Source organism: Coenobita brevimanus, chromosome 81 (assembly GCF_032717465.1).
Source record: "Coenobita brevimanus isolate Jiangsu-jjx chromosome 81, ASM3271746v2, whole genome shotgun sequence".
NCBI classification, from domain to species: Eukaryota; Metazoa; Arthropoda; class Malacostraca; order Decapoda; family Coenobitidae; genus Coenobita; species Coenobita brevimanus.
Window position 1 is genome coordinate 9,233,393 of NC_137034.1, and position 144,179 is coordinate 9,377,571.

Sequence of the window (144,179 nt, forward strand, 5' to 3'; positions counted from 1 at the left end):
AACAACTCTCACGTGTGGGGAGGCTCCCCATATTCAGCTCTTCTCATTAAAGTGGAATCAAAGGCTCTCCTGCTCTTACTGGCTCACTTCAACCTTTGTCTCTTCGCCGCACTGTTGCATCTTTATCTCTTTTCCATCGCTGCTTCAATGGTCACTGCTCTTCTGAACTGTCTGCTTGCATTCCTCCACCTCTACGACGGGCGTGTTGCACCCGACTAGCAGCAAACTCTCATCCCTTTTCTGTCCAACTCTCTAATGCAAGAATTAACCGTTACTCCTAGCCCTTCCTTTATGCAACAGGTCAGTTCTGGAAATGTCTCCCTCTTTTTGTATTTCCTGTTAGCTATGATCTCCAGTCTTTCAAACGAAGTGTGTCTAGGCATCTCGAAATGATTTGATCTTGAATTTGGCTCTCTCATGTATTTTGTTTTTTTCTTGGAGGGAACAGTTAATGCGGGCTCGTGGCCTTTGGTTACTTCTTCCTAGCACACACACACACACACACACACACACACACACACACACATATATTTATATATATATATATATATATATATATATATATATATATATATATATATATATATATATATATATATATATATATATATATATATATATATATATATATATATATATATATATATATATATATATATATATATATATATATATTGTTACGGAACAAAGAAAGATAATGTACACTTTAAGTGAGAATACGAAGAGTCACTACTGTCCCGTAAAGTTCCAGGTTCAAAACAAAAGAGTTAGGTAAAATTACAAGTTAAAGTTTAATGCTTAAACTAACAACAAAACATTCAGGACTCATAAGGATAATGTAATGGCAAATAAACAGGTTAAATATATGGTTAACTGCAATAGCCTCTATTAACACGAAATTAGCAAGAGTAAATTTATCTAAGTCAGCCCTGATAAAATGAGATACCAGATAATACTCAGTGAATGCCAGATAAATTATTACAGATACAAACTATTATCAAAAATGACTGATATAAAACCCAGCATTAATCAAAAACCTCACTAGGCCTAAGAATCAACCTTATGCTACACAGTACAAGAAAAAATGCAATAACACTTATACTCAAATTACACACAGCTGCTAGATGTTTGGAGATTTCTTGAGAATTTCACAATAATAATAATTGTACAGGGGAGGACAGAGATGTGAACAAAATGAGGAGCAGATCTAAGTGGCAATGATGCAGAGACTGAGCTCATAATATAGGGGCCAGCAGAGCTTGATACAACTTGTAAGAAGGACGCGCAAATGAAGCCATGGGGACAAAGAGCTGAAAATCCCGCTCTGAATAACAGAGAGAACGACTTACTCTACTATAACGGTAGAAGGGGGGGACTGAGGCAGAACAGGCTCGTGATCAAACATGCAGCATACTGTGCGTTAAAATTACACAAAGGTTGATGAAATCATAGGCTATGTAACACCTCCCCACAAAGAAAAAAGAAATTTACAAAGGAAATTTCTTATTACTCTAAAACAATCTGTACATGGCATTACAGAACATGCAAATGTCTTTCCTAATGTTACAAAACATGAGATCTCCCTAGCACGTTCAGTCATAGGTACTTGCCAGTATCCCTTTAACAAATCAAACTTACTTATGTACCTAGCCTTTCCGATCTTGTCTATGCAATCTTCCACACGAGGGAGAGGGTAAGTGTCTGTCTTAGTTATCTCATTAATGCGTCTGTAGTCGATGCAAAGCCGCTGTGACCCACCTGGCTTAGGGACTAGAGTGACAGGAGAACTCCACTCGCTCTGACAGGGCTCAATCATCTTGTGGTCCAACAGGTAGCCAAGCTCCTTCTGGATGAGAGGAACTTTCACTGGGTTCACACGGTAAGGAGGCAATTTAATTGGCTTTGCGTCTCCAACATCGACATCATGCATCAACACAGTGGTTCTTCCTGGAGTAGCACGGAACACTTGCGGGTACTCCTGCAGTAATGCCGAAAACTCCTGCCTTTCCTTGGGAGGTAGATGAGAAAGCTTAGTCTGGAGATCATTCATGATTATCAGGATTCTTCCCCAAACTATCACTCAGGCTCATGCTGGATGGGAGAACTTTACTTGTAGACTCGGGTGGAACAGCTACAGTGCAGACTGGATTATTTTCGTCCCGCCTGTGATATAACTTTAGCATGTTGATGTGACATAGTTGCTTGCTCTTTCTACGATCTGGTGTGGCGATGACATGGTTGACATCACTGAGTTTCTTCTCCACGAAATAAGGGCCACTAAACTTGGCTTGAAGAGGTTGCCCATGAACTGGTAGCAGAATCAAAACCTGATCTCCTGGCTGAAAGTGGCGTAACCTGGACTTCTTATCATACCAAGTCATCATCTTCTGTGCAGCTCCTAAATTCTCTCTCGCCAGCTGTAAAGCAGTGGACAGCCGTTCTTTGAACTTCATCACATACTCCAGCAGGTTGACGTCATCTTCCTCCGACAGCCAGCATTCCTTGAGTAGCTTAAAGGGTCCTCTTACTTCATGGCCAAACAGTAGTTCAAAAGGTGAGAAGCCCAGTGATTCATTTGGAGATTCTCTTGCAGCAAACACAACGAATGGAAGACCTTTATCCCAGTCTTTCTGATGTTCCAAACAGTATTTCTTGAGCATCGATTTGAGTGTTTGATGATATCTCTCCAACGCTCCTTGGGTCTGGGGATGGTAAGCTGAAGACGTGATCTGGGTGATGCCCAACTCTTTCAGAGACTGCTTGAAAACGTTTGACATGAAATTACTTCCCCGGTCTGACTGTACCTCCTTGGGCAGACCAAACTTTGTGAAGAACCCTAGCATTTCCTTAACCACGTTCTTTGCTGAGATGTTTCTAAGTGGAATGGCTTCAGGATAACGAGTAGCCATATCAATCAGGGTCAACACATAAGAAAATCCTGAAGAAGTCTTAGGAAGAGGGCCCACAATATCCACCAACACACGGGTGAAAGGCGCCTCAAAAGGAGGAATGGGAACTAGAGGTGCAACCTTTTCGGTCTGATTACACTTCCCCACAACTTGACAGGTGTGACAAGACTTACAATACCAGGAAACATCCCTGAAGATACCTGGCCAGAAGAAGTGTTTCAAAATGCGTGCCACAGTCTTCCTCACTCCAAGGTGTCTTGCCAAACTGGAATCATGAGCCACTCGAATGATATCCTGCCTACAAACAGGAGGGATGACAACTTGATGTACAACCTCCCATTCACAGTCGGCTGATGCTGTTGGGGGTCTCCACTTCCTCATAAGTACTCCTGACTTTACATAATAACAAGTAGAAGCACCGGCTGACTCTTCTTCACTGTAAGCAGAGTTAGCTAGACCTTTCAACTCAGGGTCAGCAACCTGCAACTCAACCAACTCTTGACGAGACAAATTATCAACACTACGAGGTACTGCCTCATCTGGTGAGTGGTCCAAATTAGCAAGAAAAGTGTCAGCTAGGATAACATCATCATCATCATTATCCTCTAAATCACCAGTAACTTTAGACTTAGCCCTAGTGACAGCACATGCAGGGAACACATCAGGGACATCACAATCCTGGGCCGCAGCCACTGGCTCACTAGACAACTGAGGAGCTGGACACACTTGACTTCCACCAATATCATTTCCAAGTAAGAAAGTTACACCTGACATTGGGAGTGTCTCAACCAACCCAACCATAACGGAACCATTAACAAAACCAGACTCTAAATTCACTCTGCACAGAGGGACAGAGAAGTAATTATTCCCTACACCTTGTAAGATTACAGTTTCATCAGAGGAATTAACATTAGGGCCTAGAACACTGGTCAGCATAAGGGATTGGCAAGCACCTGTGTCACGATATATTTTAACTGATTTCCTGTCATTACTGTCCAGAGGACTGACAAAACCATCAGACAGGAAATTAGCACATGAACTCTTGAGAGTGTCACCCACGTTACTGCTCAAAAGAGGAGCTCCATCATGAGAATTTAAGTTACCCCTCAAAGCAGGTTCAGTTAACTCAGTTAAAGAATTCTGGGAACTCTCAAGGGTGGACACTAGACCAATTGACTGAATATTTAAAGACTCCTTTTTGTTCACATCACGCTGTCTCCTGAAACATCTCTCCGTAGTATGACCAAGCTTACTACAATAAGTACATTTACTTTTCTGAAATCTAGAGGTGAAGCTGGTATTTACTTCCTGAGAAACATCATCCTTATTCTCTTTCCTGTTACCTGTACTCTGAGTAGAGGCAACGTACTTACTCTCAGCTTTCCCTTTCTGTCTAGAATATCTCTTGTGAGTGAGAACATAATCATCAGCTAAAACTGCAGCATCAGACAAATTATCTATTCTTTTCTCATCAAGATATAGGCTTACATCTTTATAAATACACCTCTTGAAGTCCTCCAGCAAAATCATCTGCTTAAATTTGTCAAAATCAGAATCCACATTCTTAGAATTTAACCACTGCTCTAACAGATCTTCTTTGATTTTTGCATACTCAACATGGGATTGCTTATCTTGCTTGTAAGTTGTCCTAAATTTTACTCTATAGGCTTCAGGAACAAGCTCATAGGCCTTAAGAATCAAGCTCTTAACTACATCATAATTATCACATTGATCCTGAGGCAAAGATGCATAAGTTACTTGAGCTTTACCGGTGAGAACAGTTTGAAGGAGTACTGGCCAATTCTGTTTGGGCCAATTAAAACCTGTAGCTACCCTCTCAAACAACTGAAAATACTTTGTTAAATCAGATTCATTAAAAGGAGGGACAAGTTTAACATTTTTAGGCACATCAAAATCATCAGAGCTAGATGATCCAGTTCCACCCTGTTTCATGCGATACTCATGGTCTGCCTGAATCCTAGCAATTTCAACTTGTGCCTCAACCTCCCTAGCATGGGCCTCCTGCAGGGCTAGCTGTAACTTAGCTAATTCAATCTGCGTTTGCTCATTTGGAGGAGTTACATTAAACAAGCTTTCATTAATCATGTCAACAATCTTATCTTTAGAATGATGAGAGCGAACAACAATTCCCAATTGTTGAGCAACAAGCTTAAGTTCATTCTTTGTTCTGTTTTCTACATCACACACTGTTTGCACATTTGACAAAAAATCTTTGGCTTCATCAAGTGTAGTAATAGTAGACATAATTAATAAGTAACAGTCACAAAATATCAAGCAATATCCTTATGATAATATCCTGAATATCCTGATATGAGGTCGCCAAATTTATGTTACGGAACAGAGAAAGATAATGTACACTTTAAGTGAGAATACGAAGAGTCACAACTGTCCCGTAAAGTTCCAGGTTCAAAACAAAAGAGTTAGGTAAAATTACAAGTTAAAGTTTAATGCTTAAACTAACAACAAAACATTCAGGACTCATAAGGATAATGTAATGGCAAATAAACAGGTTAAATATATGGTTAACTGCAATAGCCTCTATTAACACGAAATTAGCAAGAGTAAATTTATCTAAGTCAGCCCTGATAAAATGAGATACCAGATAATACTCAGTGAATGCCAGATAAATTATTACAGATAGAAACTATTATCAAAAATGACTGACATAAAACCCAGCATTAATCAAAAACCTCACTAGGCCTAAGAATCAACCTTATGCTACACAGTACAAGAAAAAATGCAATAACACTTATACTCAAATTACACACAGCTGCTAGATGTTTGGAGATTTCTTGAGAAATTCACAATAATAATAACTGTACAGGGGAGGACAGAGATGAACAAAATGAGGAGCAGATCTAAGTGGCAATGATGCAGAGACTGAGCTCATTATATAGGGGCCAGCAGAGCTTGATACAACTTGTAAGAAGGACGCGCAAATGAAGCCATGGGGACAAAGAGCTGAAAATCCCGCTCTGAATAACAGAGAGAACGACTTACTCTACAATAACGGTAGAAGGGGGGGACTGAGGCAGAACACGCTCGTGCTCAAACATGCAGCATACTGTGCGTTAAAATTACACAAAGGATGATGAAATCATAGGCTATGTAACAATATATATATATATATATATATATATATATATATATATATATATATATATATATATATATATATATATATATATATATATTTTTACGGAACAGCGAAAGATAATGTACACTTTAAGTGAGAATACTAAAAATCACTACTGTCCCGTAAAGTTCCAGGTTCAAAACAAAAGCGTTAGGTAAAATTACAAGTTAAAGTTTAATGCTCAAACTAACAATAAAACATTCAGGACTCATAAGGATAATGTAATGGCAAAAACAGGTTAAATATATGGTTAACTGCAATAGCTTCTATTAACACGAAATTAGCAAGAGTAAAGTTACCTAAGTCAGCCCTGATAAAATGAGATACCAGATAATACTCAGTGAATGCAAGATAAATTATTACAGATACAAACTATTATGAACAATGGCTAACAATAAGAACCTTACATAAATTACAAAAACCTCACTAGGCCTAAGAATTAACCTTATGCTACACAGTACAAGAAAAAATGCAACAACAGTTATACTCAAATTACACACAGCTGCTAGATGGTTGGAGACTTCCTGAGCACTCACAATAATAATAACTGTACAGGGGAGGACAGAGATGTGAGGAAAATGAGGAGTAGATCTAAGTGGCAATGATGCAGAGACTGAGCTCATTATATAGGGGCCGGCAGAGCTTGATACAACTTGTAAGAAGGACGCGCAAATGAAGCCATAGGGGACAAAGAGCTGACAATCCTGCTCTGAACAACAGAAAGGACGACTTACTCTACTATAACGGTAGAAGGGGAACTGAGGCAGAACACGCTCGTGATCATACATGCAGCATACTGTGCGTTAAAATTACACAAAGGATGATGAAATCATAGGCTATGTAACACCTCCCCACAAAGAAAAAGAAATTTACAAAGGAAATTTCTTATTTCTCTAAAACAATCTGTCTAAAGTCTAGATAAGCAATCTGCAATAACATTTTCTTTCCCCTTTTCTTTAGAATATCTCTTGTGAGTGAGAACATATTCATCAGCTAAAACTGCAGCATCAGACAAATTATTTATTCTTTTCTCATCAAGATATAGGCTTACATCTTTATAAATACACCTTATGAAGTCCTCCAGCAAAATCATCTGCTTAAATTTACCAAAATCAGAATCCACATTCTTAGATTTTAACCACTGCTCTAACAAATCTTCTTTGATTTTTGCATACTCAACATGGGATTGCTTATCTTGCTTGTAAGTTGTCCTAAATTTTACTCTATAGGCTTCAGGAACAAGCTCATAGGCCTTAAGAATCAAGCTCTTAACTACATCATAATTATCAGATTGATCCTGAGGCAAAGATGCATAAGTTACTTGAGCTTTACCGGTGAGAACAGTTTGAAGGAGTACTGGCCAATACTCTTTGGGCCAATTAAAACCTGTAGCTACCCTCTCAAACAACTGAAAATACTTTGTTAAATCAGATTCATTAAAAGGAGGGACAAGTTTAACATTTTTAGCCACATCAAAATCATCAGAGCTAGATGATCCAGTTCCACCTTGTTTCATGCGATACTTATGGTCTGCCTGAATCCTAGCAAGTTCAACTTGTGCCTCAGCCTCCTTAGAACGGGCCTGAAATTCAGCCTCCTTAGCACGAGACTCCGCCTGCTTAGCATTTGCCTGAAATTCAGCTTCTTTAGCACGAGCCTCCTGCAGAGCTAGCTGTAACTTAGCTAATTCAATCTGCGTTTGCTCATTTGGAGGAGTTACATTAAACAAGCTTTTATTAATCATGCCAACAATTTGATCTTTAGAATGATGAGAGTGAACTGCAATTCCCAATTGTTGAGCAACAAGCTTAAGTTCATTCTTTGTTCTGTTTTCTACATCACACACTGTTTGCACATTTGACAAAAAATCTTTGGTTTCATCAAGTGTAGTAATAGTAGACATCATGAATAAATCACAGTCACAAAATATCAAGCAATATCCTAATGATAATATCCTGAATATCCTGATATGAGGTCGCCAAATTTATGTTATGGAACAGAGAAAGATAATGTACACTTTAAGTGAGAATACTAAAAATCACTACTGTCCCGTAAAGTTCCAGGTTCAAAACAAAAGAGTTAGGTAAAATTACAAGTTAAAGTTTAATGCTCAAACTAACAACAAAACATTCAGGACTCATAAGGATAATGTAATGGCAAAAACAGGTTAAATATATGGTTAACTGCAATAGCCTCTATTAACACGAAATTAGCAAGAGTAAAGTTACCTAAGTCAGCCCTGATAAAATGAGATACCAGATAATACTCAGTGAAAGCAAGATAAATTATTACAGATACAAACTATTATGAACAATGGCTAACAATAAGAGCCTTACATAAATTACAAAAACCTTACTAGGCCTAAGAATTAACCTTATGCTATACAGTACAAGAAAAAATGCAACAACAGTTATACTCAAATTACACATAGCTGCTAGATGGTTGGAGACTTCCTGAGCACTCACAATAATAATAACTGTACAGGGGAGGACAGAGATGTGAGCAAAATGAGGAGTAGATCTAAGTGGCAATGATGCAGAGACTGAGCTCATTATATAGGGGCCAGCAGAGCTTGATACAACTTGTAAGAAGGACGCGCAAATGAAGCCATAGGGGACAAAGAGCTGACAATCCTGCTCTGAACAACAGAAAGGACGACTTACTCTACTATAACGGTAGAAGGGGGGACTGAGGCAGAACACGCTCGTGATCAAACATGCAGCATACTGTGCGTTAAAATTACACAAAGGATGATGAAATCATAGGCTATGTAACAATATATATATATATATATATATATATATATATACATATATATATATATATATATATATATATATATATATATATCTTTCTTAGAACAATTAAAAATAGCAGACAGATCTAAGTAATTTAATATATTTTAAAGGCTTACCCTTTTAGTTTAACCAAGTAGGTAGAATTCCAATGCATGGCACATTTATGATTATAGACGATGTATGGACTATGGATGTGATTCTTAATGTATGATACTTGAGTCGTGAGGTACCAAGAGATTTGTGAAATATTTAAAATTGTATTGCTTTCCTTTAGAACACAGTGTGTTTGTCGTCACCTTTTGTCAGATTAATTTTGACATTTCCAGGTTCCAGCTAGCTTAGGTAAGATTATTATGCTCTCAAAGGCGAAGAAAATGCACATGAGACTCCCAGATGTATTACTGTACTTTTATTCCATAAGGATCATTAAGAAAGCTTCTTTTTTCAGCCAAAATCATTTTCTTGCTCAACTCTTTGCCATTTTCACTATAATGAGTTATCATCTAAATATTCCCACACATACTTTCATAGGCCTCTGAAAGCCCCTAAAAGTACTTAATTTTCAAAAAATTTCCTGATGGGGCTCAAAGCGCCCCTCTTGACGACCCAGCTGTAGAGGCTAGCTTCGCTCACCTCCCACCACCATGTCAAGAATCTACAGAAATCTTTCTTTCGTCCCCCCCTTGTGAACTTTCTGTTTACGCCCCTGGTGTGTGTGTGTGTGTGTGTGTGTGTGTGTGTGTGTGTGTGTGTGTGTGTGTGTTTACTTAGTTGTATTTACCTAGTTGTGATATACAGGAAATGAGCTATGCTCGTTGGGTCCCGTTCTTATTTCTCAGCAAGTCAAAGTTTGCTTTCAACTAATTTAATTTTTTTTTACTGGGAGATCGTTTTTTCCAAGCTATTTCACAGGTCTATGCATCTATATGGAAAACTATATTGTAATGGGGTCTATAAAAACCCGCACTGCTTAGAAGCAAAGCGGGAATCCCCTCTTTGGCTCAGTGGTTACATGTGCGCCTATGATGCGCGAAGGCCTGAGATTGAATCTCGGCCAGGACAGTGTGGTTAATTTGTTAAGTTTCATTCCGGTTATTACATTGGTTGGCATTGGTGTGGGATGTGAGGCGAGGCTTGGAGGGCAATGATGTTGTTGTTGGCAGCGGCTTAGTCCTTACATCCCGGGGGTATGCAGTCCAGTGTGGTCTGCAGTGCCACCAATGGTGGCTTCCAATGCTACGCTACCACGTGTGTTCAAAACTGACCAAATTAATCACCAAGGGGAGTAAAAGAGTGATGTAATGGGGTCTATAAACGCCCGCATTGCTTAGAGGCAAAGCAGGGATCTTCTATTTGGCTCAGTGGTAATGTTTGCGCCTGTGAAGTGCGAGGGCCTGAGATCGAATCTCGGCCAGGACAGTGTGATTAATTTGTTAAGTTTCATCCGGTTATTACAATATTTCTTGATATCCATCAAGCAACTTGGCTTTTTCAGTTTCATTCCCTGTCCTTTTATTATTCTCCCATCCCATACAAAGTGGTGACATGTGGAGGTGTAGGAAGACCACTGGGCCTTGGGATAGGTCACTGCCCCCGAAAAATAGGCCCTGAAGCCTTTGCCCAGAGTCGGACATGCGAAAAAAAAAAAAAAAAAATCATCTGTTACTTTTTTCTACTCCCATCATGGCCCTGAACACTGCAGTCATGTCGCCCTTCTCTCTCCTTTCGTCTAAGAAGAGCAGATCTAACTTTTCCAGCCTTTCCCTTACAACGGATCTGGCAGACTAGGGGCCATCTTGGTTGCTGTTCTTTGTATTTTCTCGATCTCGTTTATACCTTTCTTCCTGTGTGGGGACCACATTACTGCGGTATATTGCAACCTGGAGCGGATTATGGCCACTACCAGTTTCATCATCTCCTCATCCATGTAACGAAATGCTACTCTTGTTAGTCAAGAGATTATACGTCTATCTTGTTAATGTGTATTTCGGGTGACAAATTATCCTGGACCAGCACTCCCAAGTCCTCTTCTTCTCTTGGTTTTGTGATTGGTTCATTACCCATCTAATAATTCAGTTAAGGTCTCTTGGTTATTTTACCTATTTCCAATATTTTACTTTTTTTTTTTTTTTCATTGAATTTCATTTCCCACACCTGGCTCCAATCATGAATCCTGTCCAGGTTCTCCTTCAGCATTTTAGTCTTCTTCAACATCTACTTTCCACACGATCTTTGCATCTTCAGCAAACAGACTTGCATAACTGTTCATTCCATCCACCATATCGTTTACATAAACCAGGAGCGTTACGGGCGCTAACACGAAGCCCTGTGGGACTCCATTTGTTACGTCTCTCCATCCATACATCCTGTCCTTTATTGCTGTCCTCATTTGTCTGTCTCTCAAGGGGAGTGTGTGTGTGTGTGTGTGTGTGTTCTTACCTAATAGGAGCGTTCACGCGCAGTGGAAAATCTGCCAGACACAACCAGAAACTATGTCTCGTTTTCGTTTCTAAGGGTTAACGGGGTCTTAGTTAAACTTTAGTGTTATTTTTCGGATCGATGATTACGATATTAAACAAATAGATTTAAAAAATGTAAGCCATTCTTACTTATGCTATTTCACCCAAAATATCACTGCGGGAAATATTTTCCCTCAGAGCAGTTGCGCTCTTTACCTTTTAAAATAGTTGTACCTGTTGAAACCAGAGGAAAACCCAGAGAGCGTTAAGGCTAATTCAAGCAGTTTTCTAACCCAGAGATTACGTTCTAGTTCTGTTTAATCATTCTTATTATTAATAAATTAAATGCTACTGCATTTAACCCTTGTGGACGACTATATTGTAAAACATGTAAATACCTAGGAATTTTCCATTGACCAGACTGCGCTTGTGTGGTAGGATGACGTGTATCCCGACGAGAAAACTGAGGAAAGTTTTATTCTCATAGATGAAGTGAATATTTGGCATTAGTTTTATTTACAACTAAGATTAATTAGGTTGGATCTACCTTGTGTATTTCATGAAGAAATTCACTGTATTAGCTAACTGTAATTAAATAAAAGTTGCCATCTCTGAATCCTATGAGGGAAGAGAGACTTGCCATTTTTTCACTCTGTTCCTAAAGCTCGTTCGAGCCTCACCTTGTAAAAAGAATCGTACCCAGGATTTTTGGAAAGGCCAAAACAAACTGACCCCGACCTCATGCACGTTGTCATCTGTTATTCTGACTCTGTCTAGCTAAGTAACCTTTATGATTTGGCCAAATCGGGGGGACTGGCTAGGATACAAGAAGATAATCACTGATGAGTTATAGTATTAATGGGGTGCTTCTGAAAAGCCTAGTATTCCAGTAGATGTCACCACCATTAGGACAAACACATTCCCCACAGTGTTTAAAAAGCATATTTTTCTTTGTTAATTATCTACACTGTTGTGTGAAACTGTGATTCATGGAAATGTCATATCCCGTAATATAAATGAAATACCCGCTCGGCGGAGCGAGCCAGACACCATCACCCCAAGAGGAGGGTACAGGGAGGTGACCCCCACCCCACAAGGAGATGACAGGGAGGTTGTTTCACCTGCTGAGCCTTCCAGGCAGGAACGACTTACCTCCCTCGTGACCCGACGCCCCTCTTCCGTGCAGCAAGATCACCGGGCAGTAAGTAGTCCAAGTGCACTACACTCCGGCGGAGGAAGCACTCGCCAGAATTGAGGTGGGACTTAAAACCCTCAAGTCCCAAGTAAGCCCTCGGATGCTGTATCTGCCGGATCGGCCTTCACAAAAGGAAAGGACTCCACTGGAACCTGCAGTCTTGCTATACCCCAGGGGAGCAGCGGCACAGTAGAGTCCACCAGACCTACTGTGGGTGATGTGACCGCTGGTTCTCCACCCTCTGCTACCCATCTTTGGGAGCCAGCACATTGACATGTCCCACGACGACCTTCATTGGTTCTCCCCAAGAGGGAGGCACGCCCAGAGGTGGACTCCGCCAGAGCTACCTAAGTGGGACAGACCGCCGGTCGTCTCCTGAGCTGCCCCAGCCACGACTGCAGGAGGACAGAGTCCACCGGACCTGTGGCGTTAGTCAGGAGAGCCCGCCAGGCCTCCCCTCCCCGTTGTCTCTGGGACAGGTGCCCCAGCCCCAATGGCAGAGGGACAGAGTCTGCCGGACCTGTGGCGTAAGCCAGGAGTGCCCGTTGGGCCTCCCTCTCCCATCGTCTCCGGGAGTAGCGGCACCCGCAGGAGCGTCCTCTGGACCTCCTCCCACCTCTGTCCTGAGTAGGAACCTAGGCAGTGCCTGCCGGGTCTGTCTGGCCAAAGGAGTGCCTGTTGGGTCTCCCTCTCGCACCACGGTCCGGAGTTCCGACAGGGACCATCAGGCCCACCAAGCAGGGGAGCAGGCCACCCGTCGCTCACTCTCCACGACCCTTGGGGTTCCTACTGAGGGCGACACCCCTTGCTCAGCCAGCCCCCACTTTGGCAGAGTGAGGCGCCCCTCTCCCCGCCCCTCTCCTCTGGAGAGTGGGAACTGCTCCCCTGCAGGTACCCCACCAGAGACCAGCCAGGGTGAGATGAAGTCGAGGCCAGGTGTCCTGTCACTGTGGCTCCACCCCTGCCCCCGACAGGCACTGCCGGACTCCCCCAGAGTGAGCGGCTGCAGACCACCCCTGACGGCCTCTTCCCTCAGGCAAGACCGCAACACCCGGAGGAGGCGAGCCACCTCTACCGCCCACCACAGCCGCCGGGCCCCTCCTGACGCAGGTGGCTGCAGTCAACCCCTCCCGGGGGGGACCGCAACCCCGGAAGGGCACCGCCCGACCCGCAGGTGACCCTTGGCCCGGGCTTGCCCAGGTCCGCCCCCAGGACCCCTACTATGATGAAGGGCAGGCTCCATGGTGCGTGCTTCCTGGCCCTATTAGGCCCCAGGCCCGAGGGCCACACCTCACCCAGGGCCCCTACAAAGAGAGGGCCGCCCACCACTCCACCCACCAACTCCCATAGGGCCCATGGTGATCCAGACAGTGACCTACCACGAGAGCACACTCCTGACGGCCCGTCCCCTACGCCTGGCTGCAGCCTGCGACTTCCAGTATGGTAGGCCTCGCACTGCGCCCTGGTTTCCCTCCCCACCTATACCGGCGTTTCTGTCCCCTGGTGGTGTTAGTGTTTAAAGCAGACCCTCCCCACTTTCCCTAGTGTTGCCTCTACCCCCTTCCCCTTGCTTGGATCAGTGAACTTACAACCGCAGGGGAAAACTCACGTTGATAGCCACTGCAGGTACGAGACGGGAGGCTCTGGTCACTTTCCTTAATGTGACTCCCCTCCTTGCAATACACGATGAACTCCCTCTAAGTATCAGTGTTGTGTCCCTGTCCCTGTGTTACCATATACCCCCTCTTTCCCAGCCTTACTCTGTACATGCCGAGTGTCTGTAATACGAGTTTACTCTTTGTGATTGGCCCGCGTAAGAATGCTATGGAATAATAGTGTCCTTTGTCCCTGTCACATGAATAGATTATAAGTGGTATATTCCCTCGTCCTGTGTCACGCGAATGAAACATAAGATAGCCTAGACCTCGTCCATGTCACGTGGATGTGTCATAGCTAGTGTAAGGTTCCGTGTATGTCACGCGAATGGTTGTGGAATGAGAATGTGCCTCCATCCCTGTCACGCGCTGTGTATACCAAAGTAGACTGTATTAGAAGTTTTATATGTATGTAGGAACAGGACATACCTGAGCTACTGTATGAATTAAAAATGTATTGTAAAGTGAGATTACTCCTTGTAAGTGAAGGTACACATCTTGTGTTGGTCAATACTCTGTATGAACTAGGTGGAGACATTTAGTGTAAGGCATATTGTTCCGTGTCAGTTAATATTCTGAATCAACTAGGTTTGGTCACAGACTGTAATGTGTGATATATTGTAACCCAGCTTAGTGTTAATATACGTGTGTATATGCCCAGTTGGTGTTTGGACTTCCCTCTCCTTGTCTGTTTACTCTGACCCGGTCGTGAACAAAGAACCCAATGCCCGCACCGTAGCTGGACCCGAGAAGTCGGAGCCCAGGCTACGCTGCATAACAGTCAGTATCATCCTGATTAAGCTTCTAGAATAGTGAGGCTGCAGGAATTGGGGTGTTGTATGATTTGCATGCATTCCGGATACACATCCGCGGATTGTAAAGCCAAACTAAATCTTTGTTTCAAGTACAAAAGAGATAATCATCGCAGTGCTTTGTGCCCAAGGATGATCAAGTAAGAGGTTCCTAAAACCTCAAGTGTCAATATGACGTTGCGAAAGCAAATATTCCAGTAACAATGCCAGCTGCAGTTCCAATTGCAGATGTGAAAGCAATGATAGAAAACAGAAGTATTAAAGCATGTACTCTTTTTAATACGGGTGCACAGAGAACCTTAATTTCTGCAGACATTGTGGAGAAATTAAAGTTACCCATCATCGGCAAGGTAAATCTAGCCATTACAGGGTTCTTATCTACTAAGGAAATACAATTTTTTTTTTTTTTAGTTAGGCCTTTAATACAAATCGGCAGATATAAATACCGTATAACAGCAGCTGTACTGGAGAAGATGGAAACCAGTATATACATATATATATATATATATATATATATATATATATATCTATATATATATATATATATATATATATATATATATATATATATATATATAGTTACATAGCCTATGATTTCATCATCCCTTGTATAATTCCAACTTATGATACAGTTTTGTTCATGATTGCATCATCCTTTGTATGATCCTAATGTACAGTATGCTGCATGTTTGTTGACGATTCGCCACATGGCTTACATAGTGACCAGGCTTGCGTGTTCTACCTCACTCCCCCCTTCTTCCCTTATAGTAGAGTAAGTCGTTCTTTCTGTTGTTCAGAGCAGGATTGTCGACTCTTCGTCCCCTATGCCTTGATTTGTGCATTCTTCTTACAAGATGAATCAAGCTTTGTCGGCCTCTATATAATGAGCTCAGTCTCTGCATTAGTTGCCACTTAGATCTACTCCTCATTCTGTTCAAATCTCTGTCCTCCCCTATACAGTATATTATTATTTTTGTGAGTGCTCAGGAAGTCTCCAGCCATCTAGCTGCTGTATTATTTGAGTATAAGTGTTATTACCATTTTTCTTGCACTGTATAGCCTAAGGCGTTAATTCGTAAGCCTGGTAAAGTTTTTATGATTCATATTGGTTCCATACTGTCAGCCAGTATTAGTAATATTTTGTATCTGTAATAATATTATATCTTGCTTTAACTCAGCATTATCCGGTTTTCTCATTTTATCAGGGCTGACAGATAAATTTGCTCTTGCTAAATTCGTGTTAATAGAGGCTATTGCAGTTAACCATATATGTAACCTGTTTTGCCATTACATTATCCTTATGAGTCCTGAATGTTTAGTTGTTAGTTTGAGCATTAAACTTTAACTTGTAATTTTACCTAAGTTTTTTGTTTTGAACCTGGAACTTTGCAGGACAGTAGTGATTTTAGTATTCTCACTTCAAATGTTCATTATCTCTCTCTGTTCCGTAACATTAATTTGGCGACCTCTTATCAGGATATTCAGGATATTATCATAAGGATATTGCTTGATATTTTGTGACTGTGATTTATTCATGATGTCTAATATTACTACTCTTGATGAAGTCAAAGATTTTTTGTCAAATGTGCAAACAGTGTGTGATGTAGAAAACAGAACAAAGAATGAACTTAAGCCTGTTGCTCAACAATTGGGAATTGCTGTTCACTCTCATCATTCTAAAGATCAAATTGTTGGCATGATTAATAAAAGCGTGTTTAATGTAGCTCCTCCAGATGAGCAAACGCAGATTAAAATAACTAAGTTACAGCTAGCCCTGCAGGAGGCTCGTGCTAAGGAGGCTGAGTTTCAGGCAAGTGCTAAAGAGGCTGAGTCTCAGGCTCGTATTCAGGAGGCACAAATTGAACTTGCTAGGATTCAGGCAGACCATGAGTATCGCATGAAACAAGGTGGAACTGGATCATCTAGCTCTGATGGGTTTGATGTGGCTAAAAATGTTAAACTTGTTCCTCCTTTTAATGAATCTGATTTAACAAAGTATTTTCAGTTGTTTGAGAGGGTAGCTACAGGTTTTAATTGGCCCAAAAAATATTGGCCAACACTCCTTCAGACTGTTCTCACCGGTTAAGCTCAAGTAACTTATGCATCTTTGCCTCAGGATCAATGTGATAATTATGATGTAGTTAAGAGCTTGATTCTTAAGGCCTATGAGCTTGTTCCTGAAGCCTATAGAGTAAAATTTAGGACAACTTATAAGCAAGATAAGCAATCCCATGTTGAGTATGCAAAAATCAAAGAAGATCAGTTAGAGCAGTGGTTCAATTCTAAGAATGTAAATTCTGATTTTGATAAATTTAAGCAGATGATTTTGCCGGAGGACTTCAAAAGGTGTATTAATAAAGATGTAAGCCTATATCTTGATGAGAAAAGAATAGATAATTTGTCTGATGCTGCAGTTTTAGCTGATGAATATGTTCTCACATACAAGAGATATTCTAAAGAAAAAAGGAAAGCTGAGAGTAAGTACATTGCCTCTACTCAGAGTACAGGTAACAGGAAAGAGAATAAAGATGATGTTTCTCAGGAAGTAAATACCAGCTCCACCTCTAGATTTCAGAAAAGTAAATGTACTTATTGTAGTAAGCTTGGTCATACTACGGAGAAATGTTTCAGGAGACGGCGTGATGTGAACAAAAAGGAGTCTTTAAATATTCAGTCAATTGGTCTAGTGTCTACCCTTGAGAGTTCCCAGAATTCTGTAATCGAGTTAACTGAACCTGCTTTGAAGGGTAACTTAAATTCTCATGATGAAGCTCCTCTTTTGAGCAGTAACGTGGGTGACACTGTCAAGAGTTCATGTGCTAATTTCCTGTCTGATGGTTTTGTCAGTCCTCTGGACAGTAATGACAGGAAATCAGTTAAAATATATCGTGATACAGGTGCTTGCCAATCCCTTATGCTGACCAGTGGTCTAGGCTCTAATGTTAATTCCTCTGATGAAACTGTAATCTAACAAGGTGTAGGGAATAATTACTTCTCTGTCCCTCTGTGTAGAGTGAATTTAGAGTCTGGTTTTGTTAATGGTTCCAATATGGTTGGGTTGGTTGAGACACTCTCAATGTCAGGTGTAACTTTCTTACTTGGAAATGATATTGGTGGAAGTCAAGTGTGTCCAGCTCCTCAGTTGTCTAGTGAACCAGTGACTGCAACCCAGAATTGTGATGTCCCTGATGTGTTCTCTGCATGTGCGGTCACTAGGGCTAAGTCTAAAGTTACTGGTGACTTAGAGGATAATGATGATGATGTTATTTTAGCTGACACTTTTCTTGCTAATTTGGACCACTCACCAGATGAGGCAGTACCCCGTAGTGTTGATAATTTGTTTTGTCAAGAGTTGGTTGAGTTGCAGGTTGCTGACCCTGAGTTGAAAGGTCTAGCTAACTCTGCTTGCAGTGAGGAAGAGTCAGCTGGTGCTTCTACTTGTTATTATATAAAGTCAGGAGTACTTTTGAGGAAGTGGAGACCCCCAACAGCATCAGCCGACTGTGAATGGGAGGTTGTACATCAAGTAGTCATCCCTCATGTTTGTAGGCAAGATAACATTAGAGTGGCTCATGATTCCAGTTTGGCAGGACACCTTGGAGTGAGGAAGACTGTGGCACGCATTTTGAAACACTTCTACTGGCCAGGTATCTTCAGGGATGTTTCCTGGTATTGTAAGTCTTGTCACACCTGTCAAGTTGTGGGGAAGTGTAATCAGACCGAAAAGGTTGCACCTCTAGTTCCCATTCCTCCTTTTGAGGCGCCATTCACCCGTGTGTTGGTGGATAGTGTGGGCCCTCTTCCTAAGACTTCTTCAGGATTTTCTTATGTGTTGACCCTGCTTGATATGGCTACTCGTTATCCTGAAGCCATTCCACTTAGAAATATCTCAGCAAAGAACGTGGTTAAGGAAATGCTAGGGTTCTTCACCAAGTTTGGTCTGCCAAGGAGGTACAGTCAGACCGGAGAAGTAATTTCATGTCAAATGTTTTCAAGCAGTCTCTGAAAGAGTTGGGCATCACCCAGATCACGTCTTCAGCTTACCATCCCCAGACCCAAGGAGCATTGGAGAGATATCATCAAACACTCAAATCGATGCTCAGGAAATACTGTTTGGAACATCAGAAAGATTGGGATAAAGGTGTTCCATTAGTTGTATTTGCCGCAAGAGAATCTCCAAATGAATCACTGGACTTCTCACCCTTTGAACTACTGTTTGGCCATGAAGTAAGAAGACCCCTTAAGCTACTCAAGGAATGCCGGCTGTCGGAGGAAGATGACGTCAACCTGCTGGAGTATGTGATGAAGTTCAAAGAACGGCTGTCCACTGCTTTACAGCTGGCGAGAGAGAATTTAGGAGCTGCTCATGAGAAGATGAAGACTTGTTATGATAAGAAGTCCAGGTTACGCCACTTTCAGCCAGGAGATCAGGTTTTGATTCTGCTACCAATGCATGGGCAACCTCTTCAAGCCAAGTTTAGTGGTCCTTATTTCGTGGAGAAGAAACTCAGTGATGTCAACTATGTCATCGTCACACCAGATCGTAGGAAGAACAAGCAACTTTGTCACATCAACATGCTAAAGTTATATCACAGCCGGGACGAAAATAACCCAGTCTGTACTGTAGCTGTTCCACCCGAGTCTGCAAGTGAAGCTCTCCCATACAGTATGAGCCTGAGTGATAGTTTGGGGAAGAATCCTGATATCATGAATGATCTCCAGACTAAGCTTTCTCATCTAGCTCCCGAGGAAAGGCAGGAGTTTTCGGCATTACTGCAGGAGTACCCGCAAGTGTTCCGTGACACTCCAAGAAGAACCACTGTGTTGATGCATGATGTCGATGTTGGAGACGCAAAGCCAATTAAACTGCCTCCTTACCGCATGAACCCAGTGAAAGTTCCTCTCATCCAGAAGAAGCTTGGCTACCTTTTGGACCACAAGATAATTGAGCCCTGTCAAAGCGAGTGGAGTTCTCCTCTCACTCTAGTCCCTAAGCCAGGTGCGTCACAGCGGCTTTGCATCGACTACAGACGTGTTAATCAGATAACCAAAACAGACACTTACCCTCTCCCTCGCGTGGAAGATTGCATAGACAAGATCGGAAAGGCTAGGTACATAAGTAAGTTTGATTTGTTAAAGGGATACTGGCAAGTAACTATGACTGAACTTGCTAGGGAGATCTCATGTTTAGTAACACTAGGAAAGACTTGCATGTTTTGTAATGCCATATGGTGTGAAGAATGCACCAGCCACTTTTCAGATGCTCATGAATGTTGTAACAGAGGGTTTGGCAGGGTGTGTTGTTTATATTGATGATATATTAATTATCAGTAACAACTGGAAAGATCACCTATGCCATGTCAATAAATTTCTTGAGCGTTTGGTTCAGGCTAATCTTGTGGCTAAATTATCAAAATGTGAGTTTGGTCAAGCTAAAGTTCAGTACCTTGGGTACGTAATTGGTGATGGACACGTTGCACCACCAGGAGCTAAGGTTCAGGTTATAAGTGATCTTCCCAGACCTAAAAGTAGGAAAAAGCTACAAAGAGTTTTGGGAATGGTAGGTTATTACAAGAGAATTGTTCTTAACTTTTCAATTCTCGTATCACCATTACCTACTGAAAAAGGGAGTTAAATTTGTCTGGACCGATAACTGTGAATCCTCTTTCAGTAAATTTAAAGCTATTCTATTAAGTCAGCCAGCGCTCACTACTCCAAATTTTGCTAAGCCTTTTAAGATGGCTGTTGACGCAAGTGATACAGGAGCTGGAGCTGTTTTGCTGCAAGAGGATGATCAGGGTATTGAACACCTTGTATCTTATTACAGTAAGAACTTCACTCCACCTCAAAAGAACTACTCAACTATTGAGAAAGAGCTTTTGGCATAGATTTTGGGTTTACACCATTTTTCATTTTATTTGTGTTCTGGTTTTGACCCCATAGTCATTTATACTTATCATAACCCACTGAAATTCCTTAGTAAGTTTAAAGCTAAAAATCAGAGATTGACAAGATGGAGTCTACTTCTTCAGGAGTATTCATTAGACATACAACATGTCAAGGGGAAAGAAAATGTTATTGCAGATTGCTTATCTAGACTTTAGACAGATTGTTTTAGAGTAATAATAAATTTCCTTTGTAAATTTCTTTTTCTTTGTGGGGAGGTGTTACATAGCCTATGATTTCATCATCCCTTGTATAATTCTAATTTATGATTCATTTTTGTTCATGATTGCATCATCCTTTGTATGATCCTAATGTACAGTATGCTGCATGTTTGTTCACGATTCGCCACGTGGCTTCCATAGTGACCAGGCTTGCGTGTTCTACCTCATTCCCCCCTTCTCCCCTTATAGTAGAGTAAGTCGTTCTTTCTGTTCTTCAGAGCAGGACTGTCAACTCTTCCTCCCCTATGCCTTCATTTGCGCGTCCTTCTTACAAGTTGAATCAAGCTCTGCCGGCCTCTATATAATGAGCTCAGTCTCTGCATTAGTTGCCACTTAGATCTACTCCTCATTCTGTTCACAACTCTGTCCTCCCCTGTACAGTATATTTTTTGTGAGTGCTCAGGAAGTATCCAGCCATCTAGCTGCTGTATAATTTGAGTATAAGTGTTATTACCATTTTTCTTGTACTGTATAGCCTAAGGCGTTAATTCGTAAGCCTGGTAAAGTTTTTATGATTCATATTGGTTCCATACTGTCAGCCAGTATTAGTAATATTTTGTATCTGTAATAATATTATATCTTGCTTTAACTCAGCATTATCCGGTTTTCTCATTTTATCAGGGCTGACAAATAAATTTGCTCTTGCTAAATTCGTGTTAATAGAGGCTATTGCAGTTAACCATATATGTAACCTGTTTTGCCATTACATTATCCTTATAAGTCCTGAATGTTTAGTTGTTAGTTTGAGCATTAAACTTTAACTTGTAATTTTACCTCTTTTGTTTTGAATCTGGAACTTTGCGGGACAGTAGTGATTTTAGTATTCTCACTTGAAGTGTTCATTATCTCTCTCTGTTCCGTAACAATATATATATATATATATATATATATATATATATATATATATATATATATATATATATATATATATATATATATATATATATATATATATATATATATATATATATATATATATATATATAAAAGGACTGAAGGAAACCTCTGATCAGGGATAAGGTTGGCTAAAGAGAATGTGAAATCAGATACTGTGGGTACCATAAAAATGATAATTGGCTCAGATTACTGTGGAAGATTCCTACATAGGGTTTTCAGGAAGAATAAAGTACAGTTGTTGAAGAATCCAGGAGGTACCCTTATTATAGGTCAGTCCTTTTCCAAAGCAAGACAGAGGAGAGGCCAAATTGGTAGACGCAGTCTTTGTTACCCCCACACAGTCACTGATGGTAGCTAGAATAGGTGCAGAATTAGAACCTACTCAGATAAATGACTTGTTGGAGGAAAAAACTGAGCCTGTACACATGTTGTGGGACCTAGATCGTGTAGGAATACACTCTGATGAACAAACCCCTGAAGATAAAATAAATTGGGTTTGTTTAACCAGTCTGTGGAATTTAAAGATGGGCAGTATTGGATTGGACTATCATGGGAACTAAACCTTTCGGAGTTATCAACAAAATTGCCAGGCAGCTAAGGCTCAATTAAATTCTCTTCTAAGAAAGCTGAGAGATAAACCAGAACGCCTAACCATATATGATATTACTACAAAAGTTCAATTGAATAATAAATTTATACAAGAGGTAGAATTCCCTGTTAACTTATTTACTACATCATGCTGTAAGCAAGGTTTCAGTAACAACTTCCATGTGGATAGTTTTTAACTGTAGTAGTAAAGCGTCCAAAGGAACAGCTAGCTTGAATGACTGCCTATACTGTGGACCTGCACTAACAGAGAAGTTGGGGAATGTATTACTAAGATTTAGAGAGAAACCTCATGCTTATAGGCAGACATTGTAAGGCTTTTCTTAGAACAGGATTAAGAGAAGAGGACAAAATTTACAAAATTCCTCTGGCCTCAAGACCCTCAAAATGAGGATAGTTCATTGAAAACTTACCGTTTCCGATCGGTGTTCTTTGGCTCTTCCTTTCCTTCTGTGCAACGCACTGAAGCATCATTATGCAAAGACCAGATGCCCAGAACCAGGGCAGGCTTTCTATATAGATAATATCCAGGGTGTTGTTGATAAAGAGACGAAAGCATTGAAGGCTTATAAAGTAGCCTATTCCGAATGTGGGAAGGCAAATTTGCCGTTACAGAGCAGAAATACAAATTCACTGCTTTTAAGGAATTGAATACGAGGGGACTGTCCAATGAAAAACATACCCAAAACTCAAAATATGTTGGGTCATTTACGTGGATACAAGACCTGATGAAATAAGTTTAAAACCAGTTAAGTTCTCCGATGTTTCTCTCACCAAGAGGTCCTTGTTAACCCATGGATTGCGAGCCACAGCTCAGTCTGGGTAGCGTCACGTTGCGAGCCACAGCTCAGGCTGTGCTGGCCGAGCATCACCGGTAATTACTCCTCCCCTACGCAAACTTACGCATGGCGCTATGCAAAGACGGAGGGAGAGAGATTTTTTCCTTTTCACCAGATGATGCCCTGGATGTTTATTTACAAGTTTATAACACACAATTTTTTTTTTTCACTACTCCCCTACGTAAAATTACACATGGCGCTATGCAAAGACGGAGGGAGAGAGATTTTTTTTTTTTTTCCACCAGATGATGCCCTGGATGTTTATCTTCAAGATTATAATAAACAAAAACTAAAAAAGACACTTTTTTCCTTCATTCTTTGCGCACCACGGGGTGGGATAAAAAAAAAAAAAACGGTAAGTGCGCAATCCACGGGTTAAGTTAGGTCTCCATGTTGTTTGACCCATTAGGACTGGTCAGTCCTATAGTTGTTAGGGGCAAATATTTAGTGCAAGAGGCTTGGCGACACCACATTGCGTGAGACGTATGTTGAACAGTGGGAACAGTTTAGAAAGGAGTTTGAAAAAACATCATTTCCAGGAAGATAAACAGTAATGAGAAGTCACATTTGCATATACTTTATGATACTTCTCAAAAAGCATATGGAGCTGTATCTTCTTGTGCAATAGGAAATGATGGTAAGATTATTATGTCCAAAGCCAGAGTTGTACCAATTAAAGGAAGAACCCTACCTCAAATGGAATTGGCTTCCATAGCAGTAGGAACTAAATAGGCCAGGCACTTAACCACTACTCTCGATACTCAGTTTGAGGATATTTATATATGGACTGACAGTGAGATTTGTCTTTACTGAATAGGAAAGGAAGACAGTAAAATTCCTTTAGTCCACAACAGAGTGAAGTCTATAAAAGATCTGTCTTCCAGATTTAAATTTATGCATGTATCCTCCAAGCAAAACCTTGCTGATCTGCTCTCGAGAGGTTCGACAGTAAAGAGCCTGATGAACGATAACTTGGAGTTTAAGGGTCCTAAATGGTTGCTTAGTAAGGAATAGCCTAAGCAGACACGGTATACAGTAGTATTGCTGAGGTTAGTGTTGTAAACTTGGATTCTGCAGTACCTGAGCCAGATGTAACAGACATTAGTAGATTTTTATCAATAAGACAACTCCTTAATACTACTAACTTAGTTGTAAAATTTTTGAATAAGAAAGTAGAGTTTGAGGAGATTGATCCCATGGACTATTGGCTGAAAAAGCTTCAAGGGAAATATAACGGAGAGATTTTTGACCTTTTATGCCAAGGAACAAGCAGCAATAATAAGCTTATATGAGATTTCGGATTATTCGTAGACAAAAAGGGTCTGATCGGATGCCGTGGCAGAATAGTAAAGGCTGATTTGCCTCTCCAAACTAGACACCCTATATTGTTACCCAAGAATGATTATTTTGCACAATTAATTGTTATGGAAGCCCATAAGTTATCTCTTCATGGAGGTATGCCGCAGTCTTTGGCCCGAATCTGGGAAAGGTACTGGATCCCTAAGGATAGACAGGTTGTAAGGAATTCTCTCAAGAGTTGCATTATATGTAGGACGTATGAACAACGACCATATGACTATCCAGGACCACCTGCTTTACCAAAGGATAGGGTAAATGTAAGTCGGCCCTTCAAAGTACCTGGAGTTGATTATACAGGGGCTATACCTGTTACAGGTGAGGGAACTCCCCATAAGGTGTATATATGCTTGTTTACTTGCACCTACACAAAGGCAGTCCATCTAGAAATGGCAGAAGATTTAAGTTCAGAGACATTCCTGAACGTATTTGGAAGATTTGCAGCTAGAAGGTCTTGTCCTAGTAAACTAATATGCGAAAACGCAACCAATTTCATTGGAGCAGCACCTCTACTTTTAAATATAATGAATGACGCTGGGAATTCGAAATTGTACTTGGCAGTTCATGGCTCCTAAAGCACCATGGCAAAATGGATTTACAAAACGAATGATTGGTACTGTGTAGAACTGTCTCAGGAAAACCTTACACAGAACTAAGATCACCAGAGATGAACTGAGAACAGTAATAACTGAAACTGACGCTAGGATTAATGATAGACCTTTAACCTATCTGGATGGCACTAGCATATCAATTGAGGCTTTGACACTGGCTCATATGTTGTATGGCAGAAAGCTCCATCCGGTGCCCTCTTGTGGATATTCAGGAGAAAGTAAATGATCCTACAATACAGAATAATGAACTAGGACAACATCTGCGTGAGGGATATTAATGTATGGAATAGACACTGGGGCTAAGATTATCTTTTGAACCTAAGAGAGAGATTTTATGGGGCTCAGGCTGCCAGCAACAATTCAGTCATAAATGTAGGAGATGTGGTCTTAGTAAAACCAGAACAACCAAGATCCCAGTGGCCATTAGCTAAGGTCATCTCCACACATCCAGATTCGGAGGAGCTTCTGATACTTGTAAAAAATAAATGTAGGGGATATATCAATATAAAAACCATTGATAAGCTGGTGCCCCTTGAGCTATCCCAGGGACTGTGAATGATGGAGAACAATTGGGTCAAGATGTGCAACCTAGAAGGGCCGCAGCACAGGGTTCTCGAGATCTATGGAGAGATCTCCTGGTTAAGGGTCACATTACATGATACAGTGTATCATTTTTTTTGCCCAGCCCCAAAGCTCTGGGAAAAATTTTCCCCCAGAGCGGTTGTGCTCGTACCTGTTGAAAGCAGAGGAAAACCCGGAGAGCATTAATGACTAATTCAAGCGCTTTTCTAACCCTGAGATTCCGTTCTAGTTCTGTTTAATAATTCTTAATAATTAATCAACTAAATGCTACTGCATTTAACCCTTGTGGACAACTATATTGTAAATACGTGTAAATACCTAGGAATTTTCTGTTGACCTGACTATGCCTGTGTGGTAGGATGACGTGTATTCTGATGAGAAAACGGAGGAAAGTTTAATACATATTCTCATAGATGAAGTGAATATTTGGCATTAGTTTTATTTAAAGTAAGATTATTAAGTTGGATTTACCTTGAATATTTCCTGAACTAATTCACTGTATTTAGCTAACCGTAATTAAAAAACAGCTGGCATCTCTGAATTCCATGAGGGTAGAGAGAGACTCGTCATTTTTTCACTGTTCCTAAAGCTCATTCGAGCCACACTTTGTATAAAAAAAAAAAAAATAGCACCCAGGATGTTTGGAAAGGCCCAAACAAACTGACTGAGACCTCACGCTTGTCTTCATCTGTTATCCCGACTCTATCTAGCTAAGTAACCTTTATGATTTGGCCAAATCGGGGGGACTGGCTGGGATTTAGACATAATTACTGGTGAGTTAGAGTATCAATTATACCCTAATTTCCTAAGACTTCTATTATTTAAATTTAGTATTGGCTGTGTTTATACTAACACTCGTCAGAGAAGGGAGTGTGTACAATTTCTTACAATTGCCAAAAAAAAAATAGTATATTTATATATTCTTCCCTAAGAAAATTAAGACAATACCTGCCAAGAAGATGGTTTTCGGGCTGTAAGAAGTAATAAGGGCATATGAATATTGACATTTGTATATAATCTGACCTGTACAAAAAATGGCACACATGGTTTATCCATAGTTTAATATGAAATACACCCCCCTGCGGAAACACCCACCCTAGGACGGCCCCAAGGACCCACACCCACCCCAGAAGGAGACCACGGAGAGCCAGGAAGGGAGAGCGCCAGGCCCAAGTGAGACGGGCCCAGGTGTACCACAGCCCTACGCCCCTCTTCCCTTCAACACGGCCAACAACAAGCAAACAGTACCGGCGCACTACACTGCAGCCGGGCCAACCCTCGCCAGGGTCAGGGTGGGACCTATCCACTGACAGTCCCAAGCAGCACCACAGTACCGGCCACTGTACGTACCAGGGAAGGGTCAGCCACTGTACGCCCTTCAGCTGCAGCTATTCCTGGAACTAGCCCCGCAGTGGCTGCCACTGAATGCCCCAAGTTGGACATGACGGTCACTGTACACACGTCAGCTGGTAGGCCAGGCAAAGGCAGAACTGCGACGATGGTCACTGTATGCATCGGGGAAGAGTCAGCCACTGTACACCCTTCAACTGCCTCCTCCTCATGGAACAGCACCGCGGTATCAGCCACTGTACATACTGGGGAAGGGTCGGGGTTCGGCCACTGTACACCCATCAGCTGTTGTCCCTAGAGTCTGTGGAACCGCGGCGACAGCCACTGAATGCGTCAGGGAAGGGGCAGCCACTGTACGCCCTTCATCCACAGTCTCTTGGACTACCCCTTCGGAGGAAGTCTGGCTCGGCCCACCTTACATCCGGAGGCCAAGCGGGACAAATCTCTCCCTCTCTTCACAGGTACAGTCCCCGAGAGGAGCTGCCATTCAAGGAGTGGTGGCGGGGACCTATCCTGGGAGAGGGGATCCGCGCCCTACAGGTCGCCCCTGGACGAAGCCCAGGTGCTGATGGACGCCACCCAGAAAGGACACTGCAGGATGCTTCTGACGGCGGTCTGGCCTAATGGTGGCTGCAACCCCAAGCCACCCAAGGACGTCCCCAGGGCCATGGGGTGAGACCTCTCGAGCCCGACCCACAGACAATCCTCCACCAGGAGCAGGTGACGACAAGCGTGTCTGTTGGCCCTGTTCAGCCCCAGTCCCGAGGGCCATCTCCCAGGTCAAGGCCCCACCAGGAAAGGGCCTTCCTGTACACCAGTCCGCAGCCATGCCCGGATGACCTCACGCCCTCACCTTAACCTGTCCTATCGCTCCGGTACAGCCTGTGGACCCTCCAAAGAAACGTTGTCTGTGGCACTTTTGAGCTGCAGACTGGGAAGCCCTCAGGCAGTACTTCTTTGATTTTCCATGGAATGATTACTGCTTCCATGGCCGGGAGCCATCTGAGTGTGCCTTGCGCATTACGGAGGTTATTCTCTCGGGCATGGAAGCATACATTCCTTTCTCATATCCTTTGACTAATGCAAGAAAGCCTTGGTTTATTCACGCTTGTTCTAATGCTGTCCGCAACAAGGAGGGGGCCAATAAAAGGTACCAGAGCCAACCCACTCCTGAATCACATCTTGATTATGTTTCTGACCGGAATCATGCTAAGTCTGTTCTTCGCTCTGCAAAAAATAATTTCATCCATACTAAATACTCTCATCTCTCCAACTCGAATTTTTCCCGCTCCTTCTGGAATCTTGCCAAAAACCTTTCTAACAATTTTACCTCATTATCCTTCCCTCCTCTTTTCTATTCTGATGGCTCTGTAGCTATTTCTTCAACTGATAAAGCAGATTTCTTTGCTCAGACTTTCTCTTCCAATTCCACCTTAGACGATTCCGGTGGTGTTCCTCCATCACCTCTCCCCACAGACATCCTCATGGCTGACATTAAAATTTCTTCAGCTGGTGTATTTTCTGCCATCACTGGCCTCAATACTAACAAGGCATATAGGCCTGATGGAGTCCCTCCTGTTGTCCTCAAGAACTGTGCTTCAGTGCTTACACCCTGCCCAGGTAAACTCTTTCACCTTTGTCTATCAACTTGTACATTTCCTTCTTGCTGGAAGTTTGCTCTCATTCAGTGAGTCCCAAAGAAGGGTGACGGTTCTCAACCCTCTAACTATCGCCCAATTGCTTTAACATCCTGTGTCTCAAAAGTTTTTCAGTCAATTCTTAACAAGAAAATTTTAAAGCATCTTTCCTATCACAACCTTTTTCCTGATCGTCAGTATGGATTCCGTCAGGGATGCTCCACTGGCGATCTTCTCATCTACCTTTCAGACTCCTGGTCATCATCCTTTCGGGACTTTGGCGAAAGCTTTGCCATTGCACTTGACATCTCAAAGGCTTTCGATTGAGTCTGGCATAAATCTTTAATTTCCAAACTGCCCTCTTACGGTTTCTATCTTTCTCTCTGTGCCTTCATCTATAGCTTCCTTTCTGGTCGTTCTATAGCTGCTGTTGTAGACTGCCATTGTTCTTCTCCTAAATCTACCAACAATGGTGTTTCTCAGGGTTCTGTCCTATCACCAACTCTCTTCCTTTTATTCATCAGTGACCTTCTAAGCTGTACATTTAACCCTATCCACTCGTACGCTGATGATTCCATCCTTCACGTATCCATCTGGTTCCCGCAACGTCCATCTCAGCAGTTACTTCAACAAACAAGGGTTGAAGCAATGGCACACCTAATGTCTGACTTGGCTCGTATCTCTGATTGGGGTAAAATTAATCTTGTTGTTTTTAATGCATCAAAAACTCAGTTTTTACACCTATCAATGTGACACAATCTTCCACAGGGGTACCCTCTAGTGTTTAATAATATCCAGCTCAATCCTGCATCTACCTTGAACATGCTTGGGGTTTCATTCACTCGGAACTTATCTTAGATAAATCATATTATATCTCTTGTAAAATCTGCTTCCAAGAGGTTAGGTGTGCTAAGCTGACTCCGTACCTTCTTTACCCTTGCACAGTTGTTGACCTTATACATGGGTTTTATTCGCCCCTGTTTAGAGTACAACTCTCATGTGTGGGGTGGTTCCCCACATACAGCTCTTCTCAATAGGGTGGAGTCAAAGGCTTTTGTCTCATCAACTCTCCTGCTCTTACTGGCTCCCTTCAACTTCTGTCTCTTTGCCACACTGTTGCATCTTTATCTCTTTTCTATCACTACTTCAATGGTCACTGCTCCTCTGAACTCTTTGCTTGCATCCCTCCACTTCTATAATGGGTACGTAGCACCGGTCTAGCAGCAAACTCTCATCCCTTTTCTGTCCAGCTTTCTAAAGCAAGAGTTGACCGTTACTCCCAGTCCTTCATTTATGCAACAGATCAACTCTGGAAATGTCTCCCTCTGTCTGTGCTTCCTACTTCCCATGATCTCCAGTCTTTCAAATGCAGTGTGTCCAGGCATCTCGAAATGAACAGATCTTGACTTTGGCTCTCTTTTGTATTGTTTTTGTTTTTTTCTTGGAAGGAACGGTTTGTGGGCTTCTGGCCTTTGGTTCCTTCTTTCTTGCACAAATAAAAGAAAAAAAAAGTTCTGTGTCCCCAGCGGGAGAGCATGCCCGACAACCTGTCTCCCCTGCCCGGGCGCCATTTATGATTATCCCAGGTTCCAGCAGCCCAAGATACCCCGATAGTGTAATACCAGTGCCACCATTGTGAAACAGTGAGTGAGAGTGTCTGTGTTATATGTCTCATCTACACTTATGGTGCAGTGAGAAACTGACAGTGTCTATACTCAACATAGCGGCACCTTTAATTTACAGTAAGAACTGGCTAAGTCTATAACCAATGAGTGATACACTATGATTGTATGGTAAAGGCTATTTGGACGGTACTTGCAACTTACTGTGTATTGATAGTGAATAGTGACGGTTGATAGTGACTACACTTGTATATATTGTGTGCAATATTGTTGTGTATCAAAGCCTGATATTGTCCATATAACCTGCACTGTATATAGTTGTCGTACTCTATATTGTAAGGGAATCGGAATTAAGGCAACATATGTGTAAGGTTGGTCTGCCGAGTTTTTATGCCCTGTTCCTCTTGTTGTGTGTTCTAGTTCCGGTCTCGAAAGAGGACCCCGGTCAGTAGCTACTGTTCTTAGGATGAGAAGTCGACCTAAAAACACCTAGCATAACACTGGTGGCCAGCGATGGTTCTTGACCCGATCAGAATATAAAGAGGAACAAAAACAGGGAAATCTAGCACAATGGCAACCAAACCCCACATCCAACTGCCAAAATTTGATCCCAAGCAATACGACATCAATGTATACCTATCCATGGTTAAACCACTACCGGACACAGGCTTCGAAAACGAGAGAAAAGATATCTGTCACTCGCCACACCTGGGCAAGGCAGTATCAAGTATAGCCTCAAAGATCGTCCCAGAGCTAAAATGGGAAAAGTTTGTACAAATCATGAAACAGGCGGTCACGCCGTCCCTGGGAAAAGTTGTACCTCTATCGCAACTCGATGCCCTCACCTATGACAGAAACCTGGACGACACACTCATCCAAGCCAGGTGACTCATCACCGCTGCCTACCCAGAGATCAACGCAGTCACATGGGAACAACACATTTAACATCCTGTTGAGGATCCTCCCTAGCACCATAAGGGAACATTTCACCATATATGACCCTTCGGGAGACCTCGACAGGGACATACAGCTCGTGCGGCTCCTCCTAGCTGCCCGCCTCACCCCCCAGCCAATCGGCGCAGTAAGCAAATTTCCCATCCACAGGACGACTCAACATCAGAAGCAACTAATGCCCTTCTCCCAACCTAACCCTGTACCAACACCTTCTGTACCTAGAGCACACCCTTCGAAGAGACACCCCAACCTCAAAGAAAAACCAAACTTGACATCTATCAGCACATGGGAATTCACCATCTGCAGCTGTAGCTGTGCCCTCCATGACATACGTGAACAACTGAAGGCTGCACAGTGCAGGACGACCACCCAGGGATGCCGCAAGGTCTCGTCTCTAGAGGACGAAGGCCTCAAGGACGATGCTTCACCCACCGACTACGCTGATCCTGGGAAAATGGAGCCTGAAGAGGAGGACGCCCCACAGCAAATGGATTTTTTAGGTCCGACACCTGCACCTCCCCACTGTGGTGGGGGCCATCTCGCAGAAATACTGTCCCCCAGTCTACGACAAGATAAGGCTGAACAGGGTAAAGGCGAGACTGCTGATCAACACAGGAGCAGCCAGATCTTGCCTCTACACACACTTGTACTCCCACCACACCTCTGCCTTCGGCACGCTCCTCCCCACCTCAGCCCACCTCATAGACGTGAGGGATGTCCCCCTCCCAATACATGGGGAGACCAGGGCCTTACGAGCCGACACTCACCAACAAGCCAAACAGAAGTTCATCGTGTTTGACTCTACCTGCCATGCCTGTGATAGCTACCTGGGGCTGGATCTCTTACAGAAACTACACACGAACATCGACTGCCACAAGTGGCACCTCCAATTTCAAAAACCTGCAGCCCCCCTGCCCAGCCACTCTACATGTGCACACCACCCCCCTTACCCCCCACCCCACCCTCCACCCTACCCACCACCCTTGACCATCCTGCCCCCCCACCCCACCTTCCCTACAACCATTGCTTCTGCCCTAACCATCCCCCCCCCCAACACAAGGCCTGGCTACAGCTGAACATACCCAGCAGCACTTCCGTCCTGTTCTCCCCAACCTACCACAAGGGGCCTTCTCCTCCTGTCTACTGTCACCCACCTTTCTTCCCCCCCACCTCCGAGCAGTATGCATCGCAAATCTTTCCACCACGCCACTCACCCACCCCCGAGGATTAGTGGTGGGAGATGTGGAGGAAGCCGACCCTTGTGACCCCCCCCCATCCTTTCACCTGCCACCCTACCCTCCCTACCTGAACACCTCACCTCACAAAGTTAACAGCCTCCGACTCCTCCTGGATTCCAAGACCTATTCTTATCAGGCCCAGCAGACATCGGTCACACCACATACCTCCACCACGAAACCACACCACAGGGCCGCCTATCCATCAACCCTCACAGCAAAAAAAACAACAATGGGCAGAGGAAGACCGGCAGGTTCAGGACATGCTAGGTGCCGGCGTTATCTCCCCTTCCACCAGCCTGTGGTCCTCACCTGTCGTTCTCATCAAGAAGAAGGACAGCACCATGCGTTTCTGTGTGGACTACAGAAGACTTAATGGTGTTACCACAAAGGACGCCACCCCCTACCCAGGATAGATGACTCCCTCGACTCCCTACACTGGTCATCATGGTTCTCCACCTTACATCCACAGTCAGGGTATTGGCAAGTCCCTGTCCACGCCAAGGACAGAGACAAAACAGCCTTCTCCACCAGTAACGGCAAACATTACGAATTTAATGTCCTCCCACCTTGACTCTGCAACACCCGTGCCACATTCTCCCGACTGATGGAGTCAGTCCTCAGCGGCCTCACCTGGGAAATCTGCCTGGCGTACCTGGACGATGTGATTGTTTTTAGTCAGACATAGGCCGACCACCTCCAATGCCTCAAGCAAGTCTTCACATGCATACGCCAAGCTGGACTGAAGCTCAAGACCTTTAAATGCATCCTGGCTGAACGATCCGTCTCCTTCCTGGGCCACATAATCTTGGCAGAGGGCATTTCTCCCGACCTCGACAAACTGTGAGCCATCGCAGACCTCCCACTACCCAAAGACGTCCACTGTGTGCGTGCCTTCCTCGATCAGGCTCACCTTCTACTACCAGCGCTTTGTCAAGGGTTTTGCTGACATCATTAAACCCCTCCATGATCTAACCAAGAAAGGCAAACCATTCCTCTGGACTGATGCCCGAATCACTGCCTTCCACACACTGAAGTCAAGACTCATCATCGCCCCAGTCATTGCACTCCCAGACTACATCCTGCCATCTGTACACAGACGTGTCGCTGGTTGCAATTGGTGCCGTTCTATCCCAGGTACAAGAGAGGCAAGAGCATATAATCGCCTGTGCCAGCCGCAACCTAAACCAAGCTGAAAAAAACTATGCTGCCACTTTGTGTGAATGCCTAGCCATTATATGGCCATTAGAACATTTCCGAGCATACATCTCAGGCACTCACGTCACGATCATCACAGACCATCAATCCCTCCAGTGGCTACGTCAGTCTAACACCAACAACGTCCAATTAATCAGATGGAGAGAGGCACTAGAGGAATTTGACTTCGAGATCGTCTACAGACCGGGGAATCTGCACACCAGCACCAATGCCTTGTCACAACTCCCCATTAACTCCATGAGTGCTACCCACGACCTTATACGACAATGGCAGGACAAGGAATGCCTACCCTGGATACCACCCCAGATATTTTCCAAGCTCTACAGGCATGCTGGCCACCTGTTTACCCAGGACAGACACATAGTTCTTGACCCCGACTCCGTCCATGATGCCATGACCCACCTCCACTCCAATAACAGCATCCATCTTGGCACAAAAAAATTTCTGCAAGTCTTTAACGATGTCTATCGGACACCCAGCCCCTCCAACCTGGCCAAGAAAATTATCCAAGCCTGCCAAGCCTGCTCACTGGGAAAAGACATCATCCACACACCTGGGCCATTGGGAAAAATCACCAACCACAAACCATGGTAACAACTATCTGTTGACCTAGTTGGGCCCCTACCACCCAAAGCCGGTTACAAATACATCATAACATTCGTAGATGTTTACTCAAAATTCCTTATCACCTGCCCTGCCAAGGAGCACCACGCCATGGCCGTGGCCAAAGCACTAGACTGCCACATCTTCCCATACTTTGGAATTCTCCAGGCCCTACACTCGGACAACTCCCCAGAATTTATCAACAAAATCTGGGGAAAACTAGCCACTCTGTTCGGCTACCAAATCTCACACTCCTCCCCCTATTGGCCAAGGGAATGGAGTATGTGAGAGGAGCCATCATACCTTCCTCAACCAGGTGCGGGCGTGAATACAAGAAACGGGCAATGAAAACTGGATGGCACATATCAAAATAATACGGTGGGGCAAGAACACCTGCCTGAGAGACAATGGCATCACTCCACACGAACAGGCTTTCGGAGAAACTCCTACCCGTCAGACACCACCTCCAGCCACCCTCCCCATCCCCCACCTCCGACCCCCTTAAGCAACCTCAAGAGGCGGTTGCACCACCTACAACAGCAGCAGGTTCTACAATCAGACATCACAACACCAAACACCTGCAAAACCAGAGATTCAGTAGTGGTAGCATGCCTGCCAGTCCCAAATAAAATCTCACCAAGGTTTGAGGGACCCTATAACGTCGTCAACGTTCCCAACCCCTACCAAGTCACCATACAACACCACAGTGCCACACGCACATACCACAACCTCCATGTGCAACCGTTCCAACCAACACACAACAACACTCCCCCAGGCTGCACCCACTCCACCCCTCACCACACCACTCCACCATCTCCCGCTTTCCAAGAACTGTCCTCTGACTCATACAACTACTATTTCACACCCTCCTCCTCTGCCTCACCATCCACCCCCCCCAACCCACCAACACATCCCCCACCTCACTGTCCCCCAGCCCCACACCACCCCCACAGGACTCTGACGCTTCACCAGCGATCCCTCCTGACACCTCACCTTCCACTGCCATGCCACCCCCACCCGACACTCAGGACAATGCCTCAGGACCCGCCCACACCACCCTTGTCAATCCACCACATCCACCACCCCATACTACACCCACCCTCACACCAGCACCCACCAGAATAACTACCGCCCATACCTCAACCCCTGGCCACACCCCACCACACCTTAGTCCATCACCCCACAACACCACCACTCCCTCTCACTCTCTATCACTTACACCACCAAACTGCCACCCTTGTGCAACCAGCACACCATGTGCATCATCCACCACCACCCATACACCCACACGTCCTCACCTTGCTCCCACCCAATGCACCAGCCCCACCAACACAAACCCACCACGTACCCCCCCACCAAGGCACACAACCACCCACAACCGAACCACAAGATCACCACGTGACTCCGCCACCTCACCAGCAACACCAGTTCTCACCACCACCACAACCAGATCCGGGCGCCTCTCCCACCCACCAGCCAGGTACATTGCCATGCCCTCATCTACACCCCCAGCATCACCCCAACCACCCTCTGCTAGCCCCATCACCCCCAATTAGAGGCTTCACCAAACCCTGTTTCAGAGGTCTGCCCATCTTTGTTTAAATATTTTTGTGGGGTTTTAACCCCTTAACCGCGGGGCATCACTTTCATGATGCTCAGGCGCAATAGATCATACTGTGGGGCATCACTTTTGTGATTCTGTGTTATTTTGAATTTGCCTGAGCTTTCAAGTGGTGACTTGTATCATCTATCAGTACTGCCAGTGTCTAACAATAGTTAGCACTGTTAATGTCATCTGTACTCCTATCCATTGTTGACAATTTAGCCATTTTTCCCCATTCTTGACTCTCCTCCCTGCCTCCCCTCCATTACCCTCTCCTATCGCCTGCCCGGCCGCGCTGCGCTATGCAAATCTTGCCCGGATTTTTCCACTGATTTCATCCATTGAAATGAGCCCTATGCCCTATTCTTATACAAAATAATATATATAAAAAAGAAAAAAAGGAAATTGATACTGCCATACACCTGGAATTGGCTAATTATCACCTGACAACACCCCACGTGCACTCGTTCGCTAATTTTCCTTGCTTATTTCCCCTTGAAATATGCCGTATGACCTATTCTCGTAATAAAAATATATATAAGAAAGGAAGGGAGAAGCCTAAGTGATATTTACATTCACCTGGAACTACCCAATTTATTATGTATTGTCTAGATTTCCTGCCAATCATTTCATTGCATATAAATTAGCAGCTGTCACCACACTGACACTGTCAACCTTTGCCTGCCCATATACGCCACGTCATTCAGTTTAGTATCATCTTTCCAGGTGAAACCATGTTGGATTTGCACCCCTCCATTTCCACTGCTTCTGCGTCCATTGCAAAGGGCCCTGTGACCTCTACCCCTACTCAACCTCGTGTGGGAAGGGGTAAAGGACTAAGTGACTCTGCTGTGGAACGTGACTTGGCTGATTTATCGATGATAATGATGGATAATGACTTTGATCTTTCGGGTGAATCGTGTGATGAGCATGGGGAAGAAATGATGACAGAAACCGCCAGTACAAGTGCTTCAGTGTCCCAAGTTCGTCCTGGCTCCAAGGGAAAGGAGCCCTTAGTGCAGCAAGGGAAGAAATTTGGGAAGGGAGTGAAGAGGAGGCAGGTTAGCCCCGGAACAATGGCCCCGCATGACCCAGCCCACCATAAGTTCTGAGTTGAATCACCTCCCTGCTCTCCCAGCCCCACTTCACTAATTTCTTCCACCTCTTCAGCCGAAATTTCTCCTGAGTCTTCGTTGCCGGAGTCTCCACCAGCACCTACAGTGAAGGCAGGCCGTAGGGGACGAGGTAAATCCCTTACTCGTCGTAAAAGTAGACTAACTTCTAGAGTAAGAGCTGCTAGTGGTACACGGCAACCTAGGGTCAGTTAGAGTGACCTTGAAACTGCCCAGTCTGCCTCACAGCCACCCTCACCCAGCCTACACCGCCACGAGAGGGAACCCTGGACGCCTTCGTGTGAACAGAAGGTTCCGATTTCGTCCCAGAACAACTCCACTTTGACGAGAGTTCCTCTGGGATACAGCCTGTCATCACTCTTGACGAGGATGCTGAGTGTGTGGACTACCTTTTGGCCTTCCTTGATGACGAAGTCATGCAGCACGCATGTGATGAGACCAACAGGTACGAGTCACAATGTGCTGCACGTGGTGCAGGTGCAGCGAAAACGCAACAGTGGACCGTGCTTGGAGTGCAGGAACTGTATGTGTTCTTCGCCCTCATGCTTCTCATGCCCCATTCATGGAAGTATGAGTTGGAAGATTACTGGTCCATGGACCCTTTCCTACCCTCACCCACCTTCAATAAGTACATGGGCAGAGATCACTTCCGTAACATCATGGGAAACCTGCACTTCACCAACACCGATGTACCTTCCCAGACTGACCCACTCTGGAAGATCCGGGAGATTCTGAACAGAATGAAGGATAAATTTATGTCATTCTTCCACCCACTTCAGAAGGTTGTCATAGATGAATCCTTGGTTCTGTTCAGAGGACGTCTCTAGGTTTGTACAATACATTCCGAGCAAACGTCATCGGTTTGGAATCAAGTTCTTTGAACTGTGCGACTGTAAGACAGGGTACATCCTTGACTTAGTCATCTGTTCAGCCAGCACTGCCGATCTGGACAAAACACACCCCCTTGGCTTCTCAGGCTGTGTAGTGAAAGTGCTGCTTGAAAGGTATTTTGGTGGGAATCATGTGCTGTATACTGACAACTATTATACAGCACCGAAACTTGCTAAATACCTTTCAGAGCACGGCATCGGCTCCTGCGGCACTGTCAAGAGTAATCGTGCCAACTTCCCAAAATTCCCCGAGGCAGGAAATTCGCAGCGAGGAGACGTGCACCTACGCAAGTCTAAAAAGTTGCTGACAATATGGTGGCACGACAAGAGGGTCGTGCACATGCTCACCACCATACACAAGGCGGAACTGAAAGACAGTGGGAAGGTCGACCATAGGACAGGCGAACCTGTTATGAAACCTGACGCTGTTATCAACTACAATACCAACATGCGGCTGGTGGACAAATCCAACATGATGAATGGAGAGATCGACTGCCTCAGGAAGAATACTAGGTGGTACAGGAAAGTGTTTCTGCATCTCATTGACATGACGATGCTGAACGCCTTCATCCTGTACAGGATGAAGGTAAAGCCACCCAAGTCCTTCTCCCTGAGGTTGTTCTCCAGGACTTGTGTTCAGCAGCTGCTTGAGCGGTATGGTAGGGTGACAGCAACAGCTCCAAGGCGCCATTCTGTTAGACTTCCTGACAGACTTGAGCAGAGGGCGTACATGGATTGTCACAGACTGGTGCAAATGCCTGCCACAACGAAGAGGAAGGCTGCGATCCACAGGTGCCAGGTGTGTGCACATACCACCCGACGCACACCTGAGCACAAATGCACCTCTTGACAGTGCGCTGAGTGCCAGGTTCCCCTCAGCAGAACCTGCTTTTTTTTATTACCACAGCCTGAAGCATTTCTAAAACAGTGCAAGTGGAAATGTAAACAATGTGTAAATAATGTGTAAATAGCAAGTGAAAGCAATGGATGTAAATATGACTGAACAGTGGAAAATAGTTTTATAAGTTACTGCAAGTGACAGTGCATAACGTAGTGTAAATAAAACAGAAATTTAAATAATTTAAATACAATAGAAAATGTAAATAGAAATGTAAATAATTAGTAATATAAGAATATGAGTACAAATACTTGGAGTAATGACAGTGAAAGTGAAAGCTTCGCTCTCTTGGTAGTTTATTGAACAAGAAAGTGAATGCCTGGAGTGAAAATAAACACTATTACTGAAGGAAACTTATGGATGAATACTGTAGATATATATAAGTGTAATAAAGTATTAGGAATATAAAGTGTGAGTGTGTTTATGAATAATAAATGACAGAATACCAGCGGGGAACGAGCGCGGGTGGGAAGCTGGTATGCGCTCGTAATTTACGTTGCTTTCACATTTTTTTTTTTTTTTGAGTGTGGTAAACTACTTAAAATTCATAGAATAGTGTTTCTAGTGATAATATCAGGCTGTGGTAATCATATTACGGGGTGTCGGGAAGTGTAAATCGAGACTTCGTTACCCAACTTCAGAAGCCTCCACATGTCCTATGGTAGTCGACGAAGGCTCAACAAACATCCCAGGAGAAAACTGAAGGTATGTGCCATGTGCATATTTAATTATAATATTCTAGGACTAATAACTGATTTTTGGCAAATATTTTTAAAAAGTCAGTCGGAGTGCAATTATCCCCTCGGGACGTGCAGGGACCACTTCCGACATCCCCACGGTTAAGGGGTTAAAGACCTGTGAAATTATGCCTAATACTAAGTTTATAACAATATTGCTCTTTATAGGAATCTGTTTTCCTATTCAATCAAGTGCATATATATAGATAGGTAGATAGATAGATAGAGATAGATAGATATATATAATATATATATATATATATAATATATATATATATATATATATATATATATATATATATTATTACATAGCCTATGATTTCATCATCCTTTGTATAATTCTAACGTACAGTATGCTGCATGTTTGATCACGATTCGCCTCGTGGCTTCCATAGTGACCAGGCTTCCGTGTTCTACCTCACTCCCCCCCTTCTCCCCCTTATAGTAGAGTAAGTCGTTCTTTCTGTTGTTCAGAGCAGGATTGTCAACTATTTGTCCCCTATGGCTTCATTTGCGCGTCCTTCTTAAAGTTGTATCAAGCTCTGCCGGCCCCTATATAATGAGCTCAGTCTCTGCATTAATTGCCACTTAGATCTACTCCTCATTTTGTTCACATCTCTGTCCTTCCCTGTATAGTGTATTATTATTTTTGTGAGTGCTCAGGAAGTCTCCAGCCATCTAGCTGCTGTATAATTTGAGTATAAGTGTTGTTACCATTTTTCTTGTACTGTATGGCCTAAGGTGTTAATTCGAAGGCCTGGTAAGGTTTTTGTGATTCATGTAGAGTTTTTGATGTCAGCCAATATTAATAATATTTTGTATCTGTAATAATATATCTTGCTTTAACTCAGCATTATCCGGTTTTCTCATTTATCAGGGCTGACTTAGATAAATTTGCTCTTGCTAAATTCATGTTAATAGATGATATTGCAGTTAACCATATATGTAACCTGTTTTGCCATTAAATTAACCTTATGAGTCTTGAATGTTTAGTTGTTAGTTTGAGCATTACACTTTAACTTGTAATTTTACCTAACTCTTCTGTTTTGAACCTGGAACTTTGTGGGACAGTAGTGATTTTAGTATTCTCACTTGAAGTGTTCATTATCTCTCTCTGTTCCGTAACATAAATTTGGCGACCTCTTATCAGGATATTCAGGATATTATCATAAGGATATTGCTTGATATTTTGTGACTGTGATTTATTCATGATGTCTACTATTACTACTCTTGATGAAGCCAAAGATTTTTTGTCAAATGTGCAAACAGTGTGTGATGTAGAAAACAGAACAAAGAATGAACTTAAGCTTGTTGCTCAACAATTGGGAATTGCTGTTCGCTCTCATCAGTCTAAAGATCAAAATGTTGATATGATTAATAAAAGCTTGTTAAATGTAACTCCTCCAGATGAGCAAACGCAGATTGAAATAGCTAAGTTACAGCTAGCCCTGCAGGAGGCGCATGCTAAGGAGGCTGAGTCTCAGGCTCGTATTCAGGAGGCACAAATTGAAATTGCTAGGATTCAGGCAGACCATGAGTATCGCATGAAACAAAGTGGAACTGGATCATCTAGCTCTGATGATTTTGATGTGGCTAAAAATGTTAAACTTGTCCCTCCTTTTAATGAATCTGATTTAACAAAGTATTTTCAGTTGTTTGAGAGGGTAGCTACAGGTTTTAATTGGCCCAAAAAATATTGGCCAGTATTCCTACAGAGTGTTCTCGCCGGTAAAGCTCAAGTAACTTATGCATCTTTGCCTCAGGATGAATCTGATAATTATGTAGTTAAGAGCTTCATTCTTAAGGCCTATGAGCTTGTTCCTGAAGCCTATAGAGTAAAATTTAGGACAACTTATAAGCAAGATAAGCAATCCCATGTTGAGTATGCAAAAATCAAAGAAGATCTATTAGAGCAGTGGTTAAATTCTAAGAATGTAAATTCTGATTTTGATAAATTTTTAGCAGATGATTTTGCTAGAGGACTTCAAAAGGTGTATTAATAAAGATGTAAGCCTATATCTTGATGAGAAAAGAATAGATAATTTGTCTGATGCTGCAGTTTTAGCTGATGAATATGTTCTCACATACATGAGATATTCTAAAGAAAAAAGGAAAGATGAGAGTAAGTACGTTGCCTCTACTCAGAGTATAGGTAACAGGAAAGAGAATAAAGATGATGTTTCTCAGGAAGTAAATACCAGCTCCACCTCTAGATTTCAGAAAAGTAAATGTACTTATTGTAGTAAGCTTGGTCATACTACGGAGAAATGTTTCAGGAGACAGCGTGATGTGAACAAAAAGGAGTCTTTAAATATTCAGTCAATTGGTCTAGTGTCCACCCTTGAGAGTTCCCAGAATTCTTTAACCGAATTAACTGAACCTGCTTTGAAGGGTAAATTAAATTCTCATGATGAAGCTCCTCTTTTGAGCAGTAACGTGGGTGACACTCTCAAGAGTTCATGTGCTAATTTCCTGTCTAATGGCTTTGTCAGTCATCTGGACAGTAATGACAGGAAATCAGTTAAAATATATCGTGATACAGGTGCTTGCCAACCCCTTATGCTGACCAGTGTTCTAGGCTCTAATGTTAATTTCTCTGATGAAACTGTAATCTTACAAGGTGTAGGGAATAATTACTTCTCTGTCCCTCCGTGCAGAGTGAATTTAGAGTCTGGTTTTGTTAATGGTTCCGTTATGGTTGGGTTGGTTGAGACACTCCCAGTGTCAGGTGTAACTTTCTTACTTGGAAATGATATTGGTGGAAGTCAAGTGTGTCCAGCTCCTCAGTTGTCTAGTGAACCAGTGACTGCGACCCAGGATTGTGATGTCTCTGATGTGTTCTCTGCATGTGCTGTCACTAGGGCTAAGTCTAAGGTTACTGGTGACTTAGAGGATAATGATGATGATGATGTTATTTTAGCTGACACTTTTCTTGCTAATTTGGACCACTCACCAGATGAGGTAGTACCCCGTAGTATTGATAATTTGTCTCGTCAAGAGTTGGTTGAGTTGCAGGTTGCTGACCCTGAGTTGAAAGGTCTAACTAACTCTGCTTGCAGTGAGGAAGAGTCAGCTGGTGCTTCTACTTGTTATTATATAAAGTCAGGAGTACTTATGAGAAAGTGGAGACCCCCAACAGCATCAGCTGACTGTGAATGGGAGGTTGTACATCAAGTTGTCATCCCTCGTGTTTGTAGACAGGATATCATTAGAGTGGCTCATGATTCCAGTTTGGCAGGACACATTAGAGTGAGGAAGACTGTGGCACGCATTTTGAAACACTTCTACTGGCCAGGTATCTTCAGAGATTTTTCCTGGTATTGTAAGTCTTGTCACACCTGTCAGGTTGTGGGGAAGTGTAATCAGACCGAAAAGGTTGCACCTCTAGTTCCCATTCCTCCTTTTGAGGCGCCATTCACCCGTGTGTTGGTGGATATTGTGGGCCCTCTTCCTAAGACTTCTTCAGGATTTTCTTATGCGTTGACTCTGATTGATATGGCTACTCGTTATCCTGAAGCCATTCCACTTAGAAATATCTCAGCAAAGAACGTGGTTAAGGAAATGCTAGGGTTCTTCACCAGGTTTGGTCTGCCAAGGAGGTACAGTCAGACCGGGGAAGTAATTTCATGTCAAATGTTTTCAAGAGTCTCTGAAAGAGTTGGGCATCACCCAGATCACGTCTTCAGCTTACCATCCCCAGACCCAAGGAGAGTTGGAGAGATATCATCAAACACTCAAATCGATGCTCAGGAAATACTGTTTGGAACATCAGAAAGACTGGGATAAAGGTCTTCCATTCGTTGTATTTGCCGCAAGAGAATCTCCAAATGAATCACTGAGCTTCTCACCCTTTGAACTACTGTTTGGCCATGAAGTAAGAGGACCCCTTAAGCTACTCAAGGAATGCTGGCTATCGGAGGAAGATGACGTCAACCTGCTGGAGTATGTGATGAAGTTGAAAGAACGGCTGTCCACTGCTTTACAGCTGGCGAGAGAGAATTTAGGGACTGCTCAGGAGAAGATGAAGACTTGGTATGATAAGAAGTCCAGGTTACGCCACTTTCAGCCAGAAGATCAGGTTTTGATTCTGCTACCAGTGCATGGGCAACCTCTTCAAGCCAAGTTTAGTGGTCCTTATTTCGTGGAGAAGAAACTCAGTGATGTCGTAGAAAGAACAAGCAACTTTGTCACATCAACATGCTAAAGTTATATCACAGGCGGGACGAAAATAACCCAGTCTGCACTGTAGCTATTCCACCTGAGTCTGCAAGTGAAGCTCTCCCATGCAGTATGAGCCTGAGTGATAGTTTGGGGAAGAATCCTGATATCATGAATGATCTCCAGACTAAGCTTTCTCATCTAGCTCCCCATGAAAGGCAGGAGATTTCGGCATTACTGCAGGAGTACCCGCAAGTGTTCCGTGCCACTCCAGGAAGAACCACTGTGTTGATGCATGATGTCGATGTTGGAGACGAAAAGCCAATTAAACTGCCTCCTTACCGTGTGAACCCAGTGAAAGTTCCTCTCATCCAGAAGGAGCTTGGCTACCTGTTGGACCACAAGATGATTGAGCCCTGTCAGAGCGAGTGAAGTTCTCCTGTCACTCTAGTCCCCAAGCCAGGTGGGTCACAGCGGCTTTGCATCGACTACAGAGGTGTTAATCAGATAACCAAAACAGACACTTACCCTCTCCCTCGCGTGGAAGATTGCATAGACAAGATCGGAAAGGCTAGGTACATAAGTAAGTTTGATTTGTTAAAGGGATACTGGCAAGTAACTATGACTGAACTTGCTAGGGAGATCTCATGTTTTGTAACACCAGGAAAGACTTTTGCATGTTCTGTAATGCCATATGGTATGAAGAATGCACCAGCCACTTTTCAGAAGCTCATGAATTTTGTAACAGAGGGTTTGGCAGGGTGTGTTGTTTATATTGATGATGTATTAATTTTCAGTGACAACTGGAAAGATCACCTATGCCATGTCAGTAAATTTCTTGAGCGTTTGTTTCAGGCTAATCTTGTAGTTAATTTATCAAAGTGTGAGTTTGGTCAAGCTAAAGTTCAGTACCTTGGGTACGTAATTGGTGATGGACACGTTGCACCACCAGGAGCTAAGGTTCAGGCTATAAGTGATCTTCCCAGACCTAAAAGTAGGAAAGAGCTACAAAGATTTTTGAGAATGGTAGGTTATTACAGGAGATTTGTTCTTAACTTTTCAATTCTTGTATCACCATTTACAGACCTACTGAAAAAGGGAGTTAAATTTGTTTGGACCAATAACTGTGAATCCTCTTTCAGTAAACTTAAAGCTATCCTATTAAGTCAGCCAGTGCTCGCTACTCCAAACTTTGCTAATCCTTTTAAGATGGCTGTTGACGCAAGTGATACAGGAGCTGGGGCTGTTTTGCTGCAAGAGGATGATCAGGGTATTGAACACCCTGTATCTTATTACAGTAAGAAGTTCACTCCACCTCAAAATAACTACTCAACTATTGAGAAAGAGCTTTTGGCCTTGATTTTGGGTTTACAGCATTTTTCATTTTATTTGTGTTCTGGTTTTGACCCCATAGTCATTTATAACGATCATAACCTACTGAAATTCCTTAGTAAGTTTAAAGATAAAAATCAGAGATTGATAAGATGGAGTCTACTTCTTCAGGAGTATTCATTAGACATACAACATGTCAAGGGGAAAGAAAATGTTATTGCAGATTGCTTATCTAGACTTTAGACAGATTGTTTTAGAGTAATAAGAAATTTCCTTTGTAAATTTCTTTTTCTTTGTGGGGAGGTGTTACATAGTCTATGATTTCATCATCCTTTGTATAATTCTAACGTACAGTATGCTGCATGTTTGATCACGATTCGCCTCGTGGCTTCCATAGTGACCAGGCTTGCGTGTTCACCTCACTCCCCCACTTCTCCCCCTTATAGTAGAGTAAGTCGTTCTTTCTGTTGTTCAGAGCAGGATTGTCAACTGTTTGTCCCCTATGGCTTCATTTGCGCGTCCTTCTTACAAGTTGTATTAAGCTTTGCCGGCCCCTATATAATGAGCTCAGTCTCTTCATTAATTACCACTTAGATCTACTCCTCATTTTGTTCACATCTCTGTCCTCCCCTGTATAGTGTATTATTATTTTTGTGAGTGCTCAGGAAGTCTCCAGCCATCTAGCTGCTGTATAATTTGAGTATAAGTGTTGTTACCATTTTTCTTGTACTGTATGGCCTAAGGTGTTAATTCGTAGGCCTGGTAAGGTTTTTGTGATTCATGTAGAGTTTTTGATGTCAGCCAATAATAATAATATTTTGTATCTGTAATAATATATCTTGCTTTGACTGAGCATTATCCGGTTTTCTCATTTATCAGGGCTGACTTAGATAAATTTGCTCTTGCTAAATTCATGTTAATAGAGGCTATTGCAGTTAACCATATATGTAATCTGTTTTGCCATTACATTATCCTTATGAGTCCTGAATGTTTAGTTGTTAGTTTGAGCATTAAACTTTAACCTGTAATTTTACCTCTTTTGTTTTGAACCTGGAACTTTGCGGGACAGTAGTGATTTTAGTATTCTCACTTGAAGTGTTCATTATCTCTCTCTATTCCGTAACAATATATCTATCTATCTATCTATCTATCTATCTATATATAGATAGATAGATAGATAGATATATTTATATATATAGATATATATATATATATATATAGATAGATAGATATATAGATAGATAGATAGATAGATAGATAGATATATTGCAAACTAACCACAGGAGAAATGAAAGGAGCGACAGTGAGTACTTTCGTATATTACATCTTCAGACAGAGTGAGAGAGAAACGTAAAGGGTAGAGGTCTTTTATGCACACCCGCAGCAGGTAGTGGCACACAGAACAATGGATGACCTGAATTTTTACCTGCGGATTAACTTAAGGTCACCTGCAGCAGGGAGTGGAACACAACAAAGGATGACCTGAATCTAAAAAATGCACGTGACAAAGGAGGAGGGAGTAGGAGGGGAGGAAAGGGGAGTGGGAGGGAGGGGGAAGGGGAGAGGGGAGAGGGAGGAGGGGATAAATACTGCTGCTTAACTTAAGACCTAGAGGATTAATGCTTGGTGTGTCCCACACAGGTGTGACTACACCACCAGGAGATGACAGGGAACAATCACGTGTTAGTCTGGGGGATACTGCTTTAAAATTAATTCAGCTAACAATTTATCACACTTAAAATGACCATAGCTCATGTTTACATTCTTGTCATATGTGCCAGAAATTAGACAAGATTCTATTACATTTCTTTCATCTAAGCTTTTTGATCTTGCTAGAATCTTGGAGCCTGTCCAGTCAATATGGTGATCACTGGATGCTTTGTGTTGAAATAAACCACTACTCTGTTGGGCTGTTCTTACACTGTATTTATGTTGTGAGATTCTAGTTTCCAAATCTTTTCCAGATTGTCCTATATAAAATTAGATACAGCTTTTACACGGGATTTTGTAAACAACGCCTGAATTACTGAAAGGGCTGTTCTTGATTGTTTTTTTTTTTATGGTGTTCTCATATTTGAATACTACTTGTACATTGAGTTTCCTCAGTATGTGAACAACATCAAGAAAATTTTCTTCTTTGAATGTTCTGGCGATCTGGCTTATTAGTTTTCCCTTCAAGGAATCGTTTCTTGGCTGTATTGTGGCACTGAGTTAGTATGCTTTGTGGATATTTTAGCTTCTTTCCAATACTCTGAATCATTTTTAGTTCATCATCTAAAAATTCTGGGTCTGAAATTCTATATGCTCTTAGGTACATGGATATGAACACAGATCTTTTTACATTAATATGATGGTTTGAATAGTAATGAACATATGACATAATATTTGTAGGTTTTCTATATACCTTAGTTTTCAAAACATTTTGGTCCCTGATGACTTTTACATCCAAAAATGGCAATTCATTATCCATTTCCATCTCATGAGTAAAAATTAATCGATGGAACTAACGAATTTAATTGCAGGAGAAATTCATCAATGGGAAGACTGTTGGGCCAGAAGCACAGGATATCATCAACGTATCGGAGCCAAACTATGTTTTGCTCCTTTATGGAGGTCAGTAAATGTTTCTCAAAGTACTCCATGTAAATATTTGCCAGAACTGGGGAGAGGGGATTACCCATGGTCATACCAAATTTTTGTGTGTAAAATTTACCTACTTTAAAAGAAGAGTTCACAATGCACAATTTAATTAGCTTGATAATGTTTTCAGAGAGAATGCCATCAGTGTTACTGCCCAGAATGCTTGGCAGGAAAGTTAAAACATCATCAACAAGAACATTTGTGAATAATGATTTAACATCAAAGCTGACTAACTTGTAGGGGTACATGACATTTAGAGATTTTAACTTTCTTACCAAATCCTCAATGTTTTGTACAAATATTTACATGGAATACTTTGAGAAACATTTACTGACCTCCATAAAGGAGCAAAACATAGTTTGGCTCCGATACGTTGATGATATCCTGTGCTTCTGGCCCAACAGTCTTCCCATTGATGAATTTCTCCTGCAATTAAATTCGTTAGTTCCATCGATTAAATTTACTCATGAGATGGAAATGGATAATGAATTGCCATTTTTGGATGTAAAAGTCATCAGGGACCAAAATGTTTTGAAAACTAAGGTATATAGAAAACCTACAAATATTATGTCATATGTTCATTACTATTCAAACCATCATATTAATGTAAAAAGATCTGTGTTCATATCCATGTACCTAAGAGCATATAGAATTTCAGACCCAGAATTTTTAGATGATGAACTAAAAATGATTCAGAGTATTGGAAAGAAGCTAAAATATCCACAAAGCATACTAACTCAGTGCCACAATACAGCCAAGAAACGATTCCTTAAAGGGAAAACTAATAAGCCAGATCGCCAGAACATTCAAAGAACTCTTGTCCTCCCCTTCCATGAAAATTTTCTTGATGTTGTTCACATACTGAGGAAACTCAGTGTACAAGTAGTATTCAAATATGAGAACACCATAAAAAAAAAAAAACAATCAAGAACAGCCCTTTCAGTAATTCAGGCGTTGTTTACAAAATCCCGTGTAAAAGCTGTATCTAATTTTATATAGGACAATCTGGAAAAGATTTGGAAACTAGAGTCTCACAACATAAATACAGTGCAAGAACAGCCCAACAGAGTAGTGGTTTATTTCAACACAAAGCATCCAGTGATCACCATATTGACTGGACAGGCTCCAAGATTCTAGCAAGATCAAAAAGCTTAGATGAAAGAAATGTAATAGAATCTTGTCTAATTTCTGGCACATATGACAAGAATGTAAACATGAGCTATGGTCATTTTAAGTGTGATAAATTGTTAACTGAATTAATTTTAAAGCAGTATCCCCCAGACTAACACGTGATTGTTCCCTGTCATCTCCTGGTGGTGTAGTCACACCTGTGTGGGACACACCAAGCATTAATCCTCTAGGTCTTAAGTTAAGCAGCAGTATTTATCCCATCCTCCCTCTCCCCTCTCCCCTTCCCCCTCCCTCCCACTCCCCTTTCCTCCCCTCCTACTCCCTCCTCCTTTGTCACGTGCATTTTTTAGATTCAGGTCATCCTTTGTTGTGTTCCACTCCCTGCTGCAGGTGACCTTAAGTTAATCCGCAGGTAAAAATTCAGGTCATCCATTGTTCTGTGTGCCACTACCTGCTGCGGGTGTGCATAAAAGACCTCTACCCTTTATGTTTCTCTCTCACTCTGTCTGAAGATGTAATATACGAAAGTACTCACTGTCTCTCCTTTCATTTCTCCTGTGGTTAGTTTGCATACATATCTTCACGGTGAAGTGAAGTCTCTGCATATTTTTTTTTTTTTTTATGTGTCCGACTCTGGGCAAAGGCTCAGGGCCTATTTCTTGGGGGCAGTTGCCTATCCCCAGGCCCAGTAGTCCTCCTACACCTCCACATGTCACCACTTCGGCGCTAACACCCACCGTCCATATTGAATACATGCTGGGGCTGTCTCATACAGGACTGGTGTATTGGTATTAGCGGGGGTACTTTTACGACATGTCGGCGGGTCATCTGGTAGATCAGGAAAGTCTGCTTTTAGGAAATTCAAATCCTTAAACTGTTCCCTGCCCCAGCCGAGATTCGATCCTGGGTCCATTAGGACTGCAAGCCGCCTCTCTACCGATTCAGCCACCGCCTATATATATATATATATATATATATATATATATATATATATATATATATATATATATATATATATAGATAGATAGAAAGATAGATTATATATAGATACATACATACATACATACATACATACCTGTACACAAAGAATAACCAAGCTCCCAGAGAATCTTAGCTTGGGGAATAAAATAGTGTGCTGTCTGTTTACATATATTTGAATAAATTGTGTGCAGTTAGTAATAGATTACCTTCAGGACTTCTGATGTGTGTGTTTTAGCATGCTTTAAAGAAGTAAGCTGTTCCACTGAAAATAATTTACTTAACTATTGCTAAGTTGGTGAATCAACCATATTAATCCGAACAAACGGCAGTGCGGTACGACACTATAACCATAGCAGAGTACGAGGAATTGAAGTGTAAATTTACTAAACCGTGCAATGGAGCCAGGAAAATGTTTAAAAGAATTCTTTATGACAGACTTAGGCTACTAAGATGATCAAGACGTCCAACAGGTCCGTATTGTTATGAAAAGTCATATGTCAGGCAGGGTAGCATATTGAAAGGTGCTGCCAAATCTGCAGCTACATATCTATTTTCTTCCGTGGATACTAGCGAATGACAAATATTTTAATCACTGTTATGTTGCTTGATGGATAGTTCTAGTAAAATTGCCTAGGTTTTGTTTCTATGTTATGCTTACAGATATGAGTAAACTGACGAAAGCTGAGTTTACAAAATGACATTTATAATACATTATATATAATCAAAAGGTTCCCATATTGTAATTTTGTTGTAGCATATCATGCCATCTGAGTAATTTGATGAGTAAAATATGTTTTGGTGTGTTTTACTTTGCATCAAAATTTAAAATAAATTAAGCACTGGCTACTTTTTCAATGCCTACCCCGCATCAGAGCTTGGTGACGGAAGCGAACCTAGTGGCAGATTTCTGAAACAGGATCTGTTGAAGTGTCTAATACAACCCCCATCACGCATCATCAGGCGCAGTGGAAGATTCCACCCACCCAATCCTCCAGGGAAAGGATCCACGCCTACCCTAGATGCCACCATAAAACCCCAGCCACCTCACGTGTCGCCAGCACACAGCCAGGAGACCTCCAACATTCACCACCTCCGGAGATGAGGATACGGTGCACCCTCTGGTCCCCCGCGCAAGGACCCAGCTAAAGGATATGGGGGATACATCAGCAACTCCGCTTCCTCCTCAGACACCACACACCTCCACTCTCCATGTCACCTATGCCCCACACCAGGAACCCAACCAGATCACCCACCACTGGACCACCCTCCTTCGCCACCTCACATCAACACACCAGACATCTACCTTGGACACATACCACCACCAACACACCAGACATCTACCTCAGACACATACCACCTCCAGCCATGGGGGCATGACTTCTTCCCTGCCGACGGTGGTGAAATACACACCCCCGCGGAAACACCCACTCTAGGATGGACCCACGGCCCCACACCCACCCCAGAAGGAGACCATGGAGAGGCAGGCAGAGACAGCGCCAGGCCCGAGTGAGATGGGCCCAGGTGTACCACGGCCCTACGCCCCTCTTCTCCTCAACATGGCCAACGACAAGTAAACAGTACCAGCGCACTACACCGCAGCCAGGCCAACCTTCACCAGGGGTGGGACTTGTCCACAGACAGTCCCCAAGCAGCACCACAGTATCAGCCACTGTACGTACCAGGGAAGGGTCAGCCACTGTATGCCCTTCAGCTGCCGCCATTCCTGGAACCAGCCCCAGGTTGGACGTGATGGCCACTGTACGCATGTTGGCTGCTAGGTCAGGCAAAGGCAGAACCGTGACGATGGCCACTGTATGCGTCAGGGAAGGGTTAGCCTCCTCCTCAGGGAACAGCACTGCAGTATCGGCCACTGGACATACCAGGGAAGGGTCAGCCACTGTTGTCTCTAGAGTCTATGGAACCATGGCGACGGCCACTGTACACGTCAGGAAAGGGACGGCCACTGGACACCCTTTGTCCACAGTCTCTGGGACTACCCTTTTGGAGGAAATCTCTGGCTTGGCCCACCTTACATCCGGTGGGCGGGATATCTCTCTCCCTCTCCTCACAGGTACAGTCCCCCAGAGGAGCTGCCGTTCAAGGAGTGGTGGCAAGGACCTATCCCAGGAGAGGGGATCCACACTCTACAGGTGCCCGGTGCTGATGGACACCACCCGGAAGGGATGCCGCAGGCAGCTCCTGACGGCGGTCCAGCCTAGTGGTGGCCACAGCCCCCAGCCACCCAGGGACGTCCCCAGGGCCCCAGGGCGAGACCTCTTGAGCCCAACCCACAGACGTCCCTCCACCAGGAGCAGGCAACAATAGGCGCGTCTGTTGGCCCTGTTCGGCCTCAGTCCTCAGGGGCACCTCCCAGGTCAAGGCCCCACCAGGAAAGGGCCTCCTTGTACACCAGTCCGCAGCCACGCCCGAATGACCTCACCCCCAGCACTAGTTCCATGCCCCCTACGTGAGGGCACGCCCAACAGCCTGCCTCCCCTGCCCGTGCACCACTTATGATTAGCCCAGGTTCCAGTAGCCCAAGATACCCTGATAGTGTAATACCAGTGCCACCATTGTGAAACAGGGAGTGAAAGTGTCTGTGTTATATGTCTTATCTACACTTATGGTGCAGTGAGAAACTGACAGTGTCTATACTCAACATAGTGGCACCTCTAGTGAACAGTAAGAACTGGCTAAATCTATAACTAACGAGTGATACATTATGATTGTATGGTACAGGCTATTTGGACTGTACTTGCAACTTACTGTGTATTGATAGTGAACAGTGACAGCTGACAGTGACTACACTTGTATGTATTCTGTGCAGTACTGTTGTGTATCAAAGCCTGACATTGTCCATATAACCTGTACTGTATATATTTGTTGTATATTTTAAGGGAATCGGAATTAGGGCAATACTGTATGTGTGTAAGGTTGGTCTGCCGAATTTCTATGCCCTGATACTCTTGTTGTGTGTTCTAGTTCCGGTATCGAAAGGGGCCCCCCACTTAGTAGCTAGTGTTCTCAGGACGAGAAATCAACCTAAAAACTTTACCTAGCATAACATAATATTCATTAGACTAAATGTTAGGGCGTATTGAAGCCTAGCACTGCCACACGTATGAAGCAAACATACACAGATCAGCTGTTGGAGTAGATCAGTGCGTGAAGACAAACGGCTGTTTTGGTTTGCTTAGAAAACTTCTACCAGAGGCAGCATGTAAACATCGACTTGCTTTCTTAAATGAATTAAATTTTATTCTTATTCACATGGAGTTTAACCCGTTGACTATGGCTGTATCATATGATATTTGAGTCTGAATGTCTCTGAGTGCGGCTGTATCATATATGATTTCCTGCTTTCAAAAATTCTGCCATCAGAAATGGCGGAAAAAATATCAGCTAGAAACTCGTGGCACCCTTTAGAATATTGCCATACATAGATTATGCATTTTTACGAGGAGGAGAGCTCAGCTCAGTGCTTACATGCCAAAGGTATCACTACGAAATCTCCATCACCACTAGCAGTAGCCCAAGCTGTTATGCTAGGCGTTTTTAGCTCGGCTTCCCACGCTAAGCACGCCTAGGATGCAGCTGGCTTCCCTTTCTAGACCAGAACTTAGACACAATATGAGAGGACCAGGGCATAATAACACAAGGCAACAACCTTACATGTATGTTGACAGATTCGTTGCTATGGAACAGGCAGACAGTCTTACACAATATGCTTGACAAAATTAATACATAGGCTGGTATTTGAGGATTGAGTATCACACAGGATACTAAATGTACAGAAGTCTGCATCTGGATCAGGAGAGCAAGGCACTACTTCGCTGTCTTTGCATAGAAGGTTCATTCTCAGTGAGGAGACAATAACACGAGTCTCACAAAAGTCTTTCACTCTGGCACTTGGCTTATGATGGTCACAGGGGTGATGTCACTGAACCCTATTCCCGGATTTACACAAAGAGAATGCACATTATTACTGAGTTATAGACACTATACTGAGCTTTACCTCTTATCTGCACCGAATGGATATGCACCTCCTCGGATGTCTTTTCTTACTTCCCAGCCTCACTGTTCACCTATAATGCACTGTCTTTGCACTCACTGTTATGTCATGGGTAGGGCAGAGAGGAAGGGGAGATCTGGGGACTCACAGTCGTCGACCTAGGGTAAGCGGAGTCCCTTCAAGAGTCCCTTCATCCCGCTGCCATGGGACCACTCTCAGGGGCATCCTTTCTCGTCTAGGGCTCAGGCTATGTGCAGCGAAGGGCCCCTCACTATCGGGGCTGGGGACTGGGGTTTGGCCCTTTGGGCTGGGGCCAAATAGGTTCCGGAGGCGCTCACTCAGGCGCCTGGTGGAGGACGGTCATCGCCTTCATTAGGGAGGGGAAAGGTCTCGCCCCGGGGTCCTGGGGGTGCCCTCACAGGTCCGTCAGCTGTGGTCTCCTTCTGGCAGCACCACCGTCAGGGTTGGGCTGCAGCATCGTTCCCTGCTGGAGTCCGTTAGATAGGGGTCTTCCTCAGCCAGCCGGATGGAGAATAATCCCAGGGATAGTACTGGGCCTCTCCACCAGTCCTCAGGGCAGAAGTCCTCCTCCTGGAGGTTGCCTTGGTCTGGGTGGACAGAGGAGCAGTCTGTGCTCACGACGGTGGGCAGAACTGATAGCAGATCACCCTTTCGTTGCAGAGTCACAGGAGGCGAGGGACTTTGTCGTCTCTCCCCGGTGTGGCTACTGGCCATCACTGGATTCCCTTGGGCAACAGATGAAGGGTGGCTACAGGCCGTCCTTTCACTGTTGGTGCAGCTACAGTCCATCACTTGGGCCCAACTCCCTGATGGGAACGCAGACGAAGTGCTGCTACTGGCCATCGCTTGCCCGTCAGCTTGGCTACAGGCCGTCACAGAAGTCCTGCAAGAAGGGCGATGTGCAGACGAGGAGTGGCTACAGGCTGTCTCCTGCCTACTGGTGCGACTACAGGCCATCGCTGGTGTCGTGCCCTTTGAGGCAACTGCAGGAGAGGGGGCGTACCTATCTCTTCCCGGCGTGGCTACAGGCCGTTGCTGGTTTCTGCAGGGGGTGTGAGCAGCACCTGACAGAGTGGCTATGGGCCGTCTCCTAATTGGTGGTCTGGCTACAGGCCGTGGCCTTTTTTGTGTGTGGCAACAGGCCGTCACTGGGGTCCAGCTACAGGCCATGGCCCATTGGCCAGAGCAGCTACAGGCTATCTCCTGGTTTCCAGAGCAGCTACAGGCTGTCTCCTGGTGTGCACGGCTACCGGCCTTTGCTGGAGTGCTGCTCAGAGCTAATAGGTCAGCTACACCCCAATCCTGGCGAAGGCTAGCTCGCCTGAGAGGTAGTGCACTCGGACTGGAGTGGTCTCATCGAGCGTCTTCCGGGTAATAGGGGTGCACGGCCTGGGTGCACTTATGTCTGTATAGACTGGACGTGCTGCGTGCTCCGTCTACCCCTCCGTAGTCTCTTCCTGGGGGTGTAGTGGTGCCCTATGTTGTCACAGCCGGTATTTCACAGGCAAATATTGGATGAAATCTCTGGATGAGTGTATTAATGATAGTGATACATTGTTAGAGGATGACAGTGATGGTTCAAATGCTGATTTACATCTTACCTGATTGCAAGATTGACACTAACGACAGTGGAACCATAATACATCGTTCGCCTGGCACCACCGCACAGGGAATATTTACTACTTTACGGACCTGTTTCAGTGGTAATTTTTTTTGCTATATTGTGTTATATACCACTGAACTCGGGATTTTTTTCTCTATCTTTTGACAATATTATTTTTTCTAATATTTTTCCTCTGAGTATTTGAAAACTGCCGCACAGGGGATGTACATGTAAACAAACACTGACGCAGGGAATGGGTTAATTTGTTTTTACAAATTATAACTAACTTCTGTCACTGGTTAAAGATATACATATATATTTCTATGCATGCTTAAACCAGGCTGCAACTGCTGTGGAATGTTTTTTTAATTATTGTTTTTTTTTTTTCATGTTGCATTGACACAATACTGTTTTAAAGGGAAAAAATACAATATATATTTTTACAATATGTAAGATGCATGAAAAAGGACGTTCAACTATTGCCCAACATGATTTTTTTTCTATCTGAAAATTTAAAATATTGGTGATATCTGGCATTTCTCCTGGCGTGCCAATGCTCCTATCGTATCTTCACAAAAATGAGTCAAGCTCGTACTGTCCCATGTATTAAACCATTTTTTTAATACATGTTATGCTAGGTGTTTTTAGGTCAACTTCTCGTCCTAAGAACACTAGCTACTGAGTGGGGTCCCCTTTCGAGACTGGAACTAGAACACACAACAAGAGGAACAGGGCATAAAAACTCAGCAGACCAACCTTACACATGTATTGCCTTGATTCTGATTCCCTTACAATATACAGCAAATATATTTAGTGTTATATGGACAATGTCAGGCTTTGATACACAACAGTTACTGCACACAATATATACAAATTCACTAATAATACACAGTAGTTGTAAGAACAGTCTGAATAGCCTTTACCATACAGTCTTGGTGTATCACTCGTTAGTTATAGACTTAGCCAGTTCTCACTACATTAAAGGTGCTGCTATGTTGAGTATACTGTAGACACTGTCAGTTCTCACTGCACCATAAGTGTGCATAAGACATATAACACGGACACTGTCAGTTCCTGCTTCACAATGGTGGCACTGGTATTATACTGTCAGGCTTCTTGGGATGCTGGAACCTGGGCTCATCATAGGTGGCGCCCGGGCGTGGAAGGCAGGCTGTCGGGTATGCCCTCCCGTAGGGGGCATGGAACTACTGCAGGGGGTGAGGTCATCCAGGAGTGACTGCGGACTGGTGTCCAGGGAGGCCCTTTCCTGGCGGGGCCTCGACCTGGGAGGTGGCCCTCGGCACTGGGGCCAAACAGGGCCAACAGGCGCGCCTGTCATCGCCTGCTCCTGGCAGAGGGTCGTCTGTGGGCTGGGCTCGAGAGGTCTCATCCTGGGATCCTGGGGACGTCCCTGGGTGGCTGGGGGTTGCGGTCACCACTAGGCCAGACCGTCATCAGGAGCTGCTTGCAGCATCCCTTACGGTTGGCGTCTGTCAGCACCGGGTATTGTCGAGGGGTGACCTGTAGGGCATGGATCCCCTCTCCCAGGATAGGTCCCTGCCACCACTCCTTGAACGGCAGCTCCTCTGGGGAACTGCACCTGTGAGGAGAGGGACAGCGATCTCCTGCTCAGCCTCCAGATGTAAGGTGGGCTGAGCCAGATACTTCCTCTGAAGGAGTTGTCCCAGAGACTGTGGATGAAGGGTATACAGTGGCCATCCCTTCCGCGACGTGTAGTGGCCGTCGCCGCGGTTCCAGACTCTAGGGACAACAGCTGAAGGACGTACAGTGGTCGACCCTTCCCTGACGCGTACAGTGGCTGACGTCATGGTTCTGCCTTTGCCTGGCCTACCAGCTGACGTGTGTACAGTGGTCATCACGTCCAACACGGGGCATACAGTGGCTGCCACTGTGAGGCTGGTTCCAGGAATGGCTGCAGATGAAGGGCATACAGTGCCAGATATCGTGGTGCTGCAGGGGACAACAGCTGAAGGGCGTACCGTAGTCAACACCTCCCGGGTAAGTACAGTGGCCAATACCGTGGTGCTGCTTGGGACTATCTGTGGACAAGTCCCACCCTGATCCTGGCAAGGGTTGGCCCGGCTGCGGTGTAGTGTGCCAGTACTGTTTACTTGTCGTTGGCTGTTGAGAGGAAGAGGGAAGTATGTCCATGGTACACCTGGGCCCGTCTTTCTCGGCCAGATGCTCTCTCTTCCTGCCCCTCCGTGGGCTCCTTCTGGGATAGGTGTGGGGCCGTGGGGCCGTCCTAGGGTGGGTGTTTCCGCGGGGGTGTATATTTCACCCCATATCCTTAAATTTATGAATAGTTTTGGCACACACTATTTCATTTGGCAGTGCATTCTACTGATCAATTACCCTATTTGGGAAACTGAATTTCCTTACGTCTTTATCGCCGATCTTTTTATGTAGTTTTTTTGTAGTGTCCTCTTGCTGATGCCTCTTCATAGGTTATATATTCATTTATGTCTATTTTATCTTTCCCTGAGAGGTATTAATATAGCATAATGATGTCTCCTCTTTTCTCTCCTGTAGTGTTAGTAGATTCAGTTTTTCGAGTCGTTCTTCACAGCTTAGAATCCTGAAGCTTGGTACCCATCTTGTAGCTGCCCTTTGTACTTTTTCAGTCTTATCTGTGTGTTGTTTGAGATGAGGATTACAGACTACTGGGTTGGTCTGGTGAATGATATTATCTTTTCAGCATGTCTTCATTTATATATGTGAATGCTATTCTCATATTTGCAAACAGTGTATACATGTTGCGTCCCTTCTCACTGATGTGGTCAACCGGAGATAGTCTGTTATTGATTATCACTCCTAGGTCCTTCCCCTTTCTGATATGTGTAGGGTTGACTTCCTAATCTTTAATCCCGAGCTGGTCTTTTTTCATTTTTACCAAACTTAATTACATGACACTTCCATCTATCTATCTATTGTCAGAAGCCTTAATCCCATACGGGGTGGCCACAAACAAATCGCCTCCACGTCGCCCTGTCCCCTGCCATTTCACTGTCCTACTCCCAGCGCACACCCCTCTCTCTCATACCTCTCCACTCCATCCCTCCATCTCATCCTTGGCCTCCTGCTACCTCTCTCCCCCCTCCACCACACTCACATACACATTCCCTATCAGTCTCTCACTCTCCATCCTCTCCACTTGGCCAAACCACCTCAATGTGTTTCTCCTAACATTTCCTATCACATCCACATCCACACCACAATGCTCCTTCAGTTCCTTATTTGTCAGTCTGTCTCTCCATATCACTCCACATGCTCCTCTCAAATAACTCATTTCCACTGCTTTCACTCTTGACTTGTGTCCCTCCAGCAAGATCCAAGCTTCACTTCCATACGTTAGACTTAGTATCACAACACTGTCATGTAGTAACTTGTTAACTTCCATGCTCACTTCCATGTTTCTTATCACTGCTTTCAAGGAACCAGCAACCTTTCTTCCTTGTTGTACCCTTTCAAGCACTTCGCCCTTCAAACTTCCATCCTTGCTCATCACACTACCCAAGTACTTAAACGTACTCACATTTTCCATTGCCTCCTCCTCCATCCTCACTGTACATTCACTAACTTCACTTCTCTCGAAGACTATAACTTTACTCTTCCCTACATTCGTCTTTAAATTCCTTTTCCTACACACTCTCCCAAACTCATCCACCAAGCCTTCCAGCTCCCCTTCGTCTTCACTTAACAACACAATGTCATCTGCAAACAACAGTACAGGGAGTTTCCAAATCCTGCCCTCTCTCATTAGGGCCACTCCAACATCCAATGCCCTACCTTGTATCTCTTTTATAACCCCATCCATTGGACAACCATGAAGACATGACACATCCCTCTTGCAACCCAACCTTCAAATAGAAAAATTAACTCAGTTTACTATCCACACGCACTGCAGCCTTAGCACCTTCATACATACTCGTCACAGCATTCAACAACTTCCCATCTACTCCATATAGTCTTAATGCTTTCCACAATCCTTGTCTATCTACCCTGTCATATGCTTTCTCCAAATCCAAGAAGACCGCATACAACTTCTTTCCCTTCTCTAGTAACTTTTCCACTAAAGATCTAATAATGAATATCTGATCTACACAACCTTTCCCTTCCTAAAGCCACCCTGTTCTTCTCCAACTAATTCTTGTTATTTCCCTAACTCTGTCAATAAGTATCCTACCATATACTTTTCCTATTACACTAGGAAGACAAATGCCCCTATGATTACCATACATTTCTTTTTTCCCCTTTCCCTTTGTACAAGGGAATAATTCTACCTGACTTCCAATCCTCCTGGACTCTACCTTCCACCCAGGCCAATCTGCACATCTTCCACATCCATTCTACTATCTCTCCCCCGTGCTTCAGCATTTCACCAAACACTCCATCAATTCCCCATTTTGACTTTCTTCATTGCTTCCACAACTTCCATCCTACTGATTTCTTCCTGTCTTCTCACCTCCCTCCTTCTCCTAGCCATTCCCCAACCACTTTTACTCGCATTACTTTCATTCTCTATGTTCAACAATTCCTTAAAGTGTTCTCTCCATCTGTTCACTTTTTTCCCTTCTCCACTAGTAATCTACCATTTTTATCTTTCACTCCCCGACTAACTTCATTGCCACCCTGTCTAACCCTCTTTACCTCTTTCAAGAACATTTTCTTACATTCTCCCCACTTTACACTCAAATTCTTTCCAAATTCCTCATCCACTCTCTTCTTACTCTCTCTTACTAATCTTTTCAACTCTCTCTTCCTTTCTACATATAAGTCTGCCTTCCGTCTCTCAACTTCTTCCATCTCTCAGCTTCGTTAAATTCCATTTGCCATTTATTGCTCCATTCATGAAGTGTAATTCTTGTTGTAGCTCTTTCCAAGAATCTGTTAGTAATTTTCCCTTGAGTTTTTGCATCATCAGCAAACACTTTAATTTTGACAGCTTCCATTTCCAATGTTACTATATCATCTATATATACTAAAAACATAACTGGTGCCATCACTGAGCCCTGTGGAACGCCGCTAGTCACTTCCCTTTATAATGAGTAATTTCACCTTAGTTCTGTTCTCATTTCCCTTTTCTGAGAAAATCCTGCATCCAACAGTACAGTTTACCTTGGATACCACCTTGATGGTACAGTTTCCATAAAAGTCTTTGGTGCAGTACACTGTCAAATGCTTTCTTTAAATCTAAATAGATACTGTCCACCCATCCTTCTCTTTTCTGTAATATTTCTGTAACTCTATTACAGTAGCTTAAAAGATTAGTAACACATGATTTTTCCCTTTCTAAAACCGAACTGCCTTTCTGTTATCATACTGTGTTCATCTAGATGGTTTACCCAAACTTTTCATATCATCTTATCTATCCATTGCCAGACTCCTTAATCCCATAAGGGGTGGCCACAAACAAATCACCTCCATGTCGCCCTGTCCCCCTCCATTTCATTGTCCTGCTCCCAACTCACACTCCCCTCTCACACATACCTCTCCACTCAATCCCTCCATCTCATCCTTGGCCTCCCCCTCCCTCTCCCCCCCTCCACCTCACCCACATACACTCTCCATGGCAGTCTCTCACTCTCCATCCACTCCACTTGGCCAAACCACCACAGTGTGTTTTTCCTAACGCTTCCTATCACATCCACATCCACATCACAACGCTCCTTCACACTCTCATTTATCAGTCTATCTCTCCATGTGACTTCACAGGCTCCTCTCAAATAACTCATTTCCACTGCTCTCACTCTTGACTTCTATCCCTCCAGCAAGGGCCAAGCTTCACTTCCATACGTTTGAGTTGGTATCACAATACTGTCATGTAGTAACTTTTTCATTTCCATGCTCACTTCCTTATTTCTTATTACTGCTTTCAAGGAATCAGCAACCTTTCTTCCTTGTTGTACCCTTTCAAGCACTTCATCCTCTAAACTTCCATCTTACTCATCACACTATCCAAGTTCTTAAACACACTCACATTTTCTATTTCCTTCTCATCCAACCTCACTGTACATTCACTGCCAATATCTTACTTACAACATTGGTCAGTGATACTGGTCGGTGGTTGAGTGGATTCTGTTCCCTTTCTTGAATAGGGGTACAATGTTTGCTTTCTTCCAATTATCTGGTAGTTTACTTTGACCTATGGATTCCTTGAATGTTAAATACAGTGGTGTGTTTAACTCTTCTGCACATTCATGTAGCACCCAACCTGAAATTTCGTTAGGACCACATGCTTTTCCTTTGTCTAACTTACTTAACTCTTCCTGTACTTTTTTTCTGATATTTGTATATCTGGTAATATGTGTGGGCATGGACGTTTCATATCATCTCTTTCAAAATTATTTTCTTTTGTAAAATCTGATTGGAAGTTCTTATTTAGTGCTTCACAAATATCTTTCTCTTGTGTATTAATGATCCCTTCATCCGTAATGGACTGTATTTTATCTTTAGCTTTGGTTTTGCTTTGGATGTAGCTGTACAATAGCTTAGGTTGATCACTACTTTTATTATGTCTTCCTCAAACTATCTCTGAGCCTCCCTCCTTATCTTTGTATAATCATTTCTTTTTGTGTTTACAGTTGTTATATTCCCTCTCACTATTGTGTCTTCTGTATCTATTCCACAGCAAGTCTGTTTCTTCTTTTGATTTTTCATATTCTGTATTAAACCAAGTCGTTATTTTCTTTTCTGTTTCTTTGTGCAGAGAGATGTAATTCTGGATTCTTGTTTTAAAAAAATTACAGAATTTTCTATACATAATATTTAGATCTTGTCCTCTAAGATCCCTTTTCCAATCTATTTCTTAGAAGTACTTAGATGGGGGCACCCATCATCCACCTACTTAGTGTAGTGGTACTTTTGTGGGAAATATTTTCCCCCAGAGCAGTTGCGCTCTTTAAATTTTTCATAGTTATCCCTGGTTAAAGGCAGAGGACGCAGAGACTGTTGTTAATTATTCAAGCGGTTTTAATAACCCAGAAACGACGTTCTCTTTAATAATTCTTGTTATTGATAAATTAAATGCTACTGCATTTAACCCCCGTGGACAACTATGCATTGTAAATACATGTAATTATGTGGTATTTTCCACTGACCTAAGCTGCGTCTGCGCGATAGGTGACGTGGCAAGCAGGGAAAGATTCCTCTGTTAAGGCAGATGTGGAATTAAGATATTTACATAGTTAAAGGGAATATTTGGTCTAACTTTAGTTTAAGGGGAACTAAGATTAATTTGTTAGATTTGCCCTGTACATATTATGATGTAATTTAACTGTATTTAGTACTGTAATTAAATAAGAGTTGGCAACCACAATGCTATGAGGTGTTGGGGCTTGCCGCATTCACACACTCTGCTCCTAGCTCTCGTGGAGTTAGCAAGGTTGTACATACACACCATAAGGACGCTTGCTTCCCCAAGCAACTATACCAGGCAGCCTCATCGTCATCGGTGAACGATCACTCCCTCTTCATATAGCTAAGTAACCTTTACGAATTGGCCAATTCAAGGGGGGATTAGCGAAGAGATAGATTAGAAGATAGTATTGTAGGTGAGTTAAATTTAATTTATGTTTCACCTAACTCTATGAGACTTGTTTGATTTACTTAGACAACTTTAGGGAAGAGTAACGACCTACGAGTTGTGTACCGAGAAAATTCTTGCATAGCGGTGTCCCGGCAGGGATACCGACTTGGATACATTAAACATTTCTCACATTTAGGTGCCCAGAAAGAGGGCCCCAATTTGTTTAACAGAACTACTCAACATTTTTCACATTTTTGGTGCCCCGACCGAGTGAGGATAACCGATGTGTGCCGAGACGCTGAATGTGTTTAAAGTTGCTTTTGTGGGGCACAGTTTACTACCACGTTCGGTTGAAGTGGAAGACGTGGACGTACGTGTCTATAGAGCTCCGGGAGGAAAGGCAAGCTTTTTCTCTGAAGATGAAAGGCTGAATGCCGTACTAGACTGGGAGCATGACCGTACGGTCCTTTTCCTTGGAGGAAATGATATCCGTGAGGACGTGGAGGTCAATGAAGTTGTGGAGAATATTTTAGCAGTGGTAGGAGCCATAGAGGGCTCTTGTAAATCCTCAGTAGCCATAACCCTCCTCGAGCCAAGGAACCTGCCATATGGCTCTCCAGTTTGTTATGGAACATATAAATTAATTAGCAGAGCTGTAAACCGAAAGTTGCAACGGGCCAGGAAGGGAAGGGATTTCATACATTTTAATGCCAAGCCCTTCCAAGCAATGTTGAAATCTGATGGTATACATTGGAACCATCATGGTAGGGAAGCGGTTCTGCAGAAATTTATAAATTATGTAGAACATAAGAAAGGAGAGTTCTATGCTGTACAAGCTATGGGTGGGCCTATGGAGTCTTGAGGTAATTAATTCTGAGCTCGGGGAATATGGGTGTTTTGGCAATTGAGTGTGGGGATGAAATAAAACCCTAGAGGTTTAATAACCCTGGGGAATAGGTTGAAATTATAGACCTAATCCCTACACTCCTCAAAATTAAATTAAATAATTAGCTGAGCTGTAATGAATATTACGAAATTGGGAGAGGGGATAATTTGCACAATGAGGACTTAATCCCTATCCTCTTCAAAATTTAAAATAATCAAATCATTACTAAGTTGAGGTAAAATTGTGGTTGGAATTCATAATTAAATTATTAAATTAGAACTCCGTCAACATGTCTGTTTCTTTATTGCAAAGATATTCTAGTAGTAAGGCAGGATGGGTAACTAGAGCCATAAATGATTGTAACCAGTCGTTGGACCAAATACCTCTGTCCAAGGAGAGAATAAATAGTCTCCTAAATATTCTGAAAGATCGATGGAGTAAGTATGAAGAGAGTTACTTAACTTTAGAAGCGGCTATAGTAAAAGCTGAGAATAAGGAACTCTTAGAGTCAGAAACTATGAAGTTTGAAAACCAATTAGAAGAATACTTAACTGTAGTAAAGACACTAGAGTCAGAATTAGCTGACACTGCCGCTGAAACACAAGTTGTGGAACAGCAGAGTAGAGCTGTGTTACCACAAATAACCCTTCCGGAATTTGATGGGGAGCAGAACTGGAAATCCTTCTGGGATCAGTTCAAATATTTGGTACACGATAGAACAGATCTCCCTAAAGTCACCAAACTTACCTATTTGTTAGGACAGGTCAAGGGAACACCATATCAACTGATAAAAGAATTACCAGTAGAAGAAAATAACTATGAAGTGGCTTTGACCATCCTTAGACAAAATTACGAAGACAGGGAACAAATTATAAATCATTTAGTAAAGGCTCTAATAGAATTACCCACGCCTAGGCACGATTTTGATTCCTTGCAAAAATTTAGAATTGCAATAAGTTGTAAATTAAGGGCCTTAGGTACTTACGAAGATATTAAAACATCAGATTGGGTGCTTTCAAGAATTGTGTCCTTAAAGCTACCACCGAAAACCAAGGATGCTTTGTATGGTAGGTACCAGAAGGATAATTTCTCCTGTGAAGAGATTGAGGAAGGCTTGATGCAACTCTGTAAACATTTGCAAGGAACATTAAACACTACTGAGGTCAAACAGAAGACTGAAGTAAAGAAAAAACCCATTAACCAACTGATTGGGAAAGTTAAGTCAGAGAAGACTAGGTATGTGCCTAAAGAAGAGATAGGTACTTTCCTTAGCTCCACAAAGGCCGAGGATAAAGTATTAAAGATAAGGAATAGACATGCTGAGGATATTAAGGAAGTAAAACCTTCCATGGTAAAAGACAGGAAAGTTTGTGTCTTTTGTGGTGAGCAACATTCCAGTGTATTTTGTCAACACTACCCTGATTATGCTTCTAGAGTAGGGAAGCTTCAGGAACTGGGGTGTTGTATAATCTGTATGAACTCCGAACATGCTGCCGCGGACTGTAAGACTAAATTAAATCTTTGCTTTAAATGCAAAAAAGATCATCATCATAGTGCTTTATGCCCTAGGATGAAAATTGAGGTTCCTAAACCTGCAAGCGTCAATATGACAATTGCAAAAGGGAATGCTCCATTAGTAATGCCAGCTGCAGTACCAATAGCAGATGTGAAAGTATTGTTTGAGAATAGAAACCAATTAGTATGTACCCTGTTTGATACGGGTGCTCAGAAAACTTTCATTTCTGCGGATATTGTGGAGAAATTAAAGTTACCAGTTATCGGCAAGGTAAATCTAGCCATTACAGGATTCTTGACAACTAGGAAGGCTCAGTCTTTTGATTTAGTTAGACCTGTAATACAATTAGGCAGTTATAAATGCCGTATAACAGCAGCTGTGCTTGATACTATGGAGACAAATACAGTATATACATAAAGGGATTGAAGGAAACCTCTGATCATTTGCAAAGCTCAGGGATAAAGTTGGCTAAACGGAGTGTTGAATCAGATACTGTGGGTCCCATAAAAATGATAATTGGTTCTGATTATTGTGGAAGATTCCTACATAGGACTTTCAAAAGGAATAAGGTACAGTTGTTCAAGAGTCCAGGAGGTAACCTTATTATGGGTCAGTTGCCTTTTCCAAAACAAGTTAAAGGAGAGGCCAAACTAGTAGACTCAGTCTTTGTTACCCCCACACAGTCATTGATGGTAGCTAGAATAGGTGCAGAATTAGAACCTACTCAGATAAATGACTTGTTGGATGAAAACATTGAACCTGTACACAAACTGTGGGACCTAGACAATATAGGTATACACTCTGAGGAACCAACCCCTGAAGATAAAATAACATTGGACTTGTATAATCAGTCTGTGGAATTTAAGGATGGACAGTATTGGGTAGGATTACCATGGAAACTAAACCATTCAGAGTTACCAACAAATTACCAAGCAGCTAAAGCTCAGTTAAATTCTCTTCTAAGAAAGTTGAGAGATAAACCAGAACATCTGATCTTATATGATAATATTATAAAGGATCAATTGAAGAATAAATTTATAGAAGAGGTAGAATACCCTGTTAACCACAAAGAAGGACACTACTTACCACATCATGCTGTAAGCAAGGATTCAGTAACTACTCCCATAAGGATAGTATTCAACTGTAGTAGTAAAGCGTCCAAGGGATCAGCTAGCTTGAACGATTGCCTATACTCTGGACCTACACTAACAGAGAAGTTAGGGAATGTGTTACTAAGATTTAGAGAGAAACCTTACGCTTACACAGCAGACATTAGTAAGGCTTTTCTCAGAATAGGACTGAGAGATGAGGATAGGAAATTTACAAAATTCCTCTGGCCTCATGATCCTCAAAATGAGGATAGTCCATTGAAAACTTACTGTTTCCGATCGGTGCTCTTTGGCTCTTGTGCTAGTCCTTTCCTACTTTGCAACACTTTAAAGCATCATTTTGAAAATGCCAAATGTCCAGAAATAGGGCAGGCTTTTTATATGGATAATTTCCAAGGTGTTGCTGATACAGAATCGGAAGCTTTGAAGGTTTATGAAGTAGCCAATTCCGAATGTGGGAAGGCAAATTTGCCGTTACAGAGCTGGAATACAAATTCACCGCTTTTGAGGAATAAAATACAAGAGGACTATCCAGATTCTGACATTCCCAAAATTCAAAATGTGTTAGTCTTAACTGGGATACAACAGCTGATGTAATAAGTTTGAAACCAATTAAGTTCTCTGATGTCACTCTCACCAAGAGGTCCTTGTTAAGCCAGGTTTCCAAGCTATTTGACCCATTAGGATTTGTCAGTCCTATAGTTATTAGGGGCAAATGTTTAGTACAGGAGGCTTGGCGAGAAAAATTAGACTGGGACACTGAATTGGGTGAGACATATGTGGAACAATGGGAACAGATTAGAAAGGAGTTTGAAACTACATCAAGCATATGTATTCCCAGGAAAATAAACAGTAATGAGAAGTCGCACTTACACATATTTTGTGATGCTTCTCAAAGGGCCTATGGAGCAGTAGCTTATTGCGCAACAGGAGAGGATAGTAAGATTATAATGTCCAAAGCCAGAGTTGCGCCAATTAAAGAAAGAACCCTACCTCAAATGGAATTAGCTTCCATAGAAGTAGGAACTAAATTGGCCAGGTATATAACCACTACTATTGATACTCAGTTTGAGGACATTTACATATGGACTGACAGTGAGATTTGTCTTTACTGGATAGGGAAGGAAGACAGTAAAATTCCTTTCGTCCGTAATAGAGTGAAGACTATTAAGGAGCTGTCTTCCAAATTTAATTTCATGCATGTGTCCTCCAAACAAAATCCAGCTGATCTGCTCTCAAGAGGTTCGACCGTAAGGAGACTGATCAAAGATAACTTGTGGTTTAAAGGTCCTAAATGGTTACTCACTAAGGATTGGCCTGAACAGAAACAGTACAGTATTGCCGAGGTTAGTGTAGTGAACTTGGATCCTGTAGTACCTGAGCCAGAAGTAATTGACATCAGCCGATTCTCGTCAATAAGACAACTTATAAATACCACTAAATTGGTTGTTGAATTTTTGAATAAGAAGGTGGGGTTTCAGAAATTAGATCCCCTAGAATACTGGCTGAAAAGAGTACAAAGAAATTCTTATGGGGAAATATATGAACTTCTAGGCCAAGACACTGGAAAAAGGAATAAGCTGATGAAGAATTTAGGCTTGTTCTTAGACGGAAAAGGTCTGATAAGATGTCGAGGCCGATTGGTAAAGGCTGACTTGCCCATCCAAACCAAACATCCCATTTTATTACCTAAGAGTGGATGCTTTGTACAACTTATTATAAAGGAAGCCCATGATTCCACTCTCCATGGAGGTGTACCGCAGACCTTAGCCCAAATTCGGGAAAGGTACTGGATTCCTAAGGGTAGACAGGTTATTATAAAATATCTTAAAAACTGCATCATTTGTAGGAGGTATGAGCAGCGACCTTATATCTACCCAGGACCACCAGCCCTACCGAAGGATAGGGTGAACATAAGTCGGCCCTTCCATATAACAGGAGTGGACTACACAGGGGCTATAACTGTTACGGGTGAGGAAACTCCCCATAAGGTTTACATTTGTTTATTTACTTGTGCCTACACAAGGGCAGTCCATCTAGAACTAGCGGAAGACCTAAGCTCTGAGACATTCCTCAATGTCTTTGCAGATTTGCCGCTAGAAAGTCCTGTCCTGGCAAGTTAATAAGCGACAACGGAACTAATTTCATTGGAGCAGCACCTTTACTGTTGAACCTAATGAACGACCCAAAAGTTAAGTCGGCGCTGGGAATCCGAAATTGTATTTGGCAGTTCACAGCTCCAAGAGCTCCATGGCAAAATGGATTTACCGAAAGAATGATTGGTATTGTCAAGAACTGCCTGAGGAAAACATTACATAGAACTAAGAATACGAGAGAAGATTTAAGAACAGTAATAACTGAAATTGAAGCCAGGATTAATAATAGACCTCTGACTTATCAAGATGACACTAGCGACTCGCTAGAGGCCTTAACACCGGCTCACATGTTATATGGCAGGAAGCTCCATCCGATGCCTTGTGTGGATATCCAGGAAGAAGTTGATGATCCTAACATAGAAACTAATGATTTAGGACAACACCTTCGGGAGGGATATCAACGTCTGAAAAGGGTGCTGGATACATGGAATAGACATTGGAGCGAACAGTGTCTTTTGAGCCTACGAGAGAGGTTTTATGGAGCTCAAGCTGCCAGCAACAAATCAGTTATTAACATAGATGTGGTCTTAGTGAAGACTGAACAGCCAAGATCCCAGTGGCCATTAGCTAAAGTGATCTCCACACACCCAGATTCTGAAGGGGTGCTGAGACTCGTAAAAATAAAATGCAGGGGACATACCAGTATAAAAACTATTGATAAACTGGTACCCCTTGAGTTAGCAGCCACTCCGGATCCAGAGAATGGTGAAGATCAAACGGGTCAAGAGGCGCGACCTAGTAGGGCCGCAGCACAGGGTTCTCGGGAACTATGGAGGGAACTCTTGGCTAAGGGTCATATTACATGATACAACGTATCATTTTCCGCCGGCCCCAAAACTGTGGGAAATATTTCCCCCCAGAGCAGTTGCGCTCTTTAAATTTATCATAGTTATCCCTGGTTAAAGGCAGAGGACGCAGAGACTGTTGTTAATTATTCAAGCGGTTTTAATAACCCAGAAACGACGTTCTCTTTAATAATTCTTGTTATTGATAAATTAAATGCTACTGCATTTAACCCCCGTGGACAACTATGCATTGTAAATACATGTAATTATGTGGTATTTTCCACTGACCTAAGCTGCGTCTGCGCGATAGGTGACGTGGCAAGCAGGGAAAGATTCCTCTGTTAAGGCAGATGTGGAATTAAGATATTTACATAGTTAAAGGGAATATTTGGTCTAACTTTAGTTTAAGTGGAACTAAGATTAATTTGTTAGATTTGCCCTGTACATATTATGATGTAATTTAACTGTATTTAGTACTGTAATTAAATAAGAGTTGGCAACCCACAATGCTATGAGGTGTTGGGGCTTGCCGCATTCACACACTCTGCTCCTAGCTCTCGTGGAGTTAGCAAGGTTGTACATACACACCATAAGGACGCTTGCTTCCCCAAGCAACTATACCAGGCAGCCTCATCGTCATCGGTGAACGATCACTCCCTCTTCATATAGCTAAGTAACCTTTACGAATTGGCCAATTCAAGGGGGGATTAGCGAAGAGATAGATTAGAAGATAGTATTGTAGGTGAGTTAAATTTAATTTACGTTTCACCTAACTCTATGAGACTTGTTTGATTTACTTAGACAACTTTAGGGAAGAGTAACGACCTACGAGTTGTGTACCGAGAAAATTCTTGCATAGCGGTGTCCCGGCAGGGATACCGACTTGGATACATTAAACATTTCTCACATTTAGGTGCCCAGAAAGAGGGCCCCGATTTGTTTAACAGAACTACTCAACATTTTTCACAACTTTGTTTTTAGGGTAGCTCTACATCAAGTGGCAAGCCAAATTATTTCCTATAAACCAGGAAAGCATTTACAACGCTGGGTGGCAACCTTATAACCAACCGACACGTGTTCCCTGCATGACAGCAAGTGGGTTGGCGGAGGGTTAGTGCCACTCCCCGGAAAACAGCTAACTAAAAATATGAACAAAAAGCCTAGGATCAGGACTGACCAAAAGATGACGACGAAGGACCGAACAAAGGACATGGTACGGATGGCGACGTGGAGTGTAAGAAGTGCAAATGATGAGGTGAAAGAGAGAGATTGTCCACGTGCTTGAGGGTGCGAAAGTGGATGTATGTGTTTTAACTGAAGCTAAATGGAGAGGAGAGAGTGTGAGACAATGGGAGTATGGATGGGATATATGTGCAGGGGTAGGTGAGAATGAGAGGGCTAAAGAAGAAGTGTGTGTTGTGAGTAACAGATGGAAGGAGAATATATGAGAGTATGGATCAGTTGGCTCAAGGATTGTGTGGGTAAGATTGAAAGTTGGAATACAAATGTGGGCGATTGTGATCGTGCAAGCAGTGTGAGAGAAGAGTTCTGGACAAATGTTGAGGTGTGCATGGAAAAGTTTGAAAGGAATGAAAGAGTAGTAGTAGTAGTAGTTGTTTTTGTTTCCTAGGCAGTCTGGCCGAACAGCCCCGAGTCCCTTAGGAAGACCATGGCCGAGACCGGGCTTTCCCACAGAGCTCTCAGAGAGTGTATTTTGTGTTGTTGGCGTAGGTGATTGTGTGCAATGCAGTCTTCCATAATGTGCTTAATAGTATGGGATGCTGCGTTGCATCCTGGACTGGCATCAGCGACGGAGTCATCCAGCCTCTTCTGGTAGCTTAAGAGGGCTGGATGGTGCCCACATCTCAGCCTGGCCAGGTGGACCCCGTCCTCACAAGGAAGATAGGATTCAGAAGGGTGGATGTCAGGAGGCCGTGCATGCAGCTGTGTGTTGTCTTTGAGTGACTGAATGGAGCGGCGAGTGATCTGAGTGTGGATATGCTTCTGGAAGCTGGTCTGAGGTGGGCGAGGGGGTAGAGATGACAGTATTTGTGTATGGTATCGTGTGCTGGGTGTTGTTTTGATGTTCCTTGGTGTGGGTGGATGTGCTGCCATGTTCTGTAGTGGATATTGTGGGTTTGTGGAGGCTGCAGCAAGAAACTGGGTGCCTCTCATGTCTAAGTGATCCTTGACTTTGTGGACTTTGGTTTCTTGATGTAGGTGGTCTGAGGGTGCAGTAGCTGTGCAGCCTGTGATTATTTTTAGGGCCTTGTTCTGTATGGTCTGTAGAGTGTTGTAGTGTGTTTTGGTGAAGTTAGAAGCCCAGGCAGGGCTTGCATAATTCATCACTGAACGTATGTATTGTTTGTATACTGTGGTGGTGGTTTCTTTGTTGTATCCGAATGTTGTATGGGTAAGTGACCTCAGAGCATTGAGTCTTGGTGTTATTTTATTTTTAATGTTTGTGATGTGTTGTTTAAATGACATTGATGTGTTGTATGTTACACCAAGGATTTTGGGTGTGTGTGTGTGTGGTAGGGGAGTGTTGTTTATGGTGAGGTGTGGGATGTGACTGTGTTCTGCTGTCCAGTTTGTGAGAAGAGTCACTGTAGATTTGGCTGGGGCTATTTTGAGCCTGTTTGTGGTGAACCATTCGTGTAGTGTGTTGAGGTAAGGTTGAATGGTGTGTGCAGCTGTGTTTGCGTTTTGGTGTGTACAAGTGTTATATCATCTGCATAGGAAGCTATGTGTATCTGTGGTGTGTGGAGTGTGGGTATGTCGTGCATGTATAGGTTAAAGAGTGTAGGGGACAAAACAGATCGTTGGGGGACGCCGTTTGTGATGTTTCTGATGTTAGAACACTAACCGGCAAATGTTATGTGTGCACATCTGCCTGCTAAGTAGTTTGCCAGCCATCTTTTTGTGTTATTGTGCATGTTTGTGTTGAGTATTTTGTTTGTGAGGTTGTGGCGGGGGATGGCATCAAAAGCTTTGCTAATGTCTAGTGTGATTAGGAGTGTTCTGTGTGGTGGCCTAGCTGAGTTCATCCCATCGAAAACTCTCTGTGTAAGGTCTGTAAGAAGGGTGTTTGTGGAGTGTAGTGGCCTAAAGCCATGTTGTGACTGGGCTAGGGGAATGTGAGGTGTGACTAGTTGTAGTACCAGTCGTTCAGTGACTTTAGAGGGGGTGCAGAGGAGTGTGATGGGGCGATGTGAGGAGGGTAACGTGGGGACTTTGTTGGGTTTAGGGATAGTGATGATATTGCCATGCTTCCAGATGTTGGGTATTATGTTGTGTGAGTAGCTGTAGTTTGATAAGTTGGTGAGTGCTTGTATGCCTTGTGGTCCTAGGTGTTTAAGGTAAATGTTGCTTATGTTGTCTGGTCCACAGGCAGATAAATGCTTGAGGTTGTTAATGATGTGCTTCATCTGGTTGTAAGTGAAAGGTGCGTAGTCTGGGTCTGTGGAGAACTGTCTCTTAATTCGGATGATACGTCGGTCTTCGGGATGGGGGTTTAGATGGCTGACTTGTGAAAAGTGATTGATGAGAGTGTTTGCTTGTTGTTTGTTTGAGAATATTGTGTCTGTTGTTGTGATGGCAGCGTGTGATTGTGTGGTGTTGCTGTTGGAAAGTGTGATGCTGTTTAGTGTTTTGTAGAGTTTGCCGATGTTTGTTTTGTGGTCAAGTGTTTGGAGGTAACTTTTGTTCTGATATTTTATTGTTTATTTGAGTGTTGAGTTCTTGTATTTGTTGTACGGTGTTTTGTGTATGGGGTGTTGGGGAGTGTCGCAGTGTGTCCCGTTGTCTGATGAGGCCTTGAATTTCTGGTGTGAAGTTGGGGTTGTGTCTCTTTCTGTTGCCTCTAGGGATGTGTCTTTTGTCTGCGTTTTGTATAATTGTATTGAAAGTGTGCACAGCGGTGTTGATGTTTGTGATGGGTGTACAGTTTAGTTTCGAAATGTTATTCTGTTTCAGTTACAAAGGCCTCCCAGTTGGCTCTCTTATAATTAGTGTATGTGTGTTTGTGGCCAGCTGGGGTGATTCTGGTTTTGGTAGTGATGATGATTGGGAGGTGATCGGAACCTAGGGTTTTGACCACTCTCCATGATGTAGTGGGGGCGAGGTTTGGGGAGCAGAAGGTGATGTCTGGAGATGATGGGAGGAAGAGGGCTTGGTGTGGGATATGGGTATGTTGGTCTAGATTATTCAGTATGAAAAGATGATCTATCTGGCACAGCCCTCTGGCTGTGTCAGGGTTGTTGACATGCCAGGCCGATGACTTGGCGTTGAAATCACCATCCAGGATGATGTTGGGTATGTTAGTGATGTGGTGTATCTGTGGAGAGTAATTGTGTGGTACTGTGGGGGACGATTGGGGGGGGGGAATGTATTTGTTAGCTATTGTTATGTGTGATTTGTTACCAGTGCGTATTTTAATTGATTGTATTCCTGTTGTGGTGTCATGTGGGGGGAGAAGTGATTTTTGTGTGCACTGGTATCAGCAAAGTTGATGGATTTGTGTACCAGGGTGATGAGTCCACCGCCACCGCCGCCGGCCCGGTCTTGTCGAATGGTGGTGAAGTTTTGGAATGTCAGTCTTTTCTGTGCTCTGTGTAGTTTTGTTTCTTGTAAGATGTCAATGTGTATGTTCTGTTGTTTGATGAATTGTGAGTTCTTGTTTTTTGGTGTTTATGCCATCTATGTTTAACTGAAGGATGTTTATGTTGTGTGTGCGATGTGTGTTGGCTGCTGCAGCACGGGGTGGAGGTGGTGTGGGTGGAGGGGAAGGGGTAGGAGGAGGTTGTGATGGAGGTAAGGGTTGAGGTGGATTAGGATGGGTTGGAATGGGATAAGTTGGCGGACTGGATGGTGTGGGAAGGATCGGTGGGTTTGGCTGTGGAGGTGTGAAGGAAGTAGGAGTAGGATTGAAAGGGGGGTTGGTGGCTGGGGGGAAGGAGCATAAGGAGCAGGTCCAGGTGTTTGTGTAATGTTGTAATGTTTTCTGGATGCAAGTGTTGTACAGGTGTAATGGGTCCAGTTCTTGCAGGAATTGCACTGAACTTAATCCTTTGTCTGTCGGCTCGACGTGATAGGTTTTGAGCATGTTGGACATATGTATTTGTTGGTGGGTCCTGGGATGCTCTCAATGTCCCTGGCTAGAAGAAGTCGTCGAGAAATGACAGCCGGGGAGTCATTTCTAGGTGTAGAAAAAACAGTGTTGTTGTGTGTGTTGTGTTGGGAGATGTGGTACTTGCCCGGGCGACCGAAGCCACTCCCAGGTACTCGAGCCCCATGAGGGGCCGGGGGGGTTGCGGTGGTTTGGCCCCCATGCTGTCTTTTTCTCATCGACAGCCTCTGGGGGGTAGATCCACGACGAAGACGCCACCGCTCCAGGTCCGGAATGAGTGTTTTTAATTGGTGATATAAATGGTAGAGAATGTGAAGGTGGATAAGTAGTTGGTGAGTGGGGTGTGCCTGCTGAGATAGATGAGAATGGCAGTGCTTTAGTGGACATTTGTGCCGGGAGAGGGTTGGTGATAGCCAATACCCTCTTCAGGCACAAAATGATCCACAGGTAAACTTGGTAAGTGATGAGAAGGGTTGATGGTGAACTGAATGAAAGGAAGGCAATGACTGATTATGTGTGTGTGGGTGAAAGGATGCAAAGATGTGTACTGGATGCAAAAGCATATAGAGGTTGGGGGAGTGGACTTTCTGACCACCGCCTCGTGGTGGTCAGAATCAAAGTCCAAGTAAATGAAGAAGTAGTAGAAGGGAAGGACGAGACGAAGGAGTAGATGCAAGGAGAGTGGAATGGTTATAAAAAGATGAGAAAAAGGCAGAAAATAAAAGAGAAGTGGAGGAACGATTGGGTAAATATGAATTGGTCCAGATGGGGGACGTGGAAGGTATGTGCAAGATATTCACAGAAGAAATATGTGCAGTATGTGAGGTGGTGTGTGGGGTGAAGAGAAGACGAAAGGGTGTGCAAGGAACAGCATGGTGGAATGAAGAGGTGAGACGGGCTGTGGCACAAAAGAAGAAAGCATACAATGAATGGATGAGAAATAGGGGCTTGGAAGAAGTTGACAGGCGGAAGAAAGAGTTATATGTATAAAGAAAGAAAGAGGTGAAAAGATGAGTAAGAGAGAGTAAGAAGAAAGTGGATGAGGAATTTGGAAGGAATTTGAGCCTAAAGTGGAGGGACTGTAAGAAAATGTTCTGGAAAGAGGTAAAGAGAGTTAGACAGGGTGGCAGTGAAGTTAGCAGGGAAGTGAGAGATCAAAATGGTAGATTACTAGTGGAGAAGGGAGAAAAAGTGAACAGATGGAGAGAACGCTTTAAGGAGTTGTTGAACATGAAGAATGGAAGTAATGTGAGTATAAGTGGCGGGGAATGGCTGGGAGAAGGAGAGAAGACAGGAAGAAATCAGTAGGATGGAAGTTGTGGAAGCAATGAAGAAAGTCAAAATGGGGAAAGCCCTTTAATTGATGGAGCGTGCGGTGAAATGCTGAAGCATGGGGGTAGAGATAGTAGTAGAATGGATATGGAAGATGTGCAGATTGGCCTGGGAGGAAGGTAGAGTCCAGAAGGAAGTCAGGTAAAATTATTCCCTTGTACAAAAGGAAAGGAGAAAAAAAAAAGTATGTGGTAATCACAGGGGAATTTGTCTTCTTAGTGTAATAGGAAATGTATATGGTAGGATACTTATTGACAGAGTTAGGGAAATAACAGAGGAATTAGTTGGAGAAGAACAGGGAGGCTTTATGAAGGGATAGGTTGTCTAGATCAGATATTCATTCTTAGATCTTTAGTGGAAAAATTTCTAGAGAAGGGAAAGAAGTTATATGCGGCTTTCATGGATTTGGAGAAAGCATATGACAGGGTGGATAGACAAGGATTGTGGAAAGTATTAAGAATATGTGGAGTACATGGGAAGTTGCTGAATGCTGCGACGAGTATGTTTGAGGGTGCTATGGTTGCAGTGCGTGTGGATGGTGAACTGAGTAAATTTTTCTATTTGGAGGTTGGGTTGAAACAGGGTTGTGTCATGTCTCCATGGTTGTTCAGTCTGTACTGTACATGGATGGAGTTATAAAAGAGATACAAGGTAGGGCAGTGGATGCCGGAGTGGCCCCAATGAGAGAGGGCAGGATTTGGAAACCCCCTGTACTGTTGTCTGCAGATGATAACTGTGTTGTTAAGTGAAGACGAAGGGAAGCTGCAAGGCTTGGTGGATGAGATAGAGAGAGTGGGTAAGAAACGGAATCTAAAGGTGAATCTAGGGAAGAGTAAGGTTATGCACTTCGAGGGAAGTGAAGTCCGTGAATGTGCAGTGAGGTTGGATGATGAGGAAATGGAAAATGTGAGTACGTTTAAGTACTTGGGTAGTGTGATGAGCAAGGATGGAAGTTTGGAGGGTGAAGTGCTTGAAAGGGTACAGCAAGGAAGAAAGGTTGCTGGTTCCTTGAAAGCAGTGATAAGAAACAGGGAAGTGGGCATGGAAGTGAAAAAGGTACTATATGACAGTTGTCACTCGCGTAGTTACCCCTAGTATCAAATGGGTGAAATAGAAGTGATAAAGCAAGGAGACAGGCGAGACGTTAAGAAGATAAATATTTTTTCTTATCAGTTTTGGTTGCTGTAAGGGTAATCCTAGACCTTAAATGTGTTTACTCAGTGGTCAACTTTGCCTTCTGGACTGATAACACAGTAGTTGTTTTTCCCATGAATTGTGCAGAAAAATCCTTTTGTCTTTGAACTAGTGGGTGTAACTTATAGTGTGGGAGGAGCAAAGTGAAGGTATTTGCCAACAGAAACCTAAATAATCCTTTCTCTACTTTCTTGACGGCACCCCATTGGTTTTGTGTAATATGTGTAAGGCTCCCACTGGCAGCAGGTGCCTCTATTGTTTGTAAGTGGACAAATTATTTTTAAGGTAGCCCAGTGGTTAGTTAGCCGAGAGAGGCGGAGTAAGTCTGCTTTATATGCTCAGGGACAATGTGAGAAAAACACATTTTGTCATTGGACACATTTTGACACATTTTTGTCACATCTTCATATTTACTGTCCCCCCTGTGGCGCGGGGGACACAATCTGGCCACAATATGGGGTGGTACTACTACTCTGTGGCCAGGTTGTGTTAGGAAGAATATTGCCACCGAATTCCCTGCGTGTCGTAAAAGGCGATTCAAAGGGGCGGGGTGAGGGGACTAGGGACCCTCTCCTCTGTTTTTTAGTTCCTAAGAAGAGACAGACCAGAGAAAGGGATGGGGGATTGAGTTATCCCTGTACCCTGAAGATTGGGTCTATAAATGTGCGTGGATGTAGTACGATTGAGGCAAAAAGGGAGGAGATTGGGAGAATGTTTGTGAGAAGAAAGTTGGATGTGTTAGCTTTGAGTGAAACGAAGATGAAAGGGAAGGGAGAGTCTATGTTTGAAAGTGTGAATGGAAGAGTGTCAGGTGCTGATAAAGGAAGGGCAAGAGAAGGTGTGGCCTTGTTAGTGAGTCCGGAAGTACACCAGTGTGTGACTGAATGGAAGGAGGTGTCATCAAGACTGATATGGATGAAAGCGAAATTTGAACGTGAGTTGTGGGTGTTTGTGAGTGCATATGGGCCTGGTAGTGAAAGGGATGAAGAAGAGAGGGAGTCTTTCTGGAATGATGTTGATGAGTTTCTGCAGAGTTTTGGAGCGAAAGTGAATGTGGTAACGATGGGAGATCTGAATGCTAGAGTGGGAAATGTAGCAGTTGAAGGTGTTGTTGGTATGCATGGTGTGCCTGGAAGAAATGAAAATGGGGAACGAATGCTAGGGATGTGTGTTGAGCGAGAGATGGTGATTGGAAATGCGCTGTTCGAGAAGAAAGATATTTATAAGTATACATGGGTGAGACAGGAGGGTGGAATGGTTGTGGATAAAGCATTGATGGACTATGTGGTTGTGTCTAGGAATGTAATAGGAAGATTGTTGGATGTGAGAGTTCTGAGAGGGGAGGGTGGAGGTATGTCTGACCACTACCTGGTGGAGGGAAAGTTATGAGTAGGTAAGACATGGGTGAGAGCTAGGAGGGTTAGGTGTGGCAAGGAGGTTTTGAAAGTGAGTGAGTTGGATAAAAGAGAGAAAATGATAAAGTATCAGGAGAAATTGAAAGATGAGTGGAATGCATTGAAAGATCAGGAAAATGGCAATGTGGAGGAGGAATGGCAGTTGTTTAAGAGTGCTGTGGTAGGGCATGCACAAGAGGTGTGTGGTGTGAGACGTGTGGATGGTGGTGTAAGAAAAGGAAGTGAATGGTGGTGCGAGGACGTAAGTATGGCTGTGGCTGAGAAGAGACGTGCATATGAAGTGTGGCTGCAGAGGAAGGATGAGGTGTCATATGGGAGGTATAAGGAAAAGAGGAATAGGGCGAGAAGGGCTGTGCGTGATGCTAAAGTGGCAGCAGATGAGAGGTGGGGTAGGCGGCTGACTGAGAATTTTCAACAGAATAAGAAAATGCTCTGGAAGGAGGTGAAAAGGGTGCGAAAGGGAGAGTCTGGGAAGGAAGAGCGAGTAAAGGCAGAGAATGGAAGGATGTTAATTGAGATGGATGCAGTAAGGAAGAGATGGGCAGAGTATTTTGAAAGATTGTTAAATGTAGAGGAGGAAAGAGTGGCTGAGATTGTGGCAGATGGAAGGGTGCAATGAATAAATGTGTTGGGAGAGTTGAATGATTCATTGATCACGAAGGAGGAAGTGGAGAAGGCAGTAAAGGAAATGAAAACAGGGAAAGCTGCAGGTATGGATGGGTGTGCTGTGGAATGCCTGAAGGGTGGTGGAGTGACTATTTCTGACTGGTTAGTAAGATTGTTGAATGTGTGCTTTGTGAAAGGTATGGTGCCAATTGGCTGGGCAAGTGCTTGTGTGGTCCAGTTGTATAAAGGCAAGGGTGATAAATATGAATGTACTAGCTTTAGGGGTCTGTTGAGTGTTGTAGATAAGGTGTATGGTAGAGTGTTAATTATGAGAGTTAGAGAGGGTACAGAGGGAGTGATTGGTGATGAGCAGTGCGGCTTTAGGAGAGGGAGGGGATGCGTGGATCAGGTGTTTGCTGTGAGACAAGTGTGTGAAAAGTATTTAGCAAAAGGCAAGGATGTGTTTTGGGCATTCATGGATTTAGAGAAAGCGTATGATAGAATTGATAGGGAGGTTTTGTGGACTGTTTTAAGATTGTATGGACTTGATGGTAGGTTACTAAAAGGGGTGAAAAGTTTTTATGTAAATAGAACAGTGTGTGTAAGAGTGGGAAATGCTGTGAGTGGTTGGTTTCCCGTGAGAGTGGGGCTGCAACAGGGATGTGTGATGTCGCCTTGGTTGTTTAATATTTATATGGATGGTGTTATAAGGGAGGTGAATGCGAGAGTTTTAGGTGGAGGTCTGAGTATGGTGAATGTTGATGGTGGAGAGTGGAATCTGAAGCAGCTGCTCTTTGCAGATGATACCCTACTGATGGCTGATTCAGAGGAGAGATTGAGACAGTTGGTAGAGAAGTTTGGAAGGGTGTGTGAAAGGAGGATATTGAAAGTAAATGAGAATAAGAGTAAAGTGATGAAGTGTATGAGCTTGGTAGATGGTAGGGGGATGAATATAGTTTTGAATGGTGAGTTGCTTGAGGACGTAGAGTATTTTAAATATTTAGGGTCACATGTTGCTACGGATGGAAGAATAAATACAGAAATGAAGTTTAGAATAAATGAATTAGGTAAGGTGCCGGGAGGAATAAAAAAGGTGTTTAGATGTCGTTCGCTTAGAATGGATGTAAAGAGAAGGCTGTATGAGGGTGTTGTGGTACCGACTGCGTTATATGGGGCTGAAACATGGAATATGGGTGTAGCAGAGAGGAAAAGTTTGAATGTAATGGAGATGAGGTGTCTGAGGAGTATGTGTGGAGTGACGTGTATGGATCGAGTGCGAAATGATGAAGTGCGAAAGAGAACTGGAGTTGTTCGGGAGATGGCTAGTAGAGTTGAGCAGAAGGTGTTGCGATGGTTTGTGCATATGGAGAGAATGGATAATGAGCGATTGGTGAAAAAGAGAACTAGATCTGATGTGAGAGGTGTAAGGCTGAAAGGGAGACCACAAATAGGATGGATGGACAGCATGACGAGAGCACTGAATGCGAGAGGGATGTCTGTTGAGCAAGGAAGAGTGGCTGTGCGTGACGGAAATACATGGAGAGAAACTGTGAATGAATAAATGATGACGCAGCCCTGAGGGGATATTGTCCCGCATTTGGTCTGATCAGCTAGTCAGGTCAGGTGCGGGTAAGGGGATGGGTCTATTATAATGTGGCAAGGGTAAACCAGCTCTGATGTCGGGCCCCGCTGCGGATGTCACTGATTGCACTGCGCAGTTGGCCCTTGTGCGGTGTGGTGTGGTGAGGATCTGTCCTTTCTCCCCTTTGGGGCTAAGATGCGAATGAATGTGTTTAAATGGATGAGTAAATGGGGAGTGTGTCGTCCTGTCTCGGCTACCTCCCTTTCCTTGGGGGAAGCAGCTTAGGTATATAGATAGATAATAGACTTTTCTATCCTTAATGACCTAGAGCAGCTTGTACATCACCCTACCCGTATCCCTGGCCGCCTTGGAGAGAGCTCCAACATACTTGACCTCTTTCTCACAACTAATCCTTCTGCTTACTCTGTTAATCTTTTCTCTCCATTGGGCTCCTCCGATCACAACCTTATCACCTTAATCTGTCCTATCACTCCGGTATGGCCTGTGGACCCTCCAGGGAAACGTCGTCTGTGGCATTTTGGAGCCGCGGACTGGGAGACCCTCAGGCAGTACTTCTTTGATTTTCCCTGGAATGATTATTGCTTCCATGGCCGTGAGCCATCTGAGTGTGCCTTGCGCATTACGGAGGTTATTCTCTCGGGCATGGAAGCATACATTCCTTTCTCATATCCTTTGACTAACGCAAGAAAGCCTTGTTTTAATCACGCTTGTTCTAATGCTGTCCGCAACAAGGAGAGGGCCTACAAAAGGTACTGGAGCCAACCCACCCCTGAATCCCATCATCTTTACGTTTCTGCCCGGAATCGTGCTAAGTCTGTTCTTCGCTCTGCTAAAAATAATTTCATCCGTACTAAATGCTCTCAACTCTCCAACTCGAATTCTTCCCGCTCCTTCTGGCACCTTGCCAAAAACCTTTCTAACAACTTTACCTCATCATCCTTCCCTCCTCTTTTCTACTCTGATGGTTCTGTAGCTATTTCTTCTACCGATAAAGCAGATCTCTTAGCACAGACTTTCTCCTCCAATTCCACCTTAGACGATTCCGGTGCTGTTCCTCCATCACTTCCCCCCTCTGACTTCCTCATGGCTGACAATAAAATTTCTTCAGCTGATGTATTTTCTGCCATCACTGGCCTCAGTACTAACAAGGCATATGGGCCTGATGGGGTCCCTCCTGTTGTTCTCAAGAACTGTGCTTCTGTGCTTACACCCTGCCTAGGCAAACTCTTTCGCCTTTGTCTGTCAACTTGTACCTTTCCTTCTTGCTGGAAGTTTGCTCTCATTCAGCCAGTCCCAAAGAAGGGCGACCACTCCAAACCCTCCAACTATCGTCCAGTTGCTTTAACGTCCTGTATTTCAAAAGTTTTCGAGTCAATTCTCAATAGAAAAATTTTAAGGCATCTTTCCTATCATAACCTTCTTTCCGATCGTCAGTACGGGTTCCGCCAGGGACGCTCCACTGGCGATCTTCTCACCTACCTTTCAGACTCCTGGTCATCCTCCTTTCGGGACTTTGGCGAAAGCTTTGCCATTGCACTTGACATCTCAAAGGCTTTCGATCGAGTCTGGCATAAATCTTTAATTTCCAAACTCCCCTCCTACGGCTTCTATCCTTCTCTCTGTGCCTTCATCACTAGCTTCCTTTCTGGTCATTCTATAGCCACTGTTGTAAACGGCCATCGTTCTTCTCCTAGATCTATCAACAGTGGTGTTCCTCAGGGCTCTGTCCTATCACCAACTCCCTTCCTTTTATTCATCAATGATCTTCTAAGCTGTACATCTAACCCTATCCACTCATACACTGATGATTCCACCCTTCACCTTTCCATTCGGTTCCCGCAACGCCCATCTCAACAATTACTTCAACAAACAAGGGATGAGGCTATGGCACACCTAATGTCTGACTTGGCTCGTATCTCTGACTGGGGTAAAAATAATATGGTTGTTTTTAATGCATCTAAGACTCAGTTCTTACACCTATCAACCCGACAAAATCTTCCACAGGTATACCCACTAATGTTTAATAATATTCAGCTTAATCCTGCATCATCCTTGAACATGCTTGGGGTTTCATTTACTCGGGACTTATCTTGGAAAGATCATATTACATCTCTTGTAAAATCTGCTTCCAAGAGATTGGGTGTGCTAAGCCGACTGCGCTCTTTCTTTACCCCTGCAAATTGTTGACTCTATACAGGGGTTTTATCCACCCCTGTGTGGAGTACAACTCTCATGTGTGGGGAGGCTCCCCACATACAGCTCTTCTCAATAGGGTGGAGTCAAAGGCTTTTCGTCTCATTAACTCTCCTCCTCTAACTGACTCCCTTCAACCTCTGTCTCTTCGCTGCACTGTTGCATCTTTATCTCTTTTCTATCGCTGCTTTAATGCTGCTCCTCTGAACTGTCTGCTTGCATTCCTCCACCTCTACGACGGGCGCGTAGCACCCGTCTGGCAGCAAACTCTCATCCCTTTTCTGTCCAACTCTCTAATGCAAGAGTTAACCGTTACTCCCAGTCTTTCATTTATGCAACAGGTCAACTCTGGAACTGTCTCCCTCTGTCTGTATTTCCTGCTGCCTATGATCTCCATTCTTTCAAACGCAGTGTGTCCAGGCATCTCGAAATGATCGGATCTTGAATTTGGCTCTCTATTGTATTTTGTTTTTCTCTTGGAGGGAACTGTTACTGCGGGCTCATGGCCTTTGGTTCCTTCTTCCTCGCATAAAAAAAAAAAAAAGTGTCATGTTACACTTTTGTCGCATTGTGTTGCACTTTTCCCTATATTTTCTCACATTACTCAATATGTGACTTCGACACTGTTTGTGCACCATTTCCCATTTTCGTTCACTCCTCCATTTACACTACTGTGTGATTTATATGTGGATTATATCATAAAGGAGTTCTCCAAGTTTCTTCGAACTTTGTAAGTACTTACCTGCACTGATTGTATTCTGGTTAGGTAAGAAATAACTTGTTTTATATTTGTATTCTGAGGCCTATATGAATCCTCCTTTTGTAAAACAAACCCTGGTTTCTTCTTTGGTTGTCTATGTTGTAGTGTAGAGTAAAGTTAAATTAGCTTTCTTGTAAGCTTTACCTTATCTCTTTTGGTGATTAATTAAGGGCTAAGAGTGCACCGTAATATACACCTCCATAGCAATTTGGTGACCTCACCAGGTTAACTCTGACATAATATTGACAACCTAGGCCACATACACAGTGCTTACTCTTACCTGCTTAACGATAATCAGTAATCATGACCCTAATGAGTGATAATGCTGTGAAAGCATTTCTGGATCCTAAGCCTTCCCCAACCGGAGTGAAAACACTCACAAAACACCAGCTCATATTGCTTGCCCAGGCCTTACAGTTGAGATATCCTGCCTCAACACTAAGTTACTTGATTTAATACTGGACACCATGTTTGAGCAAAGTGAGTCCTCTATAGCTAGTTCTGGGCCATTTAATACTGCACAAGGTGTTGACCCTGAGGTTTTGGCATCAGAGATACCTGTCCCTACTGATTTTTCTGCTCGTGATACTGGTGACAATTTGCAACTTGAGCTAGCCAGAATTAAGCTGAGAGAACTTGAAGTGCAAGCCAAAATGAGAGAAACAGAATTACAAGCTCAAATGAGACAAAAGGAAATGGATCACGAATTCAGACTGAAGCACCCTGATAGTTTACCTAGAGCTAGTAGTTCATCTGCCAGGGAATCTTTTGATGTTGCTAGGAACATTAAGCTAGTACCTCCCTTTAATGAGCAAGACGTCACTAAGTACTTCTGAAATACCGGCTGTGACAACACACGGTGCCACTATACCCCCAGGGGGAGACTACGGAGTAGATGGCGCAAGTGCTATGTCCGGTCAAGACGGACATAAGTTCCCCCGGGCCGTGTGCCCCTCTTCCCCGGAGTGCACCTGCCACCACCACCCCAGTCTGAGTGCACTACCTTTCGGGCAAGCTAGCCCTTGCCAGGATTGGGGTAGAGCTGAACTACTAGCTCCAAATAGCACCCCAACGACAGCCCATAGCTGCACAATCCTAGATCTGGACCATAACCGCTCAAGTAATAGAGACGGCCCATAGCCACTCTAGTAAAAAGGAGATGGCCCATAGCCGCTCCAACAAAAAGGCGACAGCCGAAAGCTACACCCTTGTGACGGCCGAGAGCCGCACAGTAAAAAGACCAAAGCCTATAGCCGGGCCCCAAAAGAGGAGACAGCCCATAGCTGCTCTGACAGGTGCTGCTCGACCCCCCTGCAGAGCCCTTGACAGCCGAAAGCTGCACGAGGGGAGAGAATGGCACGTCCCCTCTCCTTCTGCAGTTGTCTTGGAGGGCATGACACCGGCGACAGCCCATAGCTGCACCAGTAGGCAGACAGCCTATAGCCGCTCCTCATCTGCACGTCGTTCTCCATACGAGACTTTGGCAATGACCCATATCCGTGCCCGCAGTCCAGCGATGGCCCACTGCTGTGCTTCGTCTGCAGACCCATCAGGGAGTCGGGCCCCAGCAACGGCTCATAGACACACCGACAGCGAAGGGTGGCCCATAGCCACCCTCCGTCTGTTGCCCAAGGGAACTCGGTGACAGCTGATAGCCGCGCCAGGGAGGGATGCCAAAGTCCCTCACCCCTGTGACTCTGCAACGTGAGGGTGACCTGCGGTCAGCCCCACCTGCCGGCAGGAGCGCAGGCCACACCCCTGTCCACCCAGACCAAGGCAACCTCCAGGAGGAGGACTTCTGCCCAGAGGACTGTTGGAGAGGCCTGGTGTTATCCTTAGGGCTATTCTCCATCCAGTCGGCCCACAGAGAGGACCCCCACCTGATGGACCCCTGCTGGGAGCGACGCCGTGGCCCTACCCTGACGGCGGCGCTATAGGAAGGAGACTGCAGCCGACAGACCTCCGAGGACACCCCCAGTATTCTGGGACGAGACCTCTTCCCTGCCCGAAGAAGGCGATGCCCTTCCTCCACCAGGCGCCTGAGGGAGCACCTCCAGAAACTGTTCGCCCTCAGCCCCGAGGGCCGAACCCCAGTCCCCATTCCAACAGTGAGGGGCTCTTCACCACGCCCAGCCCGAGCCCTCGACAAGAGACAACGTCCCTGCAAGTTGTCCCGTGGCCATGGGACGAAGGGACTCCTGAAGGGACTCTATCCACTCCAGGCCACTCATTCTGAGTCCCCAGGCCTTCCCCTTTCCCTGTGCCCATCCAGTGACTGAGAATACGTAGTTCCTACAGACGGCAAGTGAAAGACAGAGACTGTGCAGTGTATAGGTAATAGTGAAATCCAGTGCAGTGATAAAGGACACCCATGACAGTGAATATTCACCTTATATAGAATGAGAGGCAAAACTTGGTGTCATCATAATAACTGTGGCAGTGTATATCTGTTCAGTATAAAATCCAGTGACTACATAAATCCCTGTGTCATAGATCCAGAAACTGAGTCCGTGCCACCTCTAGGACTCTTGAACTATCCCCTGCACAGCGGAACCTATATTTCACCCTCTCACTTTGAAACAAGACCCACATACAAGGACTGTGAAAACTGTGTATTGCCTCTTTACTCAGACAGAGCCCTTTGCCTATTTGGCATCCTGCATGATACTTGAAATCCATCACTCAGCCTGTGTATTAACTTTGTTCAGCATATTGTGTGTATTGTCTGCCTGTTCCACATCAGAGAATTTGTCAGTATACGTGTAAGGTTGTTGCCCTGTGTTTCTGTGCCCTGTTCCTCTCAGATTGTGACTAAGCTCTGGTCCAGAAAGGGAACCCAGCTGCATCCTAGGTGTTCCTAGAGTGGGAAGCCGATCTAAAAACACCTTGCATAACAGGTCGTCCCCCATGGCCAAGTGTTTTGAAAGGAAAGGCTCAAGGGGCTTATATTTCTTTATCTGTTGATCAAAGTGCTAACTATGATTGTTTAAAAGAGGCCATTCTAAAAGCATATAAACTTGTGCCAGAGGCATATAGGCTCAAATTTAGATCTACCTTTAAACAAAAAGATCAGACTCATGTGGAATATGTTAGAGTACTCACAGACTTATTTGATCAATGGTTGCATTCTAAGAAAGTTGATGAATTCTGTGAACTTAAAGAATTACTGATCTTGGAGAACATCACTGGTAACATAGATAGGGATTGAGATATGCACCCCTGAAGAATCCCCCACCCTAGGACAGAGCTGCCACCCCACTCCCACCTCAGGAAGACGCCACGGTGGGGCAGGAAAGGAATACACTGGGTCTGAGCAAGACGGGTCCCGGTACGTCACGCCCTTATGCCCCTCTTCCCCTCAACATGACTAGCCACAACCTTACAGGAAAAGTACACTACACTGCAGTGGAGGGAATGCTCACCAGGATTGGGGTGGGACTTGTGCTTGCACAGTCCCAGACAGCACCACAGCATCAGCCACTGTCCGTGTCGGGGAAGGATCAGCCACCGTACATCCTACTGCTGTTACCCCCTGTAGCACCGCGTCATCGGCCACCGTCCGTGTCGGGGAAGGGTCGGCCACCGTACACCCTTCTGCTGCAGCCACACCTGGAACCAGCCCCGAAGTGGCAGGCACCGTACACATGTCGGTTGGTACTCCAGAGGGAGGCGGAACTGCGACACTGGCCACCATCCGTGTCGAGGAAGGGTCAGCCACCGTACATCCATCATCTGCCTCCTCCTCCTTCGGGAACAGCACCGTGGCATCAGCCACCGTCCTCACCAGAGAAGGGTCGGGCACCGTATGCCCTTCTGCTGCTGCCCTTAGGGCCTGTGCAACCGTGGCATCAGCCACCGTCCGTGTCGGGGAAGGATCAGCCAAAGTATGCCATTCTGCTGCCGCCCTAAGGGCCTGTGGAACCGTGACATCGGTCCCCACTCTCTCTACAGGTGTGGTTCCGAGGTGGAGCTGCAGTTTGAAGAGTAGTGGCAGGGTCCGATCGCTAAGGAGCGGATCCACACCCTTCAGATTGTCCCTGGCCGACACCCAGACCTGTCGGACACCACCCGAAGGGTGGCCAACCCCTGACAGCACCCCAGCAGCGTGGTGACTGCAGTCCCCCACCTCCCAGGGACGTCCCCCTGACCCCAGGGCGGGACTCTCCTGGCTCTTCCAGACGACGGCCCTCTGTCTGGAGCAGGAGGCATCAGGAGCGACTCCTGACCCTGTTTGGCCAGTCCCGAGGACCACTCTCCAGGTCGAGGCTCCATCAGGAGGGAGCCTCCCTGCACTCCTGACCAGGAATGCGCCCAGGCCTCTATGCCTCCTGCAGGAAGGCACGCCCTTAGGCCCACCCTCTATGCTCGGGCGCCACCTTGACTACCCAGCTGTTAGCCATCCAAGAGACTCTGTAGTGGAATCCAGTGTCCACCAAGAAATAAGAGAGACCATACTCACATTGTGTTGGAACTGAGAGCAATGAACAGTGGAGGCAAACAGTGAATGTAACTAAGACCAGTGAACTCTGACATACAATGTACGTTACTCGAGTCTGGAAACAGAGATCTATACACAAGGACTGTGGAGAGAAAGACTATAAATGAACTGTACCTCCAAACTTTATGCATTATTTGTCTGTGTTCCAGACGGAGGGTAATCTCATTGTATGTATATATATGTTGTGAGTACTGCCACCAATAAGCCCGCCACTGTACCTGTGCCCTATTTTTGTATACCGTTGTATGTATATTGTAAGAGAGTCGAATTAAGACAATACATGTGTTAAGGTAGCCTGCCGAGTTCTTATGCCCTGTACCTCTGTTAAGGTGTTCTAGCTCTGGTCTCGAAAGAGGACCCCACTCAGTAGCTAGTGTCTTTAGGGCAAGAAGTCGAACTAAAACATCTAGCATAACATTGGTGGCCAGTGGTGGTTCATGACCCGATCTGAGCACAGGAGGAGCAAAAACAAGGAACTCTTGCACAATGGCTGCCAAACCCCACATCTAATTGTCAAAATTCGACCCTGAGCAATATGACATTGATGTATACCTGGCTATGGTCAAACCCATATTAGACATTGGCTACGAGAATGACAGAAAAAATTGCTGTCACGCTGCCACACCTGGGCAAGGCAGTTTATCCAGTATAGCTGCTAAGATCGTCCCAGAACTAAAATGGGAACAATTTGTGCAAATAGTGAAACAGGCAGTCAAGCCATCCCTGGGCAAAGTTGTCGTCCTGTCACAACTGGACGCCCTCACCTATGACGGCAACCTGGATGACACATTCATCCGGGCTAGGCGACTCGTCACCGCCACATACCCGGACTCCGACACAGCCACCCAGGAACAACATATATTCAACTCCCTCTTGAGAGTCCTCCCAAGCACCATAAGGGAACTTTTCACTATATATGACCTTTCAGGAGATCTCGACCGGGACATACAACTTGTGCAATGACTCCTCACTGCTCACCCCACCCTTAGCTGATAAATGCTGTCAGCAAGTTCCCCACCCACAGGATGGCTCAGCAGCAGCAACAGCCACCTCCACCCCTACCCAAACATGAGCCGCCACCATTCGTACCACAAGCACACCCTCCCAAGAAATGCCCCAACCCCAAGGAGAACTCAAACTTGATATCCATAAATCCTTGGGAATTCACCGCCTGCAGCCGTACCTGTCCTCTCCATGACATACGCAAACAGCTGAAGGCTGCACAACACAGAGTGGCTACACAAGGGCGCCGGAAGGTTTCGTCCCAAGAAGACAACGGCACGGAAGAGGATGCTCCACCCGCCGCTTACACGGGACCCGAGGGAGATGGAGCACGAAGAGGAAAACACCACACAACTAATGGATTTTTAGGTCTGCCCCCGCACCTACCCAAGGTGGCAGGGGCCATCTCACAAAAATATCGCACCCCAGTCTACAACAAGATGAGGCTGAATAGGGTTAAGGCAAGACTGTTAGTCTACATGGGAGAGGCCAGATCTTGCCTCTACACCCATTTCTACTCCCGCCACGCCTCCACCTTCGGCCCACTTCTTCCCACCTCAGCCCACCTTGCAGACGCGGGGGATGGCCCCCTGCCCATACATGGGGAGACCTGGGCCATACGGACCGACACCCACCAAAAAGTCTCCACCAAACACAAATTCATTATGTTTGACTCCACCTGCCGCACCTATGACGGCTACCTACAGAAACTCCACACTACCATCAACTGCCACAAGCAGCGCCTACAATTCCAAAAAGATCCAGCTCCCTTGTTCGACCCCTCTGCACCTGCACACACACCCATTCCCCACTAACCCCACCCCCTCCTCTCTCTCTTCTTCCCCCCCTACCCCCTCTCCTCTCTCCTTTTCTTTCCCCCTCCTCTCTCCACCCCACCTTTCCCATAAGCGTCGCTGCTGCCATAACCATTCCCTCCCAACACAAGGCTTGGCTACAACTTAACAGACCCAGTGGCAGTTCTGTCCTGGTCTCCCCCACCCTTCCACCTGGAACCCTCACCTCCTGTCTACTGTCACCCACCTTCCTCCTGCCCCATCACTGAGCGGTACGGATCGTGAACCTCACCACCACCCCGCTCACCCTACCCTGAGGACAGATAGTGGGAGACCTGGAGGAGGCCAAGCCTTGCGACATCCCTCCTCACCCCCCACCCTACCTTCTCTACTTGAACATGTTTCTCCACATCAAACCAACACCCTTCAACAACTCCTCCTGGAGTTTCAAGACCTATTCTCCTCAGGCCCAGCAGACATCAGGCACACTACATACTTCAGCCACAAGATCCACACTACGGGACCCCCAATCTGACAACCCTCACGGCGGAAAAACTCCAAACAGTGGGCGGAGGAAGACTGGCAGGTCCAGGACATGCTAGTTGCCAGTGTTATCTACCGCTCCACTAGCTCATGGTCTTCACCTGTCGTTCTTGTTAAGAAAGAGGATGGCTCCATGTGGTTCTCTGTTGACTACAAGAAACTAAATGATGTGACTATAAAGGACGCCACACCCTTGCCCAGAATAAACGACTTTCGACTCACTCCACGGATCTTCATGGTTCTCCACCCTGGACCTCCAGTCGGGGTATTGGCAAGTCCTCATCCACCCAGAGGACAGACAGAAGACGGCCTTCTCTACCAGCAATGGCAAACATTATGAGTTCAATGTCCTCCCTTTCGGACTTTGCAATGCCCCAGCCACGTTCGCCCGTCTGATGGAGTCTGTCCTCCGCGGCCTGGCCTGGTGTATCTTGCCAACGTTATTGTGTTCAGTCGCACCTGGGCCAACCATCTCCATTGCCTCAGACAAGTCTTCACCCATATACGCCAAGCAGGGCTCAAGCTGAAACCTTCCAAGTGAGTCCTTGCTCAAAGATCTGTGTCTTTTCTGGGGCAAGTAATATCTGCACAAGGAATCTCCCCCAGGCCAGACAAGCTACGCACAATCACGGACCTGCCCTTACCGAAGGATGTCCATGATGTACGTGCCTTCCTCGGCCTGATTTCCTACTATCGGCGTTTTGTGAAGGGTTTTGCCGACATTGCCAAACCCTTCCACGACCTAACCAAGAAGGGCAAACCATTCCTCTGGACCGAGGCCCAAAAAACAGCTTTCAGCACCCTAAAGAACAAATTAATCACTGCCCCCATCATTGCCTTCCCAGATTACACCCTACCATACCGCCTGTACACAGATGTAACCCTGGTTGCAATCAGTGCTGTGCTAACTCAGGTTCAGGATGGGCAGGAACATATCATCGGCTGTGCTAGCCATACCCTCAACCAAGCTGAGAAAAACTACGCAGCCACCAAGCGTGAATGCCTGGGCATCGTATGGGGCCTAGACCACTTCCAGGCATACATATCAGGCACCCACGTGACCATCATCACTGACCATCAGTCCCTTCAGTGGTTACGTCAGTCCAACACCAACAATGCACAGCTCATCTGGTGGAGGGAAGCTATCTATCTATCTATCTATTGCCAGACGCCTCAATCCCGTTTGGGGTGGCCACAAACAAATCGCCTCCAAGTCGCCCTGTCCCCCGCCATTTCACTGCCCTGCTCCCAACTCACACCCCCCTCTCTCATATACCTCTCCACCCCATCCCTCCATCTCATCCTCGGTCTCCCCCTCCCTCTTCCACCCTCCACCTCACTCACATACACTCTCTTCGTCAATCTTTCACCCTCCATCCTCTCCACATGGCCAAACCACCTCAGTGTGTTCCTCACAACGCTTCCTATCACATCCACATCCACACCACAACGCTCCTTTATATCCTCATTCGTCAGCCTGTCTCTCCATGTGACTCCACAGGCTCCTCTTAAATAACTCATTTCCACTGCTCTCACTCTTGACTTGTGTCCTTCCAACAATGTCCAAGCTTCACTTCCGTACGTTAGAGTTGGTATCACAATACTGTCATGTAGTAACTTTTTTACTTCCATGCTCACTTCCCTGTTTCTTATCACTGCTTTTAAGGAACCAGCAACCTTTCTTCCCTGCTGTACCCTTTCAAGCACTTCACCCTCCAAACCTCCATCCTTACTCATCACACTACCCAAATACTTAAACGTACTCACATTTTCCAATTCCTCACCATCCAACCTCGCTGTACATTCACTGACTTCACCTCTCTCAAAGACCATCACTTTACTCTTCCCTACATTCACCTTTAGGTTCCGTTTCTTACACACTCTCTCAAACTCATCCACCAAGCCTTGCAGCTCCCCTTCGTCTTCACTCAACAACACAGTATCATCTGCAAACAACAGTACAGGGAGTTTCCAAACACTATCCTCTCTCACCAGGGCCACTCCAACATCCACTACCCTACCTTGTACCTCTTTTATTACCCCATCCATGTACAGATTGAACAACCATGGAGACATGACACATCCCTGTTTCAAACCAACTTTCACAGAGAAAAATTCACTTAGTTCACCATCCACACGCACTGCAGCCTTCGCACCATCGTACATACTCTTCACAGCATTCAACAACTTCCCATCTACTCCATATATTCTTAACACCAGAGGGAAGCACTGGTAGAATTCGACTTCAAGATTGCCTATCGCCCCGGAAAATTACAAACCAACACCGACGCCCTATCACGACTCCCCAACAACTCCATCCGAGCCAGTCCTGACCTCCTACAGCAGTGGCAGGCTAAGCAGCGCCCAACCTGGATGCCTCCCCATATCTTCACTAAAATGTACCAACATGGCAATCATCTCTTCAACCAGGACAGCCACATAATCCTGGACCCAGACGCCACCCACGACACTGTGACCTACCTCCACTCCCACAACGGCATCCACCTCGGCACCAAGAAACTCTTGCAGGCATTTAATGATGTTTACTGGACACCTGGCCCCTCCAACATAGCCAAGAAAGTCATTCAAGCTTGCCGAGCCTGCTCATTAGGGATGGATATCACCCACAGGCCGGGACCGGTGGGGAAAATCACCACCCACAAGCCATGGCAGCTATTGTCTGTCGACGTAGTCGGGCCCCTACCACCGAAAGCCAGCTACAAATACATTATAACCTTCGTTGACGTCTATTATAAGTTCCTCATCGCCTGCCCTGCAAAGGAATGCCATGCCATGGCTGTAGCCAATGCCCTATTCTGCCACGTCTTCCCCTATTTTGGGATTCCCCTGGCCACACAATCAGACAATGTCCCCGAATTTACTGGCAAAGTCTGGATCGAACTATCCACCCTGCTCGGCTATCGAATCTCCTACTCCTTCCCCTACTGGCCCCAGGGAAACGGAGTATGTGAAAGAAACCATTGCACCCTCCTCAACCAGGTGCAAGCGAGGATACTAGAAACGGGGAATGAAGACTGGCCAGCACATGTCAAAATAATACAGTGGGGCATGAACACCTGCCCGAGAAATGACGGGGTCACCCCACACAAATGAGTATTCAGGGAAGCTCCCCTCCTCCTACCCTTATGGCACCACCTCCAGCCCCCCTCCCCATCCCCAACCACCGACCCCCTCCACCACCTCAACAGACAGCTGTATCACCTACAACAGCAACAAGACCTACAGCCTGACACCACACCACCCAACCCATACAAGACGGGAGATTCAGTGACAGTGGTGTGACTGCCCATCCCTGATAAAGTCTCGCCCTGGTTCGAGGGGCCCTACACCTTCGTCAAAGTCCCCAACCCTTACCAGGTCATTATACAACACCACGGCAACACTCGCACGTACCGCAATCGGGCACATACGCCCATTCCACCCCACCCCCAACAACATCTCCCCACTCCCTGCCCCCTCTCCCTCTCAACTCACCGTGCTGCCCTCTCTCCCTTCCCAGAAACCTCCCCCTGACTCATTCCACTATTCTTTCCCATCCTCCTCCTCCGCCTCACCCTCTACCACCCCTCCCCCTACTTCCCCATCACCTGAATCCTCCACAACCTCCCCCGACCCGGATGACCACACAACAACCCCACCCCACCCATCACCCCGCACCACCTCACCACCACCACCCAACACCCTCGATAACGCCACACAATCCACCCACACCCTCTGCAATACACCTCCATGACCACGTGCTACACCCACAGCGTTGCCCTGCCACTCCACACCACACCTCGCCATGTCACCCCGCACCCCCACCACTCCCCCACACTCTCCTTCCCTCATGTCGCTGACCCTACATCCACGTACAATCGTTTCCATCCTTCCGACCATCACCCACACGCCCTCGTGCCCACACCACAGCCCTCACGATCATGCCAACTACACCCATCATTGCCCCCCCACCACACACACACCACGCCCAACACCACCACCCAAAACCACGACTCTAAACCACCAAGTGACTCCACCACCTCACACCCCACCCCCGTCCTCACCACCACCACCACCAGATCCGGATGCATCTCATGCCCACCTACCAGGTACGTCCCTACACCCTCACCTACACCCCCCACATCACCCCACTCACCCACAACTACCTCCAACTTCCCCAACATAACCCCTTTCATTTTCACCCTGCACTAGGCCCAGTGGAAACTTACACCCACCAAATTCCCCAGGGAGAAGGGACACACGTCCTCCAGGCTCCCTCATAAAACCCTGGGCGCCTCGCCACTTGCCAGCATTAAGCCAGAGGACCCACACCACTCAGTATCACCAGCCATGAGGATTCACCGTATCATCTGGCAGCCCCCACAGGGACCTACACAGAGAATTCAAGGGACGCCCCATCTGTTCCGCTGCCTTCGCCATGCTACACACAACTCCACCCTCCACATCACCTACGCCCCACACCATGAAGCAAACCAATTCATACAACACTGGAACACACTACTCCACCACCTCACACCCACACACTGGACCCCCACCTCAGCAATATACCACCTCCAGCCATGGGGACGTGACTTTTACCCCTCCAACGGTGGTGAGATACGCACCCCCGAAGAATCCCCCACCCTAGGACAGAGCCACCACCCCACCTTCACCCCAAGAAGACACCACGGTGGGGCAGGAAAGGAATACACCGGGTTCAAGTGAGATGGGCCCCAGTACTTCACGCCCTTATGCCCCTCTTCCCCTCAACATGACCAGCAGCAACCTTACAGGAAAAGTACACTACACTGCAGCGGAGGGAATGCTCGCCAGGATCGGGGTGGGACTTGTGCTTGCACAGTCCCAGACAGCATCGTGGCATTGGCTACTGTCCATGTCGGGGAAGGGTCGGCCACCCTACGCCCTTCTGCTGCAGCCACACCTGGAACCAGCCCCAAGGTGGCAGCCACTGTATGCCCCGGGTTGGATGTGTCAGCCACCATACACACGTCGTCTGGTACTCCAGAGGGAGGCGGAACTGCGACATCGGCCACCGTCCGTGTCGGGGAAAGGTCGGCCACTGTATGCCCTTCATCCACAGTCTCTAGGGCTTCCCTGTCAGAGGTAGTCCCTGGCACAGCCCACCCTCTACCCAGAGTCTGCGTGGACGTTCTCCCCACTCTCTCCACAGGTGTGGTTCCAAGGAGGAGCTGCAGTTTGAGTGGTGGCAGGGCCCGAATGCTGTGGAGGGGATCCATGCCCTTCGGATCATCCCCAGCCAGCGCCCGGACCTGTCAGACGCCACCCGGAGTGACGCCACAGCCAACCCCTGACAGCATCCCAACAGCTTGGTGACTGCAGTCCCCCGCCTCCCAGGGACATCCCCCGGACCCCAGGGCGGGACTCTCCAGGCTCTTCTTAACGACGGCCCTCCGCCCGGAGCAGAAGGCATCAGGAGCAACTCCTGGCCCTGTTTGGCCCCAGTCCCGAGGGCCACTTCCCAGGTCGAGGCTCCATCAGGAGGGAGCCTCTCTGCACCCCTGACCAGGAATGCGCCCAGGCCTCTATGCCCCCGGCAGCAGTCCCGTGCCTCCTACGGGAAGGCACGCCCGTGGGCCCACCCTCTACACCTGGGCGCCACCTTGACTAACTACCCAGGTGTCAGCCACCCAAGAGACTCTGTAGTGCAATCCAGTGTCGCAAAGAAATTAAGAGAGACCATACTCACATTGTGTTGGAACTGAAAGCAGCGAACAGTGGAGGCAAATAGTGAATGTAACTAAGGTAAGTGAACTCTGACATACCGTGTACATTACTCGAGTCTGGAAACAGAGATCTATACACAAGGACTGTGGAGAGAAAGACTATAAGTGAACTGTACCTCCAAGCTTTATGTATTATTTGTATGTGTTCCAGACGGAGGGTAATCTCATTGTATGTATATTATTTATGTCGTGAGTACTGCTACTAATAAGCCCGCCATTGTACTTGTGCCCTATTTTTGTATACCATTGTACGTATATTGTAAGGGAGTCGAATTAAGGCAATACATGTATTAAGGTAGCCTGCAGAGTTTTTATGCCCTGCTCCGCTGTTAAGGTGTTCTAGCACCGGTCTCAAAAGAGGACCCCGCTCACTACCTAGTGTCTTTAGGGCAAGAAGTCGACCTAAAAATATCTAGCATAGCAGGGATGTTGCTACATACCTAGAAACTTAAATACCCTAGCTGAGGCTGCTGTTGTAGCAGATAATTATAGTATAATTCATAAGCACGAACGTAAGCCTCAGTCATTTGTTAAGGGTAGGAGAGTGAATCAACCTGTTTTCGTGAACCCTTCTTCTGGTAAATGCAAGCTAATGTCAAGTGACAATAGTGGGAACACTGCGACCCCAGAGCATTTTAGTTCCACGAAAGCAAGTGAGGCCAGTGTTGTCAGAGGGTCAAGAAAAAGTGTTAGGTTTTGCCAGAATTGCCAGAAAACGGGGCACTTGGAGGATAGGGGCTGGAAAAAATGAGGGAAAAGTTTCAATGTGAAACCTATTACTTTGGTAAACACTTGGGGATCTTTTGACACCAACAGAGAGCAGCCACCCGCAGATATTGTTAGCAGTAGTCAGACACAACCCCAACAGGTGCATATTGTTGATAAGGCCAGAGTGGAACTGTCAGTGGTTGCCAGACAGACTCCTGTAGAGCCATTGTTAGACACTAGTATGACTGGAGCAGTGCAGCCGTCAGGTTCAGGTGAGAGTGGTAATAAGACTCCATCAGATTGTACTCCACCAAGCAGTACTCAAAGTGACTCCTTCCAGGATCATTTATGTGCTAACTTTATTTCTAAGGGGTTCGTTTCAGTTGATGGAAAACGTGGTAAGGAAGTCACTTTACCTAGAGACACAGGAGCTTCACAGTCACTAATGCTGAAGGGGATTGTTGATGTAGCTGACCCTAATGAATGTGTCTTGTTGCTAGCTGAGGTGAAGCTCCAGTCAGAGTTAGTTACTGGTTCAGTGCGTGTGGGTGATGTTGACCAACTTCCTATACAAGGGGTCACTTTCCTTTTGGGTAATGACTTGGCGGGAGGACAGGTGAGTGCTGTTCCCTGCATGTCAAAAACTCCTCTGAGTGAGGATAGGACTAATGAGTTGGATCCTAAATTGTTTCCCCCATGTGCTGTAACTAGAGCTATGAAGGCAAAAGCCAGAATGTTGACAGGAATGGCACTGGCAATGCCGATGATGATACTGGGCTAGGTGATACCTTTTTTTGCCCAGTTAAATGAAATAGAGGTTGATGATTCTCCCCAGACTGATAAAAGTGCAAAGTTAGCTGAAATGCAAAGATCTGATCCAGAGATTGCCACTTTAATTGACTTAGCAGTTAGGGAAAATGAATGTGAGTCTGAACTGACAGATTGTTATTATTTAAGGCCAAAAAACGTGTTAATGCGTGTAATGCTAGGTGTTTAAGGCTCGACTTCCCGTTCCTAAAACACATAACGTGTAGCGGGGTCCTCTTTCGAGACCGGAGCTTAGAACAAATAAGAGAGAGGCAGGACACAAAAACTCCAGGCAATAACCGTTACACGTGTATTACTCAGTCAGACAAGGGACAACAGCAGATCTTACATCACAATATTTGGTCAATCACAAACATATCTAGATCATCAGTATCTCACAGGATACTGTGGGAGGATGCACTTAAAATAACACTCGAGGCGGTGTGTGCAGAGTTAGTACAGTCCAAGGTCTGTGCGTGTGGAGGAGTTAGAGATGAGGCTCACTAGGGGAGGGTGTAAGGCACTGGGGTCTAATTGTAATTAGGGTAGTATGAGGCAGAGTTTACTGATAGCGTGTTCACTTTACCATTTTCTGAGAGCAAGGGACTTTTGGTTAATTATTAATACAAACTCCACGGCTTGGGTGTTTCTCTTACTATGATATGATGGGTATTGTGCATGGGTCTTATTCACTATCACTTTGATTCTAAATGGACTATTCATTGTGGGTGAGGATGAGGAGGTGGAGGGTGTGACAGGGAAAGCGAATGAGTTGACCGTGTTGGCGGGGAAGGCGAGTGGTGGTGAAGTGATGGTGGTGGGTGGTGCGGGGTGGTAGGTGGAAGGCAGTAGACAGGAGGAGGTGGTTTTAGGAAGTAGGTTAGGGGAAGATGAGGTAAGGGTTCTAGGAGGCCTGTGAAGGGGGAGGCAGGCTTTGTGTTGAGGGGGGATAGGAAGGGGGGAGATAGTAGTGGAGAAAGTGGTGTGTGAGGTGGGAAGGTTAGGAATAGGGGAAAGTAAAACAGAAGAGATGGTGAGAGGAGAGGAAAAGGAAAGATCATATTTCCCCCTGTCGTAGACTGGGGGAGATGTGAGGTGGCCCCCGTCATTACGGTGGGATGCGGAGGCAGAGGGGAGGGGGCGCCTTTTGTGCCTTTTCCTGGGTATTTTCTTTCCCTGAGGCTCGGGGCAATCGCGGGTTTGTAGGCACCTTTGTGTCATTTTGCTGCGCCGGGCAGCTTTTAGCTGCTCACGGATGTCGTGGATCGGGCATTCGTGGCAGCACGGAGAAAATTCCCACTGGTTGACAGTGAGGACATTCATAAGGAATTGATTTATTTCGCCGATGCGTTGAGGAGTGGCGTGGACGGCTAGAAGGCGCCTCATTAAATTGATTTCTTTATCCAGGTCTCCCGTCGGTTCATGTATTATGAAATATTCTTCAATGAAACCGGGGAGAATCCTGAGGAGTGTGTGAAACATGAGTTGTTCCCGGGTTTCTTCATCTGCCTCCGGGTAAGCAGTGGTGATCAGGTATCTTGCCTGAATTAGGGTATCGTCTAGATCCCCGTCAAACGTAAGATTATCCAGTTGGGATAATGCCATCACTTTCCCTAGTGATGGGGTGATGGCCTGTATCACAAATTTTGTGAAGTTCTACCAGGTGAGCTCCGGAACGACTTCCGGTGCTATGTTCACCGCCGCTTTGCCCAGTAGTGGGAGCGTGACTGCGATTTTTTGTTGGTCATTATCAGAACCAGTATCTAGTAAAGGTTTGATGATCGCCAGATATGTGTGTACATCATACTGGTCGGGGTCAAACTTGGGCAACTGAACGTGTGGTTTAGTTGCCATTTTGCCGGTATTTCCTTACTACCTCTCTCGTACACCCGGGTCAAGACCCACCGCTGTCCGCCAGTGTAAAGCTAGGTGTTTAAGGCTCGACTTCCCGTTCCTAAAACACCTAACGTGTAGCAGGGTCCTCTTTCGAGACCGGGGCTTAGAACAAATAAGAGAGAGACAGGACACAAAAACTCCAGGCAATAACCTTTACACGTGTATAACTCGGTCAGACAAAGGACAACAGCAGATGTTATAACACAATATTTGGTCAATCACAAACACTTATATCTAGATAATCAGTATCTCACAGGATACTATGGGAGGATGCACTTAAAATAACACTCGAGGCGGAGTGTGCAGAGTTAGTACAGTCCAAGGTCTGTGGGTGTGGAGGAGTTAGAGATGAGGCTCACTAGGGGAGGGTGTAAGGCACTGGGGTCTAATTGTAATTATGGTAGTATGAGGCGGAGTTAACTGATAGCGTGTTCACTTTACTATTTTCTGAGAGCAAGGGACTCTAGGTTAATTATCAATACAAACTCCACAGCTTGGGTGTTTCTCTTACTATGATATGATAGGGTATTGTGCATGGGTCTTATTCACTATCACTTTGATTCTAAATGGACTATTCACTGCTCCGCCTTGTCACAGTTAGACCATTATTATTCCAGTTTCACTTAAACACTTGGTCTGGTACTATGAATGCACTTTATCGCCTCGCCACTGTTATACTACACTAGGGGCGCAGTCACTGTCTCATGGGTCACTGGGCGGCAGGTGCGGTGGGGAGACACGCTGACTACAGCTCTGCCGGGGCAGGGGCACCACCAGGGGAGGCCGTGTCGAGAGGAAACGGGATCACGCGCAGGGGCGTCTTCTCTCATCCAGGGCTACAAGTGGCGAAGGGGCCCGTACGTTCCGGGCTGGGGACAGCAGTGTGGCCCTCAGGACTGGGGCCGAACAATTTGCCTGAACCTCTCGTTCAGGTTCCTGCCGGAGGTAGAGGGCCTCCGCCACTGGGGCGTAGGGAGGTCCCGCCCAGGCATTCTGGGGAGGGCCTGGGGTTCCCGAGGGCTGCGGCCCCCGGAGCAAGACGGTGCTGTCTGGGAGGGGCTGCGGCACCGGTCTGCATCAGGGTCCGTCAGGTGGGTCTTCTCCAGGGCCAGTCGTGGGGAGCAGAGACCGGGCGAGGCTATAGGGCCTCTCCAGTACTCCTCTACGTCCTCTGCGTCGGGGGTCAAGAAACTCGTCTCACGCTGGAGCGGCGGGGCTGTTCTCTGCTGCTTCTGACCGTGGGGCCCGGCTACTGGCCGTGGCTTCCCAAGGGCGCGACCACAAGGCGCCAAGGCCCAGCTACTGGCCGTGGCCTGGGATGGTGAATGACTACCAGCGAACCCAGGGACACCTTCGGAGCGGCTACCGGCCGTCTGATGAATGCGGGAGCAGCTGCTGGGTGACTCCTGCAGGAGAGGTGTGGAGCGGCTACAGGCCGACTCGAGGACAACACCTTCGGAGCGGCTACCGGCCGTCTGATGAAGGCAGGAGTGGCTGCAGGCCAACTCTTTCAGCAGGAACGAGGAGAGGCTACAGGCCGACTCAGGGGCAACGCCTTCAGAGTGGCTACCGGCCGTCTGACGAAGGTGGGAGCGGCTACAGACCGACTCCTGCAGGAGGGGTGTGGAGCGACTACAGGCCGTCTCCAGAAGGACACCTTCTGACGAAGGCGGGAGCGACTACAGGCCGTCTCCAGAAGGACACCTTCTGACGAAGGCGGGAGCGACTACAGGCCGTCTCCAGAAGGACACCTTCTGACGAAGGCGGGAGCGACTACAGGCCGTCTCCTTGTTACCCTCAGGTCGGCTACTGGCCGATTCCTTAGCGAGGGGCGGGTGACTACCAGCCGTCCCAAGAGAGAAGACACCTTCGCAGAGCTACTGATCGACTCCTGAAGAAGGAGGGAGTGGTTACAGGCCACCTCCATAGGGGCGCTGGTAGGAGCTGGACAAACAGCTCCACCCCGAGATTGGTTGGTGGAAGCTCAACTGGAAGGTAGTGCAGGATTCCTGCTATGGCGCCGGCAGGCAGGCTCCAAGTCATAGGGGCATACTGCCTGGGCTGACTTGGGCCGTTGTCACACCGAGTCTCGGTGCGCTGCTGCTGCTCGTCCATTGGGTCCTTGTTGGGGTGTCTGGGAGTTCACAGAGGCACTATGATGAATTCCTGGTGGAGGTGGTTGGACGTTCCAAGGGACATTATACTGTATTTCAATGTGAAAATGGAGACTTCCTAGTGTTGCTTATGATAACAAGTGGGAGACTGTACATCAGGTGGTGGTTCCAAGATCCTATAGGCAAAAAATTATGTCCACTGCTCATGATTCTTCTTTAACAGGTCACTTAGGGGTGAGGAAGACTCTTCCGCATCTGGCAGCATTCTTACTGACCTGGAATCCGTGGAGATGTCTCCCGGTTCTGTAGGTCATGTCACACCTGTCAGCTAGTCGGTAAGAGCAATAAGCAGGGGCGCTCCAAGGGGGGGGGCCCCGGGCCCGGGCCCCCCGCTTAGCTCTCTGGGTCCTTTAAAAATTTATATATATTTGTTTCGATAACAGCAAAACATGAAAAACTGGCAAGTACAAAGAGTAACACATGAGCCAGCAGCTCTCTGACTCTAAACCTGCATATGACCTCTCAGTAATTATTGTATTACCTAACCTCACCTCACTACAGGCCCCCCCCTTAGAAAATTCCTGAGTCCGCCCCTGACACTAAGCCCATTCCTGTGGCTCCTCTTGTAATGCTAGGTGAAAATGGCCCGACTCCTCGGTGCTAAAACACCTAATGGGTAGCGGGATCCTCTTTCGTGACCAGAGCTTAGTGCAATGAAAGAGAGGCAGGACACAAAAACTCTAGGCAATAACCTTTTACACGTATATTCCCACAGTCAGACACAGGACAAAATGCAGATATTACAACACGATAAGTGACATAGAAATAATACCTTATTTAGGATATTCGTATCTCGCAGGATACTGACTTAACCACTACGGTTGCCAATATAGAAAGTCTAGTGAACAGGTGTACAGGGAACACAGGTGCGCATGGGAGCGTGGGAGGGGAGTTCACAAGTGGGGGGGAAGGCGAAGGACTCGTGACGAGCCGGAAGAGAGTTATTGTAATATTGGGAATGGATATGTCTTTCTAATTCACTCTTAGCATCACCTGATAGAAAAAGGGTTTTGACATTTGATTCTATCTCTCGTTTATATTACGTTAGTTATGGGGAGGGGATGTTGTAGGGAGGGAGGGAATAGCGGGACACTGGATATTCATTGTGTTTACAGTAATACAAAGGGACGGATATTATTCTCACTTTTCTAACAACAAGGGACATATGTATATTTTCACTACAGAGACTTCCTCAGGGGAAGAGTTCTTACTGGTTTCTTACGAGGGCATCACTTATGAGTCAGAGTTCTCGGGACTCACTCACTGTTCTCATCCTTACTCACTCGCCCGTGATTTCACTCGCCCTGATAATGGACATACATTTAGTCACTATATCACTGTAACCTGTTTTCTAGGGCAACGTCACACTTAATATAATTTCCTTCACTAGTCTTGGGGTAATACCACACTTGACATATATTCACTCGTGTCGTGGGGGCGGCGGGGAGACACACCGGCGTCTATTTTGCCGGCTAGTGGCACCGCCAGGGAAAGGCGTGCCGAGAGGGCACGGGACGGCTCGCAGAGGCGTCTTCTCACGTCCAGGGCCGCACGTGGAGCACGGGCCCGTAGTCTCCGAGCTGGGATTAGAGGTGTGGCCCTCAGGGCTGGGGCCAAACAGGTCTAGGAGTCTCTGGCTCCTATCTCGGCCAGAGGTGGAGGTCCTTCGCCTTCTCTTGGGCGTGGAGAGGTTGTGCCCAGGAGTCCTGGGGAGGGCCTGGGGAGGCTGAGGGCTGCCGTCCCCAGAAGCAAGGGGTGCCGTCAGGTGGGGGCTACCTCACCGTCTCGTGCTAGGGCCTGACAGGTGAGTCTTCTCCAGGGCCAGGAGTAGGGACCGGAGGCCAGGGGAGGCTGTTAGGTCTCGCGGGGTCCCTCTGGTGCTGGGGAGCCAGGCGTCTGTCTCACACAGGGGTGATGTCGGCACCTCTGTCTGGCCGTAGGGCCCGGCAATAGGCCGTGGCTGTGTGGGGGAGTCAGCGCACCTCTGGTCATCTCTCCAGAGGCCGTGGGCCCGTCTCTTCTGCAGGAGGGGGGGAGTGGCAATCGGCCGTCTCAGGGGCAGTGCCTTTGGAGCGGCAATTGGCTGTCTCCTTCAGCAGGAGGAGTGAGCGGCAATCTGCCGTCTCGGGGGCAGCACCTCTGGAACGGCAATCAGCCGTCTCCTTCGGCAGGAGGGCTGAGCGGCAGTTGACCGTCTCGGGGGCAGCACCTCTAGAGCGGCAATTGGCCGTCTCCTTCGGCAGGAGGAGTGAGCGGCAATCGGCCGTCTCGGGGGCAGCGCTCAGAGCGGCAATCGGCCGTCTCCTTCGGCAGGAGGAAGGAGCGGCGATCTGCCATCTCAGGGGCAGCGCCTCCAGAGCGGCAATCGGCCGTCTCCTTCGGCAGGAGGAGTGAGCGGCAATCGGCCATCTCAGGGGCAGCACTTCCAGAGTGGCAATCGGCAGTCTCCTTTGGCAGGAGGGTGGAGTGGCAATCAGCTGTCTCCTGGGGCAGAAGAGATGAGCGGCAATCAGCCGTCTCGGCAGAAACACCTTCAGTGCGACGCTTGGCCGACTGACGAAGGCGGGAGCGGCAATCGACTGTCTCCAGAGGGGCGCTGTCGGAAACTGAAATATCAGTTCCACCCCAGTCTGATTTGGCAGTCCTGCTCCCCGAAGTTAGTGTCCTCCCTCTGCTATGGTGGCGGTGCGACGTTTGAGTGTTATAAGGGCGCACGGCCTGGGCTGGCTTATGCCGTTGTCGTATGGGGTCCCCTAGTGTGGGTGTGGCTACTCCATGAGGTCCGGGTAGGGGTGTCGGTGTTTCTGGGGGTACTACACTATTTCTTTCTCACTGTGTTTCTGGGGGCACTACACTGTTTCTTTCTCACTGTGTTTCTGGGGGCACTATGTTGTTCTTCCATGTTTCTGGGGGCACTATGTTGTTCTTCTCTCACATCATCTCCAGGGGCACTGATTTGCAAGCCACGCATTTCACCACTCTCCCCTTGGAAAAAGTCATGTCCCCATGACTGGAGGTGGTATACTTGAGTGTCGTGGGTGGTGTATGCAGGCTGGAGATGCTGGAGTAGGGCTTGCCAAGCGGTGGTGTGAAAATTTTCCTCTTGTTCGGCGTCACAGGTGAGGAAGAGCGTGGAGTCGGTTAGGGTTGACCGGAGGAGGGTCAGTAGGTGGTATGGTCCTCTAAGCCGCTGATTCTTGCCTGTGGTCGGCGCCCATATGGCTCGTCTGATCTTCATTTTGGTCGGTGTTGTCGCTGGTGTGGTAGGGGGCTGTATGCTGGCTACTGAGGGTCCGGGCCCGGTTTTGTGCTGTGGTAATGTGGCGTTGAGTCTCTGGGGAGTGTAGGTGGAGGGGATTTGGGCTTGATGTATCATGATGGTGTGAAGTGGGGAGGAGGCAGGAGGTGTAGGGGTATGGGTGTATCGGGCAGGTGGGCGTGAGAGTCGGCCGGACTGGGTGGTGGTGGTTCAGAGGGTGGGTGTGGGTGGGGAAGTGGGCGGGCGGGGTTGGCGAGGTTGGTCAGCACGTGCTGTTGCACATGTTTGGGCCGCAGCAGAACGCGAGATTGTCGGAGTGGGCATGCGCAGGTATGGAGGGTAGGGGGAGGTGGTAGTGGGTTGTTCTGTGGTGTGGGTGGGGCACGTGGGTGCGGGTGAAAAAGGTGAGGTGGTGGAGGGAAGGGGTGAGGGTGAGTGTGGGGAGGTTGGTGTGGTGGGTGAGATGTCAGGTGAGGTGCGGGGAGTGGTGGCGGCGGGGGAGGCTGAGGTGGTAGGGGAGGTGGAGGGGGATGGCAAAGAGGAAACATAGCACTCATATGTAGAAGTGACAGGCGGTGCGGGAGCAGGGGAAGGTGGGGGTGTGGGGTCGGGGTGGCAGAGGTGGGCGTGCGGAAAGGGCGCACGTGGCGGTTTCGGAGGGTGCGTGGGGTGCCGTGGTAATCCATGACAACCTGGTAGGGGTTTGGAACATGGGTGATCTTGTGGGGTCTTGTAAAGCAGAGGGCAAGTTTGTGGGGGGTGGGAAGTTGGGAGATGATGTCAGTATCGCCCGGGCTGAAGGGGTTGGAGGCAGTGTCGGGGCCAAGGTCCAGTGTTTTCTGTAAGTGGTGCAGCCGGCTTTTCAGAAGGTGCAAGGGGTCCGTGGTGGAGGCGGCGGCAGGTGGTTGCAGATGTTGCGTAGTGATAGCAGGAGAGGGGATTCGCCAAATATTCTTTCACGTGGGGAAACCCTGTCCTCTCGGGGACAGGAATTCATGCCCCATTGAATGATCTTTACATGGGCCAGCCAGTCATCATCTTTCGTAGCCTCGATGTGTGTACATAGTTGGTTCATCAGGGTACGATGACTACGTTCACATACGGCGTTTCCCTGTGGCCAATAAGGTGAGGAATGGGAGATTTTATATCCAAATATCTTGGCAAGTTCCCCCCAGATTTTACCAGAGAACTCTGGGGCATTGTCAGAATGGATGGCTTGATTGATGTCAAAATAAGGGAATACGTGTCGGAGAAGAGCATCAGCGTCAGCGATGGCATGATGTTCTTTCGCCGGGCAGGCTACTACAAATTTCGAATATGTCTCGACAAATGTGATCACATATTTATACCCAGATTTGTAAGGGAGGGGGCCAATTACATCTATTGCCAGGAGTTGCCAAGGTTTATGGGCGGTGATGTGGCCCGAGGGTCCGGCGGGCCGGGTGACATCCTTCCCTAGCTCACATGCGCGGCAAGTTTGAACTATCTCCTTGGTGAGGGTGGAGGGGTTTGACGCTCAGTAAGTGTCGTTGAACACTTGAACTAGCTTCTTGGTACCCAGATGGATGCCGTTATGGGCATGGAGGTGGTGTAGGGTGTCGCATGCCACATCGGGGGTTAGTAGAATGTGTTCGGATGGAGTTAGAAGGTGATCACCCTGTCGGCATAGTTGGTGAACAGGTGGGCAGGAATCCAGGGTGGCCGTTCCTATCAGTGCCATAGGTGCAAGAGGTCTGAATCTAGTTGTACTGCGTAAATGGGAAGGCGGGAGAGGGCATCTGCGTTGGTATGCAGTTTCCCAGGCCTGTAGGAGATTTCATATTGAAATTCTTCTAGGATTTCGCGCCACCTGATGACTTGGGCATTATGCGAGTCCAACTGACGCAACCATTGGAGAGACTGATGGTCAGTGATAATTGTGACCTGGGTTCCGGAAAGGTAGGCCCTAAAATGTTGGAGGGCCCAGATTATGCCGAGGCATTCTTGTTTGGTTGCAGCATAATTTTTCTCAGCTGGATTTAAAGTGCGGCTGGCGCAAGCAATAATGTGTTCTTGGCTGGCTTGTACCTGGGCGAGCACGGCGCCTATTGCGGTGAGAGAAACGTCGGTGTAGAGGCACAGACGCCGTGGACGTCTTGCTGTGGTGGTATGTCCGCTATGGCACGAAGCTTGTCAGGGTCCGGGGAGATTCCTGCCTGGGAGATAACGTGTCCCAGGAAAGAGACAGTCCTGGCGGCCAGGACACATTTAGAGGGGTGGAGTTTGAGCCCTGCCTGGCGAATCCTAATAAAGACCAGACGGAGGGGCTGCAAATGGTCGGCCCAGGTCTGGCTAAAAACGATGACGTCGTCTAGATAGGCCAGACATATTTCCCAAGTGAGGCCTCTCAAGACAGATTCCATTAGCCGGGAAAAGGTGGCAAGGGCATTGCAAAGGCCAAACGGCAGGACATTGAATTCGAAGTGCCGTCCGTTGCTCGTGGAGAAAGCAGTTTTGCCTTGGTGTTCTGGGTGTACCGGGACCTGCCAGTACCCAGACTCCCTGTCGTATAGATCTCGTGAGACAGGTATGTGGTATCCCCTATATCTGCTGGTCCGGTCATGAACAGGTCCTGGAAATCCAGGAGAAGGCGACATAGGGTATCTGAGTGCTGGGCGGAGAGATGGTCAGGAATAGGGGGTAGGGGGGCGGGGAAGTGGGAGGAGGTCGGGGCACAGGGCTCAGCTTCCTCCATCTCTCTGATAATGAGCCCTTTGGGGAGGGTAAGGGGGGAAGGGGCGTGGTTGGCGATGCGGACAGTGGTGTGGTGGGGGGGGAGAAAGGTGGGTGATAAAAGGCAGGCGGAAAGAGCTCCCGACGGGAGGAGGGGGGAGAATAGTACACAGGGGCCGGAGGGCTGGTTCAGGGGCACCCAAGCCTCATGGTGAGAAGGAATGGTAACAGCGATGGAGACGTTAGCGGGGAAAGAAGGGGCCAGGGCGGTGCGGGGAAGCACTGGAAAAGAAGGGGAGGGGGGCGGGGAGAGGGAAGGGGGCGGGGGGCAGGAGGGAGGGAGGGGACGAATCCTCCGGCCAGGGCCACGGCATGCAGGTGCAAACATCCTGGGTAGGGCGGGGCGGGGGGCGGAACTGGAGCTGTCGGTAGCGGCAGTCAATGGTAGCTCCGAGTTTTTGGAGCAAGTCCAGTCCTAGATACCCGTCGTAACTCCGGCAGGAGGAGTCAAAAACAATAAACTGATGCTGGGTGGACACCGGCTGGTGGGTGTCGACCCATAGGGCCCGAGTCTCCCCATGGATGGGCAGGGGGCCATCCCCCGCGTCCACAAGGTGAGTGGTGGTAGTGGAGCGGGCCAAAGGTCGACTTGTGACGGGAGAAATTGTGGCTGTATAAACAGGACCTGGCTGCTCCCGTGTCGACTAGCAGTCTGGCCTTCACACCGTTCAATTTCATCTTGTTATACACTGGGGGGCGACACTTAGGGTGGGTTGGTGCGGGGGGGGGCCTAAAATTCCAGCTGTCTGGGGCTTTCACTCTCCTGTTCCTGCTCCTGTTCGCCCACATAGGGCTCGTCCATGGGTGCCAGCTCATCCTCTGGAGCCTCGCCCTCCAAAGAGGACACCTTACGTGAACCCAGGGCTGTGGGTCTGCAGCGGACTTTGAGTTGGTCCCGTATATCATGTAGAGGACAGCGGGAACTGCAGGCTGTGAACTCCCAAGGATTTACCAAAATGAGATATGGAAAATGTGAGTACGTTTAAGTACTTGGGTAGTGTGATGAGCAAGGATGGAGGTTTGGAGGGTGAAGTGCTTGAAAGGGTACAGCAGGGAAGAAAGGTTGCTGGTTCTTTGAAAGCAGTGATAAGAAACAGGGAAGTGAGCATGGAAGTGAAAAAGTTACTATGTGACAGTATTGTGATACCAACTCTAACGTACGGAAGTGAAGCTTGGACGTTGTTGGAAGGACACAAGTCAAGAGTGAGAGCCGTGGAAATGAGTTATTTAAGAGGAGCCTGTGGAGTCACATGGAGAGACAGGCTGACGAATGAGGATATAAAGGAGCGTTGTGGTGTTGATGTGGAAGTGATAGGAAGCGTTATGAGGAACACACTGAGGTGGTTTGGCCATGTGGAGAGGATGGAGGGTGAAAGACTGACGAAGAGAGTGTATGTGAGTGAGGTGGAGGGGGAAAGAGGGAGGGGGAGGCCGAGGATGAGATGGAGAGATGGGGTGGAGAGGTATATGAGAGAGGGGGGTGTGAGTTGGGAGCAGGGGAGTGAAATGGCGGGGGACAGGGCGACTTGGAGGCGATTTGTTTGTGGCCACCCCAAACGGGATTGAGGCGTCTGGCAATAGACAGATAGATAGATAGATATGGATTTTCCCCCGGGGCGGGTCGCCGGCGAGAGGGGTGTGCCCTAGGTGCACTGGGTGCCGGGGTAGGGCTGGTGTGAGGCATGGGCGGTCGCAACATGGTTGGAGGAGCCGGGGGTTGGGTGGGAAATCTCTTCACCACATTGATCAGCTGAGGAGTAGGGCAGGCAGTCAGGAGGTGCCGTATTAGCTGGATATCCCTATCCATGTCTCACTTTGATTCTAAATGGACTATTCACTGTTCCGCCTTGTCACAGTTAGACCATTATTATTCCAGTTTCACTTAAACCCTTGGTCTGGTACTATTAATGCACTTTATCGCCTCACCACTGTTATACTACACTAGGGGTGCAGTCACTGTCTCATGGGTCACTGGGCGGCAGGTGCGATGGGGAGACATGCTGACTACAGCTCAGCTGGGGCAGGGGCACCACCAGGGGAGGCCGTGTCGAGAGGACACAGGATCACGCGCAGGGGGGTCTTCTCTCATCCGGGGCTACAAGTGGCGAAGGGGCCCATACGTTCCGGGCTGGGGACAGGAGTGTGGACCTCAGGACTGGGGCTGAACAATTTGCCTGAACCTCTCGTTCAGGTTCCTGCTGGAGGTAGAGGGCCTCCGCCTTTGGGGCGTAGGGAGGTCCTGCCCAGGCTTTCTGGGGAAGGCCTGGGGTTCCCGAGGGCTGCGGCCCCTGGAGCTAGACGGTGCTGTCTGGGAGGGGCTGCGGCACCGGTCTGCATCAGGGTCCGTCAGGTGGGTCTTCTCCAGGGCCAGTCATGGGGAGCAGAGACCAGGGGAGGCTATAGGGCCTCTCCAGTACTCCTCTACGTCCTCTGTGTCGGGGGTCAGGAAACTCGTCTCACGCTGGGGCGGCGGGGCTGCTCTCTACTGTTTCTGACCATGGGGCCCAGCTACCAGCCATGGCTTCCCAAGGGCGCGACCACAAGGCGCCAAGGCCCGGCTACTGGCCATGGCCTGGGATGGTGAATGACTACCAGCGAACCCAGGGACACCTTTGGAGCAGCCACAGGCCGTCTGATGAAGGCGGGAGCGGCTACTGGGTGACTCCTGCGGGAGGGGTGTGGAGCGGCTACAGGCCGACTCGAGGACAACACCTTCGGAGCGACTACCGGCCGTCTGACGAAGGCAGGAGTGGCTGCAGGCTGACTCCTTCAGCAGGAACGAGGAGAGGCTACAGGCCGACTCAGGGGCAATGCCTTCAGAGTGGTTACCAGCTGTCTGACAAAGGTGGGAGTGGCTCCAGGCCGACTCCTGCAGGAGGGGTGTGGAGCGACTACAGGCCGTCTCCGGAAGGACACCTCCTGACGAAGGTGGGAGCGACTACAGGCCGTCTCCTTGTTACCCTCAGGTCGGCTACTGGCCGATTCCTTAGCGAGGGGCGGGTGACTACCAGCCGTCCCAAGAGGGAAGACACCTTCGCAGAGCTACTGGTCGACTCCTGAAGAAGGCGGGAGTGGCTACAGGCCACCTCCATAGGGGCACTGGTAGGAGCTGGACAGACAGCTCCACCCCGAGATTGGTTGGTGGAAGCTCGACTGGAAGGTAGTGCACGATTCCTGCTATGGCGCCGGCGGGCGGGCTCCAAGTCATAGGGGCGTACGACCTGGGCTGACTTGGGCCGTTGTCGCACCAAGTCTCGGTGCGCTGCTGCTGCTCGTCCATGGAGTCCTTGTCGGGGTGTCTGAGAGTTCACAGGGGCACTATGATGAATTCCTGGTGGAGGTGGTTGGACGTTCCAAGGGACACTATGCTGTATTTCAATGTGATAATGGAGACTTCCTAGTGTTGCTTATGATAACAATTGGGAGACTGTACATCAGGTGGTGGTTCCAAGATCCTATAGGCAAAAAATTATGTACACTGCTCATGATTCTTCTTTAGCAGGTCACTTAGGGGTGAGGAAGACTCTTCCGCATCTGGCAGCATTCTTACTGACCTCAGGCTGGAATCCGTGGAGATGTCTCCCGGTTCTGTAGGTCATGTCACACCTGCCAGCTAGTCGGTAAGAGCAATAAGCAGGGGCACACCCAGAGGGGGGGGGCCCCCCACTTAGCTCTCTGGGTCCTTTAAAAATTTATATATTTGTTTCGATAACAGCAAAACATGAAAAACTGGCAAGTACAAACAAAGAGTAACACATGAGCCAGCAGCTCTCTGACTCTAAACCTGCATATGACCTCCCAGTAATTATCGGATTACCTAACCTCACCTCATTACGGGCCCCCCCCCTTAGAAAATTCCTGAGTGCACCCCTGGCAATAAGCCCATTCCTGTGGCTTCTCTTGTAATGCTAGGTGAAAAAGGCCCGACTCCTCGGTCCTAAAACACCTAACAGGTAGCGGGGTCCTCTTTCGTGACTGGAGCTTAGTGCAATGAAAGAGAGGCAGGACACAAAAACACGTATATTCCCACAGTCAGACACAGGACAAAATGCAGATATTACAACACGATAATTGACATAGAAATAAAACCTTACTTAGGATATTCGTATCTCACAGGATACTGACTAAACCACTACGGTTGCCAATACAGAAAGTCTAGTGAACATGTGTACAGGGAACACAGGTGCGCGTGGGAGTGCGGGAGGGGGAGTTCACATAGGGGAGGGGAAAGGGGAAGGACTCGTGACGAGCCGGACCAAAGTTATAGTAATATTGGGAATCGATACGTCTTTCTAATTCACTCTTAGCATCACCTGATAGAAAAAGGGTTTTGACATTTGATTCTATCTCTCGTTTATATTACGTTAGTTATGGGGAGGGGATGTTGTAGGGAGGGAGGGAATAGCGGGACACTGGATATTCACTGTGTTTATGGTAATACAAAGGGACGGATATTATTCTCACTTCTCTAACAACAAGGGACATATGTATATTTTCACTACAGAGACTTCCTCAGGGGAAGAGTTCTTACTGGTTTCTTACGAGGGCGTCACTTATAAGTCAGAGTTCTCGGGACTCACTCACTGTTCTCATCCTTACTCACTCGCCCGTGATTTCACTCTCCCTGATACTGGACATACATTTAGTCACTGTATCACTGTAACCTGTTTTCTAGGGCAATGTCACACTTAATATAATTTTCTTCACTAGTCTTGGGGCAATACCACACTTGACATATATTCACTCGTGTCGTGGGGGCGGTGGGGAGACACGCTGGCGTCTATTTGGCCGGGCTAGGGGCACCGCCAGGGAAAGGCGTGCCGAGAGGGCACGGGACGGCTCGCAGAGGCGTCTTCTCACGTCTGGGACTGCACGTGGCACACGGGCCCATAGTCTCCGGGCTGGGAATAGGGATGTGGCCCTCAGGGCTGGAGCCAAACAGGTCTAGGAGTCTCTGGCTCCTGTCTCAGCCAGAGGTGGAAGTCCTTCGCCGTCTCTTGGGCATGGAGAGGTTGCACCCGGGAGTCCTGGGGAGGGCCCAGGAAGGCTGAGGGCTGTGGTCCCCAGAAGCAAGGGGCGCCATCAGGTGGGGGCTGCGGCACCGTCTTGTTCTAGGGCCCAACAGGTGAGTCTTCTCCAGGGCCAGGCGTAGGGACCGGAGGCCAGGGGAGGCTGTTAGGCCTCGCAGAGTCCCTCTGGTGCTGGGGAGCCGGGCGTCTGTCTCACACAGGGGCGATGTCGGCATCTCTGTCTGGCCGTAGGGCCTGGCAATAGGCCGTGGCTGTGTGGGGGAGTCAGCGCACTTCTGGTCCTCTCTCCAGAGGCCCTGGGCCCGTCTCTTCTGCAGGAGGGGGGGGCCGTCTCAGGGGCAGCACTTCCAGAGCGGCAATCGGCCGTCTCCTTCAGCAGGAGGGTTGAGCAGCAATTGGCTGTCTCCTGGGGCAGCAGAGATGAGCGGCAATCAGTCATCTCGGCAGAAACACCTTCAGTGCAACGCTTGGCCAACTGACGAAGGTGGGAGCGGCAATCGGCTGTCTCCAGAGGGGCGCTGTTGGAAACTGAAATATCAGTTCCACCCCAGTCTGATTTGGCAGTTCTGCTCCCCGAAGGTAGTGCCCTCCTTCTGCTATGGTGGCGGTGCGACGGTTGAGTGTTATAAGGGCGCACGGCCCGGGCTGGCTTATGCCGTTGTCGTATGGGGTCCCCTAGTGTGGGTGTGGCTACTCCGTGGGGTTCGGGTAAGGGTGTCAGTGTGTTTCTGGGGGCACTACACTGTTTCTCACTGTGTTTCTGGGGGCACTATGTTGTTCTTCCGTGTTTCTGGGGGCACTATGTTGTTCTTCTCTCACATCGTCTCCAGGGGCACTGATTTGCAAGCCACGCATTTCACCTCTGATTCCTCTACCTGTGTGTGTTTGAGGCCCCATTCACTGGAGTCCTTGTGGACATTGTTGGCCCATTGCCTAAAACCTCCTCAGGCAACCAGTACATCCTCACAATGTTAGACATGGCCACTATAGATATCCTGAAGCCATTCCCTTGAGAACTATTTCAGCTAAATTGGTTGTAAAAGAGATGCTGACCTTCTTTACCCATTTTGATCGCCCTAAGTAAGTTCAGTCAGATCAAGGCAGTTATTTTAATTACAGGCTGTTCAGACAAACCCTTAAAGAGTTAGGAATCTCCCAGATCACTTCCTCAGCATATCATCCTCAGAGTCAGGGTGCATTAGAGAGGTATCACCAAACTTTGAAGAGTATGCTTAGGAAACCATGTGTTGATGAAAAGGAATGGGACAAGTGTTTGCCTTTCCTACTTTTTGCCACCAGAGAGGCACCGAGCGAGTCCTTGGGCTACTCCCCACTTTAGTTAATCTTTGGCCATGAAATAAGAAGTTCTTTTAAACTTCTTAAAGAGCAAAGGGTCAAGGATGATGACCAAATTAACTTGCTAGACTACTGTACAGTATGTGTCAAAATTTAAAGACTGGCTATAGTATGGAAGTAGCCAGGGCACACTTAGAGTTATCTCAGGAGAAGATGAAGAGGTGGTATGACCACTCTACGAAAGTCAGGAACGGAGTGTTTCATCCAGGCGATCAAGTTCTTGTCTTGCTTCCCATTCATGGTCAGCCTCTGCAGGCAAGTTTTGCAGGCCCTTATGTAGTGGAGAAGAGGGTAGGCGGTCAATTATGTCATTTTAACCCCAGACCGGAGGAAGGAACGAACATTGTGCCATGTAAATATGTTGAAGGAGTACCATAGGCGAGACGTGCTGCATGCATGGTGTTGGCTGTCGAGTTGGCGGAGGACAAGGGCTACTCTTTGCCTTTGGACCAGACAACCAGTTGGAGAGAAAACCAGGAAGCTTGGAGTACATTGACTGATAAACTCTCCCATTTGAATGCAGAGTGGTATGCCGAGCTTGTTGCCCTTCACAGGAAGTTTCCTGATGTCTTCCGGGACACCCCAGGACGGACGGAAGTGGCACAGCACGACGTGGACGTTGGAGATGCCAGCCCTATAAAGTAGTCCCCCTACAGGGCTAGTCCTCGGATGCAGACCATCAATCAAACTGAACTACATGTTACAGCAGGGATTAATCGAGTCCTGTCAAAGTGGTGCTCCCCGGTCATAGTGGTTCCAAAACCCGCTGGGTCACATCGCTTATGTATTGATTATCGTAAAGTCAACTCTCATACCAAGACTGATACCTACGCACTTCCTAGAGGAGATGATTGTGTGAATGCGATAGGCAGTGCTAAGTTTATCACAAAATCTGATTTGATGAAGGGATATTGGCAAGCCCCAGTCACAGAAATGGCTCAAGAAATTTCCTGTTTTGTGGTTGGTGGCAATACTTATAAATGTAAGGTCATGCCCTATGGTATGAAGGATGCTCCCGCCACCTTCCAAAGGCTGATGAATGATCTCACCAAGGATGTTAAAGGTTGTGTTACTTACATTGATGATATTTTTAGTGACACCTGGGAACAACACTTGAGCAAACTAGATGCCTTGCTGCAGAGACTGTCCTCTGCTAATTCAGAGCTTAAGTTAACTAAAGGTGACTTTGTGAGGGCTCGAGTGCAGTACTTGGGTTATGTGGTTGGTTTAGGCCAAGTGTGTCCACCTTATGTTAAAGTTCAGGCCGTCGTCAATTCCCCCCAACCCAAAAATAAGAGAGTTGCAACGATTCTTGGGTATGGTAGGGTACTACAGACGTTTTGTCCTGAACTTCTCTGATCCTGTAGCTCCTCTCACTGATTTGTTAAGAAAGGAGTTAAGTATGAGTGGAAGCCAGAATGTGAGGAGCCTTTTCTAAAGTCAAAGCCATCCTATCAAGTCACCCAGTGCTTCAAGCTCCCAATTTTGATAAACGATTTAAATTAGCAGTTGATGCCAGTGGCTTAGGGGCTGGTGCAGTTTTGCTTCAGGATAATGATCAAGACTCTGAGATGCCAGTGTGTTATTTTAGCAAAAAGTTCAATAAGGCCCAGAGAAATTATTCAGCTATTGAGAAAGAAGTCCTTGCATTTATACTTGCTCTTCAACAATTCTCTGTGTATGTTGGTCCAGGGTCAGATGATGTTGTAGAGTACACTGATCACCACTCTCTGAAATTCCTGTCCTGATTTAAGGACAAAAATCTTAGATTGACCCGCTGGGCCCTATTTTTGCAGGAATACTCCCTTGATGTGAGACATGTAAAAGGTGTTAGTAATATTTTAGCAGATTACCTGTCCAGAACTTAAATTGTACGGTATCCAGAAATTTCCCCTTGGGAAGTTTCTTCTCTCAGGAAGGGAGGTGTCACTGGCATAGTTACCGCCAGTAGCGAATGGGTGAAATAGAATATAAGTGATAACATAAGGAGACAGGCGAGCCGTTAAGATAAATAATTTTTCTTATCGGTTTTGGTGGCTGTAAGGATAACCCTAGACCTCAACTGTGTTTACTCAGCGGTCAACTTTGCCTTTTGGACTGATAACACAATAGTTGTTTTTCCCATGAATTGCGCAGAAAAATCCTTTTGTCCTTGAACTAGTGGATGTATCTTACAGTGTGGGAGGAACAAAGTGAGGGTGTTTACCAACAGAAGCCTAAATAACGCTTTCTCAACTTTCTTGATGGCACGCCATTGGTTTTGTGTAATATGTGTAAGGATCCCATTGGTAGCAGGTGCCTCTATTGTTGTTAAGTGGACAGAGATTATTTTCAAGATAGCCTAGTGGTTAGTTAGCTGAGAGGTGGAGTAAGTCTGTAGCCTAGTGGTTAGTTAGCCGAGAGAGGCGAAGTCTGCTTTATAAGCTCGAGGACAATGTGAGAGACACACATTTTGTCATTTGTACACATTTTGACATTTTTGTCACATTTTCACATTTACTGTCACGTTACACTTTTGTCATATTGTGTTGCACTTTTCCCTATATTTTCTCACATTACTCAATACGTGACTTTGATTACAAAACACACTGTTTGTACACCATTTCCCATTTTCGTTCACTCCTCCATATTCACTACTGTGATTTATTTCTGGATTATATCATCAAGGAATTCTCCAAGTTTCCTCGAGCTTTGTGAGTACTTAGCCTCCACTGATTGTATTCTGGTTAGGTAAGAAATAACTTGTTTTATATCTGTATTCTGAGGCCTATATGAATCCTCTTTTTGTAAAACCAACCCTGGTTTCTTCTTTGGTTGTGTGTTTTATAGTGTACAGTAAAGTTGTTGTTTTTTTGTAAGCTTTACCTTATCCCTTCTGGTGATTAATTAACGGCTAAGAGTGCACCGTAATATACACCCCCATAACACAGCATTGTGATACCAACTCTAACGTATGGAAATGAAGCTTGGACGCTGTTGGAGGGACACAAAGCAAGAGTGAGAGAGGTGGAAATGACTTATTTAAGAGGAGCCTGTGGAGTCACATGGAGAGACAGACTGACAAATGAGGATGCAAAGAAGCGTTGTGGTGTTGATGTGAATGTGATAGGAAGCATTAGGAGAAACACATTGAGGTGGTTTGGCCATGTGGAGAGGATGGAGAGTGAGAGACTGACGACGAAAGTGTATGTGAGGTGGAGGGAGTAAAATGCCCGCGGCCGGACTGTAATGCTGTGTTTTTAAGGCGACTTCTCGTCGTAAAAACACTAGCTACTGAAGCGGGGTCCTCATTCTAGACCGGAAGTAAAGCACTAACAAAGGAACAGAACATAAAAACCAGGCAGTATACCTTAACACATCTATTACCTTAATCCTACTCGTAACAATACACATAGAATGATATTTAAGATACAGGGACACAGAGATACAGAGTTAACACTTGGCTCCACAGAGCAATCATATACACTACAATGTTCACACAGGGAGATTGTGAGTTATCTATAATATGGTTTACACGTCACTTGGAGGCAGGATATAAATAGGATTCTTCACCTTAGGAATAAACAAGGTTGGGAGTCTGGTTTGGGAATATTACTATAAAAGAGGTAGGGTGTGGACAGTGACACTCGACTCTGTCAACTTGTAACGGAGACACGTACACTTAGCTTTTGACTAGCCCGCGCCCTTATCTCAGATGTTCACAGGAAACTCTCTGACTCTCTTATATGGGGAGGGACAAGGATAATTCACAAAGTTCACTTTCTGCCCTGTTAACACTGAGTTCTGATGGGCCACTATTGACTACGGTTTCTTACGGAGTCACTGTCACTGTTTTCCCTGTTTCCTGGGTAATAGTTACTCTAGGTCGCACTCATAGGTGGCGTGCAGGGAGGCTCTCCCGTCTGGGGGCCTCGACCTGGGAGGCGGCCCTCGTACTAGGGCCGCGCCGGTGGGGTGCAGGGAGGCCCTTTGGACTGGGGGCCTCGACCTGACAGGTGGCCCTCGGGACTGGGGCCAAACAGCCGGAGTAATCGGGCCAGCCTCTTCCGACTCCAGGGAGTGAGGGAGCCCGAATCGCCTTCGTCGGGAGTTGGAGAGTCTGGCCTGGGCGTCCTGGGACTGCGGGCACCAAGGGGGAGAGGCGCCGTCAGGACTGGGCTGCGGCAGCGACTCCTACGGGGCTCGGACAGGAACAAGGAACTCCCGGGTGTAGGCGGTAAGCCCGATATCGGGCCTTGCCACCACTCTAGCGTCTCCTCCGGCGCTATATTCCCGGGTGGTGACAAAGGGCTCTCCGAAGGGAAAGAGGCTGGAGGAGGACTCACGTTACCCGTGTCCTCTTGAGTGCGTCTGGAGGCCGGAGCCTGGGGTCGCCTTCCCCTGTCACACACTCTGGCTGTAGCTGTGAACTTGCCCGGCATACGGGGTCACCTGTAGGGCGGACGAGGTCGCCCTTTCGCCACGGCTGAGGACCGCCGGCGTGGTGTTGTTCCCGTAGTAGGAGACAAGCCGGAGTGAGGGGCACAGAGGCCACACTCTCTGCAATACGGATTGAGTCTACCTTCAGGGGATTCTCTACCCTGGTATGTGCCCCGGCCGGAGCCGAGTGTCTACCCGTACGGAGAATAACTGCCGGACGAACGGGGTCACCCTCACGCCGCGGCTTAGGACCGTCGGCGGGGTGTTGCTTCCGTAATAGGGAAGTGCTACACGTACGGTAGTAGGGGCTCTTTACGCTGATCCGTACTCTGGCCGTAGCCGGGAGCCGATCAGCCCTAGCAGGAACATCTGCCGGACGAACGGGGTTGCCCTCACGCCGCGACTTAGGACCGTTGACGGGATGTTGCTCCTGAAGGGGAGAACAGCAAGAGAGTGATGCACTGGGGCAGCTCTCTTTCTCTGGTGTGTTAAGGCTGGAGCCTGGGGTCGCTTTCCCCTTCACACTCTTTATTAGGTCGTAGCCTTGGGCCTCTTGCCCTTGGGCCTCCTGCCCTAGAGGGTGTAACAAAGCCGTCAATATGGTGCTACCTGGGACTGAATCTGGTTCAGTCCCACCCCTATTCTGTCGATTACTGCTCTGCCCGCAATGTAGTTTACTTCCCCTGATCACCTGGGGTTGGGGCACTTGCGGGGGAATAAGGACCTAGGACCGTAATGTCCTGATGACCCTCTTGACGGAGGTCACTAAACTCACCGGTGTGTCCTCCTGGGGTGGTGGTGGGGTGGCGGCTCGGTGGTGGTGTGGGGGGTGGTGACGTGGGAGGTCCGGCGGCGGGCACGGCGGGCATTTTACCACCCTCCGCGTTGTTGAAGTCACGACCCCATGACTGGAGGTGGTAGGTGGTGGAGGTGGGTGTCTGGTGGGCCGGGGTAAGGTGTTGGGTAAGGTGGTGAAGGTGTTGGGCTCCTGATGGGGGTTGAGTGTGAGGTGGAGGGAGGACGGATGGTTGGTCCGGCGTAGGAGCTGGAGCAGGTGGTGGGTGCCCCTGAGTCTGGACGGTGGGCGGTTGTAGGGTTTCCAATGCACTTTCGTCACCTTCATCTCGGAGAATGGTGCCTGGTGGAGAGATGAAATTTGAAAGCTGGAGAGTGACGGGAGGTTGATGGTTTTAGTGAGACTAATTCGGTGGGAGGAGCGTTGTCCTTTGGGGAATTGGGAATTGGGAAAATTCCATTGTGCTTGGTGGAGGGGGAGGATTATGGGGGAGGTGTTTGGGGGAGTATGTGGAGGGGGTGGGTGTTGGGATGGGTGTGCGATGGGTGGAGGTGTTGGGGTGTACCTCGCGGGTGGGTGTGAGAGGCGTCCTGATCTGGTGGTGGTAGTAGTGATGGTGGGTGTGGGTGGCGATGGTAATTGTGCGCGTGGTGGTGGTGAGGGTGTGCGGAGGTTAGGGGGGTCGATGACTGGGGGCGCGGTGTGGTGCGTATAATGAGAGTGGTCATGGGGGAGGGTGGTGGTGGGTGTGGAGGTGGTGGGGTGGTGAGTGGTGCGGTTTTCGGGGGGGGTGGTGGTGGGTGTGGAGGTGGTGGGGTGGTGAGTGGTGCGGTTTTCGGGGGGGGTGGGCAGTGGTGGTGGTGTGGGTGGCATGGGCGGAGTGGGTCGGGAGGTGGTGGGTGGATAGGTGTAAGGTAGGTGAGTTGTAAGTTGTGAAGGGGTGGTGGTTTCGGCCTGTGGTGGCGGTGTGTCGGGGGGTGGGCTGGTTGTTGGTAATTTTGACGGAGGGGGTGAGAAGGAGTAGGAGTAGGAGTCTGGGGGGTAATTCTGAGAAAGGTCGGGGTGGACAGGTGTGCGGGCAGGGGTGCAGATAGGCCTAGCGTGGGGGTGGTCAGTGTCGGGTGGGTGGAAGGGCCGCACGTGGCGATTCCTGTATGTGTGGTGCTGTCCCTGTTGATCTATAATGACTTGGTATGGGTTGGGTACTCGAACAATTTTGTAAGGTCCGTTGAATCGGGGGGAGGTTTTGGATGGGGTAGGTAGGTTTGCGACGACTATGGATTGACCAGGTTTGTATGGGTTGGAGTGGGTTATGTCGGGTGCTAGGTCTTGTTGTGAATGTAGATGGTGGAGGCGGCGTTTGAGGTGGTGGAGAGGGTCGGTAGTGGAGGGTGGGGTGGGTGGCTGTAGGTGGTGGCGGAGTGGTAGGAGTAGGGGTGATTCCCCGAAAACTCTTTCATGTGGAGTTATTCCGTCTTCTCGTGGGCATGTATTTAACCCGCCCCGTCCCGACGACGTATGGGTACGTTGCAACGATTTGCATTTGCCAGTCCCGGCGACGTACCAGTATGTCGTGCAATTGCAAGGTCGCTAATTTGCACAATTTTCAATTTTCGCACGTGATTTTTCATATGTATACACGGGACACCTTCCTCTATTCCTGTACAAGATACCAAGCAGGGACAATGCCTTACACTGCATAACCTCCCCCCTCCCCCCCTCACGCCATTGTCTTGGCAAAGGACCTGTTACCAGTGACCTGGCTAGTAAAGTTATTCAGGGCCAGAGTGATTCCCCAATCGATGACAATGTGGAGGACAATGTTTACATAGCATTAGAAGAAGAAGCAGCCAGAAATAATGATCAAGTAGTGTGGCAAAAATAGGTCAGGTATGGTGATTAGTTAGTGAGTGAAACAATGCTTATAATGCCTTTATTACTGCTTGAAAATCAATATACTGTCATACTACATATATATTCGTACCAAGTAAATAAATAAATACCGTTTATGAGTGGATAAAATAGTTACCCTCCCATAGAACTCGTTTTCTTTGGTGCCAGCATGTTAGAAAACCCACTCAGGTAAGGAGGAACTCCTACCTGGATTGGGCACTTTAAACCTCAGGTGAGCGATTTCTCTATGAATTTTCGATGTTTCTCACCAAAAGCGAAGGTTTTAGCCAAAAAAAAAAAAAATCGAAAATACCTCGGGACTGGGGGATGTCGGAGGTGCGGAAAACCTCGGGACGTCACGGGTTAAACCCCATTGGATGATCTTGACGTGGGCAGGCCAGTCTTTGTTTCCTGTTTGCATAATGCGTGTGCGGACCTGGTTCATAAGGGAGCGATGGCTTCTCTCACAGATGCTGTTACCCTGGGGCCAGTTGGGGGATGAGTGGGAGATGTGGTATCCGAATATGTTTGCCAGTTCTTCCCAGACTTTTCCCGTAAATTCTGGAGCATTATCTGAGTGCAGTGCTTGGGGAATACCAAAATAAGGGAATACATGTCGGGTGAGGGCATCGGCAACTGATACTGCATTGTGATCTTTGGCGGGGCATGTGATGATAAACTTTGAACATACATCCACGAAGGTGATTATGTACTTGTAGCCTGCTTTGGGTGTGAAAGGGCCGATGACGTCTAAGGAAAGTAGTTGCCATGGTTTTTGTGCTGTTAATTTTTTGTAGGGCCTGGTGTTCGGGTGATGTCCTTTCCTAAAGCGCAGGCTCGACATGATTGTATAATGTTCTTGGCGATGGTGGATGGATTAGGGGTCCAGTACATGTCGGTAAAGACTTGTAGCAGTTTCTTTGTTCCCAGGTGGATGCCATTATGGGCATGGAGGTGGAGCATGGTGTCGTGGGCAGTGGTGGGGCTTAGGACGATGTGTCCGTTTGGGTTGAACAGGTGTTCGCCGCATGGGTGCAGTTTAGCGAATGTGTTCGGTGGGATCCAGGTAGGGCGTTGTTTGTTGTGCCACATTTGGACCAGGTCTGGCTCTGTCGAGATTGCGTTGATTGGAAGACGGGACAGGGCATCAGCGTTTGTGTGGAGTTTCCCTGGTCGGTATGAGATTTCGAAATCATACTCTTCGAGTGTCTCTCACCACCGTATCAGTTGCACGTTGGTGGTGTTTGATTGTCGTAGCCATTGCAGGGATTGGTGGTCTGTAATGACTATCACATGGGTGCCTGAGATGTAGGAACGGAAGTATTCTAGGGACCAGATGATCCCCAGGCACTCGCGTTTGGTGACCGCGTAGTTCCGTTCTGCAGGATTCAGGGTGTGGCTGGCACAAGCGATGATGTGCTCCCGCCCATCTTGTACTTGTGCAAGGACAGCCCCTATGGCGATGAGCGATACGTCAGTATGCAGGCGGAATGGGAGGTTGTAGTCAGGGAAAGTGACTACTGGGGCAGAGGTTAACTTGGACTTGAGGGTGGTAAATGCAGTTTTCCTTGGTTCGGTCCACATGAACAGCTCACCCATTTTTGTTAGGTCGTGTAGGGGTTTGGCGATATCAGCAAATCCTTTGACGAACCGCCTGTAGTATGATGTTGAGCCTAGGAAGGCTCTAGTTTCATGTACGTCATGAGGTAGGGGAATGTCGGCGATGGCACGTAGTTTATCTGGGTCTGGTGAGATGCCTTCAGCGTTAATTAGGTGTCCAAGGAAAGAAACAGATCTCTCGGCCAAGACGCACTTTGTTGGTTGTAATTTTAGCCCTCCTTGGCGTATGCGGTGGAACACTTGTTTGAAGCAGTGGAGGTGGTCGGCCCAGGTACGACTGAAGATGATGACGTCGTCGAGATACGCCAAACAAGTCTCCCAGGTTAGTCCACTGAGAACTGACTCCATCAGGCGGGAGAATGTGGCAGGGGCGTTCCAGAGTCCGAAAGGAAGAACGTTGAATTCATAATGCTTCCCGTTTGATGTTGAGAAGGCGGTTTTGTGTTTGTCGTCGGGGTGTACAGGGACTTGCCAATACCCCGATTGCAGGTCTAGGGTGGAGAACCACGTCGAGCCATGTAAGGAGTCCAGCGAGTTGTCAATTCGGGGTAGGGGGGTTGCATCTTTGATCGTGACGTCGTTGACTCGGCGGTAGTCTACGCAAAAGCGCATTGTCCCATCTTTTTTTCGTACGAGTACCACTGGAGAGGACCATGGGCTAGTGGAGTTGGAGATCACACCAGCATCGAGCATATCCTGGACCTGCTGTTCTTCTTCTGCCCATTGCTTTGGATTCTTTCGTCGTGATGGTTGGCGAATTGGAGGTCCGGTCGTGTGTATCTCATGGCTGAGATAGGTGGTATGGCCAAGGTCGGTTGGGCCGGAGGAGAATAGGTCCTGAAAGTCTAAGGAGGAGTTGTCGGAGGCTGTTGGTTTGAGCAGGGGATAGGTGTGATGGTAGGTCGGGGAGAGTGGGATGGTCTGGGGGTGGTGCTTGGCATGGTTCGGCTTCTTCTGTGTCGCCGATGATGAGTCCTCTTGGTAGGATTAGTGGGGTTGTGGCGAGGTTGGCGATACGAATTTCGTGGGCACGTGGGGGGAGGAAGGTGGGGCTTACTAAACAGGAGGAGAGTGGTCCGGTGGGGATGGATGGTGAGAAGAGGACGGAGGTATGTGAAGGTTTGTTCAGCTTTACCCAAGCTTCGTGGTGGGATGGAATGGTGATTGAGGAGGCGATAGTGGCAGGAAAAGATGGGGAGGGGTCCAAATGATGTGTGGTGGGGGGTGGTGATGGGGGGGATGGGGTGAGGCAGTGTGCGAGGTTGGGTTGGGGTCAGGTGTACGAGTGGTTTGGGACAGGTGAGTGTTTGAGGGTAGTGTGTGTTTGCATGGTGCGGGAGGGGTGGTGTTCCTGATTTTTCTTCGATGTTTTTTTTTTTTTCTTTCTTGTTGATTGATGCTTGCTTGGGACGGGCTGGACTGAAGTGGAGGCGGCGCTGATGGCAGTCAATGGTGGTGTGGAGTTTCTGGAGCAGGTCCAGCCCGAGATATCCATCATATTGATCGCATGTCGAGTCGAATATGATGAATGGGTGGCTAGTGGATATTTGTTGGTGGGTGTGGGTTTAAAGGGGCCGTGTTTCTCCACGGATAGGCAGGGGGCCGTCCCCCGTGTCGACGAGGTTGGCTGAGGTGGGGAGAAGGGGGCCGAATGAAGCGGTGTGGCGGGAGTTGAAGTGGGAGTAGAGGCACGATCTGGCTGCTCCCGTATCCACCAGTAATCGCGCCTTGACCCCGTTCAGCCAAATCTTGTTGTAGACTGGGGGTCTGTAGTTATGTGAGGTGGCCCCCGCCACCGTGGGGAGGTGTGGGGGAGGGTCTAAAAATCCATCTGTTGCGGAGTGGGGTCGTCGTGGTCGTCGTCGTCCATTCCCGAGTAGTGTGTTGGCGGTGCGTCATTTTCCGGGGCGTCATCATCTAAGGAGGAGACTTTCTTGCGCCCTTGGTGAAAGTTTCTGCGCCTGCTAGCCTTTAGCTGTTCCCTTATGTCGTGCAAGGGGCAGGCGCGACTGCAAGCCGTGAACTCCCAGGGATTTATCGTGATGAGGTTTCCTTGTTCCCTGGGGTTGGGGCGTTTTTTCTGCGGGTAAGCTCTAGGCACAGTGGGAGATGGCTCTGTAGTTGGCTGGTGAGGTGGCAGCTTAGGTTTGGGTGGAGGGTTTTGTTTTGTCGGGAAACGTGTCACCGCGTGGAGTGGCTGTGGTGTGGGGCGGGCGGCGAGGAGACGTCTGACGAGTTGCAGGTCGTTTTCCATGTCCCCTGAGGGATCGTAGATTGAGAAGTGCTCCCTGACTGTGCTACGGAGAATCCTCAGTAGAGCATTAAATGTATGTATATCCCGGGCATTTGTAGGTGCCTCGGGATAGGCAGCGCTGATGAGGCGCCGAGCCTGGATGAATGTATCGTCCAGGTTCCCGTCGTAGGTGAGGGCGTCAAGTTGAGAGAGAGCGACAACTCTGCCTATTGATGGCGTAAAAGCCTGTCTCACTATTTGTGAGAATTGATCCCATGACAGTTCTGGGACGATTTTTGGTGCGACAGTAGTGATTATTTTTCCCAGGTTAGGTAGTGTGACTGCAATCTTTTCTCTGTCTGAGTCGAACCCTATGTCTAGGAGGGGTTTGACCATATCTAAATACACTTCTATGTCGCATTGGTCCGGGTTGAATCTCGGTAATTGGATGTGCGATTTGGCTGCCATTGTGCAAGTTTCCTTTTTTCGTTCCTCCGTGCTTTTACACGGATCCAGAACCACCGCTTGCCACCAGTGTAATGCTGTGTTTTTAAGGCGACTTCTCGTCGTAAAAACACTAGCTACTGAAGCGGGGTCCTCATTCTAGACCGGAAGTAAAGCACTAACAAAGGAACAGAACATAAAAACCAGGCAGTATACCTTAACACATCTATTACCTTAATCCTACTCGTAACAATACACATAGAATGATATTTAAGATACAGGGACACAGAGATACAGAGTTAACACTTGGCTCCACAGAGCAATCATATACACTACAATGTTCACACAGGGAGATTGTGAGTTATCTATAATATGGTTTACACGTCACTTGGAGGCAGGATATGAATAGGATTCTTCACCTTAGGAATAAACAAGGTTGGGAGTCTGGTTTGGGAATATTACTATAAAAGAGGTAGGGTGTGGACAGTGACACTCGACTCTGTCACCTTGTAACGGAGACACGTACACTTAGCTTTTGACTAGCCCGCGCCCTTATCTCAGATGTTCACAGAAAACTCTCTGACTCTCTTAAATGGGGAGGGACTAGGATAATTCACAAAGTTCACTTTCTGCCCTGTTAACACTGAGTTCTGATGGGCCACTATTGACTACGGTTTCTTACGGAGTCACTGTCACTGTTTTCCCTGTTTCCTGGGTAATAGTTACTCTAGGTCGCACTCGTAGGTGGGGTGCAGGGAGGCTCTCCCGTCTGGGGGCCTCGACCTGGGAGGCGGCCCTCGTACTAGGGCCGCGCCAGTGGGGTGCAGGGAGGCCCTTTGGTCTGGGGGCCTCGACCTGACAGGTGGCCCTCGGGACTGGGGCCAAACAGCCGGAGTAATCGGGCCAGCCTCTTCCGACTCCGGGGAGTGAGGGAGCCCGAAACGCCTTCGTCGGGAGTTGGAGAGTCTGGCCTGGGCGTCCTGGGACTGCGGGCACCAAGGGGGAGAGGCACCGTCAGGACTGGGCTGCAGCAGCGTCTCCTATGGGGCTCAGACAGGAACAAGGAACTCCCGGGTGTAGGCGGTAAGCCCGATATCGGGCCTTGCCACCATTCTAGCGTCTTCTCCGGGGCTATATTCCCGGGTGGTGACGAAGGGCTCCCCGAAGGGAAAGAGGCTGGAGGAGGACTCACGTTACCCGTGTCCTCTTGAGTGCGTCTGGAGGCCGGAGCCTGGGGTCGCCTTCCCCTGTCACACACTCTGGCTGTAGCCGTGAACTTGCCCGGCGTACGGGGGACACCTGTAGGGCGGACGGGGTCGCCCTTTCGCCGCGGCTGAGGACCGCCGGCGTGGTGTTGTTCCCATAGTAGGAGACAAGCCGGAGTGAGGGGCACAGAGGCCACACTCTCTCCAATACGGATTGAGTCTACCTTCAGGGGATTCTCTACCCTGGTACGTGCCCCGGCCGGAGCCGAGTGTCTACCCGTATGGAGAACAACTGCCGGACGAACGGGGTCGCCCTCACGCCGCGGCTTAGGACCGTCGGCGGGGTGTTGCTTCCATAATAGGGAAGTGCTACACATACGGTAGCAGGGGCTCTTTACCCTGATCCATACTCTGGCCGTAGCTGGGAGCCGATCAGCCCTAGCAGGAACATCTGCTGGACGAATGGGGTCGTCCTCACGCCGCGGCTTAGGACCGTCGACGGGATGTTGCTCCTGAAGGGGAGAACAGCAAGAGAGTGATGCACTGGGGCAGCTCTCTTTCTCTGGTGTGTTAAGGCTGGAGCCTGGGGTCGCTTTCCCCTTCACACTCTTTATTAGGCCATAGCCTTGGGCCTCTTGCCCTTGGGCCTCCTGCCCTAGAGGGTGTAACAAAGCCGTCAATACGGTGCTACCTGGGACTGAATCTGGTTCAGTCCCACCCCTATTCTGTTGATCACTGCTCCGCCCGCAATGTAGTTTACTTCCCCTGATCACCTGGTGTTGGGGCACTTGCGGGGAATAAGGACCTAGGACCGTAATGTCCTGATGACCCTCTTGACTGAGGTCACTAAACTCACCGGTGTGTCCTCCTGGGGTGGTGGTGGGGTGGCGGCTCGGTGGTGGTGTGGGGGGTGGTGAGGTGGGAGGTCCGGCGGCGGGCACGGCGGGCATTTTACGGACCTTCCGCCCCCCCACCCCCCACACCACCACCGGGCCACCACCACCCCACCACCCGAGGAGGAGATAACGGACAGGTTAATGACCCAGGACAAGAGGGTCATCCAACCACCACTGACCTGTGCCCCTTCTTCCCACAACTGCCCCAACACCAGGTGAGCCTAGATCCGCAACAACTTACATGGTGGGTTGACCATCGACAACAGTCGGGTGGGACTGATTTAATATCAGTCCCTAGTAGTTTTGTGGTGACGACCACAGCTTCACCCCAGAAGGGCAGGAGGTCCCTTGGTGAGCCACGAGGTGTTCGCACCTGCTGCCACAGCGAGCCACGAGGGAATACCACCCTCTGCCGCTATTCTGGTGAGCCACGAGGGTCCAGTACCCTCTGCCACAATGAGCCACGAGGGAGAAATACCCTCTGCCACTACCAGGACAGGAGGTCCTTTGACGAAAACGAGGGAGAAATACCCTCTATCACAAACAGAGCAGGAGGCCCAATAGTGGACTATACGGGGCCAACACCCCTAGCCACCCCAAGGGTAAGAGCCCCTTGTATAAAGCCACAAGTGGGTCCCAGGGCCGATCGACCTGGTGCCACGGCTGTGTCGGAGACAAGAGAGAGAGTCGCCTCTGTGCTACCCTCCCTGTGTAAGAGAGAGAACACGGCCTCCGTGTGTCCTCTAAATTCAGCCAACTCCTGCAGGAGTAGCTGGACACCACCCGGGAGAGTTGCCCCGAAGGTGTCACCCGAGCAAAGACCCGGTCCCAGTCGGGACCTACCTCCCACACCCGGGAGATTCTTGTCTTCCCCAGGCACCAGCAGGAGACGAGGCCGCAGCCCACACCTGACGGCGCGTCCCCTGACAGACCTCCACAGTCCCCGGACCCCCAGGCGAGCCCAGCAGCCTACCAACGCTGTCCTCCTCCTGCCGCAGACCCTCCGACGCCAGACACGACTGCTTCACCTGTTTGGCTCCAGTCCTGAGGGCCACCACAACAGGTCGAGGCCCCACATAGACGGGCCTCCCTGCACCACTACGACGGGACCCTGAGAAGAAGGTCTACAACAGGTCGAGACCCCAGGCAAGAGGGTCTCCCTGCACCGTGACGACGGGACCAGAGAGGAGGGTCTACAACAGGTCGAGACCCCTGGCAAGAGGGTCTCCCTGCAATGCCTCAGTGGATCGGACCAGGGTCGAGTCTCCCCCCAGCGGGTACGGTGATTCCTGCCACGGGTAGAGCCCCCAGAGGTCCCCTTAAAGTGACAGAGTGATATTGCCCCAGAAAATCGGGCAAGATTAGTGACCTTCCCTCCTACAGTGAGACAGGGACAGTGATACAGTGACAGAGTGAATAAGAGGGATCCCATCTATAAGTGTCCGTGATTACTTTCCCTTGATTAAAGACTATAAGTTCTGGGCCCGTGAATCTAGTGTTGTTCCCCAGCCCAGAATAGAGGAGTTCCCCCTTACCAGTGCACGCACGGGCGAGAGTCGCCGCACCGAGCCCAGTCAGTAAATCATAGTGATCTGCTCCCCCTGTTCTTTTATAGCAGTAATCCTCCCCTGGCTCATCAAGCCTATACATCCCTATTGTACCAGTGCACTAAGACCTTTTGGACTTTAATGAAAGCCAGTCAAATTCACTTATGGAACCTTAACCCATTGTAAAGTGTAATTATAGTGTGTGTGAATATCCCGTGTTATCTTAACGTAACTTTGTATATCTGTATCCCCTGTCCAGAATATCATTCTATGTAATATTGTCACGGTGTTAGAATTAAAGTAATAGATGTGTTAAAGGTGGACTGCCTAGTTTTTATGTCCTGTTCCTTTGTTGGTGCTTTACTTCCGGTCTGGAAAGAGGACCCCGCTCAGTATCTAGTGTTTTTAGTACGAGGAGTCGGCCTAAAAACACTCATCATAACACTGGTGGCAAGCGGTGGTTCTGGATCCGAGTAAAAGCACGGAGGAACGTAAAAGGAAACTTGCACAATGGCAGCTAAACCGCACATTCAATTACCAAAATTCAACCCGGACCAATGTGACATGGATGTTTATTTGGACATGATCAAACCCCTTTTAGACATAGGGTTTGACTCAGATAAGGAGAAAATTGCAGTCACACTACCGAATCTGGGAAAAATTATCACAAATGTCGCACCCAAAATAGTCCCAGAACTGTCATGGGACCAGTTCACTCAGATAGTGAAACAGGCTTTTATGCCTTGCATGGGCAGAGTTGTCGCACTCTCACAACTCGACGCCCTCACCTATGACGGTAACCTGGATGACACTTTCATCCAGGCTCGGCGCCTCGTCACCGCCGCTTATCCCGAAGCAGAAATAAATACTCGGGACACTCATACCTTCAACGCCCTGCTGAGGATCCTCCCGAGCATAGTCAGGGAACACTTCTCCATATATGATCCCTCAGGAAATATGGACCAAGACCTGCAGCTCGTCAGGCGTCTCCTCGCCACCCGTCCCACACCACAACCACTTCACGCAGTGACAAAGTTCCCCACAAACCACAACCCCCCACCAAAACCCAAGCCGCCGCCTCACCAGTCGCCTGCAGAACCGCCTCCCACAGTACCCAGGGCTTACCCGCAGAGGAAGCGCCACAACCCCAGGGAACAAGGGAACTTGATCAGTATAAACCCTTGGGAGTTCACGGCTTGCAGCTGCACCTGCCCCTTTCATGACACAAGGGAGCAACTCAAGGCGAATCGGCAGAAGAATCCCCAACAAGGCCGTAGGAAAGTTTCCTCCCTTGATGACGACGCCCAGGAGGACGACGTACCACCACTGCTCTACCAAGGACCGGACGACGACGAGCACAATGACTACCTCCATCCTCAGCAGATGGATTTTTAGGCCCGCCCCCGCACCTCCCACGGTGGCGGGGGCCACCTCACATAGCTACAAACCCCCAGTCTACAACAAGATATGGCTGAACGGGGTCAAGACAAGATTACTGGTGGATACGGGAGCAGCCAGGTCTTGTCTCTACTCCCACTTTTACTCCCGCCACATCTCAGCATTCGGCCCACTTCTCCCCACTTCAGCCAACCTCGTAGACGCCGGGGATGGCCCCCTACTCATCCGTGGGGAAACCAGGGCCTTACAAACTACCACCCACCAACGAGTCTCCACCGACCACCCATTCATCATTTTTGACTCCTCATGTAGCCAATATGATGGTTACCTTGGCCTGGACCTGCTTCAGAAACTCCACGCGACCATTGATTGCTATCAACGTCGCCTCCACTTCGGTCCAGCCCACCCTAACCAAGCATCCACCAACAAGGAAAGAAAAAAAAAAGGAAAAAAAAACACCACCACCACCCCCACACCGCCCACACACACCACACTCTCCCTCTCCAGCCCACCTGTACATGTAAACCAAATCTAACCTCCCCAAATGCCTCAATTCATTCCCTTCCAACCCCACCCCCCACTCCACCCTTGCCATCACAGAATCCCTCATTCCCTGCCACTATTGCTTCCACCGTTACCATTCCACCCCACCATGAAGCATGGGTTACACTCACTAGACCCTCAGGTACATCAGTCCTTTTTTCACCATCCATCCCCACCGGACCCCTGTCATCATGCCTAGTCTCCCCCACTTTCCTCCCCCCCCCCCACGCCCACCAAATACGTATTGCCAATCTCGCCACAACACCTTTAACCCTGCCTCGAGGTCTCATCATTGGTGACACAGAAGAGGCAGAGCCATGCTCAACACCACCCCCCAATCGCCCCACCCTCCCCAACATACCACCATATCTCTCCCCTGCCCAGTCAAACAGCCGCCACCAACTACTCCTGGACTTCCAGGACTTATTCTCCGTCGGCCCGACCGATCTTGGCCATACCACCTACCTAAGCCACGAAATTCACACTACAGGACCTCCCATTCGCCAACCATCTCGCAGAAAAAATCCTAAACAACGGGCAGAAGAAGACCGGCAGGTCCAGGAAATGCTGGATGCCGGTGTCATATCAAACTCCACCAGCCCGTGGTCATCACCTGTAGTACTCGTGCGAAAAAAGGATGGAACCATGCGTTTTTGCGTCAATTACTGCAAAGTGAATGACGTTACCATCAAAGATGCTACGCCACTACCCAGGATCGACGCCTCCCTAGATTCCCTACATGGATCTACCTGGTTCTCTACCTTAGACCTGCAATCAGGCTATTGGCAGGTTCCAGTCCACCCTGATGACAAACACAAAACCTCCTTCTCAACATCAAATGGGAAGCACTACGAATTCAACGTCCTTCCCTTCGCACTCTGCAATGCCCCTGCTACATTCTCCCACCTGATGGAATCTGTGCTGAGCGGACTCACCTGGGAAACCTGCTTAGCCTACCTGGATGATGTAATTGTTTTCAGCCATACCTGGGCCGACCACCTCCACCGCCTCAAGCAGGTATTCCAGCGCATACGACAGGCTGGATTGAAGCTAAAACCAACCAAATGTGTGCTAGCTGAAAGATCAGTCTCCTTCCTCGGACACCTGATCAACGCAGAGGGCATCTCCCCCGACCCCGACAAGCTACGTGCAATCGCCGACATTCCACCACCCCGCGATGTGCACGAAACCAGGGCCTTCCTAGGACTAATCTCCTATTGTCGGCGTTTCGTGAAAGGTTTCGCGAACATCGCTAAACCCTTGCACGATCTTACAAAAAAAGGAGAACCCTTCGCCTGGACTGAACCCCGGCACACCACATTCACCACCCTCAAAGCCAAACTCACCTCCGCCCCAGTCGTCGCCTTTCCAGACTACAACCTACCATTCCGCCTGTACACAGACGTCTCACTCCATGCAATAGGGGCAGTCCTTGCACAAGTACAGGACGGCTACGAACACATCATCACCTGTGCCAGCTGCACCCTGAACTCGGTGGAAAAGAATTACGCGGCCACCAAACGTGAATGCCTCGGGATAATATGGTCACTTGAGTACTTTCGCTCATACATATCAGGCTCCCATGTGATCATCATCACGGATCACCAATCCCTACAGTGGTTGCGTCAATCCAACACCACGAACGCCCAGCTCACTAGATGGCGCGAAACCTTAGAAGAATACGATTTTGAAATATCGTATCGTCCAGGCACGCTCCACACGAACGCCGACGCCCTATCAAGACTACCCATCAATGCCATCTCACCAGAACCCGACCTCATCAAGATGTGGCAAGACAACCAACGCCCTACCTGGATTCCGCCAAATATTTTCAGCAAGCTCCACCTGCACGGCAAACACTTGTTTGACCTTAACAGCCACATAGTCCTGAGCCCCACAACCGCCCATGACACCATGCTCCACCTCCATGCCGACAACGGTATCCACTTGGGCATCAAGAAACTCACCCAAGAGTTCAACGACATGTACTGGACACTGAACCCCACCACCATCGCCAAAAACATCGTACAATCCTGCCGGGCCTGTGCGTTAGGAAAAGATATCACCCACACACCAGGCCCATCCGGAAAACTAACGGCAACAAAACCCTGGCAACTACTATCCCTTGACGTCGTCGGACCACTCACCCCCAAAGCAGGATATAAATATAAAATCACCTTCGTTGACGTCTATTCTAAATTCATTATAGCTTGTCCTGCTAAAGATCACAGTGCAGTGTCTGTCGCTGATGCTCTGACTCGCCACGTATTTCCATACTTTGGCATTCCCCAGGCATTACACTCCGACAATGCACCAGAATTCACCGGAAAAGTTTGGCAAGAATTAGCTAAAATATTTGGATTCCACATCTCCCACTCATCCCCCTACTGGCCACAAGGCAACAGCATCTGTGAAAGAAGCCATCGCTCCCTCCTCAATCAAGTCCACACTCGCATTACACAGACAGGAAATGAAGACTGGCCTGCTCACGTCAAAATAGTTCAATGGGGCCTAAACACATGCCCGCGAGAAGACGGCATAACACCAAACGAGCGAGTATTCGGGGAAACCCCGCTCCTCCTCCTGCTCCGCCACCACCTCCAGCCACCCTCCCCCACCGACCCTCTCCACCATCTCAAACGCTGCCTCCACCACCTACAAGCACAACAAGACCTTACACCCGATATCAACCACACCAACCCCTACAAACCTGGCCAATCCGTTGTCATCGCCCAACTCCCTACCCCAAATAAGATTGCACCACGATTCATCGGACCCTTCACCATAACCCAAGTCCCCAACCCGTATCAAGTAATCATCAATCAACACGGCCAGCAACGCACGTATCGCAACCGCCACGTGCGACCTTTCCACCCACCCAACAATGACCACCCCCAAACCCGCACGCCCAGCACCTCTGCCCGACCACCTGGCCACGACGACGTTTCCGGGAATTACCCCCCACGCTCATACGCCTACTACATCTCACCCCCACCCAGCACCTCACCTACAACCACACCACCTCCCACCATCCCAGATCCTGACTCACCTCAACCGCTGCCCTCACCACCACCCCCACCCAGCACCACCACATACTCAACAACGCCCACACCACACGCCACCACCCATTCCCACACCATCCCCCACACCACACCCCCTCCATCCCCTGCCTCTCCACCACCACCCCAAACCACTACCTCCTCAAACCACACTCCTCCACCTTCGCCCACCTGCGCCCGCACCACGCCCAGAACCACCCAAGCAAACGCGCCCGCCCTACCCAGCGACCATGCTCACTATACCCGCCACACCACCCTGCCACTCACCTCACCTCCCAACACCCGCACACCCTCACCACCACCACGTGCTCAACCACCCTCACCACCCACACCCACACTCACCACCACCACTACCAGATCAGGCCGCCTTTCACGCCCACCACCCAGATATACACCTACACCACCCCATAGTAACCAACCAGCCCACCACACACAACCACAAAAACTCCCTACCCCAAACACCTCCCCCATCACTCTCCCTCTCCACCAAGAATGATGGAAAAACCCCAAGTCCCAATTCCCCAAAGTCAAATCCCCTACCCACAGACCCATCCCCCATAAAAGCACCGACCCGCCAACCCTCGCCAGCATTCAGCTACAACCGCCTCACCAAGCACCAACCACCAGCATGAGAATCACCCGCGTCCAGTGGCTATCTTACGGCCAGCTGCCCATCAGAATCCAACAGACGCCCCAGCTTCTTCGCAGCCTACGTCGCACAAACCGCCCATCCTCCATCAGACTTTTCTTCAACCCAGCCCAGGAACCGACCACGATGACCAACCACTGGATCAACCTCCTGCAGCACCTCACCCCAGTCAAGAGGACATTCACCACCATCAAATACCACGTGCAGTCATGGGGTCGTGACTTTTTCACGAGCGACGGTGGTAAAATGCCCGCGGCCGGACCTTCCACCCCGCCACCCCCCACACCACCACCGGGCCACCACCACCCCACCACCCGAGGAGGAGATAATGGACAGGTTAATGACCCAGGACAAGAGGGTCATCCAACCACCACTGACCTGTGCCCCTTCTTCCCGCAACTGCCCCAACACCAGGTGAGCCTAGATCCGCAACAACTTACACAGTGGGTTGACCATCGACAGCAGTGGGGAGGGACTGATTTAATATCAGTCCCTAGTAGTTTTGTGGTGACGACCACAGCTTCACCCCAGAAGGGCAGGAGGTCCCTTGGTGAGCCACGAGGTGTTCGCACCTGCTGCCACAGCGAGCCACGAGGGAATACCACCCTCTGCCGCTATTCTGGTGAGCCACGAGGGAGAAATACCCTCTGCCACTACCAGGACAGGAGGTCCTTTGATGAACACGAGGGAGAAATACCCTCTATCACAAACAGGGCAGGAGGCCCAATAGTGGACTATACGGGGCCAACACCCCTAGCCACCCCAAGGGTAAGAGCCCCTTGTATAAAGCCACAAGTGGGTCCCAGGGCCGATCGACCTGGTGCCACGGCTGTGTCGGAGACAAGAGAGTCGCCTCTGTGCTACCCTCCCTGTGTAAGAGAGAGAACACGGCCTCCGTGTGTCCTCTAAATTCAGCCAACTCCTGCAGGAGTAGCTGGACACCACCCGGGAGAGTTGCCCCGAAGGTGTCACCCGAGCAAAGACCCGGTCCCAGTCGGGACCTACCTCCCACACCCGGGAGATTCTTGTCTTCTCCAGGCACCAGCAGGAGACGAGGCCGCAGCCCACACCTGACGGCGCGTCCCCTGACAGACCTCCACAGTCCCCGGACCCCCAGGCGAGCCCAGCAGCCTACCAACGCTGTCCTCCTCCTGCCGCAGACCCTCCGACGCCAGACACGACTGCTTCACCTGTTTGGCTCCAGTCCTGAGGGCCACCACAACAGGTCGAGGCCCCACATAGACAGGCCTCCCTGCACCACTACGACGGGACCCTGAGAAGAAGGTCTACAACAGGTCGAGACCCCAGGCATGAGGGTCTCCCTGCAACGCCTCAGTGGATCGGACCCGGGTCGAGTCTCCCCCCAGCGGGTACGGTGATTCCCGCCACGGGTAGAGCCCCCGGAGGTCCCCTTAAAGTGACAGAGTGATATCGCCCCAGAAAATCGGGCAAGATTAGTGACCTTCCCTCCTACAGTGAGACAGGGACAGTGATACAGTGACAGAGTGAATAAGAGGGATCCCATCTATAAGTGTCCGTGATTACTTTCCCTTGATTAAAGACTATAAGTTCTGGGCCCGTGAATCTAGTGTTGTTCCCCAGCCCAGAATAGAGGAGTTCCCCCTTACCAGTGCACGCGCGGGCGAGAGTCGCCGCGCCGAGCCCAGCCAGTAAATTATAGTGATCTGCTCCCCCTGTTCTTTTATAGTAGTAATCCTCCCCTGGCTCATCAAGCCTATACATCCCTATTGTACCAGTGCACTAAGACCTTTTGGACTTTAATGAAAGCCAGTCACATTCACTTATGGAACCTTAACCCATTGTAAAGTGTAATTATAGTGTGTGTGAATATCCCGTGTTATCTTAACGTAACTTTGTATATCTGTATCCCCTGTCCAGAATATCATTCTATGTAATATTGTCACGGTGTTAGAATTAAGGTAATAGATGTGTTAAAGGTGGACTGCCTAGTTTTTATGTCCTGTTCCTTTGTTGGTGCTTTACTTCCGGTCCGGAAAGAGGACCCCGCTCAGTAGCTAGTGTTTTTAGTACGAGGAGTCGGCCTAAAAACACTCAGCATAACAGGGGGAGAGAGGAAGGAGGAGGCCAAGGAAGAAATGGAGGGATGGAGTGGAGAGGTATATCAGAGAGAAGGGTGTGAGTTGGGAGTAGGGCAGTGAAATGGCGGGGGACAGGGCAACATGGAGGCAATTTGCCTGTGGCCACCCCATATGGGATTAAGGCATCTGGCAATAGATAGACAGACAGACTTCTTCGGATCATGGTAGTTGCCCTTTTTATAGTTTAGACTCTTTTTGTAACTCTCATTACTGTTAACTATGTCATATGCAATACTGAAGCTGCATGTGTGTGTGTGTGTGTGTGTAATTCACCGGGTCGTTCAGGATCACTTGATGGTCGTGATCGTCAGCATTTTACCCTCCCGGAAGGGAGCTGAGAGCTCATATAGTCCGATCTAAGGGCAAGGCTGTGACCTTCACACACCCACACACCCGTCCCCTTGCTCAAGGGGGACAGTAAGCACCCACTTCGTCAGTGAAACTTTTCGCAACCTGAGCGAGGCGCGAGCTCCCGTCTACCAGATGGCAAGAGAGAACGTTACCACTGCACCAGCGAGTGTGTGTGTGTGTGTGTGTGTGTGTGTGTGTGTGTGTATTTACCTAATTGTGATATACTGTACAGGAAATGAGCAACGCTCATGGGGTCCCGTCTCAGTTTCTCAATAAGTCAAATTTAGCTTTAAACTCGTCTAAGTTTTTAGACTGGACGATCTCTTTGTCCAGACTATTCCACAGGTCTATACATCTATAAGTAAAACTATATTTATTGATATCCTTCAAGCAGCTTGGTTTCTTCAGTTTCATTCCATGTCCTCTTGTTACTCTCTTATCCCATGAAACAGATCTTCTTTGTCAATTTTATCTACTCCCACCATGGTCCTGAACACTGTAATCATGTCGCCTCTCTTTCTCCTTTCTTCTAAGGAAGGCAAATCTAGCTTTTCCAGCCTCTCTCTGTAGAATAAATCTGCCAGACTGGGGACCATTTTGGTTGCTGTGCTTTGTATTCTCTCAGTCTTGTTTATATCTTTGTTTTTGTGTGGGGACCACAGTACTGCTGCATATTCTAACCTGGGGCAAATCATGGCCACCATCAATTTTTTCATCATCTCCTCATCCATATAATGAAAAGCTTCTCTTGTACTAGTCAGTTTATACTTCTCTTTAACTGCCTTGTTAATGTGTTTTTCAGGTGACAAACTGTCCTGGACCAGCACTCCCAAATCAATCTCTTCTCTCGCTTTTGTGATTGGTTCGTTACCCATCAAATAATTCAGTGATGGCCTCTTGGTATTTTACCCATTTCCAATATTTTACATTTCTTTGCATTAAATTTCATTTCCCACATCCGGCTCCAATCGTGTATCTTATCAAGATCCTCCTCCAGCATTTTACAATCCTCCTCAACCTCTACCTTCCTCAAGATCGTTGCATCATCAGCAAATAGTCTTGTATAACTGTTCACTCCATCTACCATATCATTTACATAAATCTGGAACATTACTGGCGCCAACATTGAGCCCTGTGGGACTCCACTTGTTACTTCCCTCCATCCAGACATCCTATCCTTTATTATTGTCCTCATTTGTCTGTCTCTCGAAAAGTCTCTCATCCATTCCAGGAGGTTTTCCTTCAGTCCTCATATATGCTCTAGTTTCCACATTAGTCTCTTATGCGGTACCTTGTCGAAGGCCTTCTCCAAATCTAAATACACACAATCCACCCAACCATCTCTCTCCTGTAGTACGTCAATCACTTGAGTAAAAACTCAATAGTTGGAAACACATGACCTTCCACTTCTAAATCCAAACTGGCTATCAACCAAAATATTCATCTCTTCCAGATATTTTATCCATCTATCTTTCAGGATTCTTTCGCACAATTTTGCGACCATGCTGGTTAGGGACACTGGTCTATAATTCAGGGGTTCTTCCCCGTTTCCTCCCTTATAAATTGGTACCACATTTCCCCTCTTCCATTCTTGAGGCACTTTCCCCTCTTCCAGGGAACATACAATTAAACTGTGAATCTTATCCACTAGTTGTTTTCTGCATTCCTTCAGTACCCAATTAGAGATTCCATCTGAGGAAGAGAGGGAGTCTTTCTGGAATGATGTTGATAAGTGTCTGCAGAGTTTTGGAGTGAATGTGAATGTGGTAATGATGGGAGATCTGAATGCTAGAGTGGGAAATGTAGCATTTGAAGGTGTAGTTCGTATGCATGGTGTGCCTGGAAGAAACGAAAATGGGGAACGAATGATAGAGACGTGCGTTGAGCGAGAGGTGGTGATTGGAAATACACTGTTTGAGAAGAAAGATATTTATATGTATACATGGGTGAGACAGGAGGGTGGAAGGGTTGTTGATAGATCTTTGATGGACTATGTGGTTGTGTCCAGGAATGTAACAGGAAGATTGTTGGATGTGAGAGTTTTGAGAGGGGAGGGTGGAGGTAGGCTATGTCTGACTACTACCTGGTGAAGGGAAAGTTAAGAGTAGGCAAGAGATGGGTGAGAGCTAGGAGGGTTAGGTGTGGCAGGGAGGTTTTGAAAGTGAGTTGGATAAAAGAGAGAAAATGACAGAGTAGCAGGAGAAATTGGAAGATGATCGGAACTCAGTGAAAGATCAGGAAAATGGCAGTGTGGAGGAGGAATGGCAGTTGTTTAAGAGTGCTGTGGTGGAGCATGCAGAAGAGGTGTGTGGTGTGAGAAGTGTGGGTGGTGGTGTGAGAAGTGTGGGTGGTGGTGTGAGAAAAGCAAGTGAATGCTGGTGCGAGGGAGTAAGTATGGCTGTGGCTGAGAAGAGACGTGCATATGAAGTGTGGCTGCAGAGGAAGGATGTGTCATGTGAGAGGTATAAGGAAAAGAGGAATAGGGCGAGAAGGGCTGTTCGTGATGCTAAAGTGGCAGCAGATGAGAGTTGGGGTAGGCGGCTGACTGAGAATTTTCAACAGAATAAGAAAATGCTCTGGAAGGAGGTGAAAAGGGTGTGAAAGGGAGAGTCTGGAAAGGAAGAGTGAGTAAAAGCAGAGGATGGAAGGATGTTAACTGAGATGGATGCAGTAAGGAAGAGATGGGCAGAGTATTTTGAAAGATTGTTAAATGTAGAGGAGGAAAGAGTGGCTCAGATTGTGGCGGATGGAAGGGTGCAAGGAATAAATGTGTTGGGAGAGTTGAATGATTCTTTGATCACGAAGAAGGAAGTGGAGAAGGCAGTAAAGGAGATGAAAACAGGGAAAGCTGCAGGTATGGATGGGTGTGCTGTGGAATGCCTGAAGGGTGGTGGAGTGACTATTGTTGACTGGTTAGTAAGATTGTTGAATGTGTGCTTTGTGAAAGTTATGGTGCCAATTGACTGGGCAAGTGCTTGTGTGGTCCCACTTTATTAAGGCAAGGGTGATAAATATGAATGTACTAGCTTTAGGGGTATAAGTCTCTTGAGTGTTGTAGGTAAGGTGTATGGTAGAGCATTAATTATGAGAGTTAGAGAGGGTACAGAGGGAGTGATTGGTGATGAGCAGTGTGGCTTTACGAGAGGGAGAGGATGCATGGAACAGGTGTTTGCTGTGAGACAAGTGTGTGAAAAGTATTTAGCGAAAGGCAAGGATGTGTTTTGGCCATTCATGAATTTAAAGAAAGCGTATGACAAAATTTATAGGGAAGCTTTGTGGACTGTTTTAAGATTGTACGGACTTGATAGTAGGTTACTAAAAGGGGTGAAGGTTTTTATGTAAATATTAGAGCGTGTGTAAGAGTGGGAATGCTGTGAGTGATTGGTTTCCTGTGAGAGTGGGGCTGCAACAGGGATGTGTGATGTCGCCTTGGTTGTTTAATATTTATATGGATGGTATTGTAAGGGAGGTGAAAGCAAGAGTTTTTGGTGGAGGTCTGAGTCAGGTGAATGTTGATGGTGAAGAGTGGAATCTGAAGCAGCTGCTGTTTGCAGATGATACCCCACTGGTGGCTGATTCAGAGGAGAGATTGAGACAGTTGGTAGAGGAGTTTGGAAGGGTGTGTGAAAGGAGGAAACTGAAAGTAAATGAGAATAAGAGTAAAGTGATGAAGTGTACGAGCTTGGTAGATGGTAGGGGGATGAATATAGTTTTGAATGGTGAGTTGCTTGAGGAGGTAGTGTGTTTTAAGTATTTAGGGTCACATGTTGCTGTGGATGGAAGAATAGATGCAGAAGTGAAGTTTAGAATGAATGAAGTCCGAAAGGTGAATGAAAGAGGTGTTTAGATGTCGTTCACTTAGAATGGATGTAAAAAGAAGGCTGTATGAGGGTGTTGTGGTACCAACTGCATTATATGGGGCTGAAACATGGAATATGGGTGTAGCAGAGAGGAAAAGTTTGAATGTAATGGAGATGAGGTGTCTGAGGGGTATGTGTGGAGTGAAGCATATGGATCGAGTGCGAAATGAAGTGCGAAGGAGAACTGGAGTTGTTCGGGAGATGGCTGATAGAGTTGAGCAGAGGGTGTTGCAATGGTTTGGGCGTATGGAGAGAATGGATAATGAGCGATTGGTGAAAAAGATAACTAGATCTGATGTGAGAGGTGTAAGGCTGAGAGGGAGACCACGAATAGGATGGATGGACAGTGTGAAGAGAGTGCTGGATGTGAGAGGGATGTCTGTTGAGCAAGGAAGAGTGGCTGTGCATGACAGAAATAAATGGAGAGAAATTGTGAATGAATAAATGATGACGCAGCCCTGAGGGGATATTCTCCCGGTTTTGGTCTGATCAGCTAGTCAGGTCAGGTGCGGGTAAGGGGATGGGTCTATTACGATGTGGCAAGGGTAAACCAGCTCTGCTGTTGGGCCCTGCTGCAGATGTCACTGATTGCACTGCGCAGTTGACCCTTGTGCGGTGTGGTGTGGTGAGGATCTGTCCCTTCTCCCCTTTGGGGCTAAGATGCGAATGAATGTGTATGAATGGATGAGTAAATGGGGAGTGTGTCGTCCTGTCTCGGCTACCTCCCTTTCCGTGGGGGAAGCAGCCTAGGTATATAGATAGATAGATAGATAGATCTGGTCCTAGGGCTTTCCTTACATCTTGAGTTTCCAGTAATTTATACACTTCCTGTACTTCCACTTTTATATCTTATATCACTACATTTCTAGTCACTCCCTCCCCTTCCACAAACCCCTTTTCATTAGTGAAAACTGATTGGAAACATTAGTTAATTATTTCTGCTTGCATTGCTGCATATTTATAGACCTCTCCTGGAGAATGAAAGACTGACTAAGAGGGTGTATGTAGGTGAGGTGGAGGGAGGGAGAGGGAGGGGTAGACCGAGGATGAGATGGAGGGATGGAGTTGAGAGGTATATGAGGGAGGGGGGGTGAGTTGGGGGGAGGGTAGTCAAATGGTGGGTGACAGAGTGACTTGGAGGCGTTTTGTCTGCGGCCACCCTTTGCGGGATTAGGGCGTCGGGCTATAGATAGATAGATAGATAGATCCTTCTACTTTCAGCTTAGTGATTCCTTCCTTTTGTTTCAGTTTGCCATTGACAAATCTATAAAACAGTTTGGGTTCATCCTTACATTTATCTATTATACCTTTTTCAAATTTCCTTTCTTCCTCTCCATGTATTCTTGTGTATTCATTTCTAGTTCTTTTATATTCTTCCTTTGTTCTGTCATTACCTCTCTTTCTCCAATTGTTCCACGCCGTGTCTCTCTCCTTTTTTGCTATCATACTATCTATCTCTATCTATAGCCCGACGCCCTAATCCCGCAAAGGGTGGCCGCAGACAAAACGCCTCATACAGTATCATACACCTTCTATTAAACCACTCCTTTTTTCTGTTTTCTTTCCCCCTTACTCTTGGCACAAATTTTTCCATTCCTGAATCACATAGGCCTAGAAAAATATTCCACTTTCTCTGTATCTCTCTTGTTTTTCTGAAGTTTCTCCAATCTGCATTTTCAAACAATTTTCTCAATCCTGTAAAATTTGCTTTCCCAAAGTTGTATCATCCCTGCCTATAAAACTCGTCTCTTGGCTCCACATTCCCTGTTATCATCTGGAACTCTGTGACCACATGATCACTTTTTCCAATAGGACACAGACATTTCAAGGATTCTATTACATCGGGTTCTTTAGTAAACATTAAGTCTAGTCTTGCTGGTGTGTCCTCACCTCGGAACAGTGTCTCATCTTTGACTCATTGTGTCATCACATTGTTCATTGTTATACTTAATAATATAGTGCCCCACGAATCTTCACTGCCTCCTGAGTCCCATTCCTCCCAGTTCACCTCTTTACAATTGAAGTCACCCATTAAAATTATATTGTTGCTTTTCTCAATCATCTGTACATAATTAGCCATGTCTGATATCATTTCCTGGTATTCATCATCACTCCATGCTCTTGTCTTAGGGGGAACATACACCACTGCCATATCTCCCTTGCTATTCTCTCCAGTTTCTAATTTCATAATTATCGCTTCGGCCCTGCCTTCTCCCATTTCCACAGTAATCACTCTAATATCCGGACGCCCAATAACCGAACATCCCCACTAACCGAACCTTATCGTCCTGGGATCAAACATTCCCAAAATGGTCCGAAAATCCAAAAAAAATTGGAAAAAAAATCGATTTTTTGCCGTCCGTAATTTGAACTTGCCGCGCGCGCCGCGTGAGAGCATTGTTTTGGTTCGTCATTCCTCCGACGTCCGATAGAGCGCCGCTGCATCCTCCCCACTTCCCGCCTGTCTCTCACCGCGACAAGACCTACGCTCTTCGTCATGGCTGCCCAC